Raw genomic sequence first — 140,047 nt, 5'->3', positions numbered from 1 at the left:
CATGACCATGACCTACAAACGACCGCAAACGTACATGCTAGAGAGCAACGGCCCCTAAAACGTTCGCTCAGCAGCACGCTTGCACACAAAGTGCAACGATAATATTTGAGCGAGCGGACAGGCACACACAGCGAAAAAGGTCAACGCACCCGAAAATTAACCAGCTGCGCGTTTGCGCACAAAAGGGCAACAATAATTTAGCACATGCACCGTTGGTTACTCACCCACACTAGACATATGCGTGTACACGATGCACCGTTGGTTACTCACTAATATTAGCACAGACGCGTGAGATGCACACCCGAAGGGCAAAGGGGGGATTTTTTTGGGTAACCATGACCTACACTCGACCGCAAACGTACGAGCTAAAGCCCAACGGCCACCAAAACTTCTGCTTAGCAACACGCTTGCACGTAAAAAAAAAAAAAAAAAAAAAAAAATGCAATAACAATGTGGGAGCGATTGCAAATGTACGCGCAGCGAAGAGTGAATCGCACCGAAAACTAATCAGCAGCGCGCTTGCGCACGAAAAGGGCACCGTTGGTTAGTCACCAATATTGGCACAGACGCGTGAGAGGCGTACCCGAAGGCCAAAGAGAGGGTTTTTTTTGCGCAGGCGTACGCCCGAAGTTCAAGATAAGCTCAGCTCTTATACTAATGCTTAGGCGCGTGCATTAGAATAGTGAGAATATGGATTAGAGCTTTGCGAAAGAGAATTCGAGCATCGCGATCAACACACCCACACGCACACGCCCCAAAAGGGTATATAAGGCAGAAGCAGCCACACACTCAGCTTCTTTGGAAAAAAAAAAGTGAAGAAAATTTAAAAAAAAAAAAAAAAACGCAACAATGGAGGCTCAACAAAATTCTATGCTGGACAGCAGCGTGTCGGCAGCAGGTCACCGCCGCGCCTCGGACCCAAATCCCTTTGGCCGGCCCAGCGAAGCTGGCGTCCCGTGCGATGAGGGAGCCGGTCCGGGTGCGCGCGCGGCTAGCGATCGCCGGCCGCGACGCCCAGTGGGACGCGGAGTACGCCTGGTGCGCGAAGTGCGCGTGGTGCGCGTGGTGCGCGTCGAGAGACGCCGAGTCCTGCGTCGCATCGCGCAGGAGATGCGGAACCGGCAGAGCGACGAGCTCGAGCTGCTGGCGTCGCCGCTACACCTCCCCAGCGACGAGGAAGGAGGGGCATCGCCGCCAAACGCCCCCAGCATGGGAGAAGATCCGGTGGAGGACGCAGTCCCGGAAGCCAACGAGGAGGCCCAGCCACGACGCCGACGCTATCCTAGCGAAATGGACGAGGTCAATCCGGAATGGCTCCGTTGGCAGTACCCGGAACTGCCCCCGACACCGGAGGCCGACACCACCGACGAAGAGGAGCGCATGCTCACATCGTCGGAGGACGACGAGGAGTGGCGGGCATCGACGTCTCCGGCGATCTCGGACGACGAGGAGGCGATGCCGTGGCCCCAAGAGACGCCGGAGCCGGAGGTGATCACGATCTCAGACGAGGAGGAGGACACTGGCGAGGAGCGGTGGTCATCACCGTCTCCGGTGGTCTCGGACGACGAGGAGACGATGCCGTGGCCACCGGTGACGCCGGAGCCGGAGGTGATCGTGATCTCGGACGAAGAGGAGGAGGAAGAGCAGCCCGATGGGGGAGAGGCGCAGGGGCAGGGTGAACGCCCGCAAATCCCGCCACCCACCGTGACCGCCACCTACGCGAGGGCCTTCGCGGACGGCCGCTGGAGGCACCAAGTGACGCTGGTGTGCGTCTGGGAGGAGGAGGCGGGGGTGCCACCCACCTGGCAGCTAAAGGAAGAACACCTCCCCGCAGGCCCTAACCCCCCGCAGCGACAACGGAGCCCAACACCGCCCGCCGCGAGATCGCCACCACCCCCACCGCCGGAGTGGAGACCGCCCTTCCTGCGCCAGACGTCGTGCCCCGAGGCGGGACCCCGACCCACCCGACCGACGCTCCAGCGACAAAGCTCGGCTCCGGAAGGAGAGGCTGGATGGCAGGAGCTGCCACCGCCGGCTTGGCCACCTGGCATCACGGCGATGGCCGATGCCCAGCCGGGACCAAGCCGGCGGGCGTCCAGGATCGTGTGGCTGGAGGGGCACCGCTATCGAGTGAAGACCTCGATGCGGGGCACGCGCGTCTTCCGCAAGGTCGAGCGGCATTAATAAAAGAAAAAAAAAAATATATAAAACAAAATAAAAAAAAAAAAAAAAATAATAATAAAAAAATATTTAGAATTATTAGTTGCACACACAATAAAACAAACATAACCCCTTCAAACAGTATATATTCTCTATTTACATTTTTAGGCCGTTGTCTCTCCTTAGGTTGGAGAGCGGAAGCTTTCCGCTGCCGAAGAAAGAGGGGAGTGTGAGGAGCCATAGAAGCATGCACTTGTGAGCATGCATATATGTGTATGTTTGTGATTATAAACATATATATATATGTATGTTCACGGATGGGCATACAAAATGCCCATAAGCATGTTATATGCGCCCTCACAACAACTGTCCATTCAGACCGAAAACCGGCCCTGATGCAGTTGCGGCGAATTCGCTCTCTTTCGCCCTCTCCCTTTCTAACGCGGGCGTTCAGCCGTTTGAACGTGTCTGACACACATGTCCATCAGGACATGTGCCGTTAGTGTGGGAAGAGTATTGCGAGAACAATACTGTTGTCCATACTCACACTGACGGCAGACAATGGCTGGCGCCAGCAAAAGGGCAGTGGAAAAGTACCAGAAAATCACGCCACCAAAAGATCACGCCACCAAAGATCACGCCACCGAGGTACAGTCCCGGCAAAAGGTGGCCAGCCACGGCCTATAAAAGGAGCGCCGCCGCATAAGGCGGGGCTGTTTGATTAAATACGCGAGAAAGTGAACACGCTGTGAAGTGAACAAGCTGTACAAATAAAGCAAGAGAGGCTGCGCGCATATACACGGAGCGAATATATGTGCGAGTGAAAGCCAGAACACCAGTGAAAGTGCAAGGACACGGAGTGTCAAACTCAACAAGGATCACAGGACATCGAGGTCCTGGAATTAGGTGCGAGCCGTATATCCTTGCCACGCTTGAATTGTGGCAACAGGCGATATCCGCAAGGAACCAAGTGAAGCAAGCGAGGCTTGGTCTGTGATTAGCCAGAGAGTGAGACACGCGGATCCTGACTCACAAAAGGACTCGGCGCAATCCTTGAGAAGCAAGGGAGCCGTTAATCCTGGTGAACGTCAGAAGTGCTGTACGAAATCTCTGGCGCCCAGACTGAGAACCTGGGCTTGCATAGCTGGTGGCGGAGGGCCTAGGGCAGATTCTGGCGCACAGGAGCTCGAGTCACACCTGATCAAGGATACCGAGGCGTGGTGAGACGCTACGGAGCTAGCAATAAGTAGCGATAAGATAAAGAATAATAAGAAGACCAACTGTGATTGGTAAAAGCAAGCAATAAAAGTGCAATAAATAAAGTGAGTTTAATATATTGATGCTGTGTTGTTAATTGTTGCAAACGCAATATAAATTTGTTGCTCGAACCCACAGCTCGACTGAGTTTTAGCCTAGCTAAAACACCACCTAGCAAATAGGTTCGTTACAATTGTCGATGTAATTGCAACAATATGCTGTGGTTACCACCGCACTACCGGTCAGAGTTGCCACAACAACCGCAAATTCATCAATATGTATTATATAATAATATTCAAATACAATCGATTATTCTATTTTTTGCTTATATAATCAAGTCAGAGTTTATTTTTGTATCTCAATATCTGCGAAATTAATAAATTGGCAATCAATAATGTATTTATTAATAATAAAAGAAAATTTTAGTAATGTAAATAATTCATATTCACCATGTACAAACAAACATTTTTAAGCGGTCCCAATGAAATTTAAAACGTCTCAGAATAAACGTATACATGTGCCTGTAAATTGTTGGGAAGATTGTTTTTGTATAAGAGCAAACAAAAATGCCTGTTGTCTTACATTTGCCAGAGAGTAAAAAGGAAATGTTAATCAAACGAAGCGGTAGCTACGACAAAGGCAATTTGACTTATATGAAGGTTGTGTAATTTATTTGGCATTTAAAATTTATTTGCATGCAGCACACTGGAGGCCTATGAAATTCTTTTAAGCGTCATCGGAGCTTACAAAAATGCTATAAAATTTTTGTTATTTTGGGCATGTCATTTTTGTGCGTCTGTTTTTGTTTGCGGAATTGTGGAATTCGTTTTTCCTTATTTCTTCAGTGCCTTCTCCAAAAAATCAGCACACGGAATGGACGTTAATAAACATTAAAAGAGAAAAATCCATTCATTTGTTAAAAGCTGTCGAGCTCGAACTCCATAATTCTTGTCTTTTCAAGAGGGCGACTTTTATCCTTTCATTCTTTTTTTCGAAGCTTCGAAGCCCTTCTGACCAAACACGCACATTAATGCTTTATAACACGACGACGTGCTTCGCTTATACATTAAAGCGTGTATACCGAATTTAAAATAGCCCCCAAACAATAGGGAAGCCTAGTGCACTGCCCCAAAAATGATGTTCAAATGTTGCGCAGCCCATAAAAAGGGATCAGAGGGAAGTCATTCGAAGCGCCGTTGGTTGTCAGGGAAGTCAATAGGCTTATGATTTATATTACCATTAGTGAAGTACGGTTCATTGGAGTGGTAGTGGAGTATTTCGACTTGGCATTGGCCACGGCCTTGGCCCCGGCCCTGCTTGGGTGCTCTTTATGGCCAAAAAATACTTTTTAGCCCTTTGCTTGCTGTCAACTTTAGGGGAATAATATGTTAAGTTGACAGCTAGTGTGTTAGAGTTCAATAATTTATATTTGCACTTAAGTTTATCATTAAATTTTGGTCACCTTTATCTTTTGCGGCTTTGTACAATTTACATTTATTATTTGTAAAAAAGACAAATTGCTATGTCAAGTTCCGTTTCCGTCCTCCAAGCAAGACCAAGAATTTTGGTGAGAAATGCACTGAGAACTGAGCTGTGGATGTCAAAACACAAAGGTGTTTTAATTAATTTTGTCCAAAGACTACAAAGGCGGCGAGACTGTGCCCAACAGCGGGATGCCAGTGCTTTTAAGCAATACAAATTTTAATTATCTTTCTGCAAATGAAGCAAACCACAGCCCAACACCTGCGGCTTCCTGTCACAGCCCACAATCGCAGCAGGTGACGAAATAGCGGAAATCAACAACAGGCGAAATGTGACACGGGACTAATGACAAGCGGTACTAGAGACATTATAAGCTAAATAAAACAAACAGAAAACAGTTCGCTTTAATAATTTAATAATCAAACAACGGCAAAATGTAAAACAATAGAGGCAGCCAGGCACGAGACATAAAATTTTATCTCTTTGTCATGTATTAGGCAACTTAATTATTTATGAAAAACATATATAACAAATATACGAGAAGAGTGCATATTTTCATTTAAAGAAATGCGTGCGCTTAGGCAAATTGAAATTTTGTTTATTGTTTACAACAGCCATGAATTAATTTAATTTCTTTTGTTTACCAATTTGCAAACTTTCACCAAGACTTCAGGCAATTTAACATATTATTTTTAGTTGCTTGCTTATGGAATATTAAAAAGCTCACCTTTCATTATTCGTATATTTTTGAATAAAATACCTCTGCTATTAAATATATATATTAAACACACAGCATTAAACTACTTTATATTTGTATAGGGTAAAAGAACAAAAACTGACAGCCATTTAAAAGGCTGGGCATGCACGTGCCATGTGGCTTATAATGAGTGGTTGTGATGAGAAACGTTGGCCATAATTCAACTAACACAAACTGTAAACTTTTGCGCAGCATTGTGTTGCCACTGTAAATAAGTGACTTTGTTTTTTTTTTGTGTGCGTGTTGGCCAAAATGGAAAGTGTATTAGGGAGGCACATTGTCTGACTTGTCTTTAGCTTCGGGCTAAGCAAACAAAAACACATACCCACAAATTATGCAGCTAAAATTCCACAGGCATCTGTTGCTAAGCTCAGGAGTAAAGAAATGTTGTGGGATTGATGGCATCCCTCTGTAGTTTTCAGTTATGAGACATGTGACTGCCATGCGAGCCACTTCAAATTGGTTTCTAAGTTGCGTCTTAAAGCTGGGCAAGCTGGGCATTTAATGTTTTACTTTTTGTGTACCTTTTTCTTAAAGCTGCAGATCTATGGATTATTTCTTATTAGTAAGCGAACGCGATTTAGCAATTTGAATGCGTAATTTGATTTGTGATTTGCATTTGTATGCGGTGAATGCGCCCAAAAATTGAAATTAATGTCTGACATTGTCAAATTACATTTCGCCGTATGTGTGTATGTTATGGGATGTGCGGCAGTATATTTTAAGCTTCTTAATGTTTATTTATAATTCAGTGCACAACATGAATTACGTTTGTATTTTGTTCTACGGTGCGTATGCGTTATGTTTCCGGAAAATGTCAAAGGATGAGAGCTCCTGAAGAAGCTACTCGAGGTGCGGCAAAATAGAAACTGTGCATTTGCTCTAAAATTCATTGTTTAAATTGTCATAAAGCAATACGACATCAAGCAGACCACATTTTCTATTATAAAGCGCAAATAATATAGATGTATACGAATTGGAGTACATGAAAATTAATATAAATAATCTATCCCCTTTCTACATAAAGATCTTTAACATTTGATGCTGCAGATGAATAACCCATACGCCACGTTATACTGGATGAGCCCCTTTAACTGAAATGCGAACGCTGTGAGCCTTAATTACAACTGTTGCGTGATTAAATTATAAGGCTGCTCGAGCTACCTTTTAAGCATCCCTTGACGTAGCCGTTGCAGATGCTGTTTTTAATTAATTTGCGCTTAGACGTCGAAATGGCAAGAAAAATTACCAGCCAGCCACGTAGTAGCAACAAAAAGAAAATAGTACATAGTACAAGTCTAACAAAATACTTTTTTCAGCCGGCCACGGGAAAATTAACAGCGTTTGTGGCTAGTCGCTGGTCGGTGTCGCCATTACGCAGATTTCTCCAAGGTACCTCTCAAAAAAAAAGAAGATAAAAGTAACGCACGACACTCGCACAAAGAACCAAATTGATGTGAACGTGTCCTCAGGCGAGACTCAGACGTGGGTGGGCGGATAGTCGCCTTGGTTGGTGATCCGTTTCCTGGTTGTTAAGTGGCGAAATGGTTTCATAGTTGACCAGTTTTTTATGAGAAAAAGCTCTTTTCATATTAATTTTGTCGCAGAGCTAGGAAAATTCAAATGACAAATTTGCTTATATATTTTTGGGCAGCTATCAACTTTAATGAGCAAATCTGTGAAATAGTTAGTCCTTAAGCGAGCACAACAAAAAACAACCTCAAAACTATAAATTCAATTTTAAGATTTTCAATTTTGATATTTCAACAATAGATTTCATAGGCTGTGCAAATTAAACTACGACATACATAACATTTGATTGGTCAGGGCCTAAAGCCATATAAATATTCTTGTCTTTTGTCACAAAGTGTGTCACGTGTACAGTAAATCAAATTTAATATTGAGATTGTCTTTACTGTCGTTAGTATCTCAATAGAGTCATCGACACGTAAAACAATAGAACTGCTGACCAAGCTTGACATTTTAACAAGCTGTTGGGTAATTGGGAACACTCTGACGTAAATCTCAGGCCCAACATCCCCAGACTGCCTCCAGGCAGGTGTTTCGAAAGTTCATTCATGATATTTCAAACAGAGACTCTATAGAACTAACAGTTGGCTTAGATACAGCTGGATAACCTTCGCGGTTTATGGCTTTGCTACAGACTCTGTTTTATGTCCCTTGGCAGCTTTCCGTTTTTTCTTTTTTATATTTTACGCGTAACGCCTAGCAATTTCTGCTTCGTTTTGATTAATGTACAAGCCCAAATAAAAGTCAGGAATTGTCCCAGGCGTTCTAATAAAATGCAAATTGAAATCGCCACGAATTATAATACCCGCACCCAAGCTGTGCCAAGGGTATATGAAATATATTAAGTAAAGCATATTTGTTACTGGCAAAATGAACAAGCATTTAAATTCAAGAAATAGCTACAATGAATTAAATTATGGAAATAGGCTCATTTAAAATCTAATTTCTTTCACACGCGCCAACAAATTTAAAATGTTCTGTGAGTGCGTCCAAATATTTTATAGTTGCTAGCATATGCAAACCATTTTACTCATTTGATTTAAGCATATGCAAGAAAAATATGGAAAACTCAATTCAAATTAGTTTCAAATTTTGTTTATATTCAGTTGCGCAGATTGTTCAACAACAGATGAAGAAAAAGATATCACACAGGCGATTTTATTGGGCGCCTACCAAAAACGAAATTTAAAGCCAAAAGAAATTAAATTATTATTTTCATTGAATTGATTTTGATAGAGACAATAACTGTTTATTTTTATCTTAACTTTAGAGCTTCCTTTTTTACCTAATTCAGTAGTGATTGTCTTTGTTCTAGTCATCGCCCCATTTTTTGGGCCATATTTGCAGTCCGCCCCTGCTGTCGCCCATTTAAATAAACACATTTGAGCGCCGCTGACTTTGGCGCTTCTGGCGCTTCCTTTACAAAACTGTCATTGCCCACGCGAAAGATGTATTGAACAATTTCATTGGAACAGTTTTTCCTTTTGCTGCCCGCTTTATGCTTTTTGGCATTTGTTAATTCCAGCCAAAAGAAAAAAAAATGAGAGCGTATTGTTTAGCATTCAACTGACGTTCTGTTTGTTTATAATCATAACACCCGCCGCCACAGCTCCACACTCTGCGCTTTCGTTGAGGCTAATGACAGCTTCTGTAAATGGCATTAGATAAATGCTTCACAGTGGTGAAATAATATCGTTGCCATATTTTATTTCCTCGGTTCCCCGACTACATTTATTTGCATATTAAAGCCCATAGGATAAATGCACGTATCTATTTTTCATGAGAGACATATATTTTTGAGTTGGAAACTGACACAGTTTAGATTCCATCCCCGAAAGGCCCCCTCTATCTTCGGTGTCATAGCGTCAGCGACCAGCAGCTGACTTGTTATGCATGTAATGCATGCGAATTTCCCCGGCTGTCAGCACAACAAATGTCCGCATCCACATTCACATCCACATCCGTGTCCAGATGGGGACGCCCACACGTGCACCACATACAGCACAGTGTAAAAATGCCAGACAGTTCAATAAATAAGAATTTTTTGGGATGTCAATGCAAAATCGAATGTGATGTTTGGTTTTTATTTACAATCATCTTCAATAAGCCAATATATCACATAAATTGTGTATATCGTATTTACTTATTTATTTATTTATTGCCAAACTGCAGCGTGCTATATTTTCATTTCATTTTGCTTCACACCCAGTTTTTATATTTCCTTTTTTCTATCGCTACTCTAAAAAATCCGAAACAATAAAATAAATAAATGTTATATTTAAATTGAAAAATGACATGCAGCTTGTTTGGTTTTCATCAGTGAACTGTTATTCTGTATTCTGGAATTAATGGCGAATATTGCAAATTCGCCGGAATACGATATAAAACAACAAATAAGCAACATAAAACATGAAATATGTTGTTGTTAGCAAGCAATTATTTAAGAGAATTTGAACAAACTGAAATTTATTTGAATAACATTAGCAATTTATGGTTCATTTGCATCACAGAAATGTTCGCATTAGTATTCATTTATATTTCGACATTAAATAAATATAAAGAATAGCTTTCATGCCAAAAAAAAAAGTAAATATTCTGAAAAATGTACAATTATTTTGCAACAACTCAATAAACATTCATTTATGTTATAACTACAGCCTTTCGCTGATCGCTTCCTCTATCTATTCGAAGACTGCCAGCTGTTCAGTTATCATTGCAAAATGCTCCATGCATCAAAACTTAACTCATTTGCATTTTGTGCCAGTAAAAACTGATTGCACTAATTATGAACCACCCCATAAGCCCGCCTTCCCTGCAGCAATCATGCATTGAAAGCCTGTCGGGCGAAAAACTAACACAACTGGCTTTTGGCCATAATGGCAGCTGCTCTGACCCCTATAAAGCAGACCCTGTGTAATGAGGGCGCAACATTATGAAATATTTTGTGGACACGGTGGGTGGTGGCGGTTGCGAAATTTGTTACTGAGCCGGAAATACTAACGAGAAAGGCCTGCAACATTTTTGGTGAAAATATATTTGGCAACGATTTCACTGCTGGCGCATTTTCAGTTGCATTTGTCAATGAGACTGCGATTTAACAGCACTTTATGGCTACGACCACAATTTGTGTGCGCTTCCGGGCTTCGTTTGCGATCCCTTCCGGCCTGCATTTGTGTGATTCCAAATTGCAACCATCACTTAAGCTGATTATTTGTAATTTCATATGCAATTACTAGGCGGCTTAGTTTTTTTTTTAAATGTTTTGTTGTTTGTTATTTGACTTAATTGCGCTTTAAGCTGACGGGATTTTATTCAATTTCAACATCTCCAACTCAAGTACCTCGAGTTAAATTGGCACAGACAATCCGTTGTCCTAAAGGATTAAGGGATTAACAGGCAAAAGCACAAGTTCTTTGTTACTTGATAGACGCATCTGTTGGCCAACATGGCAGCCAGACGACGCCCTAGAACCATGACCACCATCGTGACATGGAGCATAGAGCTTTGTTGCTGGCCTCCCTCTGACAGTTTCACGCTTCATTTACATAAAGATACGCTATAAATTTTCCATGCAGACGCCGCTGATGCTAGCTGCCAGGACAACTGCGACAACGCCAACACTGAGGTCCTCTACTGACAAATGTTTGCTGATTCGAATAGTGTGGTAAAGACGATTTTTGACTGGGTCAGTGAAGTGATTATAATGGCCAGACATGAGTTCCATCTGCTAGTTGGGCTTAACCGGCAATTAGGGCCTTAAATTACTGGTAGACGAAATCGAATTAGTAGTCCAAAAATAATGATTTTTTAATCTAAAATTAATGTAAGAAACAAACAATGAATATAGAGAATTCGATCTGAAAATTAGTTGACTTTCGATTACGTTATGGCAATCGGAATTTGTGGCTCCTATAACAATTTTTCAGGGTAGAATTTCCAGCTTTATATGCAGTGTCAATCTAGAGGTCGAACCATGACTAAAAAGTCCTTAAATTTTTTAAGTTGACCATGGGAAATATTTTGACTAGTCGCTTTTTAAGAAGATGTTTGCAAATATCGACTAATTTCGTTTCTAAATTTAAATAGAGGACTAATCTTGAGGTCGAATCATGACTAAACTGACCGGCTTGTTAAAATTTAATCAATTTGGCGAAATTTAAGGTCGTGAAAACTTTTGAAGTACTTAAGGTTATAATTTTAACATGAATTTTGACGACACATCCAACTTCAATTGTAATATTAACTTGATTAATACATGATTGAAAATCACTGAATTATGAAAATCTGAGCAGTCCTGATAAAGTTATAGAAAATACAAATTGACTCGAACCCACAAGCACTCTTTGTGTACAGAATTATTAGGGTTAATTAGTTTATTAGTGTTTTATTTCATAAATATAATGTGTGCACCTAATGGCATTATTTATTCTCTGTCTGGCGACATATGTGGCAGTCATATTAAACATGACTTTAACAACATTTAACATACATACATATGTAAATACGACTTGTTGACTGCATAAATTAGCTAAGGCCATTACCATAACCAACCAACACAAGTATTCATGCAGCAACAACTACAGCTGTGGCTGTGGCAACTAAAAGCATGTTGCGTGCGGCTAAAGCGCCATCTGTTGTCGCTTTTTCACTGACCTTAACCTCGTCCCCCTTCCAAAGGAGAAGCAAACGCAAAGAACAAACGACAAACGACAAAAGCAAAACGAGTAACAGAATTGAGCTAAGCATAAAGTGAAAGTAAGCCAAAAACATAAACATTGCGATTGGCAATGAGCAACAGCTAACAGCTGTTCGTTCCTATCAGCTGTTCTTAGGCAGCGCCTGCGCAGCAAACTGAAATTTAAGAGACCATCTGCTAAGAGCTAAGAGTAACAATTTGCAGACGCTGTTTGCATTTGCTTGGCTTAGTGGTGACTTTGCTTTTGCTTCTGCTTTTGCGCTTTTGGATTCTAGGTAACTGTGGAAGTTAACAACGTTGTTAGGCATTTGTAGCCGCCAGCAGCCGCTAAATGCTGCTGCGAATCGCGCACTGTGCTATTGCCACTCGGCCGGCATGTTTAGGCAGGCATAGCGGATTCTCGTCGTTTGCCAGTCGCCTCGTCGTCGTCGTGGTCGTGGTCGTCGTTAGTCGTCGAGTCCGATTTTGGACTGCGTTGCGAATTATATCATGCGAATATTTTGGCATTTTGTGTCAGTTGTATTAAGTATTTCGTGCGTGACGATTCGGCTCTCGATCGGTCTGCCCAAATACGGCAAGCAAATCGGTGAAAAGTTTCCTGACACGTTATTTGAAAATAGGAAATTTAAAAAAAAAAATTAAAACTGTTTAACTAAAATTTACATAAAATAAAATAGTAAAACTTAGTAAGAAATGTTAATTTAAGTTAGTGTGAAATAATTTAACATGTTTAAAAAAGCAGCATTTTTAATATTGTAATAAATAAGAACCAAATACCATTGGAGTTTGGGCTTAACATAAGATTCTGATTGCTGTAAGTGTCACTCCTGAATTATTATAGTCATTCATTTTCTGCTTAGTGCTGGGGCGACGCAGAAAGTAAAACAAAAAAAAAAAAAAAAAGATAAACTGATACATAAACATGTAGTAAACGACAGGCATGAATAAAAGACGAAATTTTTCTTATCGAAATATATGAGCAAATATATTAAAGTTTTTTACCACATTGTTTATCTTTGACTACATTTTTAAGGATGTTGGGTCATATATTTAATTTTTCTAAGTCAACATTTATTTTCTGCACATTTTCAAAATTTGTTATGATACTTAAAATCCTCAAAATCAATTGTAGCAAGCTACTTTCTCCGAAATTCACCTACCTTAAGAGAAACAATTCAATCCTCCATTTTGGATTCGACTTTAATCACTTGTATACATTTATGTTTGTTTTCAATTGTACAATACGGTTGATTAGTTTCGACATTCCCTATAAAATAAATGAAGTGTGATAAATGCTATCACATTTTTTGTACAATTGCTCGTACTTATGCGACCATTTATATTCATTGAAGTTGTATACTTGGGCATTAATAATAGTCAAATTTTTCTTCCCTGATGCTATTTAGATAAAATCGCAGCTCAAATAATTTTGGTGTAACTCCACACAATCCTTTGTTCCCAAGCAAAGTGATTGCTATTAGGAAACCGTAAAAAGAATAAGAAAGTAGATAGCAAAAACAAAAACAATAAACAATTTCTGAAATAAAACAATCCAAATAATCCCAAAATGGCACCAGGCAAATAAAAAAGCACGTTGCACGCACGTGACGACAAAATAGAAAATAAAATGCTTGGGCGAAAAAAAACTGAATTGAATTGAAAAAGATGAGTGGAGCATGTTCGACAACGTACTTATTCTTTTTCGAGTCGATTTGTGAAAGAAATGGAGAGTATTGGGTTCAACTGAAAGCAGATATATGTATATATAAATATATATATATATATGGATATATATTTATTTAAGATATGTCAAAATTGATATATAGTATTGACTTCATGGCGAAATTAATATAATATATCACAAAAATAGGTGTAAAGCATGGCATTATTTGCTAAAGTGCAAGAACATTTCATATTTGTGATGGATGTACATCCTATAAAAGTTTTTGAGTGATTTGTGCCATATTAATGACAGGATAGAGTCGCACACATTTGACAGCCATTGGATGGTTCATGTTGTTCAGATATTGTTCACATATGTGCTGGGCTAATTAAAATTCGTGTTGGTATTAGCAGAACCCGAGTCTGGACAATAATCACACTGAAGCTGGCCCACGCTAGGCGCCATCAATCAAACGCTGGGCCCTCCTATAGACATCAAGAACTTAATTAAAATCAATGTCCGATGGCAGAGTACGGATGCTGTTTTAATGACTAGACAGATTGTGATTCTCATTATTTCTCAATTAGTTTTTGCAACAAACTTTTATAGTTGGAACTTTAAGGCTTGGTCCTGCCACCTCGTATTTCATCTCTTCCCCATCCAACTTTTGTATTTAGCTATACTTGTTTCCTGTATAACAACGGCATCAAGTTTTAATCAAAAATCAGTTGAAAGTTTGTACTTTTTGATAAACAGCATTTCAACACCGCTGCCAAAGTTGAACCCAACTCCTTGCCAAACTTTGTCAGACAAGTAACAAAGGATGAATAATTTTTTGTTGGCAAAACTAATTTCAACCATAAATTGTAAATTATATGTCATGCGGAAGAAGAGTACTTAGTGATTTTTGCTGCTGAACATTTGCCGGAAGTTAAGAAAGCAAGCGATTTGCATAACACGGCGTATGCGTAATAAAGATAGCAATAAAAATCAAGACTTAGACAAATGACATATTAACATTATACAGCTTTATTTATGTCACTTCTTATTTCCTGATTATTAAAATTCGCCTGTGGGTTTGTTTTGGTAGGTTTTGCTTCGATATTTCACTTTTGTTTATCTGCACGTACACAAAATTTTCTTTATTCTTTTGATGTTTTTGGTTTCCGTATTGTGCCCCACTACTTCATGTGTTGTTTTGTATTTTGATTGTGTACGCGTAATTTGATCTAATATACGATAAGCCAGGATGGGGATTGGTGGGCGGTAGCACATACCTATCATGCTGGCTGCTGATTATTTCATATTATATTTGTGCGTTGACCTGGCAGCCTTGGCCCTGTTGCCGCAGGCCGAGTACGCCTTATTCTTTGCAATGCCATTGTTTATAGCGCACTTAGGCGCAGATTTGTGTGGAAATGATACGTCAGTAGCCAGCACGTAATACCAATTATAATCAAATTACTTTTTTGCATTGCAGCGATTTATTTATGAATTGGCTGCTTACTTCGATTTTGCCTATTTTCGTATATAAAAGCTTGGGATTCTTAACAAGAATACAATTATATATAATAAGTTTTTGTGTAATGTGTAACTGCTTCATTATTTTTATTAATTTAAATGTTGCATATCCATGTCTATCTCATTCCAAGTCCATTACAAACTCTGAACAAATTATTTAAAAAAATTCAAACAATTTGCCCGAAAGTTCAAGTTCAAGTTATAATTTTTTAGAAAGGCTCTCAAAAAATGGCTTTTATAATAAAATATGCATTGCTATCACCTTCCATTAAGTCGCAAGAAACAAACAATGCCAAAAACATTGCGATGTAGCCGACACTTTTTCCCTCCTTGTCAGTACTTCACAACTCTTGGGAATAGTGCCTGAGGCATTTGGCTAGACACAATAAAAAATTGGAAAAAAATGTAAAACTAAGCCATAAAAGTTACATCCTCTTGCCGAAGACTTGTTGGCCAACAATATATTATACAAAAATAAAGTTTCTAAAAATTGTCACAACATTGTTTGAGGCATTTTATGAACAATGACAACATCAACAAAAACAAAATGAGTAAGTAGAGCGTGCTCTGGACCACAAGTTTATGTTGACCACAAGATACCACAGCCAAATCAGAGAGTTTTCCAAAAGATATAAACAGCATTTGCGAAGCTTCAGGACACCCAATTTAAGTTATACATTTACATTTACAGAATACACCAAAAAGCAGTTTAAATTAAATTATCAAAAATAAATTATAGAATATAATATATTAGAGCATCTGGCAGTAGAGCAAAATAGTAAAAATACCTTAACATAATCTAGAGTGTTGTCTCTAATCAAATTAATATTATATAGCAAGCTGCAGTTCAAGTTTTCGGCAGAATTCCCACAAGTTTTACGTGACTCTGGCACTTGGGAAGTCAGTCGAGTTGCTCCAACTACTGTCAACTAATTGTTAAATGCTGTCAAAGAGGAATGCTGGCATCTGTGTCTCTTTCTCCCCATCTTACTTTGTCTCTCTCTCTCTCTCCCTCTCTGTCTCTCTCTGAACTGCTCAACATTCGTAAACAGCGAATGACTATTAAAATGCAGAGGCATGTGTTGAATGAATTTAACAACAGGCTGCGGCATTTCAAGCACCAGAATTGTAACGAGTTTGACAACATTACGGGTAAAATGGTTTTCGGATGCAGACCCCACGAAATGGTAAGGGTACATAGTAAATGTATCAAGGTTAGCGAAAGGGGTACATTTGTATTGAGTTAAGCTTTCTGACTAAAGAGTAAAGTGCGCAAATAATAGAACTTTTCAAACTGCAATTAAAAAAGACACCCCAGAGCATTGTAAAATAAATGCGTTTAAATTGGGTATATTTAATTTGATTGAAACTTTTCAGCATAAATTAAGTGAGGTAGTATTATTTCGGAATATTATTCATGGCTGTGAAATAGCTTGAAGAAATTCCAAAGAGTAATAAAATTAATTAGGTATCAAAAGGCTGTATTTAATTCAAAAGAGTTTTTAAAAGCTGCTCTTAAGGAAAGTTAATACATCAAACAGCAGCTGTTGGAATGTAGAAAAGTCATAAAGTTAAAGGTCAAATTGAACTTTTTTACTTAAGTTCATCATCTTGTACAAATAGGTGCGCAACGGCAACAGCTAGTTCAGTTACTTAATTGGGTATGACATAGTCGATCATCGTTGCCTCCTAGCCAATAATACGCCACATCTTTTTTGATGACCAACTGCAAGTGGTGCTGTAAAGGACTTCGTGACAGGTGGTACTGCCGCAGGACAGAGCAATGAAAACGCTGTAATTCGGCAATGAAATGAGACACAGCTGTAACAGTTTGTGCTCCGTACACTTAGGCGTGACACGACCTTTGGCTAATGGCTTTTAGATAACGACCGTTTCATAGCCACTCCCAGTTATAGTGACAGACCCTACGCATCATGACACACGTGCCACAATCGGGGGCTTGAACTCGACGACCCTTTCAGCATTGACACAGTGCAGGCAAGCCAAATTTCATTTTAAACGGCAAACGGACAAGAGCAACTACTTATTTTGTAGACAATGTGAGCACTCGAGCACGTACCTGTTCACATGTTGTAAATGAAAAAAAAATTGTTTTTATTTTTTTTAGTATGTGCAAAATATTGAAAATAAAGGATACACCTGAAATACGAACTAAGATTGACTGTAAGTGCAACATTTGCGTGTGCCACTTGCTGCGTGTCAAGTGCAGTCAGGCAAAATGATGGTTTTGGGGCGAGGTATGCAAGGGGGGTGACTCAGTGAAAGTGCAGCAGGCGAGCTTTTACAATTTTCCTTAGGGTGGCGCAAAACGCATCGCCAATTGTCAGACACTTTGGCACAATTGGGTCATAAACTAGTTCAAGGATCTAACATTGCAGTCAAGTTTTGTATAATTTGAACTTAATATGCTTTGATATCCTTTTTGATTGGATACTTGTGCGTCTGTGTGCCTGTGTGTGCAAAATAGTTTGGTTTACTTTCTCTAGCTGGGCATAATTATGAGGTCGTCGATATCGGGTTTGATATGCTTGTGTGCCTCAAGCGCTGGTCAGTGATTTGTAACAAGTTGTATTTGATGGGAGCGCCAATTAAAGAATTGATTTTCATGATTGATTGCCCCATAAACTATGAAAGTGCTTTACTAATCAGTAAATTGGTTTACTAAACTAGCTTTTATTACCCACCCAATTCCCTCTTTCTCTCGCTACGTATTTTCTGCCAGTTCTCTAAGTAATTATATTGGCTTACTGTAGCGCATAATTAAAGCCATCTATATTATATGACCAAGAGCTTCCCATATATTTTGCTGTTTGCCTCTGCTATTATTATTCTGCCTTATAATTATGAAAGTTTGTCACGTTTATCAACTAAAGTGAATGAAACTTGCCCAAGCTGGCTATATACATTCGTTATACACTAGAGTTGAGCACTTTTTCGGTTCTCTTACACGGCACGCACGAGAAAAAACTCAGCACGATGTTCTTATGTTACGCAAACAGATTGAAGATGTAATATAAATGAAACAAATATTTTAATATTTATTAGATGAATTTTAATAATAATTGTCTTCTTACGGCAAATATTTAATATAATCAGAGTTTATAATTGTGAAAAACTATCACAGGTTGTAAAAGATGCGCAGCTCTAATTAATTTGTTCCTTCCCTGTATTCCTTCCATCTTTTGTTTGAACATAAAATAATTAACTTTTGTTTTCACCAATTTTATTGTATTAGTACATGAATACAATAAGGCATATTAAAATTTCATTGCCTTCTTCTCGGCGCAGAGTAAGCATAAGGAAACGTATTTGCAGTACATAAAGCTTTTAATGTTACCAAACAAGGCAACTAATTCACAACCTTGTCAGCTCTCACATAATTCAATTAGTCAACTTCAGTATTAATTAAAGCGAACGAGCTGCCCGGCAGAAGCAGCATATATGGGGACTTAGGACACGCCCAATCGGGTGTCAGCTGCTTGTAATTTTCTTGGTGCGTTTCTGTAGTAAAATGCGTCAAATAATTAAAAGAATCACATCCCGCAAAAGTAGTGCTCATGAAGTGTCCTTGCTGCAAGGCAACTAGCTAAGTAGATTTCAAATTATTCCATTAGTGCTTATGACATTTGGCATGGGTCTAGGAACACGACATGATGTTATGATATGATATGTGCGTTGCTAATGTGCCGCTGTCTGGCTGTTGGACAACTTAATTAAATCTCGGACGGATACTGGGCGTCGCCGGAAGGGACTAAAGAAGGCATTAAATACATACATTTGCCAGGACTGCTTTGGCGACTTAAATACACAAATCCAGAAATTTGTCAAAGAGAAAAGCAATAAATCTTAACAATTGTTCAAAATCATTTTAACAAATGCGTAGGCGCTAATTTTTTGTGACACACTTATAATAAAATTGAAACGCAAATTGCACGCACGAATGTCTCGAGCCCAGTCCAGTGATTTACGCGTGCGAATACAACAACAAAGTAAATAAGAAACATCAATCAAAAGCAAAATGATTGTGAGAAAGACAGAGGGTAGGAAGGGAATGGCGAGGTGAGCTGGGAATGATTTCTCAGCTGATGAGCCCAGCACTCTGTCATAAAGCGACTCTATTCTTACTACTTTGTCAGAGTTTCCTGCTTCCTGACAGCTCTGATAGGAAGCTAGCAATTGATTGAGACCGACACAAAAAGCGGCAACGTCAAACAGATAAAAGATAAACAAACTACAAAAGTTGTCAGCTAAATTTTAAAGCAATGGTAAATATAAATGGGTATCTGCACTGGGACTGACAGGACATGTCCAAGGGATGTATAATAAATTAGCTATGGCCAACACGTAGGCGCATAAAATATTTGTTATTTCGTCCATCGACTGTTTCACTTTTTCCGAAGTGGTCAGCAGAAAGGGAAATGCGAAAATTAACATTCCACGCAAATACATAGATACAAAGGCGCTACACTCACACACACACACATTTATACAAAGGCTCAGAGATAAATTCCCACACTTGAAGTTTGTTGCGACTCAGTTGGAGGCGTAGGCAGCTCAGCTTTTTACATCTTACATGGCAGTTTTCCCGCAGGCGGCTGCCATTTAAAATTCGCCCACCGCCGAAAAAAATGTGGGGGTCTGCTTGGCTCTTCCATTATTCATATTTGACAGCCTATGGGCCCACGCCACGTATGCGTTTTATTTGCTTTCATCCTGAATTCTGTGCATATTTCACATGGCACAAGTTTTTTTTTTTTAATTTTCAACGCCAACGTCGCAACGAGCAGCTAATGTGCGTGAAAATGTACTGAAAGAGTTCAAAATGCAGATTCAACGCTCCAAGGGCATCGAGTTGATGGGTCGTATATTCAGTTTCCAGATAATTTCTTTCATTTTTGATTATGTTTCATATTTCTTATCAGCGTAGGTGTGTATTTAACCTGACTAGATAAAATCGCTTTAAATACATTTTTAAAATGTAAACTTATTTGTTTTTTACCACCAATGTTATTTCTCAAGTGGTCTTCAAGTGATTTTCCATCCGATTGGGCAGTCTTGACCAACGAAATGAACTCACTTTCAATTGCACAATCAATCAGGCTGACCCAAGGGTTCAACCGACTGCAACTCAATTTGTGGTAGCTTTGAGAAAATACCAAGCATACCAGCAGCAACCAGCTAGGATAACAAAACAATATCGCTGCAGCTCGCAGAACCTTTTAAAGGACCCAAATTTGGGGACTAAACATTTGTATTTAGGACCGGCACGCAGCCACAGCGGCCTAAAACAATTTCGTGATGCCAAACAAAAAATTTACATAAATTGGCATAAGAGAACGTCAAACGGTAGAGCAAATGGTAGACATGTGTTGATGCAAATAGACAGGGTTCTTAGAATATATATGCTAAACGTTTCAACACACAATTCTTTCTTTGCACATTTTTTCTAGTTCGCATAATTTAAACTGTTTCTGTCATGCAAAAAAATTGCTATTGATTTTTGCAGTGCAGTCACAAATTTCAGTACATTACATTTTTGATAAAAATTTAATGTTTTAATCATAAGTGAAGAAACTGTTGGGTAGTTGTTTGTCTCAGGTGTGTCATTAAATGTTGGTCTATAGAAGTCCTTTGAAATTCACATTTAATGAGACACTTTGCGGTTCGGGTTTGAGGTTTTGTGTCTAGCCAACAGAAAGATACCCTCTAAGTGAGGATTTGCTATAGTGGTTACAGAGTATAGGTATAGGCTGTAAATTTACATAGAACCCAATCGAATGTACTTTATTTAAATTTCTCTTCAGACAGCTTTGTCTGCAAATAATAGTTTATAGTTAAATTAAAACATAATGACTTCCTTTGTCAGCAAATCGGAATAGCACTCCCATTCGACTGACCTCTATTTTCGAGCTATGAAGGATGTAGAAAAAAAATAAAATCAACACGATATGCTTACTTGACCAGTCTTATTGGTCTTGGCCTCCAGCTTGGCAGATTTTGTTAACCGACTACAGCTATGATGCAGAAGGCACAAGGTTCGGTTCCATTCCATGACGCGTTGTCTATTTATGTACGAAAATGAAATTAACACAACATTGCAAGGCAGAGGAAGAAGATTCTTCTTCAACAACAAATACAACTTTTTACATGTATATGCCATAGGGACCAAGAAAATGTGCAGGAGTAGCAGTCACAGCAGGATGCTAAAGTAGGATATCAATGGCAAGCTGCGTGGAGTAGCTCGTAGACATTTTCGACTGCTACTTATAGAAGGACCTCATGTCCTTGCTTATTCACATACATATACAAATATATAGTATATGTGTATACGTATTTTTTACATTTACTTTTGTCTTTCTTCTTTTGGGCCGACGCTAGTTGTACGCTTGGCTCATTCATATCCATTGTGGCAAAATGCAATCAAATTACTTTGATGTTTCCATTAATGTCGTTTACTTTAACGCTGAGACCGACGAACACCAACAACCGCAATAACAACAACAGCAACAGCAACAACAATTGTAAGCGGTAACTGCTGATTATGATAATGAGATGTTTCTAGCTGCCTGTTGGCGAGGCCTTCACAACGCCTGTGCCTCATTTCCTTGTCCTTGTCCCACTGAAAATCACAAACAAAACAATGTCCTACGAGGTATTTATACTGGACTTGCGAATTGTCGCCTGCAAGGAATCAGGGAATGCAAAACCTTATTTATGTGTATGCCGCCCCCAGGGTCTCCGCAAGTAATTCATTTGAATTATTATCCATTGAATTGCGGAGCTCAGCTTCAAAATGCAGCCACACCCACTGACCAACGAACACTTCTCCACCGCTGACGCTGCGGGTCCTTTCCAAGCTTAGTAGAGTTTGCTTCATGCAATTTTCATTTCTGACTTGCATTTTTCTTGTTATGCTTTCATTTTTATACTGTCGCCAGAGGTATTATTTAAATTTAAAACGAGAAATCAAGCAGATAACTATCATGAAAACTAACAATCGTTGTAAAAGATTTAGAAGTCTAAGAGCTGCAGACAATTTAAAGCCATATTCTATCATTTAGAATTTATACATTTGATATCAATATATCACACACTGTTACTATAGCAGTTATCACTTGGGAAGGGTGTCATTGCCGTGTTGCTGCTATGACACTTTCCACCATTTAGCGGGTGACATTTCACTTAACTATTTTCATTGCCTATCCTGCCCAGGATTTAAGGAAATCGCATTTCCTACACAAATACCAAGGTGAAGGATATTCCAAGAAAAAGGCACAAGCAAATGCACAGCTTTGACTAACCTGAAACCAAGGACGCCCTTAAAATTGTGTGCATAGAGAGACCATTTTAATCAGAATTTTATTTCAAACGAAATTTTCTCATAGTAAAAAGTAACAAAATGTCGGCTTAATATATTCAAAGTGAATGTTTAAGAGAAATTCAACTTGTATTCGCAGGTCAAACTTATGGCGAGTTTTCGGACAACTTTGACAACAGTTTCATTTATTGGCTCTCGAATTTTATATGCACTACTTATGTATTTAAATTTTTGCCTCCACTATTTTATTTACCAGTTTGCAGCGCAATTACTATTGCGACTCTTTAGTTCTTGCTCAATGGTAATTTTCATGAATTTTGTATTTTTTATGCTCTCCCTTACATTTTTGACCTTGCAGTTAGCTTTTAGTAGTGCACTTAAGGAGCGCGCGCCCCAATACTTGTATTTAATGATAGACCACTCGCTTACTTGTCTGGGACCACGCCCCTTTTCGAGACCATTGAAAGAAAACTTAGTAGATATTGTGGGATTGGGGGGAAAAGTCAAGCTAGCCAGCTGCTTGACATACAGCCAATTGTAATGAGCAGTCAACTTTTCAATATGAGCAGCTGGCAGCTGTTTATTATGTCTGTATGTGGGTGTTGAAATCAAGTTCAGGTGCAATGTCAGGTAAACAAATTGATTTTTATAGAAACACAGCGCGCACACGGCGTATACGCGATGATCATATAATGCAATAAAAGAACGATTTACAAAATCAGATTGTGCTTATAGTTTCTGTCACTAAATAAGTGTCTAATGAATGATGTAATGCAGATATTTAAGTTAATTTAAGTGATTAATTTGAAATTGCTTATCAATTACAAAACATATTTGACTAAGCTTCTCTTTACTCAGTCACTTACTTCAATTTGCTGCAAATTATAAGTTCGTTTTTAATGTGTTGGAGCAAAGTTAGACATCCTTTACTCAACTCTGTTCATTCAATTAATTTTGGCTTTACTGACGTGCCCCTTTCACTTTTTGATGCCATTTATGCGCACATGTGTTTGTGAAAATTTTACTTGCAGTTGTTGCTGCTTTTGCTGCTGCTACAAATTGGTGCCATTCAGTTGGCTCACCGGCAACTAGTAACAGGATTTAGTGTCAGACCCGACACGTTTCAATTTAAATCAAAAATATATGTATGGCATAAGACAGTTTGCTTTTATTATGTTTTGTGTGACACTTTTTCCCAAATTTGCCGACCGAACTCGATTTGGTTCGAAAATTTGACAGACAAAATTCTGCCCTTATGTCCTTGTGCACATACACACACACACACACACACACAAACACACACACACACACACACACACACACGCACACACACACACACACACGCACACACGCACGCACACACGCACACGCACACACACCCACACACACAAATATACACATTGCCATCGATAAGCGCTACAAATAATATGTACTCATGTGTGATTGCATTGATAACTCAAGTTGTTGTCATTGCTGGTTATTATTGTGGCTACGGTATCATTTTAGTTGCAAACTTTGGGACAAACAACAATTAGCTTAATTACTTATTATGACCAAAGTCAGCAGTTGATAGCTTGTGTAAACCAACTGTGGCTGTAGCCGACGGGGCAGGAGAGGGAAATTTTGTGTCATCTGGGCGCGCGCTTGTGGATTTGCATAGTAATTTGTGGGAATTATATTTATGGGATTATAAGCCAATGTATGTTATTTCAGCTGTTGCTCAAAATACTAGTTTTAGTCTCTCTAAAATTTAATCCAGCACACCTAATATCAACTTCAACTCTTATCAATGTCAAATTTTTACTACTGCCGACAGACCATCAGATTCCAAGGACATGTGAGTACACGAAGTCATTCCCTTGATAAAGAAGAATGGGAAAGTTTCCAAGTTTTTACTGAATATGTATGTATATATACACATATATGTTTTTTTGTTTTGTGCTTCCTTAAGCAATTTTCAGATCTGATATGCAAATGTCAAATGAGCTCGCTTTTGTCTGCCCGCATTTGCTCACATGACGTATGCGTGACAAGCGCAAAAAAACATTGAAAGCAAATACAACATAACAAAGCAATCGCAAAGAGAGTGTAGAGTGAGGCAAACAGAGGGAGAGAGAAACAAAAAGAGTCAGAGAAAGAGAGAAGGTTAAGAATTCGTTTTAACATATTTGAGCTGCGTTTTATTCATGAAGTCGAATACTATCTCACCATACAAAGTATTCGCACCCACAAAAGTAACAAAATCAACAGCAACGACAGACAGGCTGACATTTGAATTATTGGCAGCAACATAATACAAGATTTTGCCCGGAAAATCACAACCAGACACCTGTGCGGATACGCAATTTGCTGAACATGGAATGGAACATAAAAAACGCAAACGGATTCCTTTCACTTACTTTCCAAACGAAATTTATTATGACTAGCAAATAAAAAATTGCGAAAAATTAAGCCGCTTGTAAGCCGCAAATTAAGCCAGCAATTTGTTACTTATACCCTAATTAAGAATATTCTTGTGAGGAAATTAGTTTGTCAACGTTTAATTAAAGGCATTGTAAGACCGCTCATTTATTATGATAACTAACTAAGAATATTTTTATGATGACAATGCAATTGAATAATTCATGTTTTATTCAAAGCACTTTAAGACCCTTTATTAATTGGATACATTTTTCATTATATAGCTACAGCATTTACCAGATTCTAATTAAGTTCAAACACTTTATAGAATGGTCAATGAAACAAGGGTATTTCGTATTCGACACACTGAGATTAACTGAGTTTGGTTGAATTTTTGAAATTACCAACTCAAATTGCTATAATTCTGTTTTTGTTCATCCAGGCAGAGAAAGCCACACAAAGGACTAGTAAATACAGTCTGAAGGTTGTAGGCGGATGAGTGGAGTGTGTTGAGTCAACTGTCATTATGATTGTGCTGAAGACAGCTAGCGGAAATTTGTTAGGATATTAGCTGACAGAATGGCACAGTCTGTCACAATATTTGCAGCATGTAACTCTATTTGTATTTGTGTTTGCATTTGTATTTGTTTGTCGCTGTCTGTGTACTTTGTATATGTATGTTTATGTTGGTCCGTATGATGTATAGAAAAATGACCAAAGGCTAATAAACGTGCTGCAAGAGCCATCAAAATTCACCACTTACCCAACCTTATCCCATCCCATGCAATTTGTATTGCGCTCATCATCCAGCCATTTTTTGTAAAGGCCAACAATATATAATCACGTTAAACAGTAGGCAGCTGTTAAAGTTAAGGCCAAAAGTGCAGATTCAAGCAATTAAATTTGAGATACACATTTTGCCAGAGACTATATGGGGTTAAATTATGGGACCTCTCACTTGCATATTTAATGCCAATTTAAGTGCTTCGTAACGCTCCCCAACGCATCTCTAATGTGCCGTTCGCTGCAGCTGCAATTCAGTGGGGCACCCATATTTATTATTATCCTTCTTATCGTTGATGTTGTTAACTCTCGGGAGGCTATATCACATTCGGGGGTCCCTTGCATCCGACGCAAAAGTTGATGCTTGCTGGTTGTTGTTGTTGCTAAGAAAGTTGCGTAACAAACGTAAATAAAAACATTGCGTTTAATGGAGGTAGCATCTTAATATAAGTTAATTGCAGATACTTAAATGGTTAAGTGAACTTTACGCAACGAGTAAACAAGCTGCCAGCAAGCAGCAACATTTGGACTTGTCAATAATAAATACTCAACTTGGCTTTAGGCAAAGGCTATTTAAATTTGCATCTCTATAAATATACTATAATAATTTGTGTACTTTACTTTAAATTTTAGTTAATTCAAAATGTATACTATTCATATTATTTATTCAGGCTAAAGTGAAACTCTAAATTTTAAATAGTATAAACAGCTGAAAGCTGAAGTGCTTTGGGAAATCTTTTAAATTTGATTTGCTGTCAAGATTTTAATGCAAAATAATCAATAGTAAATCTTTTTACGGAAATCAACATCACATAACAATATTTCAATCTATCTATGCGTGATGGGTTCGCAGATGTTTTTTCTTTGCTTTCTGCCCCAACCTTATTACATATGCAAACCTTTTTTTAGGCTCTTCAGAAAATATTCAATTTTTAGTGCTATACTTATTCCGTCTCGCTGTCCCACTCTGCTTTCAGCTTCTTCTTAACGTTTTCATATCTGGCAATCTTTTAACAAACTTGTACTTCGTTCGCATTTAGCTTGTTTAAATCATCTGCCTTCGAAACCAATCATCAACTCAATCGGAAAAACTTACGCAAACTTCTTGCTTTTATTTGAATTGAGCGAATTTGCGCTCATTCACAATATTCATTGCACACTTTTTCGCCATTCACAGTTCACTTCCATATCTTGTTTGTTGGCCATTTAAAAAACAATTCAAAATAATGCCAATGGTGGCGTGTTGGTAAACAAAAGTGCCAAAGCAAATTTAACTTTTTGTTTACATAAAAATAAGTAAAATGCAAACTGGAATGGGCACGAACCAAATTGTTGTAAACAAAATCAAATCAATAATTGTAATCAATAGCATAAAATGCATATATATTTAAGTGCCCAGAAACTTGAAATGCTCGTCGAGCTCTTGCTCTGACCCTGGGAAAGTGATGCGTGTGTCAATGCATAAATCAAGTCTAGATGTCAGGTAATGCATTAGCAAAAACAAATACAGATACCGGAGATAAGTTTGGGTAGCTTCGGCTTACACCACACTTCAATTTGACTTGTCGGTACCATTTTTCATTGTTCTCCATTGACACAATAGCCAACGGCGAATGCTTACAGACTTATATGCTTTTATATTGCTGACATGTCTGGAAGCGCACTCGTAAATGAAATCTCTGCGACTTGTGACTTCCATGCACAGAGAGTAAGCTGGACACACATGAGTCACATTCAGCTGCCCCCCATTGACTTCTGTCATTGTCATTCATCCAACGGCTAGACTCTTCAGTTTCTATAGCTGTGTTATTTTTGCTGCTCTTGTGCATTCAAGGGTATGTGTATCAAAATGTGTCTCAATGTCTTTTTACTGCATAAGCTCATACATTACCTGATCTGATATCGATGACCAATATGGCTATTAAACAAATCAGCAACTTAGATTTGATGATTTAATTCGTGCACAAATCATAGCATACATTTGAGCGCCGCCAGCTAGAGCAGTTGCTGCTCTCTTCATTAATCATTTAATTTGTCGTCCAATTACATACACACACACAAATGCACACTAGTTCTGTTTGTGTGTGCTTGTAATTAATACGCTCTCATAAATATACGTCGACGGCTTTAAGAGTTTTATGTTGTTAGTGTGATATATCTGCGCATGTTAGGAATTTAATTAGCGTTTGCCATAAAAGTGGCAATTAATTGCCTCATATTAGTCGAGTTAAATATGCTACTTAATAATTATCATATGTAAGATCAAAAGGTTAAACAGCTATTTAATTTTAATTTAGCTTTTAATGCCAGACTTTAATGGCCTAAGAGTGGCAAAAGTAGTCCAATGAAAATATATTTTATATATTTTTTTGTCATCTGTTATGTGCTGCTTAAATTCTTAATAAGAACTTTTATATAAACTCAACAAACTAATATTGTTTTTCTTATGTATCTTATAATAAACATATAAATTAAAATGGAAATGCAAAAAAAAGATTGAATGATTTGCCCAAATGCATATATTGACTAGCTGTGTCTTTTATAAAATTTGCATACTAAAACATGAAACAATTTGAAGCTAAAACTGCCAGTTAAGCAGAACTTAGTCGACGTTGCATATTATAAGAGTCTTTCAGTAGCAGTTGTGGTACTTGCACACCATGCAACGTGTTAATTGCAATACCTCATTCTCTCTGTGCTGGTGACACTCCCAACTACGCTGTCTGCTAAGTGGCGTTGCGCAGTTCCGCAAATGCAATTAAAATCGGTGGGTGCCGAGAATGTTGCAGCAGCAACGAGTGTAAAGCAAAGCGCACGACAAATAACAAATATTTCATGCTAAGGCTAAGGGAAAGACTGGTGATACAGATGCACGGAGAGATAGATACAATTTATCTGCGTGAGTTGCTGGAACAAATTTAATTTAACACAAGGATAAAAGCGATCTCCATCAGATATATCTGGATTGATGTGGGTCAGCTGCTGCTATTCCTTTATGATGAGCTGTAATAATTCAGTTGCGCTGCAGCGGTAATTAAGTTGCAACACGGCATGTTCAGACTGCGATTTTGTACCATTTTACGACTTAGTTGGCTTTGGGCAGGGATAAGGCGCATGATAAATTATACAAATGCTAGCCACATGCAACTTTCATTATTTACACACAATGCTTAGCGTTATCTCATTTGTCCTTACTCACGTTCCTTCATGTTTCTTTCGTTATATTCTATTTGCAGCACTCGGAAAAATATATCTATTCACAATATTAAATTATTAATGCGCCGGCGGGCAGCGGATTCGATGCATATGCCGCCGCTGCTGTCCTTGACAGTCGTGGCTGCACTGACTGACGACCGTCAACAACAACAACAACTGCAACAACAACAACAATAGAGTGTCAACAACAGTAGTGCAAGCAAAAACAATGCCTGGGGGCAGCAATGATACAACGCCGCTCTACTGCGGCACGGGCATGGATAATTTTCATACGAGGTAAGTAAGCAATGCCACGGTCATACCCCAAGGACAGCCTGACAACAGACTGGAGACAACAATGACTGTAAAGCTTTGGTTTTTGTGTGACATCAAAAATCCATTAATGTTTTTTATTTTTTTGTATATATATAATATATATATACAAATTTGTTGTTTTTTTTTTTTTGAGTACCTTTATATTTTTTATTTGCCACTTAAAATACAATTTTTCGCATTGTCAACTATTGAATTGATTTTAAGGTCATATTTGTCATTTTTATGACTGAACTGCAGCATCTATAAAAATTATACACACTTCAAATATAAATAAAAACGAACGCAGTTTTCTATTTATCGCATACTTCGCACACGTCGAACGAAAATTTAAATCGATGGTAAAAACAAATGGAAACAATCTAAGCAAATTTGAGAATTGATGCTGCACCAGCAACAAATATGATTTCTTTTGATTTTAGGAAATAAAGGACTAATGTAATTATATATCTTGGGTTAAGATAATTCTTAAGCAAGACAAACATATTTAAGAAACAAATGTTAATCTGATGTGTTTAGTGCATAGATATTATGATGTGATAAGTGCCTTAATAAAATTTAATAACCAAATAACCTTTTATTTGCCGTAAACAAAAAAGCATTAAAACCAAATAAGCTCATTTAAGAGCCATAAAAAAGCGCACATATATTTTTTTTGATTTACGCAGGATATTTGGAAATCTATCTAAGATTGGGTAACAATTTGGATTTAACAGTCTCGGTTGATGCTTACCATACATAGTAGACATTAATAAAAAAAAATACTCTGTACGTTTTCTCACCGTGCCTACATAGCAAACAATTGGCTGCAATGCCAATAAAGACTGTAAGCTTGCAGCCTTTGCCTACTTACAACAACAGAAAAGCATTTTATGGCCATTTTGATTAGTTTGCAGCAAAATTATTGCCGCATTTTAACGGCCAAGCTTGGTGCCTGAAACTTTTTCTTTAGGCAACTGTAGCATTAGAATGTAGCATTCAATTTGGTTTTGGCCCCCAAGAGACTTTTATTTTAGGATTCGAACTAGTAGGATGTTTCTGGTGTGTCTTTATCTTGTGGGTTTGTCGTTGTTCAACAAATTAGACTTAAAGTAGAGTGTGCAGCACTCAAGCTCAAGTTAAGTGTGTGTATCTCAGCCAGAGGCTTCTCCTAAACCACCCACACACAGCATACTGAATGCTCTAGCATGCTAAAATAAGCAAATATATTACACAGAAGTGTTTGCTTTTACTGGCGTGTTACTGAGTTTGTGTTTATACTTCAGCTTTTAGCTAGAAAAAAAGAAGTACAGAAAAGGCAAACTCAAATTTCCAGCAAAAAATATTTAGAAATTGTTATCTGAACATATTTGTTTTCTCATATTCCCATGCAAGCATTGTTATAATTGAGAATAATATATCTTTTTCCTTCCTCTTCTACAATAAAAAGCATCAGCTCAATTTGGGTTATTTTTTGGATTATTTTTTGATTTTCTTTACCTGAGAACTACTAACAGTAAACTACACCCAAGCAGTGATTTTGTTGAGCGTCTGTAAAAGTATGTCAATAACGGATAAATATGCACAAATGTGCTAGCTGGGAGCTCTCACAGAAATTGAGATTTGTTTAGCACACACATCTTCATTTATGCAAAGCCAATTGCTCGGATAGCACTTACACGTTTGAATAGTACACACGAGGCTAGTGAGTGACAGTTACACTATTTTAGAAGGCTCTAAGCACATGCATATGTAGAATTGCCACGACTCACTTGGAGACGACGGCAAGTATCAATGTAGACAACAACTCAGTGCGTATGTCGTATGTGAGTCTATGTTGCCATTCATCAACATGGATTACCAAATGCAATAAATTAAAGAAAGCAACGTATTTTCATTAAGCGGCATCAAGATCAAGCATTCGGCTAGGCAACCAAATAATAGCACATGCAATGCGTTAAAGACATTTGCGTGGGCATGCCCCGAACGAGTATGATGAATGGTTGGCTGTAAAATTCAGAGCCAAGAAAAAAGCCGTCTAACTTTGCTGGTATTGCTGGGAGGCAGGATACCACCTGCCTGGCCATATCCTGTGCAATTGTGTTCTTCTGTTGTTGTTTCCAAATGAGAAACGCAATGTAGCATAATAGCACTCAATTTCAGGCTGCGACAGTGGGCCCAAAACTAGTTAAAACCCATTAGAAAAAGTGCCGCTGCGACAAGCTGTCCATCAAAATTGAAGCCTTTTTCTATTTTTCTTTTCTTGTCGCTGCTCATGTAACATATAATTTATTATTATATTTTTTTCTTGTCATTTTCTATTGCTCTTTTCGGAGGCGTTCTGGGAAAAACGTCGCGACGCATTTGGAAAATAAAATGTATTTTCATTGTCAGGAGAAAAAAAAAGACGAGCTCCCAAAATGAACATGATTATTATTCATGTTAATTGCTTGTTTTGTATGTATGTCAAAGTTTACCTTCAACCTTGCCATGAATATAACGCATACGTCGTGTCGTCATGACAGTCGAAGCCAATTTAAAGGTTGACTCGCCAAAAAGGGTTGTACTGGATTCTTATTTTGTCCATCTGTCTGTCCATATGTCCCAGTTGCCGTTTGCCCGTCTGCGTCTTTTGTATGACTGTTGACACATTGGCGTTAGAATTTTTTTCTATTGTATGTGTCGCACTCGAGTGGTGCTTTGAACGACTTACTGTAAGTCTGAGGGTGTCTGGCTGGGGCGTGACAGCGTCAAGTTTCGCTGTTGTGGCAGTCACCAGCAATTTAGCACGTAGCACTTCTTTGACATACAAAGTAAATGGCCAAGTGTTAGATACACATCTAATTGCTGATGCAGACAGACAGTCCTTAATTTAACCACACATCCACCTACACATTCCAATGGATTGTCAAACCAGAACAGCATCTTGACGGCCCGCATTTAGTGAACATCACCCTTTACCACCAGCTTTAGCCAATTAAAGTGTGTGCTACACCATTTCTGCTTAATATACTTAAAGATTACTTGGACTGTACTCTGAAGTACATTCTTATATACAAATTAATTATTTATCAATACATAACATCCAGAGGAAAAGGCGCCTCTTGAATTAGCTATTAGCTTGTAAGTGTCTTGTTGCATGTACTTTATTTATAAATTAATAACCAGCATTAACCTAGAGCGAGCTTTCAGCTCAGTTCATTGTAAAAACTAGTACTTATTGATGCCTTGACATACTTATTAAACTGTCAATATAGATTTATAGCTTAATATTACCATTATTGAAATTATAAAAGTACTGCAATAAATACATTAATTGTTTCATTTGTCTCCTTACAGTTATAGGAATATGCATGGCTATGTTTCGCTGGTGGTTTGCATACTGGGCACCATCGCCAATACACTGAACATAATTGTTTTAACACGCCGCGAGATGCGTTCACCCACCAATGCCATCCTCACAGGTCTCGCGGTGGCAGATCTGGCCGTGATGTTGGAATATATACCATACACGGTGCACGATTATATACTGAAGGATAGCCTGCCCAGGGAGCAAAAGTTGAGCTATAGTTGGGCCTGCTTCATCAAGTTCCACTCGATTTTTGCCCAGGTGCTGCACACCATATCCATCTGGCTGACAATTACGCTGGCTGTGTGGCGTTATATTGCCGTGGGTTATCCGCAAAAGAATCGACTGTGGTGCGGCATGCGCACCACTATAATAACCATAACGACAGCGTATGTGGTTTGTGTACTTGTGGTTTCACCATCGCTTTATCTGATCACAGCAATTGCGGAATGGATGGATCAGCTGGATGCCCAAGGCAAGATGATAAATAGCATACCAATGAGTCAATATGTTATTGACTACAGGAACGAAATGCAGACTGTGATGGTGGCTGCTCTGAACGCCACACCCACTAGCCCCATGTCCAATGATACTCAATGGTTAAATATGACTGCATCTAGTCCTAGTCCCAGTCCTAGTCCTAGTCCTAGTCCAAGTCCTACTCCTAGTCCTATATCCGTACCTGTGGTGGTGCGCAATGTGACCGTCTATCGACTCTATCACAGCGATCTGGCGTTGCATAATACCTCCCTGCTGAATGCCACGTTTCTAATATACAGTGTGGTTATCAAACTGATACCTTGTATTGCATTGACAATACTCTCGGTGCGTCTCATCCTGGCGCTGTTAGAGGCAAAGCGCCGAAGAAAGAAGCTGACCACCAAACCGGGGAATAGCAATGGCGCCAAGTCTGTTGTCAATGGCAAACCGTCAGAGCGACCACGTAAGAATAGTAAAACACTGGAGAAGGAGAAGCAAACAGATCGCACCACTCGAATGTTATTGGCGGTGCTGTTGCTCTTTCTTATCACGGAATTTCCACAGGGAATTATGGGACTGCTGAACACTGTGCTGGGCAATGCATTTCTCATGCAATGCTATTTCAAACTGAGTAAGTATGATTTCGACACTCGCAGAGTACAAATTATACGAGTGTGGCTCCTTTAGCTGATTGTTTGATTTTCAACCGCTTAGGTGACCTTATGGATGTGCTGGCTTTAATCAACTCGAGCATTAATTTTATACTATACTGTTCTATGAGTAAACAATTTCGCAGCACATTTACGCTGCTGTTTCGACCCAAGTTTCTCGACAAGTGGATGCCGGTGGCACAAGACGAACTGACTGCCACACGGGTGGATGGATTACAGCGGTCAGTGGTGGCAGCGACGCCTGACAACTGCCATCAAACGATGACACACAAGCAGCCGCAAGTGGTGACACTTGCTGCTGCCAGCACCGTGACAAATAACACCACCCAAGTGACAAATCTGTAGCAACAGCAGAAGCAGCAATCGCGTTGCTTATCAAAACCGCCAATTGAGCTCATTCTCAGCCGGGAGGATGTTGGTAGCCTGAAGCGTAGCTCGATTGTGGCAGTTGTGGACGAGGGCAGCGGAACTGTGGATCATTGCTTGTTTGTGGCCGGAACATTGCCCATTAGCAGTTCCAATTCCAGTTCGACGTAGGTTGAAGTTGTGATGTAAGTTTCAGCTAATGAATATGTAAATGTTTTGTGGTCCAAAACGACAGTTTAAGGTTGATAAGAATTTTTTTGGTGGTGCGCACAATAAACTTCTGCATACATTAGAATGTTTTGCATAACATACATATAAATAAAATGAAAGCGCTCCTACGCACCATTGGTTTCGCTGCAGTGCAATGTATAAAAAAGGCGCCATGTCGCTCTCGCCAGATGCAAATCAAGCTGAATGACTACGCATATACGATTTAATTTGAATTCTATGAGAATGTGTATTTTGCGCAAAAAAAAAACAAAAACTACGAATTTTTTACAAAAGGAGCAACTATTCAACGTTGTCATTGTGTGTATATATTTTCAGTTTTTCAATAATAATAATAATAATAATAAATACAATTTAAAATACACAAATATGAATTTGTACAGATTATTTGTTTATATTGATTCCAAAATGCAGTGACTGTGAATTAATTGGATGATATGATTTGCACATAGTTTTACATAATAAAATGACTTAGTACAGCTTTTTGTACTTAAGAGATTAGCTTTTGCTATAATTAAAAATAATTAAAGCATTTTATTTGTTGAAATCGAGCGATTTTATTTAAAGCATCGACTGTTTATAATAATACTTATGTAAGTGATAAGCGAAGGCTGCATAAAACTGTTCTATATGCATAATAAACTATAATGATGGAAGTGTTTGCGAATGAGCCCCAGCAAATATTTTCAATCGTTTATAATAGAAACAATATAATCCATAATTTAAACTTATGACAAAAGTATTTAAATTCCAAAAAAAATAAACTGAGCATTCGATTTGAAATGCAGCCCATTTTAAATGTTTCATAATTAGAATTTAATAACTCTATTAAAATAAACAAATCTTAGACAAGTCACCAACGCAAAATTTAACCGATAAAACTAAATGTAATTCAATTGAAATATTGTCATTTAGCTCGATATATATACGAAGAAAGTCGTTGTTTGTTATAATAGCTGTAATTCGTTTAAAACACATATTCTAATGAATTTATTTGTATAAATTGTATAATAAGTCCTTTACAAACAAATATATAAATATACATTTGGTTTATGTACGGCTTATTATTATTAATATGTAATAAATAAATCGAATTACCAAGAAAAAAGTTAAATTTCCTTAAATATTACATATTTAAAATATGCTTTAGTGTTTTATTTACGACTAAACTTATATATATATATAATTTTCCAACCACTTAACAAGTTTTTCAATCATTTTAAGTAAGTAAGTAAGCAATTTATCGATAAAGCCAGGTCTCAGCGGGATTGCCTCAAAACGAAATTATTGAGAATTCCGAAACTTGAAAGCATACATGATAATAAAGTTAAATTATCATTTGGCCTAGGAAACAGCTCGCTAGGGAGTGTTTATTGCATACTTAAATGAAGTGATGTAAAGTTAAAATGAAAAACCAAAGCTTTTAGTCGTTTTCTTCAAAATATATAAAGAGTATTATCTTGATAAAGTGCGGAGAATTTTCGTCCAACCTTATGCTTTACAAGTAGCTTATGGCTTTAAGTAATTAATGAATTAGACTAATTTCGTAGCTTGGAAATTCACTTTTTGGCTGCTTATTTATTATCTCAATTTTATGTTGCTCATTTTTAAATTTTATTTCTACTAAATTCTAATTATAACTTTTGGAATCTTCCCATGCTCCCATGCAATGGCGTAATAAATGACATTGTTTTGACAGTTGAAATTTCTTCCACATTTTCAATAACAACCGCGACAGCCGGTAATTGTAATATCATAAAATTGAGTCAGGTAATCAAATGCTGCAGCGCACAAGCCAGATCCTCTTAGCTAGTCAAAGGGAACTGAAACTTTCTTACTCATAAATTTTAAAGCAGCTCAAAAGATTACAAGATAATTATTGAAATATGTTGCGAAGAATTTAACAAAAATAGCTATCCTTTTTTTGCCAAATTTGGTCCTAAAAATATTAATATTGAATGTGAAGTGGGCACAAAGCATTTTTTTTTAGAAAAATAACCCAAAAAACTATTGAATGTGAGCACAAAGCAGTTTTATTTTTATTAAAACATCATTTGACTAAATGCTTCTATCGAGCTTGTAATTATGATTGCTCGCTTATCTTTTTATTAGGCATAAGTACTGTCAGCCTTTGTGTGTTTAGTGAAAACTTTTCATATGAAATTGATTGAAAAACTTTCGCCAGGCAGTCAGCCAAACAAATTGCTACTGAGCTGGAACTCACTCATGCGCCGTCAAGTGCAGCTGCGAACAGCATTAATGCCTTAGCTCAGCACAAAAAGGACATCAACAATATGTGTAGAGGCAAACGCGCCCAACCCCCCACACCTACACCAAAGCCCGCTACTCACATCCGGCGGAGAGCTGGAATGCGTTACCTGCGTTGTACGTGCTGCAGAGCCTAAATTTCGGTGCCTGACTCTTAATGCCAACTGACGGCTGCCTCTTACACCCTTTGCATATTAGATTTAACTACAATTAGCAGACAACTGCAGATGGAGAGCAACTGGCTCCTCTCATATCTTTAAGATCCCTTTTGGGATGCCCATCACACACATCTCGAAATGAGCTTTATGGCCTGCTGGGTTTGCTTGGCATTACTTACATTCATCTAGTCATCATTTGCGTAATTCTTGTTTGCGCTTTAAAACCATTTGCAACAAGTTTTCACAGTCATACCATGCTGCATGCCGCAGTTATCAAAACATAATAAATTCTTGGCCCTGCCCGTTTCCTTTTTGCTTGTTTGCCACTGCGCGTTTAGTCAGGTCCTCTCGGAGTGCCTTTCCGCTGCTGCCAAGCTGTCGTTGCCGCATCTAATGAGCCTCATTAGCGTAATTACTAGATGTCTGTAATAACTGGAAAAACAACCTAGCCATTTGATTACATGATGCATATGTGGGCGTATATGTGTGTGCGTGGCTCCAAACTTAACAATGCAGCAGACTGCACAAAATATCATGGATGTGAACACAAGTGCAATTTGCAGCCAAAATACGAAACTGCTTATTGCCAGATTTAATTATGTAAATAAAATGATAATTAGATAGTTTGCTGTGCGTGTGGTTGATTAAATTTGCATGATTCAATTAAATTACTTTTGGAAATGCAGGCAGATAATATTTAATAAATATATTTACATATTGATTTTTGAAACTCGTATATTTGAGGTAAATATATATTTAATTTCTACTCGTTGCTCTATATTAGTTTGATTATTTGTGGAATCAGTTTGTTTTTTTCTGCAGTAATCCCGTCAATTTTCTATGAGCTGCAGAGTCGGCCACATTCAATAGCAGGCCTGAAAGTGAACAATATTTCAGAATTACTTTGAATTTGAAATGGAATATATATTTCAGTTAGTTTGAGTTCTGCAAATTAAAACCAATGGAGTGAAATGAACTGCTATTAAAGAACTATAACAAACACAGAGCAATTAAGCTAATAGCCTGATCAGATTGTCTAAGCTGGTGCTGCTTTTGCTGCTACTTATAAAATATATATATTTGTATCGATATAATATAATATATATATGGATATATTTTCATATATGTGTGGTTGTTTAATGTATATGTATTTAATGCAGTCTACTTAAGTGAAACCAAAAGCCTGAAGAAAACATGTCTACAAATAATTGCTTTCTTGACCAGAACACACATTTCATTTGAGACGCCTGGTTGCCTGCTTTTCCATGTAGCTGTCAATTGTCAGAACAGTTGGTTGGTTGCAGCTTTCAGGATTGGGTGAATCCAAGTGTCGCCTTACGTGCCTTAAGCCATGCGCATTAATTTCGTCGTTAAAAGCAAAAACCTCAGAGATATATACATTTTTTTTGTTTGCTTGATTGCACCTCAATTGTAAAGTACTTAAGTTAAATACGTTTTTGAGTGTGCTCGCTCAGTTAGTTCTGCATGGAACTATATTGTTAAGTCTTGCTTATTTCTTAGATATTACATTTAATACAAACATTTTAGGTCGAAATATTTGTAATTATTCAAATTTATATGGCGAGCCTTTGATTTTTAACTGTTTATTATTTTAAAATCTTACTCTATAAATGTAATTTTATATAGAGCATTCATAGTACATCTAGCTTACAAATAAAATTTCTTTTCATGCCTTAGCTCATTTTTTTTTTAAACACGGTCAATGCCTTAGGCCTCAACGCTTGGTTTAACTAAATAGGATTTCATTACCTGAAAAGTACCAAAAAAAAGGAAAATGTCGAAATTTATTGAAACATGGCAGCTTTATAAGTTGTTTGATGTTAATAATTAAGAAAACCAGGCCCAAAAGGGCGTGACAAACGCTTGCTTTGTGTTAAAAAAAAAAAAACTGGCTATAAGCATGTTAAGCTGAAATGCCACATTTTGGTTATTTCAGCTATTTTTTCGACAAGTCGGAAATGTAACAACGAAAATTAGTCAAAATGACAAGTATCAAGTCCCGAAATGATTTTGATAATTAGTCCCTACAAGCCCACAAAAATTGCGTTTCCAACCAAGAATTTCGTACAAATATGAAGGTCTGATGAGTTTAACAGAGCTATGCCCATTTAACTTATTTTAATCCTTACAAACACTATGTGTACATGAATCTCTTTCAATGTAGAATTAAAATAGATGGATCAAAGCATGATTAAAACGAGCTCGTTTCTTAAAATCGGCTGACTTTTGAAAGAGTTTCGACGTTGCATGTACCATTAATCTACTGATCGAACCATGACTAAGGAACCCTGGTTTTTTTTAAATATTATACATTCTGCCAGAGTTGTGGAATGTGCGAAATTTGGACACGTCCCAGGTTGTCTTCTAGTCGACTCGCTCGCCTAATTTACTCTGACATGCTTTTATAATTCATTTGGGAGACACAGCATGTCAGAGCTTATACATGGTGTGCGAAATTAAATATTTATTAATGCAATTCTCCACAAATTATTTTAGCTGTTTATTTAATTTTCGTCATCTGTCTCAGGCAAAAAAGCATTTATTAAAAGTGTTTAAATATGTATGTATAATAAGAAACATGTAACACAAAGTATCGGAGATTGTGAACCTTAACTCAGTTGATTTATTGATAATGGTTTGTCCCTGAAAAGAGGTTAAATGCGAAGAATAGCAGGTGGAAAAAGTAAAAATACATAAACAGTTAACAGCCTTACAGATTTTGTCTATACTGTGTGCAAATACCAGAATGAAAACTACACAAACAGGAAATTAAGGAAATTGCAAAAAAATCCATTAATATTTTCTATTTTAAATTGTGTTTGGCAAACGGGGCAACAACAAATTAGATCAACCACAGCAGATGTGGCAACACTAGCTGCATGTGTATCTATGCATTTGTTTTTGTACTGAATGAAATTGGAAATTGGATCCAGACGTGCAGACAAAACAATACTCATACGCTCTGTTCCACTGAAACGTGACCGACGGCGCTTAATCCTTGTCTCTATTTTTATTTTCATATGTATTTATCCCTTTTACTCCGCCTTTACGTTTAATTCTATCTTCTTGTAATGTTCTTTTATTTTCCAGGTTTTGTTGATATTGAATATCTCGATTATGTGTGTGCTTGTGTCTGTGTTGCCTAAAAGGTAAACTAGTGGTAAGAAGATAAATATTGACAAAGTACTTTGATCCTTATGACACAGGATCAAAGAAGTATTTGATGTTTATGTAGAGTGTAAGCAGCTTATGCTGTAGCGTAACAGCATATAAAACGTTAATATTTGATATTTGATTTAAATCTTTAAACAAGGAAATGCAGACTATAACTGCTGATAATGAAGACAAAAATAATTAACAGCAAGCGTAGTTGCTAGATTTAGTAACTTGTTATTCTTGTCAGCTCAATTTGCATAATGCTCGAATAGTAAATTCTTCAACAACACTGGCAAGGTAATGCCAAACAAGTTGGCGCCATTTTCAACACCTGTAAAGCAGCTAAAACAACTTTCGTGAGCAAAGCACACACGCACACACAAATCAGATTGTGCTTTAAATTTCTGCTGCTACTGTTCATTGTTATTCTCATTTTGGATATGCGAAAATTTTGTTGCTCCATCCTAACGCCCACCAACCACATACATATATTTGTTGGTTGACTAGACTTTAAGCCAAGTGAGGCTTGAATAAAAAAGTTGATTTCATAAATATTTTAGCAGCTATTCTGGCTCACAACTTTTCAACCCGAAACGCAAGCGAAAAATCAGTTAATTAATCTACTTCAGTCATTGAAAAAAACTCAACAAGAAAAAGTCAAGAAAAAACAGAACTTGAGCAATTTCTTAACAGTTAAGCCATTTTATTGACAAGCTGGCAAAGTTTGTGCGCCCATCGACAAAAAATAAGGGTGCAAATTTTTAAGATAATTGTGCTGTGTGCATCGGTGCGTATGTGTATCAACAACATGGCTTAATTAAGGCCCAACAATGTTGCTGCCATGACAGCAGCAACATTGAAAACGCGCGTCGTTTAAAGACTTTCTTTCGACTCAAGCTGCCATTAGAAATGTGCTGCCCCTTGTGGCATGTGCGGCATGCGGATATCACACACATGGAGCGTATGACGCAGCAAAAAAATCTCATTTATATTTTTGCGACATTTTCTGGATGCTTCACAAAAGTGCAGCTGCAGCAGTATTTTATTTGTATGCAACTAAAACAGAATCGAATTTATGGAACCGCCAACTGAACATATTTAAAATTTAAATTTAAATAATCTGGATTAAAGTAAAATGTTAACCAATTTATCATGTGTACATTGATTTTTTGTAAATAAATGAACTTTTATAAATTACAAGACTGTAATTAGAAAAATATTTCAGATTTTAATAATTATACTTTGACAAACTTTGTGTCATTGAAACCCCCTGTCAAAGCAAAGATAATCAGGGTGTTCAAGTGTATAAAAAGCTTTCACGCTAAGAAATAAATATTGTATCTTGTTTTCCTTTACCAAGATTTGCGGTAGTCTTAGGATTATGTCTGGCAAAAAAAAAAAAAAAAAATCAACATTTAGGCAAACTTCTGAAAAGGGGTCGGCACATAGGTGTGAGAATATGGCCACGTGCCCTTGACCCTACTCAACAGCTGCAGCAACTACAACCACAATGGATTTCAATGTTGAACTTTACGACAGTCGTGTTTTATAGCATAAGCTGGCGGCCGGTGTGCGATCCATTGATATTGTCAGACTTTAAGGCTTAACACTGTATATAAATACATGCTGCGCATATGGCATTAATCGAGCAATTACAATAACAACATTAACAACAACTGTAGCGGCTGTGATAATAATGAAAATGCGTCGAGCAGCACGCATCCAAATTTGATACAAAATTTGCATAACAACTTCCAGCATTTTGGGCCACGCTTATTTGTTGCTGTCGCCGTGTTGACATTCTGTCAGCTGTTGTTGTTGTTTTGCCAGTTAAGCCCCTTTATTGTCTATTTTGGTGTGCATGTGTGTGTGTGTAACAGTGTGTGCATGTGTGTGTGTGTGTAACAGTGTGTGTATGTGTGTGGAAAATGTAATTTGCACTTGAACTGCCAACGACGTGTCGTTCAACGCACGCGAGTAAAAGCGACAATTTTTTAAATGAAACCACAAAATAGATAAACACACATACACACAGCTACACTTCTACAAAAACCCCTCACCTTCCACAGTTAATTTGTTAGGTTTACTGGTAAGCCGCTAAATTCATTTGTACATAACCATTGCATGCGTCCTTTAGCTTAATGCTCAATTTCGCCTGAGGAAATGTAAGCCGCATTCGAAACCTTTCAGCAAGCAGCTCCTGCTGCAAAGTTCAACGTTTCGATTGTCCTTGGATTCAAATTTTCATACCTGTTCATCAGTCAGATATGTGATTGAGGATATGATTGATGCATTTGGGATTGGAACTGATACTATGCAGGATCTAATAACAGCTCCTCTTTGTTGTACCTAGCTCGTATATCCTGCTGATATTTTTTTTACTCATTCCGAGTTACGTGTTTGAAAGAATCGGAATGAGAAATTAAATTTAGCTCTAGGCCATTTATTTTAGTTAACTTGCTGTTTGTCTGCATAAATTTTCGAATTTCGTTGAATTTGTATTCATGCGCCGCCGGCTATAGAAAAAACTGTGAAACTCTGAAAATGGCCCTAAAATACTATTATAATCTGAACAGATTTCTGTTGAATTCCCCTAATCAAACAAAAGCACACAGAAAAGTAATATTAAACAAAAAAGCAAGCATCAGACAATAACTTTAGCGAAAAATCGTTTCCATAATTTAGTAGATTTTATAGTTTCAGGTTTTTTTCACACAATGATGTAATGAAAAAAACAGATGGCACACCCAGTGAAATCAATTTTACAAACTTTTGCTAGCCATCAACTTTACAGCTAACTCCATTTCGAAGTCTATTCATGCCAGATGTTTTGGTTGGCAGGTGTTGTAGGTATTCAGCTTTTGACGCGATTGGAAACTGGGAACTGAATCCTTTGTCAGCGTAGTAAATAGACAAGGACTATCCGAAACGTGAGTGAAAGCTGAGATAAGCAACAGCAAAAGGAAGTAAAGTGAACATTCTTGTGCATGCTGACTCAAATATCAGGAATGGTGAGCGGATGCATTGAACGCGAACTTTTGACAGGAAGTCGTCAAGAATATGGGGTACATGGACGAATAGTTAAGATGCATTTATTATGCCATGCCGTTAGCAATTTTAATATCCGTTGACTCTTATAGAGTTGGGGCAACACGGCTTATTATTAATTACGCATTATTATCATATTAAAATTAAACAGAAAGTTTGTGTAAACGCAATTTAATTGGCAATTACACAAACTTGTAGTGAAAGTTGTAAGCATGCATTTCGAGCATCCATAACGCATTACAATGGCCTCAGGACGCTCTTCCGCGCCTTGTGTCTAAAATTAATTTAAAATCCAGTTCAACAGTTGCTGAAACTTTTCAACTGGCAACATTTATTATGAACAATGCGAGGAGAATGCATACATTAAAGCCCTTGCCAAAAGCTATCGTCAACAAAAATGGAGAAAATTGAAAACAAACTATCTTCGTAAAAGTATAAATATAACGAAATTACATTAAATTTCAATTTAATAACCATTTTTCTAAACCCCTTTGAGACAGATTTCATCATAAACTTAGTGAGTATTTAAAATGAAACAAATTTAAATTGTAATATCCTCCAGTTTACATGCAAATCAAATAAAAGGATGTCGACTAGACAGAGGATTACTGCTAAACTTTGTTATGGAAATGAAGTAATCATTAATTCGATGCTCGGCTGTAGCCAAATTTCCATAACTACACTTTGAAAGCAAACGACAAGACTATGCAAATCATTTTATTCGAGCTTTGCTCAATAAACTTATGCAACATAAATAAGCCGAAAAGAGATATTTACCAAAATATTTGTAGTAAATTGCAATTAAAATGGCACAATGCCAAATAAATTGCTTTACCAATTAAGCAAAAAGTGAGTAAGTAAAGTAAGCAAATATGAGTGAAAAATGCAGCAAAATATGAAATTCTATTTGATTTCTAACTCAGAATAGCAAGAGTCTCTCAATATATACACTTTGAATATTCTTATGTTAAGTACTTATAACAATCGAAATACATATACGTATTCATTTGTGTAATTATTTATAGTTATAGAAACAACAATATATTTTTCAGAGGTCAAAATCAGATCAGTTTACCATACTTCAACTGCCATAATAAATTATAAGGTTGCTTAAGCTGATAGTTCGTTTGTAAGCCAGGCGCATAGCTGCCTTAATCACTGTAACTGTTAAGGGCTGCCAAGTTAAATGCCACGCCCCTATCAGCCGCCTCTGGGGTGCTCTTAAAAATGCAATAATCAAGGGACTTACACCCGAGCGCCAATTAATTTTGAAAATATGCTAATTGGCAGGGAAACCAACCATTTTAACTCTTACTCCAGTTCTGTGATGTTCTTTCTCGTCGTGAGAGAAGCGAATCCAAAACGGCTTATCATTATTTACACAGCAAAACAATCGAAATGAAACCAGTGGAAACCTATTAAAATATAAATAAAAAGCTTTTATTTGCCATTGGCTCTGTATCGTTTGGTCTGGTGTGGTCAGTGGCAATAAATTTAATGACTTGCCTTTTGGCTGAGATTGCGTAATTTATTGCAGACCGAATTACGATGATGCTTGCCTTTTTAATTAGATTATACAACACGCCAGTTCGATCAGATTGAAGCTCACTTGTTCCTGTCTCAAGGATTAAGCCAAAGCATTAAATTTTATGTGCTTAAAGAGCCACAATCAGTTCCAAACTCAGCAAGGCCACAGACTAATAGACAAGTCAATGCCATTGACACTTCAGTCAAGACGTAAATTTGCCTATTGATGGATTAGGCAACCAAAGCTTCAATCTGAATCAATTAAATCGATTGAGCAACATGTTGAAGTGTCAATATTCACTATTGTTGCCCTTAACCAATTGACATTTCATTAATAATGAGCTTAGAATATTAGCAAAACAAATGAAGATAATATACATAATTTGTATTAAAGATACAATTAATACCAACTAACAAATCTATTCAAGAATTTGATAAGTTCATATTGTTTTGTCAAATTTAATTGAATGCAAACACAAAACATATTATCGATGAAGTACTCGAATTTACTATTATTTTATATTTTTATTTATTATTTGTAGTTGAGCCAGCCGCTCTATTACAATAGTGTGCATATTTGTCCATATTTTCGACGTCATTGACATCCAAACAAATTTATGTTTGTCATCGATCAAATTGTATACAAATTGAGAATGGGAACTTTGCAATTAATTAACACAAGCAATTTGAACAGTAAAAATAGCAAACCCAACAAGAACAAAAAGGGGCGACTAGTCTAGAAAAATTGCCTGCTTTAATGGCAGTCCCTGGAACATAAGAATGGCAACAAATAAAAAAAAAACTGTCGCCCAATATTTATATAACACAGCGAAGACGAAATAAAAAAAAAAGTGACAAATACAAACGCAAATATAAAACTCTAGACCCCAAACTGAGCGCTTCAAGAGGCTTAATGTTTTGCCCAGTATAGTAAAAAGGTCTCTCCTTGAAATACTTAATTAAAAAAATTTAACACTTTAATGAATCTTTATTTATTTATTAAAAAATTGTCTATTTAAAATACATTCATAAAAAAATCGTTAATAATTCCGAATTATCGAATTACTGTATATATTTGTATAATTTATTATTGCATTATTTTTATCAATTTGCATAATTTTCTTTTAATGGGTAAACTCAAAATTGTTTTGTCAATAAATTTATTTTGCTTGCTTACATTGCATGTTACCCAATAATTAATATTAATCTGCTGTGCAAATTGCATAATTACAAGTATAATTAATGGTGCTACAAAAAAATCAATATTAAAGGTGCTGGAAATATATGCATAATTGTTGAGCTCACCTCTCAAGACAGAGACAGATTTCTTGCGGCTTATGTTAAGACCATAAGCACATTAACCATTTATTTAGATTGATTTGTGTGTGCGAGTCAACACCTGTACGTGACTTGCAGATACGGACATTAAAAGTTTATCGAAAAAAATAGGTCTTTTAAAGCGCACTCTTCAGTATAACTAAGTTTTCTACAAATACACTTACTGTCTCATGAACAGCGTTTCTGTCTCTTCCTCTTTCTTTCTCTCTATATATATGTATACATATATATATTTAATGTTAAAGTAGCAGGGCGTTAACTTGGATTGTCCACAAACGCTGCTCAACTTGCTACAGGTTGAATAACCAAGCATTCCATGCACTTGAGCATAAAGACAGTGATGGAAGAGGAGAGGAACGAAATCGATACCCCTCCTTGCTCTCTCCTTGAGCAACTTAAGCAGGTTGGCAGGATCAACAAACTGTCGACAACACTTCTGACTGCGGGGTAAAGTATTATCTTTCAATTAATGATTCTCATGTCATCGTTGTATAGAAATTGTTATGCCCTGTGCACTGCGGCAGGACCTCATCTTTGCTCAAAGTGTGTATGTGCGTGTTTTTATCTGTTACATCATTTTTAATTTATATTTTTATTATCAAGTATGTAAATAGGAAATGCTGATTTGCATAATCCACAATGTATAACGCATAAAATGTAATAACTACAAGTATATGGACTACAGTCATTTACATTTATAGTCTATTCGTGTTTATCCTTTTATAATAATAGCTTTTCTTGAGTGAAAAATAAGAATGCATTTTATAGTCAATATAATGACTAGAAAATTGAAGTCAGCTTTTTACTCAATATCATTATTAAACCTGTGTCAAAGTTTGATATTAAGTTTCACTTTTCACCGTAGCATCTACATCTGCAATAAATCATGAAACTTGAGACATATTCAATTATACTTTTCTCAACAACTTCACTCAATTCAACTTTTGAATATTGACATTCACTTCTTATCCCAAATTCTATAAACATAAATCTGCAAGAACTTGTGTGACATTCAAAAAATTTGAAAGGACAATCACTTAAATATTCTCTTGTCATACACATTTCTATAACAACAATGGATCATTCACAGCTGAAAAAGTTGTATAATATTGGCTTTGAGAAAGTTATCACTTGTGCAAAAAAAAAATTCATTATATTTGTTTTATAATTAGATATATTTTCTTGCGTGAGCTTATCTCTTCGAAGACTTGTTAGATTGGAATTTCGATGCGATTGAACATGTTTTTAATTAGCGAAATGTGAAATTTGCTGCTGTTACCGACTGCCGCAATGGATACATTGAAATCCACGCTTTTTTGGGGTGCTCTATCCATTTGTCTGGCTCCTTTTGCCCTAAGCTCTGCCATGTGAAACGCCGCCTGGTTGCAGGCGCTTAAGTTACCGTTGCTAAGCACTTTCAAATGATTAAACACGCCCACATGACGCCCTTCGCCTGAATGCACAATCACTCCCCCCTACCCACTCCCTAAACACCTTGCCTACGCCCCTGATATCAATAAGCCGTGTATAAGTAAGTGAATAAATATATATATTTGTAAGCCAAGTTTCACTTTGAAAACTTTGTAAGCGCGAAATGGAGACGCGTAAATTATTGTTTCTGATTGGTTTAATGAGCCAATTGGCTCATGTGACTGCCTTCTGTGCTTGGCAGCGTTAACAATAAATTTAAATAAGCCAAACATTTGCAGCTGCCGCTGTATATTGGGCCACTACAATTTCCCACAAGTCCCGAGGACTTCAAAGGCCTGCGGCAGCAGCTGTGCCTCTGCATTTAATTATGGGCTTTGAAATAAATACAAGTCTCAAAAGAAGCGCCCACACATACGCACACACACAATATCACTTATGCATATATATATATATATATATATATATATATATATATATACATACATATACTGCGTATGCATGTAAAGGGATACTTGTGGGACGGACCTTTGCCAAAGAGCACATCTAGATGGCAAATGTCGAAGTGGTGTTGCTGTCGTGTTGTTTGTGGGCAGCTGTTGACATTTGACTGGGACTCGGTATTGGCCTAATGGGCACAACATCCACCGAGCGCGGAGTCAGGAGAGCTGCTTGGCCGTTTCCATTTTGCTAATTAGACAACAACAGCAGCGGCAGCAACAGCAACAACAAAATACCAGAATCTAAACTATGCCATACACATAACTAAAATTGTACCAAATTCCCGAAAATGTTGCATAGAAACCCCAAAACAAAAAACTCTAAGCTCAAATTGACCACAAATTGAGTTGTACAGTTGCCGCACATAAAACCTAAATGAAAACTTAACCCAAAAACTAAATGCTCAAAACAAAGTTTCTCTTTTGGTTAGTTTGTAATTTCTAATTTGAATTTTATTATGCATATAGAGAGGAAGAGCGCAAAGTAAACCCAACTTTTAAGTATACTTATCTAGCTTAGATGTATATAAATGCTTAATTGCTTAAAATGACAATATTATTATCCGGATAAACTGCTAGCCTTCAAAATTATATGCATATCACACATTCGCCATGTTACTTGTGGTGACCATTGCGGTTACTGTCGCAATACCACTTCAACAAATTATCACAATTTTACTTGCACCAGTAAAGAAACAAAAATCAGAAGGTAAAGTAAAGAAAGTATCAGATAATATATAAAAGAAACGTACTGCCTCATTTCATTATCTATATATATCTACTCCATGCTTACACATGTCTTGCGTTCTATATATATAGATATATATGTATCTGTATTTAACATATGCATATATTTATGCAGTTGTTTCTTTATCCAATAATTATGTTAAATAAAAATACTAAGCAATTTATATTCATTCCATGCTTCTCACGAAACATTCGCAAAATCCGCAGACATTGAATTAATATTTCATCACCTCTACAACACACATCGGCATATCCCCCACATACAACCCCCTCTGTCACACCTTTACGTAGGCTCAGCTTTATTTAGTTTACAAAAAATCACCGAAAATCTGGTTACGCCCTTGCCACCACATATATTTCCATATTGCTGGCCTTTGAATATTGCAGTGTGTGTATGTGTGCGTGGGTATGTCTGTGTTGTATATTATTTTGGCACTGCTTAGACATCCTGTCTGTCTGTGAGCCAACAATGTGCATATAACGATATCCCTCTTCTTCTATCCCGTCCACTGTGGCTTTATTAAAAAGTTTACAATGCGCTGCCATAAGCAAATTGTTGTTGGACAGCATACAAAAAATTCTACATTTTGGATTGCTAGTTGGAAATGGTAAGAGTCCATAGCCATACACCATGTTGGTCTAGTGAGCATGTGCTAAGCTTAAGTTTCTTTCTTTTCATTTTCCCATTTATTTATTTTTTTTTTACTTTTGTGTCTGTTTTTTGTTTTGCTGTACAATGTTTTAGCCTCACAATGCTCTGCCTCCCAAAATGCCACTCAGAGCTTTGTGAATAGCTAACAATTTAGAGCATTAAGTGCGCACATATCATATGACCGCTGAGTGGCAATTTCAGCTTTCCTCTATTCAGGGGTTGTCCACATTATACAGCCCCACAAATCTAGCCTTCTAATGGAACCCCAGGACAGCGTGTTTCGTAGATGTCTAATTACGCGCAAATTACGCAGCTAACTGTGCGGCACTGTTAATTAATTTAATTTTAATTATATCGCTTAGTGGATTCAGCCAGGGTGCTGGCGGTGAATGCTTTACGATATTTATAAACTTACTTGCCTGCAATTTATCAAAATCATAGAGGCAAACTTTTCCACTGCTTTTAGCACAAGTGGCAAATGTTTCCACGTTATGGTTGTTGTTGCTGCCGTTTATAAAGTTCTCAACTTAATAAGCTACATGTCAATTTGTCAACGAATGTCATTTGCAACAAAAAGCGCAAAGTTTGTACACAATTTCCATGCAATTCTGCAGTGTCGTCATGTTGCAATTGTCAGCTAAAACCCCTCACAGAAGTTGTTAATAGAAAACGACGAGCGTGTGAAATTGTGTTGACTAATTGTAGTTTATAAACTATGGCAAGGGTGTCATTTGGATACATACATTTCAGCGATGTCGCCTTTCAATTCCACTTAAAAATGTGTTGTCATCATCTCAGGGCATTTTATATAGAAGCAACCGCTGACTAAATTCCACAGCATACCAAAGTGGCCAAAAATCCCTCCACCCACTTGAGCACGCGCACAGAATTCCTCAACTCTCAACTTTTGACTAATACAAATTATGTGATTTTACTTATTTCATTATTTGCTTGTTATATGCTGCTTACAAAAGGATAGAGAGTATATTAGGCAGGGAGTTGGTCTTGCAGTGTAACACCAACGATTATGTTGCAATTAAATCCAATTTTTAGATGTTGATCGAATTTGCTTGTCTCCTTGCTACCAGTCGTTTGACTTGCTTAAGTTATGATTTTATTATTATTTGGTTTGTCTACAAATACTAATAGATACCAATTTCAATCAAATGCTTTAAAATGCAAATATTATATTGAGAAAGAGTATCTCACAGTTGTGATCTGCCAGCTTGTCCTCTTGCACGCTTGGGTGCGTAAGTAAGCTTTAAGTTGAGCATTGAGTTGCCACACATTTTAATAGTCACTGGCACATAAACCACTTAAGATTGGCCAGGATACACGGCACCGCTGGGAGCCCCTCGCAGTCACAGTCGCAGTGTCATGTTAAACCACCAAACAATTTAAGTTAGCAACATTGAAAACTTTTCTATTTGTCATGAGCACTAAGCAACAACCAAAGTGACAACATCTGACTGCCAAAGTTGACAAAAACTTTTAAGTGATAAGACGAATAAAAAATACCCTTGATCAGTACTATAATATATTATAAGACAAAATTCTATAATGAAAAAAAAAAAAGTTTTCCAAAACTAAAAGAACAATAGGAAAAAAATAAAATTCTTCAACTTTTTGGCAAATTTATAATACCCAAAGTTAGTGTCTAACAAAGCTAAAAAGAAACTCAGGACATTGTGTTCATCCGCAGGCTAAATAAATACTCTCGAAAACAAAAAACGAAACCTAAAAAGAATATCTGAACGATTATAATGGGTTCTCCACTCAAGTGGGGTTGGATAAACAGTTTTTTTAGCTGTCCAGGCAACGTAGACTACATCTTTAACTTGTGCCGGCGGCTGCCCCCTGTGCCGTCCTCATTCAGATAAATACTCAAACAAAAGCGACTCCTACGCATGAACGGCCATTGCGCATATGCCACATTGCATTGCTCTTCGTGTGGTTAAATTGCTTTGGCGTTGTCACACTGTGCGTATGATTGACATAAACACAAGATGTTCTCTGTCTGCCCGTGTCACTGTGAAGCTATTTTCAGGGATTGTACTGCTCTTAAGGTGACGGGACATTGATTAATTGTCAGCTACAGCTGTTTACATTTTGATGTCTAAATGATTATATAAACAAACAAAACATTTGCGACACTGTTTGTAACCTGTTTATGAGTCTAGATCTGACACTGACACACCTCACCTTCAATTTTCTTCGATGAGCTCTCAGCAAATGAAATCCATTAGACAAGTAATCGGTTTTTATATATAAATGGGAATGAATTGGATTTATTTTGTTTTGCTTTTGAAAAGTAATACGCTAGTCAAAACAAAAAAATCAATCAGCTATCGTTTAGCTGAGCCTTCTGATTAACGATTTCCCATTCGATAAATTTCAACTTAAATCCTTCACTGTATCTACAAGTGAAAAATGGGAAAACCTAATTCAGTCCACATACCAAATTAAATAAGAATAACTTAAATACTTCTGCAGTTGTGCAGACTGCATAAATATCGCTTTACCAATTCATATTAAATATATTTTGTTGCGGTTAAGCTTAAATATTGTTGATTGGGCTTTTCACAACATAAATATACATATACTTACTCTTCTTACCCTCACGCACTAAGTGTAGAATAAAAGCTACGCCTTGAACTCTTGCCAAGGCAATGGTGCCATAAATTATGGGATATAACAGCTGCACTCGTATAATTCGCAAATGCGTGACACTGTCTTGAAATATGCAGGCGACTTGCTCATTGCATACACAATGCCGTTTAATTACGCATACGCCATGTGACACAAGTTGCAGAGATTCTTCGTACATATTATATATATATTAAATATTGTAGAAAATTTATCAAATGTTTGCTGAAAGTGGATTTTGGAGATTTTAAGTATTACGGCTTATACGTACCACATTTTGGCTGCAGACCTGGGCCAAGAAGCCAGCCAGGCGGAATAATTGTTGTTGTATTTGCATTCAAACGAAAAATGCCACAAAAGCCACATAACATAACTAAGGGTCAAGTTTGGTTTGAGGAGGTCAATCTAACAACGCTGTACCACATGCTCTCAATGGCTACGTAAATAAAATTCAATCAATTCTCCTTGGGCTGTTTCGCATTGTGTTGTTGCTTTTGCTGAGATTTATTTGGAATATTAAACAAATATCCATTTAAATAATTCAACTGTCAGCAATTCGAACTGTTGAACTGCTTATTTTATGTCCTTTTGCGCTTGTCCTCACTTAAAATGATTGTATGCTTAAGTTATGCAGTTTAAATTCCTGACTAGCTTAATTTAATTTATCCGTCATAAACAGCACATTATAATGGCAAGTGCGAAAATAAAAATTAAATAAATCAAAAACACGAACAAAAATTCGCTTGTTATATATCAACTATCTTTATAAAAATATCTATGAATTTAAGAAGTATACGACTAGGAGATATTCAGTAGGCAAGTCTGAAGTTCCAGGAATTATTGGAACTCAGTAATACATGCATCGATTTCTTAAAAAAGTATCCTGTATGCCAAATTTAGTTGCTCCTTTAATAACCATCTTATGTTTACTTACCAATTTTAATTTCCTTACATCGTACAATTTTTTACAGAGTCTAAGAGTTTTGTTAACAACTCAGTTTTACCCAATATTTTTGTGAACAGGGCAAAAAGTTTATTCTCAAGCTTACACTTAAAGCGATGCCAAAGTTTTGCTTTACTGTAGAGTCACAAGTCACCAGCCCAGCCAGAGGCTCCTTTTATTCTTTTGGGTTTCCTGTTCAAAATTAACAAATTCATACAATCTTTGTGGTAATAGCTTCCTTGCTACTGCCACAGGGTTCTGTTGAGTTCACACTCTTATCACTTGCCACACATCACCAACGACAGACGCGGCGTGTGTGTCATTTGGGAATGCTTCAGGCGGCGGCACAGTTAACTGTCGCTCATTTGCATGACTTATTTCCCCGTTGTTGTTATGATTTTTTGTTGTTGCTGTTGTTTGGGCTGCTACTGATGCTGTGGCAGCTCTTATCAAGCGTAGCCAACACTTCATTAATTGTCTAAAATTGGGCATAAGCCGAGCAAAATATTGCATACAGTCAGTTATTTATAAATATAAAATACTCTCACGTCGCACACTGAGGTCTCCTGTCGCCATTAATATTCAGCAAGTCTAGTCAAAAATATTGGTTGACATGGCAAAAAGTTTTTAGTTTAATCTTTAATCTTTTTGCAGCTGCTATTGTTTCGGTTTCTGATTTTTTTTTCTTGTTTTTATGCTCATTAAAGTGGCCTTTGATTTGCGTTGACGTATTTTATTATTTCTTTAACGCAAAATAAAATAATTTGTGTAGAAGAATCCCAAACAGTTAACCACAAGTCAAACAAACAGAAAAACAACACGATAAGGGAAACAAAAATCGACAACAAGCGGCAAATGGGCAACCTCTGAATGCTCTTTCTTTGCATTTACATGGCTTAGTTTTTTTTTAATTTTTTAGCAAGCGTTTGTCTTCCCAATTCGGACCAATAAGCATTTTGTTTGTATAAATATAAATTACAATTTTTAAATGTCACTCAGTCTTAAAAGTAGTATATATAATATAGTATCAAAAAGGATGCGTAACAAAGGGCAACGTAGTTGATGTTTAGGCCACAAACGTATTTATTTTCTTTGGGTTAGGGCTGGCACCGTTGCGGCTTATGTCCTTTGCTGACTTTTGGTATTCTATGTCAACAACGCACAGCACAAATAGTTGTCGCTTTCACTCAATTTGTATTATATTTGGTTTGGTTCTTGTTCATACCTTTCCAGCCCACACCTTATTTTGTTGCTTTAATATTTGCTCTTTGTAGCCATGGTCACATTCACCTTTTGCGTACTTGTCTAATTCATTGACTGTCTTGGGTTAAAGTTTGAAGTTCGAGCTGTTACCGTTTTTATAGCCCTTCATTGTCGTCGCTGATTGAGTGTGAAGTTGTAAAACTTAAGGAGTGCTAAGTGCTGCGGCGTTGTTGCCGCTCTGCCAGCCTTTCCGATTATGGTCAATAAAATACGCATGTTGACCGAAGGGGGGAATGGGCCCAAAAAACAAAGGATATAAAATTAAATAACCCCAGCATGGGCAATGGTCAGCTTAAAAATATGGGACACAAAGGTGGTTGGGTGTACGGGTTGGGTGTGTGTATGTGCTGTGTGAAGGGTTTATGTATAAGAGCAGTGTGCTTTCAGCTAGACTGGCATGGAGAGATTATTTCAAGTTAAACCGCTTGGCAAGTGATAACTGCTGCACGCATTAAGCCAAAATTAAATTAGTGAATATTAAAGTTATGTTTTTATATTCATACTTATTACTTATATAAACGTTAATCTGGTAGAATAATGAATGTTAAAAAAGTAACTTGAACTCTGTAATTTTTTATTATAACTTAATTCAAAAAATTCATAAAATATTAAGAGATAAAATCGTTAGGACGTCTAAGAACTACAATAGAAATATTATTTTAAATTTATTTATAATCCATGAACCGCTAAACGCTATTACTTAAACTTGGCCAATCTGCTGCCATATTATAGAGCAAGCAACGCCAGCCAAAGGAAATCATTGCATAATTCATTCAATATATTTTTACGGTGTATTTTGGCTATCAATACCCTGCTCCTGTGGCGCATACAACGCACAACCAGCTTCTATAACAGGCAATCTATCTATGTTGTTTTAAGCGTAATTGCAATAGGCAATTGTATAATGTGCCCAGCTGGAGGCCTTTCGCAATGCAAAGGGCTGGCGATATTTTGGGCCAGAAATGCAGATAACAAGCCATATGGCATACGCCAGCGGATAGTAGACTGTTTATTTTGCGTGTTCTCTGATTTGTTAAATTGACCTTTTGGGCTCGAGCTAGTACTTGGTATACTTAGGTATATGTGATTTATATATATATACACTTACACTGGTATAAATGCGCGAGTACTTGTTGTACATAGCATGGCTGGAGCGCATAACATGCTGGACTAAGATACCCCGTATCCAGCTAATGTATACATAAATCCATTCATAGTAATTTCCATTTTTAGTTAAAAAATAACAAAAATTAATCTTAATATGTGTGCTCCATACAATATAAGACTCCCTTTTCAGTTACAAGTCTTTTTGTAGTTACAAGTCCAGAGTTTTTAATGAAAATGCCACATTTGTTTAGTTAGACTTTCATTTCAACTCTTTAAATTTATGATACCCATTTCACAAATTTTTGGCGGGTACCATGAAATTTATGGTTACGTCTTCATTTTGTTAGTTTCATTTCAACTCTTCAAGAGAATTAAATTTACAAACGCGGTACTTTTATAAAGTGAATCAAATATTAGATATCCTTGTAGACCGAAGTTAATCTGCTGACATATAAAATGTGTGATTACGCCTATTCAGAGCGCACAACTTTAATATTAAATTGAACTTCAAGTAATGCTGATCACGACTATATATGCTCTATTGGTAACCTTCTTTGCGTTGCACAAGTCACGATAAAATTTTAATACCCTTTACAAGAGTATAAAAATAACAAAGAACGCGCAACTTTTAACATTTTGATTGTCTACAATGAAACAACTCTTTTCCATTGAAATTTAAAGTTACATTTATTTATTTATAATTGTATTTGATTTAATATTAAATGTATACATACATATATAATTTTTACAAGTTCGTAAATCTACTCAAAAGGTTTCACCACATTTACCAAGTTATTATTTGAAATATTCTTTAGTTTTTTTTAAATCATTTTTTTTTAAATATTCTTCGAACATACATATATATCGCGTATCAGATCCTAATACAAGGTAATTCTCTCTACATATATATTAATTATGAATCGCCATTATTATATATCATATCATTATAGTTTATTTTTAAGCCATACTTGGACTTTTTACAAAGCAACCGAAAAGTTTCACGTGCATATATCGTATATGTATAGTAAATCAGTAAAGTGTTGCAATCAGATGGTGATTATTGGCTAAATATCTGCCTGGCTTAAATTATCGTAAAGTTTAGGGACTTAAAAGCGAATCGATTTAACAAACAATTTTGGCTAACGTATAAAAACAAGTTGAATTTAACTTGAAAATAAGAAGCGAACTCTGCGGCTACTTCGTCCAGGATGCAGGATGCTGAATGCCGTTGTTTTGTGTGGCACATGCAAGGGGCGTGGGCACATTATTGCCTACATGTACCGCTCCGGCGGGAGCATGTTTTTAAAAAATAGATATATCAGCAGAGACTCCATTAGCAACATGCACATAAAGTAAACGTAACCCTAGAGCAGCTCTTCGTTGGCATCCACAAGGAGGGGGCGTGCCAATTGCTGGCGTCGCCGTCGGGCATGTAACGCCGCCTGCTCCGCCAAATCCATGGGGGGATTGGCGTCATCCTCTCCCTGTGCCTGTGCCAGGCGCGCCTCTTCCGCCTCCAAGCGGGCCTTTTCCTGGGCGGCCTGCTGCTTCTTGCGATGCTCATAGTTGACCAGTCGCTGACCCACTAGATACTTGTCCACCTTAATCGACAGATACAGCTTCTTCAGCTGCTTTATCTGGAAGAGCACAAAGCAAATGCTGCTAACAAGAATGGCGCTCAACGGATACACCAATCGGTAGACGATAATACGATCGTTCGGATCGGCAACGAACATGGGTATTATGGATTCACTAAGCACATATGGTATGGCCAATGCTAGACCAAGGGTGGTCACCACCGGCACCGCCAGATCGTTCATCACAAACTTCAAATCGAAATCCCTCAGTCCATCCGTATAGGCGCGTTCCAGGGCACGTTTCAGATGCCAATCCGGTCCCATCAATGTAACTGCTATGGCGATTTTGGTATACAGCACACCGAGTGCCCAATCCTGCCACAGAAAGTGTATGGGCGTGTGGAGCATCGGGACACGCAACGGTATAACCACAACCAGCTCCAGCACCAATCCAAATAGCAGCGGGACCAGCACAAAGATACCCAGCAGCGTCAAAACTGGCAGCGCATATTGAAGGGCAACGCGTGCCCAATGCTTCAGCTTGTTGACAATGGCAGTACGTCCCTGGGGCAACAGTGTTACCACCACAGCAATCCCACGCGACACAATCCAGCACAGATAGCCACCAATCTCAGCCGTGTAGAGCTCATGGGGACGCAGCATACGTTCGCTCTTACGTGCTGCCTCCGGATCGGCCAGAGGCACATCGCCTGCCACAATCGGCGCAGCTTTATCGCCCGGCTGTCCCGTCCAAGCCATCATTAGGCGACGTCCAATATAGACGGGCACTGTAAGCATCAGCATGGCGGCGCACATTATGGAGAAGCACATCAGCGTAAGCAGTGCACTCAGGCGCAGCACAAAGAATGTGGGACGTTCGTAGGGCTGGAATCCGACGGGTACATCACGCTGCATGATCGCCTGATGAGCGGCAGCCAAGTTACGAGGCGCTGCTGGCTCCGGTACAGCTGGCGGTGGTGCTGGCGGTGCAGCAGCAACAGCAGCTCCAGCCGCTCCATCGGGCTGAGCAACAGGATCGGCAGCTGGCTCAGCAGCATCAGCTGGCGGCTCCGGAGCGGGCAACAAATAACTGCGTATGCCCAGCAGCCAGGCGACAGCCCGGCACCAGATGCGCAATAAACTCTTTAGCCATGTGCGCGTTTGAGTTTGCTCAAAGAAGCCGGGCAGCACAATCTGCAAGTGGAATCATTAGCAGGAGGAAACCATAGAATTCAGATAATGCTCACCTGTAGTAAGAGCAGCTGCAGACTCAAATCATTCACCTCGGAGTCGCCGCTTAAGGCATAGGGCAAGAAATTGGGCCAAACCACCTGGAGGATGCGAATGGGCAGCCACAGCATGAGCAGCACAGCAAAGCCAAAGATCATCGCGGAGGCGACCAGGCGGCGCACATGGCGTACAATGGGCACATGAATCATTTCCTGTATGGGGCTAAAATCGGGATCATTGACGTTGCGGAAGATCCAAAGGACACCGGGACGCAGGACCTCGCGCAGCAGCGATATGAAGGCAGCAAAATAATAGACATACACCATGCCAAACATCCAGTGGACAAAGATTGAAGTGCCCGGTGCAGCCTTAAAGCTCGCCTTGCGATCCTTCAAGCTGGCATCAAGCAGCGGCAGCGAACAGATGTCCAGCCACCAGCCGCAGATCAACGGCAGCACACCAATCTCCACGACGGACAGCAGCGATACCTTCACCACAATGTAACAGAGGCCAATGAACCAGCAGATGCGACGCATCCGAAAGACGCGTGCAAAGAAGTGAAGCACGACCAGCGTCAGTCCGATGCAACAGTAGCCAAATAGCGTCGTGATCATGCCGTGGAAATGGAGCAATGGCTTCTCCGGCTGTAGCAGATCCATGGAGCTCAGTATGAAGTTGCCCACGCAATACGGACAGAAGGCGAACGTAAAGATGAACATGGTGTTCAGCGAGATGATCCAGAAGACGTGCTCCAAGAAGACCAACGAACCATCCAAGCCAAGTAAACGCTCCCAGGTTAGCTCCTCGGCGGCACGATCCCATTCCATGGGATTCCAGTTCTGTTCATCGTTATCCACATCGGCAGCAGCCCCAGCACCAGCTGCGATCCTGGCAGCAGGTGCTGCAGCGGCCGCAGCCGCCGGCTGTGCAGCATCACCTTCGTTATCCGCCGGATTGGCCACGGCGGGCGCTTCATTATCCATGGGCACATCTTGCGGTGCATCGCCATTGTTGTTGTCATCCTGCGCCGCTTCGGGCACAACGGCAGCGGGTGCTGCTGCAGGCACAGGCGCTGGTACTGCTGCTGCTGCGGCGGCTGCTGCAGCTGCTGGCGCCTCATCTCGTTCAAGCCAATCGGGTCCGCCACCGTGTAGGATTTGCTCACGTAACCACACCAAGCCAATGAAAGCCAACAGCGTGCATGTTACGACAAAACACCCGCGGAATGAATCCACCGTCAGATTATCCATGGAGAAGATGTCAAAGGGCAGCGAGAGAATCATATCAAACGAATTGGCACGGAACAGATAGCGATAGGTGCGATATGCCGACAGTGGCACCACACCAAACCAGGCCATGCCCACCAGTGAGTAGTGCAGCCAGCAGCGGGCGCCCTCAAATACGGCGGACATGAGGCCCACGAGGACATCGCGCAGCGGCAGCACGCGCGGCATATCAGGCGCATAGATGGGCTGGAAACTGAAGCGATGGCCGCACAGCTCACAATATTCCTTGTGCGAGTAACGCATCCATTGCATCAGGCAATCCTGGTGAATGTACTTGATGCTGCCCGTGCAGATACATGGATAGAACAGCGGTCGATCGGGCAACGCCTCACAGCGGCAAACGCGACAAATGTCGCCCTGCGACAGATCATCCATCGTGCTACTTCTGTCGTCCGTCGTCTGTCGTCTAGTCTATCTCGTCTATCGTCTGCTGTCTCCTCTACTGTTCCACTGCCATTTGCGCAGTTGGCGAGGCGCTTTATTTAATGCGCTCCGTATCGATGAACCTTTAAATTCGCACAATGCTCACTCGTGGACAAAGTCTTGATCAGACCCCGATTGTACAACAAACACTTGAAATTTGATTTTTAATATGCAATCGAATCAATTGAACTTTTGATATATGGCAATTTTTTTAATGCTCGATGCAAGTACGTGTTACAGTGTGTGTGCGTGTGTGTTCGCGCGCATGTCTGTATGTGTGTTGGTATTTTTTTGGAAAACTTTCGACCTTTATTCTGTATTCTTTATCAAAAGTAAAATGGTCACTCTTGGTATTTATATATACTCTATTTAATATGCTTAAATTTGTGCAAGCAATGTGTAACACATCCACCAGCACAATTCTGCTATATCTAGCTTTAATTTGATAACTAATAATTTCAATGATAACTTGATAGGTAAAGCCAAGAAGATTTGAGATATTGAAAGAGATTCTTAAGCAGCAGTTATAGTGGATTGGCAGTGGTATGGAAGGGTATTTTGAACTCAGGTGTATTGAACTTATCTTATATTTGTATGTTCATATTCTGGTCACACTGGTATACACATAAAAATAAGAAGAGAAAACAGCTGTTTTGTGAGTGTTGGTAACGCCACTTTTAGCTGTGCCGTCAGCTATAAAAAATATATTATAATCTCGCTCGTAACTTTTGATCGCATCTAATCTAAGCAAAAATGCAAAGGCAAGTGATAAATCTGCTGGGAAATGTGACGCGACAGGTGCGCAGCCACCGTGCATTCTCCGTGACACAGCAGAAGTGGGAAATCTTCAAAGTGCAAAGCCCCGAGGATTTCGAAAAGAAAGTGAAGAACAGCCAGGAGCCAGTTATTGTAGATTTCTTTGCAACGTAAGTCGAATTTGACTAGCAAATTCCACTACTAAAACTCTTTCTCTCTTTCAGATGGTGTAATCCCTGCAAGCTATTGACGCCGCGCATCGAGGGCATTGTGGGCGAGCAGGCGGGCTCAATTAAACTGGCCAAAGTAGACATCGATGAGCACAGTGAACTGGCGCTGGACTACGATGTGGCTGCCGTTCCCGTGCTAGTGATCATGCAGAACGGCAAGGAAGTGCAGCGCATGGTGGGCCTCCAGGATGAGGACAAGATACGCGCTTGGGTTGCCACAGCAGTCAAGAATGCAAAGCAGTAGGGGATGATGAAATCCAGCCGCAAGCAATCCAAAATGTACACAAAAAGCTTTAAGTTTGTTGTGCTTTTTTCATAATAAATGTTATTACTCGTTGCAAAAACAGCTTAAACTATTATGTAAACTAAGTGCCTAAATGGAGAACCAGCCTGGTGTGCCGGGTCTCTTCTTATTGCGATCCAGAAATCGGCGAAATCCCTCCTTTGACTCATCCATTGACTTCTCATCCTTCTCCTGTTTCTCTCCCTTGCTCGCAAAGAGATCTGGGAACGTAAACGCTTCCGTTTTGGGCTGCAAGGGAAAAGATGAATATGTAGCTTAAAATATTTTAGCTTCGCCTTCATACTCACCATGGTTACATAAGCCAATTTGACATCATCTTTTTTGGTCACATAGCCGTAGGTCAGATCACGATTGGTCTCGCCCAATGCGATTCGTGTACGCACATCGACCACAGGCACTTTGTAGATCTTTTCTAGGTAGTTTTTAACATCGTGTTTCGTCATTTCCGTCGATACAGCAAAGGTGACAACATTTGCCGGCTGATCCTCGGTGGGTCGCACCAGTTTCATCCAAAAGTTTGGCAAGAAGACGCGTAGCTGCGGATTACCACGTTGATAAATTGGATACCACCGCGTTGACATTTCACAAAAGTTATCTTTTAGACAAACTATCAAAAAAAATTACAATTGAGCAACATAAGAAATAAATCAGCTGTTTAGCCTGGAAAGTGTACTAAACTAAAACAGGAAAAAAGCACTAAAATATCCCACACACGTGTTGTGCACAGCTGATTTGGCAACACTTGAAATTTTATTGGTGTTTTGAATTGTTGACATGGTCAAGCTGAAAAAGCAGAAGCAGAAGCCGCTCAGCCGCAAGGAACAGCGCAAACTGAAACAAGAGACCAAAAAGAACAACAATAGAATCTTCCATGCGTCCAAAACAAATGGAGCGCAGCGCGTAGCTGAGGCAGCTGCGGCTGCGTTGGCAGTGACAAGCAAAACCAAAAGGAAGAGGAAACCAAAAAAGAAGCATGCGAAACCGGAGGAGATTCCTCGCGAAGAGCTGCTGGCGGGCGAGGTGGATGAGGATGACGATGAATCCATTGGCTCAGATTTTAGTGATGCGGAAGTGGATGCCCGTTTGCCGCCAGCACGCAAAGTAGAAACATTTGAGCCGCTTGGCCAGAAACCGCCCAAGAAACACGCTGGCATCCAGCGAGTCGACGAAATGGCAGCACGCAAGCGAGAGCTGCGCCAGCACAAGGAGCTGCTAACTAAGTCGCGCAAGCAGCGCGTTAAGCAAATGAAACTGGAAAACGTGGAGGAGGACAAGGAGATTGCCAAGTTGGAGAAGAAGCTAAAGCTGAACAAATCCAAGGATAAGAACCGTTTAGTGCGCAAAATGTTCAACGATGGTCTGGACTATCTGCTCGATTTCGTACTGGATGATGACGAGGAGAAACAAAAGTGGGAGGAGAAACAGCAACGGAAAAAGGAGCTCAAGGAGCGCCAGGAAAAGGAAGAGGCAGGCATGTGGAGCGAGGAGGAAGATGAACCAATGGACATACCAGAGGCAGATGGCGAAATGGAAGAAGGCGACGATGAAGATCTGACGGATCAAAGTGACATGGAGCAGAACGAGGATGAGGATGATAAGGGATCTGATAGTGAAAACGAGGAGGAGGCACAACAAACGAAATGTATGCAAAATTGTTTCAATTTTTTACGTCCTTTAATGATGACTTTCCAATCTATTTACAGTCAAAGAGGACATTTACGGACGACGTCGCGATGCCGATGGCAATATTGTGCAGGATGAGCGAGAGATGGAGGCGAAGGGCACCGGTCAGAAGTACATACCACCACATCAGCGTGCTCTGCTGGCCGCCAGCGAGGGTGCCAGTGTCCAGCAGTCGGAGCAAATGGCTCGGCTGCAGAAGCAATGCAAGGGTTTGCTCAATCGTCTTTCCGAGGCGAATCTGCACAAGATTTCCAGTGGCGTTGAGTCGCTCTACATGAACAATTCGCGCTACAACATGAACGACACGCTGACGAAACTGCTGCAGGAGGCGCTTCTGGGTCGGGCACGCGCCAACGAGCGTATGGTGCAAGAGCACATGGTGCTGCTGTCCTATCTGCATGCGCACATTGGCAGTGAGATTGGTGCGCATTTTCTGCAAACTTTCGTCGAACAATTTGATGGCTATGTCAAGGAGATTGACTCCCTGGACTTGGAGGATAAGCGTCTCAATAATCTGGTACTGATCCTCTGCTATATGTATATGTTTAAGATCTACGAGCAGCGTCTGCTATTGGAGCTTATTGCCCGACTTGCCGGGAGTCTGTGCGAGAAGTCTGTGGAATGTCTGTTGCTGATCTTCCAAACAGTCGGCTTTCGTCTGCGTAAAGACGATCCGCTGGCCTTTAAAAACATGATGCAGAATGTCCAGTTACAGATTGCTTCATCGCCGCTGGAGCTTAAGGAGAATCCCCGCCTGCGTTTCATGGTGGACATTCTGAACGCTGTAAAAAACAACAACATGAGCAAGTTGCCCCAGTATGATCCCGAGCTGGCAGAGAATCTGCGCAAGCGTCTCAAGGGAATGCTGAAAAATGAGCGCTATGTTGTCACACTGAATATTACGCTGGAGGATCTGTTGCGTGCAGATAAGCTGGGCAAATGGTGGATTGTTGGTTCCGCATGGGCGGGCAATCTGGCCGAGATGGGTTCCGCTCAGGCGGAGCAGGAGAAGCAACGCCCTCAACCAGGAGGTGAACGCTACTCAGAAAAGCTGCTCGAACTGGCCAAGAAGCAGCATATGAACACCGCAGAGAGGCGCAATATCTTCTGCATCATCATGAGCGCCGCCGACTATGTGGATGCTTTTGAAAAGATTCTGCATCTGTCACTGAAGGATCAGCGCACGGTTGCCTATGTGATCATACATTGTGCCCTTAACGAGCGTCGTGCGAATCCTTACTATGCGCATCTAGCATTGAAATTCTGTCAGTACAATCGCAAATTCCAGCTCGCATTTCAATTCGCCAGCTGGGATCGGATCAATGACATTGAAACGCTGTCCAAGGCACGGATACGCAATCTGGCCAGCTTTCTCCAGCAGCTCATCCTATCCGCCGGTCTACAGTTGTCCGTCCTAAAAGTTGTTGACTTTATGCAGCTCCACAAGCTCAGTTTCTATTTCATGCGCGAGATTATGCTGCGTCTGCTGCTCAGCAGCGAGGAGAATCAAATCTATTCGGCGTTCGAGCGCATTGCGAAGAACTCGAAGCTGCAGCAGTTCAAGCAGAGCATCCGTTTGTTTATGCAGCACTTTATGCTGGCCAAGCTGGAGGAGCACGCTGAGGAGCAACAGCAGCTGCTGAGGCAGCGCATCGAGCATCTGGATAAACTATTGGCCTATGTAGATTTGTAAATAAAACTCGTTTACTTTGTTCATTAAATCCTAAACATTAACAAAAACGCATTTCTCGCTACATATATAATTTGTATATCGAAACTAATAAAACCTAACGCTTAATCGAAGCTCTGCAACAGGTTGCGTGCACGCTGATATCGCGTTGAATCCAGAATGGCCTGGCGCTCCGCCTCGTCGGTGAGCAGCTCGCACTGTTTGTCCATCTGCTCGATGGCGTCCTGGGCCAGTTTTGTGACGGTTGTCTTTGAGGCACCTTTCGACGCCGCCAGGTACTCCAAAGCAATGGCCCAGATATCTGCGTTCAGCTTTTGCTCATTGAAGGCGTTCTGTTGTATAGATATCTGTCGTAGTTTCACAAACTTCCAATCCTGTCGACAGTCCCGCCACTTAACAAGATATTCCTCATTACGCTTGGCTTCTTTGTCAGAGCTCTGATACTTTTTCTCCTCGAGCCGTTGCAAATGTTTTTGTTTCTTCTTCTGGCGTACCGTAACAATGGCATTTGAGTTCTCCGGCTTGGCTGCCTCCGCCAGTTGATCAGCTGTGGGCATGTCTTCCGGGTCATCTTCAGCATCTTTGTTGTCATCTGTTGACTTACTGCGTTTCTCTTTGATAACATCGGGCTGCTCCACCTGTTGCTTTCGCTTGGATGCCTTGACTGCAATCAGGAGGAACTCATTGAATAACTGGCTATATATTTATTTAATTATTTAGTTTACCTTTTCGTGGGGCATCTTGCTCCATTTGCGATTCACTTGCCACCTGCTGCTCCTCCACAATTACACTTTTGTCGGCCACTTCGTCGTCGCTGCCAGCTGCCTGTGTTTCGTGCTTACGTTTTTTGGCCTTACGTTTTTGTTTCTTTATTTCCAGCTCGGTTCGTGCCATATTTATTCTCGATTTGCGATGACTTCCAACTACATTTGAATTAAATCACTCGTTTCATGTGCTTTTTTGCTTGTTTATAAAACTGAAAGTTTCGCGCAGCCAACTTCACGTGAGTCATGAAAATGCGTTGCACTCGGGCGCATAACGGCGCGCAGCCAACTTCAAGTGAGCGCTTTAAAGTGCGCAAATCATTTTATTTTGTTTGGCAACAAAATTTAATCTTATCGCCGCTTCGCCCGTACATTGTGCGCCAGCGATAGCAAATGCGAATGCCAGAAACACGGCGAACTCAACACATATCACAATGCTGCTGCTGGAGCTGAAAATACTAACATTGAACATTTGGTGAGTGTGTTTTTTAATTGTTTTCCCCCCATTTGGTCACGCGGCCGAATCTAAATCGCCTTGGCATTGTTTTTGTTTGTCGTCGCGAAAATCCAATTATAATTCCAGGGGTATTCCATTAGTTTCCAGTCACCGAGCGCCACGCATCGAGGCCATATGTAAGGAGCTCAGCGGCGGCCAATATGATGTTGTGTCCCTACAGGAGGTCTGGTCCCAGCACGACAGCGAGCAACTGCAGCAGGGGACATCCAGTGTTCTTCCCTATTCCCACTACTTTCACAGCGGCGTGATAGGTGCCGGACTGCTGGTGCTCTCAAAGTATCCCATATTGGGTACGCTGTTCCATGCGTGGTCCGTCAACGGCTATTTCCATCGCATCCAGCATGCGGACTGGTTCGGCGGCAAGGGAGTGGGTCTGTCTCGCATCCTGGTCGGCGATCAAATCGTTCATCTGTACAATGCGCATCTGCATGCGGAATACGACAACGACAATGATGATTACAAGACGCATCGGGTTATTCAGGCATTCGATACGGCCCAGTTTATCGAGGCGACACGTGGCAATTGTGTGCTCCAGATCTTGGCTGGTGATCTCAATACGCAGCCGCAGGACATTTCATACAAGGTGCTCCTCTACACCTCGAAGATGCAGGACAGCTGTGCATCGGACGCATTCCGAACGAATGAGTGTGCCCGGAACTCGTACACATCGAAACGTGCGCTGGCCAAGAATCCACTGGGCATCAGGATCGATCATATATTCGTGAGGAGTGCCGATCATATTCAGGCTGAGATTGCCGAATATACGCTACCGTTTCCGGATCGCGTGCCTGGACAAAAGTTCAGCTATTCGGATCACGAAGCTGTTCTGGCTAAAGTAAGGCTGACACGACTGACTGACAATACTCCTGTCGACATCGAGCAAGTGGAGTGCCACATCACACAGGAGGAGGAGCAAGGTTGTGGCGATCCGGGAGCCAATGGTGCCAATGGTGATGTCGCTCCAGCCGCCAATGGCGAAAGCATGAGCTGCTCGTCATCCTTGCCCGCTGCACGCACCGCAGCCCTGACTGAGGCACTCACTCTATGCGATTCCTCCCTCTTGCAATTGAATACGGATCGCTTGTTGTACTACAGTGCGGCAACTGTTCTCCTTGTGCTTCTCGTGCTGCTCTGCGAATTTTCTGCACCTGTTGGATTGGGAACTATTTATCTGTTGCTCAAGTTTATTGTGTTTGGCGTTATTCTGTTCTGTGTGTTCATGGCCTCCATTTGGAACTACATGGAGCGCAACGGGGTGCTGCAGGGCAAGAAGGCGATGGAGGTGATGCTGCTGCATGCCCAGAAATATGAATATTTCTATTGACGACCGACTGCAGTTTAACATTTAAGTAGCTCAAGAAGCATTTAAATTGTGGCCAAAGTGCTATATTCTAATATTTATATACATACATATATATGTCGACTAAGATAGGTGTTCAAAGTGTGTAATGTTCAATATTAAATGGTCTCTATCCCCGTCTTTTAAAAATCTATTAAAAGTTATTGTTTTCTGCATTTGAAGTTGATATACAAGAAAAACTAAAAGCGATAGTCATCGTTATCGATAATCGTTCGATATATTGCGAGTGGCCACAGCAACAGCATCAGCTTCCCGTTCCAGGAAAAAAAACTTTGTTTTGCAAGTAATAAATGAAAAATTGTGCAAAAATAAACGCAATACGTGCCAAGAGTAGATTTTGCTAAATACTTATCAAGCCAGGCAACATTTTCGCTACCAATTGATAGCCAAAAGGGATACACACGCGTCTGGCCCGAGGCTGACTCTGAGTCACAACGAACCAAACCAAAACAAAACAAAGGAAAGCAAAGCGAAGCGAAACAAAGGCAACGAGAACAATGAACAAGCTGCCAGGTGCTAACTTGGAGTTTGTGCGCGAAGATGATTTCGTCGAGTACTACATATTTCCCAAGCTAAGCGATGGGGGCGATGAGGAGCAAGTGCGTCAGCAGCTAGAGCTAGTCCGTGTCGAATGCCTGGCCATTGTGGAGAAGAAGATAAGCGATCGTTGTTATATTTGGCACAAGGATGAATTTCAGCTGCTGACACGCACGGGCAGCGCCGAAGAATGTTTGCTAAACGAGGAAGACAACAACAAGCAGGAGGAAGAGGAGACGGAGACGTATGGTAAATGCATAATATTTATGCATCTATATTTAGCCTCTAACACATTTTGTGGTGCTCATTTTAGGTGCCCTGCCACCCCATTTACATGGCGTGACACACTACGGCGACAACATCGGGGACGAGTGGTTCATTGTCTATTTGTTGGGCGAACTGACCCGCTCCCGGCCAGATTGCATTGTGCGCGTCAGCGATGCTGATGGCGAATTTCTACTCATCGAGGCTGCAGATGTGTTGCCCGACTGGGCCAGTCCAGAGACCTGTGAGCAGCGCGTCTACATCGTCAATGGGGGTCTGCAGCTGGTGCAGAATTCAGCGACCACCAGCGAAAGCGAGAGCAAGCGCATGCCTATTTCCAGCGCTGTGCAACGCATCCGCCTCAATCCCACGCTTTTTCGCTGCTCTCGCGATATACAAAATTGCATTGATTCGCGTTTGCAGGAGTTTCTGGCGGCAAAGCCGCATGCATCCATTCATCGTCAGATTGTGCAGTTGCCACAGAATGCGGCCCAGTTGCTCAAGCAGCGACCCGGTCTGGTGGCATCGGCTGTGCGCGCCTTCTGCGATCGCGACTCATTGGACACAAAGGCATTGCGTACGATGCGCTATTTTCCGCCGGAGTCGCCGCGCAAGCGCACAAATGTCGCCTTCACTCGTTGTCTGTATGCAATGCTAATGCACAACCAGTATACGCCGGAACGGCGTCTTGGCTGGCAGCTGACGGACGCTGTGGCCCAACCGGAGGCCCACAAGGAACAGCTGCTGGGCGTTAAGCTTGCCAGCGGTCTAGAGATACTGGCCAGTCAGGCGAAGCGTGCGGGCGACGAGGCGGATGAAAAGTCAACAGCCTGGCGTGCCTATTTGCGTAGTCTGCAATCGAAGGGCTACTTCCGGGACAACGTTGAGGGCAGTGCCGAGTATGTGCGCCTGCTGGCAACTGCCAAGGAGTACTTCAAGTCTAATCAGACACGTTTTCGCACTGCGCCGCTGGTGGGAGCCGAGATCGTCGATCTACTGCTCCACACGGGCGAAAGCAGCGCCGCGGAACAGTTGCGCGATGAGGAGAACAATCTGCTGCCTAGCGATGCAGATGATTGGCTGAACATCAGTGCCGAGGACCTGGATGCCATGCTGCAGCAACGTTATGGACCCCAAAAGCTATACAATCCCAATGGCGATATGAATGCCGCTGAATTCACGAAGCATCTCTCGCAATTCTTGGACCAACAGTCCAATTTTGAGGGCATTGAAATGCCGGGCGAAGCCGGCAACGATGAGCTGGACTCGGACGATGATGAGCCGCCACCGCCGCCGAAGTCGAAGTCAGCATCGAGTGCTTCGAGCAGCCATGCAGCCAAGGTGAAGAAGAGCGCCTCGATGCGGAAGGCTTGTCAGCGCAACTCCCTCATCCAGTCGGATGAACAGGACAGCACTCATGTACGCAACTTTCTGGACTTTGTAATACCCGAGGACAACTGGGACTCCAATTCCGATATGAGTGACTACGCGGATGAGGACGATTTGCAACGCAATTTCGATGCGTTGTCCAGCGCCAGTGCCAGTGGCGGCGATGATAATTATCGCTTGGATCGCAACATCAAGGCGTACATGGAGCAAATGGATCGCGAGCTAGCACAGACCACGGTTGGCAAATCCTTCCACGGCAAGAGTGGGACTAGCAACAACACCTCGCCTCACCACGCGGCCGAGGATGACTTCGATGACATCGAGGACTTTGAGCCGATCAACATTAATGTGAACACGCTGCGCAATATGATGGACAGCTACAAGTCACAGATGGGCGGCGCCGGACCCGTCTCCAATCTATTCAATGCCATGGGCGTCGGCATGTCCACAGCGCCAGCCGCCGATGATAAGCCCAAGGATCTCTCCGAGTCGGCTGTCTAGGAGCAAAACACATCAGCTACAAATTAAGAATACAGTCAACATTTTATGCATTCAACTCGAAATATACACCTAAAAATATATTCATGTGTGTGTGTGTTGCTTATAATGATAACCAAGTGGAACAGTTGCAGCTAAACACTAATCTTTGGACGCTGGCACAAAGTTGCCATAGTCACGCCGGACCTTCATAGGGGAACCGCTTTGTGGCGCTGCTGGCTCATTGTGATTGCGATTCCTATATTCCATGTGACGCTCCGAATTGAAATCGCCTCCGCTGCCACCTCGATCCCTGCGCTGATAAGGTTCATTGCGATTACGACGATTATCTGAAAAAAAAGAAGTTGATATCAACTGAATTCCATTCAATTCCCCATTAGTCACCTCTGAAGCCTCGATCTTTGTAATGGTTGTAGCCACCGCGTCTTTGCCAGCCGCGATCGCCGCCTCCTCGCCGCTGGCCGCCATTATAGCGATTATTATACTGGCCAGAGAAACCGGCTCCTGCCCGGTCTCCTCCTCCTCCTCCTCCTCCGCCGCCGCCGCCTCCTCCTCCCCTTCCTCCCATCCAGTTCTCAACTAGTGGCGGCTCAGGATCTGCCTTAGCACAATGTGCCATAAATTCGACATCGTCCGTTGTGTAGCGCAATGCGAACTCCGCCTCACACTCGTCCAAGAAACTTGTGTCTTTGTCCGAAAGTCGATTGATTTTGCGGTTCGGATCAACCATTTTTGTATCTTTTTTTGTGAACAATTCTTGTTGTCTTCTTGGTTTAGATGCTAGTATGCAGATCCCGGAAGTGGGTACAATTTATTAAATAAATTCTAAACAAGTTATACGTTGTATTTGTGTACATATAATTTTTGGGACAAAGGCTACTCGGCTTGTTTTGTTTTTTATTATCTTGATAATTTCCAAACCTCTAAGGGTAAATATGTACTAATTAAGTATGGTCACACTGCAGCAGGTGATTACCGGCTGTTGCCACATTTGGTACACTTGTGCCAGTAACTGGTACTTTATTTCAGCGACTTTTAATTGAAATTAGTTTTTAATTTCTGTGTTCAGTTTAGTTTCTCACATTAAATAACAGTTCTTATTTACGGCTGCCACTTAAAACCACTTAAATTATAATATTGATATTCTGCTTACTTTATTCGCTTGTGGGAATACCGCCAACAGCTGAATACCGTAAATAATGTTTGTAAATATCGATAAATGCATACGATATCAGCTTTGTAGCAGTAAAATGCGGGAGTGCTTTAAGTGAAATGCACTTAATTTAATCGCTCGCAATCAATACTCCCCGTACGTGTCAGTCAAGCCAACGGCTGCTCGCAAGGAGAACCAAAGAAACGCTGGACATGCCACTGCATCGCAGCCGTAGCACGAGTAGCGCCACAAGCATTTCAAGCGAACGACGGGTCAGCAAGAGAACAGGCCACAGATGGCCATGGAGTCGCCAAGTTCGCTCTCGGTGCGATGGCTGCGACGTTATCGTGCCTTCTTCGTAATACTTCTCTTCATCATTGCCATTCAGTTGTTTCTCGCCTACAAATCTGTGGACATTGATTTGGCGGGCGCACTGCAACGCAACCAGCGAGATCTTCACGAGGGAGCGGTTCCATCGGCAGCGGAGCCAGTAAAGGCGCCCCCGGAGAGCAGCAAGAGTTTTCGCCTCACGGCAGAGGAACTGGGCTTCGAGCCCGATTGTGTTATCAGTGCCAAGGAAGCAATCTCGGCACTGCAGCGTGCCAAGACGAAAGACTGCCGTCAACATATCGCCCGAATCGCCTGTGCCATTCAAGCGGGGCGCTTCTATGCCACACACCTGCACAGCAGCTGCCCGGCGGGCAATCATACGGCCAACGTATCTCTGGGTTGCTATCGCGACGAAAAGGATGCCCGCCTACTCGCCGGCTACTTTACCAGCTTTAAGACATCCAATTCCCCCAGCGGCTGCGTCGAACTCTGTCTGCAATCGGGTTATCCGTATGCGGGCGTTCAATATGCCCGCGAATGCTTCTGCGGTTTCGATGCGCCGCCCAGCTCGGCCAAGCTGCCCGACTCCAGCTGCAACATGAAATGTGTGGGCAACGCTAAGGAGATCTGCGGCGGCTTCTATGCCATGAATGTCTACGAAACGGGCATCGCCAGTGAGTGCAAATCCAAATTGAGCTGATCTCATCTAATAGCTCATTCATTTTTCAGAGTTCACTGCCCAACTGGCAGCCAGCAGTCCGGCGCCGGGGGATGAGCAGCGTGTCCGCATTGCATTTCTACTGACGTTGAATGGACGCGCATTGCGCCAGGTTCATCGACTGCTCCGAGCACTCTATGCCCCCCAGCATGTCTACTACATACACGTGGATGCGGTGAGTACGGGTGTGGGAGAGGAAGGGGTGGAATCGACCGGATTTCACAATTAAAGCGATCAACGAGCCTCGCGACTTGTGCTAATTAAGCGGAATTTGACGCCTCGCTGCTGCTGTGCAAGCAAATATTCCGTGGAAGAATGCAAAGTAAACAGAAACGAAACAAATGTTTTTAAATAATCATTAACTAGTTGTTACACAATTGCATAAGGTATGATAGATATAGATATATATGTAATCGAAGATAAGCACCTGATCCAGTCAAAATCAGATAGTGTCTGCTATAAATTATCAATCCTTATCTGAACATCTTAAAAGCTAACAGATCTTTACTCTATTAAATAAGACATGACATATATATATATAAATATATATATATATATATAGAGATATAGATTATTGTTAAGATAAAAGTTCTTTTGTTAACACAGAGCTCAAATTGCAAATCTTAACTAATCTTTTTACTCACCTGTTTACAGCGTCAGGATTATCTGTATCGTCAATTGCTGGAGCTGGAGCCAAAGTTTCCCAATATACGTTTGGCACGGAAACGCTTCTCGACAATTTGGGGCGGTGCCTCGTTGCTGACCATGCTGATGCAGTGCATGCAGGATCTGCTGCAGTCGCACTGGCCCTGGGACTTTGTCATCAATTTGAGCGAGAGTGATTTTCCCGTCAAGACGCTGGATAAGCTGGTGGAGTTCATGAGCGCGAATCGAGGACGCAACTTTGTCAAGGGCCATGGCCGGGAGACGCAGCGTTTCATCCAGAAGCAGGGACTGGACAAGACGTTCGTCGAGTGCGACACGCACATGTGGCGCATCGGGGATCGCAAACTGCCCACTGGGATACAGGTGGACGGCGGCAGCGATTGGGTGGCGCTTTCCCGTCCGTTTGTCAGCTATGTGACGCATCCGGCGAAGGAGGATAAACTGTTGCAGGCGCTGTTGCAGCTGTTTCGACACACGCTTTTGCCGGCGGAGTCCTTCTTCCATACGGTGCTGCGGAATACGCAGCACTGCCACAGCTATGTGGACAACAATCTGCACGTGACGAACTGGAAACGCAAGCAGGGCTGCAAGTGCCAATACAAGCATGTGGTGGACTGGTGTGGCTGCAGCCCCAACGACTTTAAGCCGGAGGATTGGGCACGTCTGCTGGCGACGGAGCAGAAATCGTTGTTCTTTGCCCGCAAATTCGAGCCGATTATCAATCAGGCGGTGTTGCTGCAGCTGGAGGAATGGCTCTACGGGCCGTACACCAGCGAATATGCCAATCTGCATGGCTACTGGCAATCGCTGTACCATCATGAGGACAAGCACGGCGCTGGCGATGATCTGGCCCGCACCGTGGGCGACAGTCTCATGCGGCATGCGGCGCAACAGTTTAAGCTGCAACCCGTCGAGCTGTTGGAGCTGACCCACTATCTGCATCGGGATCAGTACAAGGGTTTCCTGCTGCGCTACAATGTGTTGCGTCGCAACGACTCCAAGGAGCTGCAGATGGAGACGCGCGTGCGTCCCGTACAGCATGGCAAGGTGGCGAGAAATGCTCGCTTCAGCAAGCGTTTGCGCAACTTTGAGGTCTCCACGGACTTTGATCAGAAGGAACAGGTGGCGCGCAATTTCGCCAAGCTGCTGGGGCCGCAAAGTGAACTGCTGCTCAGCTATACATATCAGGGAGTTGCTGCCTCGCCGGATGTCTCGCACTCGTACAACTTGACGCTGCTGTGGCTGGATCCGCTGGGTCGACTGCAGGACTTCAATGAGCTGCACGTGGAAGAGGCCCAAATCGATGTGATCAATCACTCGAAAACGCTGCTCAAGCGACCGCTAACACCGGGCATCTGGACGGCCAAGTTAATTGGACGCACTTCCATCTATGCACAGCTCAAGTTTCTGATCGCTCCGCTGGCCTATGAGAACGGGGCGCCACTGGAAACTGTGGCAGCGGCACGCGCCCAAAACGGTGGCCTGGGCCTCTCACTGCCCGAGGACTTTGAGCTGCCCGTGGAATGGCAGCAGCATCTGCACACGGATAGCGATGTCTTTGCTTTGCGTCAAGAGGCGTTGGCCAATGCGGATCTACTTGGCCAGGAGCTGCACAGTCGCATCGATGGGTTGGTTGGGAAATTCTTTCAGCTGCGCGAAACGTGCATTGTGAGTGGGATTAATGTGCTGCAGGATCTGCCACTGTGTCGAGACACCGCCTGGAGCTCACTGGCCATGGACCCCAAGAGCGATATGGATGCGCTGCTCAAGCGCTAAGCGGACGCACAGAGGAGAGGAGCGAAGTGGAGGCCAAAGTCATTAGGAGTATAGCCATTTGTAACCGCTACCATTGATCAATTTTTGTTGTTAATTATGTTGTGTAAATAGTTTGTGAATGTCTTTCTCTCTATTTCTGTGTGTGTTTGTGTTTTTTTAACCATCTGTATTTGAATCGTATAAATTAATACTTTTATCTCTCAGAGTTCCAATTAAAATTTTTAACTAACGATTTCAGCAATATTCTGCTCAACGCACACAAAACTGGAAGCAAGCCCTTGCAATACATAATAATAATAATAGTTTTCAGTATTACAATACATGAGAAAATTGCATTATATCCGAAATATTATATGCCCTATGCATTTGTAGAGATGAAAGCGAAACTGGAATTCAGATCAGACACTTTGTACTATACAAGTTTCAAGTAGATAGGAGAATTACCTTTCTTTAATATAGGATAGTCCCAAAAACAATTGAGTTCACTCAACGAGCTATGCAATGGCATCGAAGCTGCGGCTTTGCCTCTTTAATCTTAAGTGTTTCTTGAATATATTCTGTGTAATCTGCGTGTATTTCGAACTAAACTCCGATTTCAAATTCAACATATTTAACGCACCTTAAAATGTTTTTTCTTCTTATAGAATGTTGTGATATATGTAACATGTATGTAAAATGAAAATGAGATTCGAACTCGAACAGTTCACAATTGATGAATGAATGATGAATGTTTTACAAAAAGAAATAAAAAGTATTACAAACAAATTGTTAGGTTTTAAGTAACTATGCGATGCAATTGTAACACTGGACACATATATATATATATATATATATATATCATTGTAGTATATAAATTTTGAACTATGCAACTACAAAGATTCATTAATCGTTTTCATTTTGGCCGGAATTGGAATTTCAATTGTTGAGCTCGCTTACAGGTATTTCTTGTTCTTGTTCCTTTTTTTTTCTTTCTTTTTGTTTGTATATTTTTGTATGTTAGACTTAAATATTTAAAGCCAAGGCCATTTGTACTGCCGTTTGGTGTGCAAGCACATTTCTAGATCAACAGATCCTCATCCGGATCCTCATCATCAAAATCATCATCGGCATCGGGCGTATAAATGATGTTGCCCTCAGTCGCTTCGTTGATGCTGCAAACCGATTGATTGATTATAAGGAATAGATTTTTAGGAAGCTGCTTCAACTCACCGTTCATATGGCAATGTGAGCGCATTGCGCGCCACAACTTCATCCTCATCCAGTTCGATCTTAAAGGTGCCACCGGGATCAGAAGCTGGAACGCCATCGTCCTGGATTTTCAAGGCGGCAGCTGAAGCACTAGCATCAGTGGCATCTGTGAGCGGCGTCACTTGGAACTCAGTCTTGCTGACTTGGCACGTGAAGCGTTTGTTGCTGACGCCGCCACCTGGCTTACGCGTTATCAGCGACAATGTTGTATCCGTCTCCAGGCGCAGCACCAACTCCGCCAGATACTCACAGCCGGCTAGAATGTAGTCGGCATCGGGATGTTGTAAGTACTGTGGTGAAGCCCACAAGAATACGCGACGCACATGCTCGGAGCGGCGGAGACGATTGAGGAAATCAAAGATGTAGGCAGGTGTCTGATAGCACAGAAGATCGGCCAGCGTTGGCAGTATGATGTTGCAGCCACTCTTTGTGATTGGCTCCGTTGAATTGGTTTTGCTGATATTGTTATTGTTGTTGCTGCTGTTGCTGCATTCGTTCAACAAGGTCTCAAAGCTGGCCACGTGCTTGAGTTGCGTGCCAATTGGCAACGACTTCACTTCGTCGCTCTCGCCTTGCTCGTGCAGCAGGCTGTCAATGAACCTCAGTGCGATTCGTTCGCGATTCAGTTGATCTGCGATTGTGAAATAACACGTTCTTTGAATGCTTTTGCCAATAGTTGCCTAAAGTTACTTACCAATTATTAGTACGACCTTTTGATTGGTCACAATTAGATTGGAGAGCATGTTGCATTTAGTTGAAATAAATTAAAATAAAATTCAAGTGTAGTTTTTATTGTTGCTTGCTGTTGGTGATGTTAGAGCTTTTGAGATATCGACTTATCGATTGTCGTACAAGCGATATCAACTTGTATTTCGCGATACAGGTGCGAGTAAGTATCGTTCATCTCTATAGCCAGCTGATATTCGACACTGTCGCCTTTTCCAAATGAGTAAACAATAATATGAATGGGAAAATGTAGGGCCATGTGGCTCGATTACTAATCGGCTTAAGGTGAAGTGCAACCTTGAATAACCCGTTAAATTTGCCATGTTTCCCTTATGATTACAGCTTCCGATAAGCGGTCACTGACTCTGGCAAGCAGTCTGCTTTATTTGCTTGGTCATATTTGCTTTTGATTGCTCTCGTTGCTGATGCCGCTGACAGCGGCGCTGACGTTGCGATGCTTTCGCTTTTATTGTGGTTTTTTCGATCAGTTCAGTTGTGGTAAAATTTGCGTCTCCTCGCTTGCTTTTTGTTTTTGCTTGTCTCTTGTTATTAAAATATTCTAGTGTTTACTAAGTTTCTCAACTGATTGACATACATAAACCGTAAGTATTCTTCGTAGTATCAGACCATGCTTAAGAAACGCCAAAATAAACAAAGGAATGAGTCCAACAAGTGGTTAGCCAAGTGTGTGTGTGTGTCTGGGGTCGTTTGTTAGTATTAGATACGAAAAGCTTTGGCAACAGAACTTTTTATGAGTTGACTCCAGCGGTGCTTTTGAGGGGAAAGTGCGGGGGCGTCGCTGCCTTTGCAGATATTTTCGCTGCTTCCATATGGACGAGGAGCTTAAATTGATATACCAAAGCACAGCAGCCGCAATCCTGCAAACACCGTTATCTGCTCAACAAGTTACGGCAAGGCAGCTGCTACAAAATTAAGTAAAATTGCAACTGCTTTGCAATTTTAATATTTCAGCTTAATAAAAGTTATAAAGTCACTTAAAATTCAGAACAAATAACAGCAGCAACAAAAAAGGAGAAAAACTGTAGCGATGCTCTTCTCACTGGGTAAGTCGTAGTTGTGAGTGGGTGTGAAATGGAGGGGGGTGAACTATTACCAGCAGTGTGCAATTATTATGCAGAATAGAACATGTTATTAACATGCTGACGCGTTAATTGAAATGCAGCTCAGAACAAAATCCCAATCAATAGAGGCGAAAGGAATGCGCAAATTCCCTGCCTGGCATACTAACAATAACACTGACAACAAGGTTGCCAATTTGCTAACCAATTGCTTGCCAATTTCTATTAGCCAATAGCTAACACAAACCACTTTTAAATGTGCACACAAAAAATTAAGCAATTAGGATAATAATTAACAGACCTTATGGCCGCCGCATATACGAAAAAACATTTAAAGCTTTATCGCATGCGAGCAATTTGTTTTTGCTAAAGCTCTAGGCGACGCAGCGGCTGTTACTCTGCTGCTTTGCAGCTGCTCTGCTACTCTGCTCCTACTGCTACTGCTGCTACTGCTGCTCTCTGCTCTGCTACTGCTCGGCTAGTTTGAAGCATATATTTCAAATTCAGTTGCGCATTGCACTTTGAGGTGCTCGGTTGTATGTAGATCTACGTCGCGTTGAGTTGTGTTTGTTGTGTCTCTGAGAGTTTAAATCAAATTCGGCATTGCATGCAAATTAAAACTGGACTATTAGCCGGCAAATCGTGTATTGATTTTCAACTCAATAAAGTGAACACCACAATGTCTAACGATATGGATGTTGAGCAGGCGACAGCACCAATGACAACGACCACAATCGAAGTCAAAGCGGTGCCTGTTGCTGTTATTGAGGTAAAACCAACAGCAGCAACAGCACCAGCAACAGCACCAGCACCAGCACCAGCAAAAACAACAAATGGCGATAATATTTGCAAGGCGGCTGAGCAGCCCAAACCGCAACCAGTGGCGGCAATAGCAACTCTGGCAACAATAGCAGAACAAGTGCAGCCAACAAATGCTGCCGTCGAAGCGACCACTAATAAAGGTACAAAGACAACAACAACAGCAACAACAATATCAGATATGGCTTTGGCTTTGGCTTTAAAGTTTGCAGCTCAACATTTTAGTTTCGCATTAGTAAAAGTTTTTTTTTTAACAGGACGGACAAGTATAGAAAGGCAGAAAGAAAGGCAAAACAAATAGATAGTGATAGAGAAAGAGAGTGACCGTTACTATTGCTGATCCTCCTTTTTGCGGCTGCTTTCCTCACTCCCCTCTTGCGCTAACTCTCGATCACCCTCTCCCTCTTTCTCTCCCGCGCTCGCTCTCTCTCCCTCTCTCTCTCTCTCTTTCTGCTGGGTGTCTGCAGAGTCATCAACTTCATTCGCACCAAATCGAAATTTCACTTTAGTTTTTCAGCATTTTGTTGTTGTTGTTATGTGTGTGTGTTTTGTTCGAGTTGCTTTATTTATTTTTCTTTAGCCTTAACGCTTTTCCAAAGTCATCGTAGTCGCATCTTCAGAAAATTTTTACTTTTTACGTGGATTATTTATTTTTATTGCTTGTCGTTTTTCTTCTTTTTTACTTTTCTTTAGCCCATTACCTCTAAATTTTGCGCACGATCTGTTGCAACGCTTTGCTGGCCACCAAAACACCAAATAACAACAACAACAACAATGAAAACAAAACTGCAGCACGCCTGCTTAATTAACAATCTATTAATTATAATATATACTTTAATCATCATTAGTATTTGGTTTTTAATTTCACTGCCCAAAAATTTGGAGCCCCGAAATTTATTGTTTTGCTTGTTTGTTTGCTTGTTTGTTGCGGTTAAATGCGGCACGTGCCACAACAAAGATCACACTGCCACATTTCTTGGCGTATTCGCAACTTCATTTGCAATTTGCTTCACTTGTTAAACAAATTCACCTATTGGCATTTGATTATAACTTTAATTAAAGCGCCTGATAAATGATTGTTATCTGCAACTGCTTTTTATTCATTCTGCCATGTTTTTCGTACTCATTTCTAAACAAACAATTAAAATGTTTAACATTTTGTTAGCCTTTTTTTTATGACTTTTTTTTATCTTTGAAATAACTCTTCAGATTGCATACTTATTCGACGCTGTTCTGAGACTTATCTTTCCACATGGAAACCACCCGTCTTCGACACCTTCTATAAGCATTAGTTCGAATGAATGTGTTTGCACTCTGTTTTGTACACGATTGTAAACACTTCAATTTATCAGAGAAACGCTGAAAATTTTAATTCATTTGCAATTTACTTTTCTTTTTTGTTGTTGTTGTCTTCGTTCTTCTTCGCTCTTTTGCCCGCACCAACATCAAACAATAGATACATGAATGAGCAATGCTATTTAAAGCGATTTGCTATCATTTTGCTACCACCGAAGGAAGATTGTCGAGTGGTGGCTGCTAGAAAATGTTTACATGCAGTGCTGCTGATAAGAAGCTAGCAATTTAGATTCTGGGACTGCTCTCCTCATCTCATAATATTCGACAAACAATTACAATTTTTACATAAGTCGTCTACCCGACACTGCTTATATTTAATAATCGCAAGACGTATTATTCCACATGTATATATTATATTTAGTTTCACACTATGTGCAGGCTGCTTTTTTGTTATTGTTTTTTTGATTTTGTTTAGAGATCTCAGATGGCCGGCGTCGCTGTGCTTATCGTAAGATCGCTGAAATTACATACAACTTGTTGCCGTTGCATGGGTGGGTTCTCGTGTGTCTTGAGTCGACTCAAGTAAGCCTTAAAGTCAAATGAATGGCTCTGGCTCTGGCTATGGCTATGATATCATGTGTCAGCTATGGCAAAAACGTAGCGGGTCAATTGGTACGCACTGATGATTAAGATTCTAATTAATGGATCGTGAAAAGCATAACATGTAAGAATGCGCAGCTAATTACAAGTTTATTACGAAGTCTCCTCTCAGGCCTGTAACTGTGTCAAATCTGATGCGGCATGCAATTCTGAGCATGAATCATCGTTGGTTAGAGATATGCTAATTAAATGTTGCGTATGTGGGTGCATAAAATGCTTTTTTAATTTTAATTAATTAAAGCTTGTGGCCATTAATTATAAGCAGATTCTAAAGATGTTGATGGATCTAAGATAAATCTCTGCTTAGACATTTAACTTGTGTAACTGAATCGAAATGGATCAAATTTTCATGTGAAATGTTTGTTTTAATAGAGTATTTCTGGCAATTCCCTTAACAGCCTATTCAATTTCAAACTGATGCATTTGTAAACATCATTAGGGTATTAAAAAAGCAATTGGGGGAAAGGGTTATTTGAGCAATGTTTGTGTTATTAATTAATTTGTTTACATAATTTTGTCTATTTTTGGCACACAGGCAACAACGACAAGTCCAATATGGATCCGGCGCTGATTAACTTTAAGGTGCTCTATGTGCTCACTCAGCTGTGCGGTCTCACAATGATTGTGCTGGTGGGCACCTGGATTGGGCAGCACTTTGGCGGCCTCGGCGGCACCGACAATCCCAAGCAGGAATTCAATTGGCATCCGCTCTGCATGACCATTGGCTTCATTTATCTGTATGGCAATTGTAAGTAGTCGAAGTAAAACTATTCTTGTCGTTGGCCGGAAAAGGTGTAACTAATTGTGTGGCACTCCATGCTATCTGCCATCTACTTTTAGCCATACTCGTTTATCGTGGTTTTCGCACCACACGCAAGAAGACCCTGAAGCTCACCCACGCCGGCATCCATTTGGCCGCCTTCGTGCTGACGGTGATTGCCCTGAAGACAGTCTTCGATTCGCATAATTTGAACGATCCGCCCATTCCCAATATGTATTCGCTGCACTCGTGGCTGGGCCTGTCGGCGGTTCTCATCTTCTGTCTGCAGTATGTTGCTGGATTTATGGCCTTTCTGGTCCCAGGCATGCGGGAGACTTACAAGATTGCACTGATGCCACTGCACGTGTACTTTGGACTCTTTGGATTCGTTCTGGCCATTGCCAGTGCCGTAATGGGACTCACCGAGAAGGCCATCTTTTCACTGTAAGTGATTTGGTACACTTGGCTTATAACTTGTCTAATACTCTTCTATTCGTAGGGGTGCCACTTATTCCACGCTGCCCGCTGCCGGTGTTCTGACCAACATTATTGGTGTGCTCTATGTGATCTTTGGCGCTCTCGTTGTTTACCTGGCCACAGAGCCATCGTATAAGCGCAAGCCGCTGCCCGAGGACACGGCCCTGCTCACTGGTGCGGCAAATGAGTAAATTATTGCGAACCGTACCCCAATACCAGCTGCAATTGCATTACTTAAGCTCAAAACTGTGCACAAAATCGTAACATACCCAAAACAAAGAGTATAATTTTAACCGTTTGGTGCTTCGTATTCGTTTTCGTTCATGTTAGAGTTGAAATGCATGTTTACAATATATTTATTTTATAAATGATACACACACTTATAGCATAAATATTCTATGCTATATGTGGCAACAAAATAAGCTCTCAAATTTTATGTGTTTATACGTAATGTGACTCCAGAACTTCTGTATTATACAAATATATGTATATCTATAAATATATATGTTGTATATGTAATATATCGTAAATAAAATTCAAAATAAATAACTTCTTGTTATCAGATTACCTTCTGTTCAAAAGTGTAATCTACACCAATTAGAAATTGTGTTTAACAACTTTGTCTGACTTTGAATAGGCGTCTACGAACTCAATAATATCCAAATCTTCCTTATCAATATGTTGCAAGTTGAGCCGCTCATCCAGATCTACCAAATACGATGAAACCTCACCTACGCTGGCGACATTCATCATGCCTCGATAGCTGCACTTGATATCAAAGCCATGCAATGTCTGAGCCGTCTCCTTGGTGACCTGTATGAAGCCCGCAATTCCTGAGGAGCACATGCCGGAGGCGCTATTAACGGTATGACCCCAGATGTCGTAGTGAGGTGGCGATAAGCCTACAACGCCGGCAACGATGGGTCCATGTGCAATGCCAATCTTCATTTGGCCTCGCATCGATCCACCAAATTTCAGATGCATATTCTGCAACGCTATATCGTGCATCATGCGCAGCAGGTCCACAGCAAAATGCAGCAAGGTCAGGACACAATTGTCATCGTTCTGCAGCGTCGGATGCGAGAGTCGAGGCTCATTTTGCTGTTTACACGATGGCAATTCCATTGAATGATCGACTTTTAGGCCACAAGCAGCCATATATGTCCAGTTCTTGACCTTGATCTTCTCCACTTGAAAATCGCCCCTGTAGTCCAACAATAGATCATCAATGTAACAAATGTACTCATTGAGCACTCGCAATCCGCACTTATCCCGCTCAAAGTTCACGATGGAGGCGGACATGACAGCGACCTTGTTGTAACTCTCGTGGAAGAGCTCTTCGACCTGCGGATGCTCCAAGAACAAACGCGCCACATGGTTGGGTAATATGTTGACCATGAGCACTCTTTGAGAGCGCCTGATAATCTCCGTTTGCCTCTGAGTCTCCACGTAGCGCATGTTGTAGCTGCAACAATTTGGTTATATTTATCGTTAGGATGCGCTTAAGCTCAACTTACTAGTAACCCACTTTCTTGAGATAGGTATTGTGCTGCTCCATGATCAGGAGCATCAGGCAAAAGGCTATAATAAACCAGATGATTTGAAATTCCGACTTAATATGTGATGATTGCACGATGACGATATGTGAGATGCAGACAAGTATGATCAGGGCCATCTTTAAGACAAATGGCAGATCAGTAAAGAACATAAGGGTAAAGACCATAATCACATTATCGGTGGCTTCCTGTGTGAGATCAGTCAGTTAAATCAGTCGGGTAATAATTTGTATATAGCATTATCTACCGCAGGCATTAAGAGTTTTACTCCGTCAATATTATTCATTTGGATACCATGTATTAAGCATGCAACCTGCAGGAGAACTCAACAAATTATTTACCCAATGATAAACTATATAAAGTTATAGTTACCGTATTAAATGATGCCAAGATATAGACTAAGAATAGGCCGAAGAAGTAAATTCCGATTCGCATGGCGAGGTTCTCTTCACATAACTCCGATATTTTGAAGAGCCAGCGATCTAAGATAAATTGTGGCTTATATTCAAGCGGGTTTGTGCTTAGTTGAAAGACAATTTTCTTATAGAACACCAGCAGACACAATAGCAATAGCACAACCAGTACTACCCACATAATCAACACATATGAGTATCTATAAGAGGAAATATCAATTTTATATATACATATGTAGGTATTTCGATATGGACTTACGTTGGCGACAGCATATGCTCGATAATGAACAGTAAGCCAACGAAAACCATCAGTGGCAGGCTATATTTCATAAGTAAATCTGGCTTATTGATGTATTTCCATTCGATGTCAGCTTGACGAAAGTGCCGCCAGAACGAGGTGATATATGATTGGAACACCCGATCTTCGTTGCCATCACGGGAACCATCAGAGAAATCGAAAATTCGCGCCATTCTTTAGATGCTGGGATTGTGGACTATATAGGAACTTAAACTTAATGAATTTTACTTACTGTATTGCGCCGATAGGCATGCATTTCACTTTTTTGTACATGAGGTGATATATTTTCAGCTGATACTCATGCGAAGCATCCAACTCTTTCTCAAAAACGCTGTGAGCTGTTCGTGATCCTGGCGTCATATTGAATATACGTTTCGCTCCCTTGATTGTGGATTTGGATAACTTTGGGGAGATTAAATATGTGTTGATATAATATGTCTTCTTCAAGTAGATATCTGAACTGTCCAGTCGACTGCTCGGCTCATAATCGTATTCGTTGTGCAGCAACTTGAGCGTTGTCTGCGAGATGTGCACTCGACCCGGCATGCCCGTGAATTCCAGACGATTGGCAATGTCCACGTCGCGTGACCATATGTCATACTCCCATTTCGAGCGACCGATGATGCCTGCAAAGACCTCACCCGAGTGCACACCAATGCGCATTTTTATGTCCAGCAGATCATGCACTTCGCACAAATGCCTTGCTTTGAGGATCATGTCCAGAGCCAGTTCGACACAGGAATTGGCATGAGTGTAACAATGCTGTGGTATACCAGAGACACAGCTAAAGGAATCCCCCAGAAATTTGATGCGTAACACCTTATGGTCCTCCGCAGCCAAATCAAATTCGACAAAGAGCTCGTGAAATATCTGCACAAGATCTTTGACATCCATTTGCGAGGTTAGCTGTGCATAGTTGACCATCTCAGCAGCCAGTATAGAAACATCCGAATATAACTTAATAGGCAAAATACTTGATTTGGGATTAGATATTGAACTAAAGTAAACTATATACAAACATTGGGTTCAGATACCGCTTGCAGAGAAGTTGATCCGCGATGCGTTTTTGTATTTCGTGGTCCAGTGAATGTGCAATATCCGCTGGTACTATTGTCGCCACAATATTCTTCTCCTTCTCCTTGGTTTCCTAGAGGATACAATCATAAATCAGAGCTGATCACCTGAAATTGAGTACTGAGCACCACCTTTAGGACAAAGCTCTGATGCAGCAGCTGGCGACGAGTTAATATCAGTTGTCTCAGATGGTATTCCATGCAAATCCGAAATGCCATCATAACCACATTCAATGAGATCAGATAGAAAGCATTGCAGACGTGTTTTGACAGTTCAAACGGTCGTAAATTAATTGCATTTGTTAGCATGGGGCACAATAAATAGATTAGGGACACTCCGATGCCAAGCAGATAGGGCTTCCCGTAGAAGGCAATCGGCAGTAAGAAATACACCGATACAATAATGATGTGATCGTAGCGACCCTTAACATAATTCCTTCCCAGCATATCTGATCAATCGAAATGGAAATCAATCAGAACATTCATAATTATCATGTAATGTGTTTGAGAAGTACCCATGAGCAACACCAGCAGGGCAGCTGCACAGCTAGCGATTATGTTGAATAGGCGAAAGTGTTGGAAACTTGACTTCCTCTTAAAACAAATCAGAAGTATCAGCGGCAACAGGATCATCAGCGTTAACAGTGTCCCATATTCCCATTTTATGTGCTGCAAAAGCAGTTGGCTGTTATCCAGCTCAGTTGCTGGTAGCTGACACACATTACTCGGCTCACCTGGGTTAAAATAACTATTGATATTAGGTTTATTGCCAATAGTAGCTCCATAATGAATAGAAAGAGTGCCACATTGGTTACAATCAAACGCTCAATGTAGAGATCATAGGAATGCTCCATTTTCTGGACTTGGCATTCTTTCTGTAAAACAGCTTAACACTAATAAATATCTGCTATGTTCTTTTTTGTTGTGGTTGTTGGGATTTGGGTTTGGTGAAACTCACTCGCATTGTTGTCCATTCGCAGTCTTTTGTATAACTCCGATCAGTTCCAGTTGGACTTGCATGAATTGATCCAATCCAATGAGCATCTCTTTTAGGTGCCATCATGTGTTCCATTGTTTTTTTCTACTTTCAAACAATTTTCAATTGACTTTCAATGCTGTGCCAGTAAGTCAGACATTTACTTTACACAATATGAGAGAGAATACTTGACTGCCATTTCTCTATACAAGCCGCCGACTAATCTCTAATTCTAATTTTATCGCATTTAAATTCACATCTTACTATATCAATAGTTTGTTAGCTTGGCGTTTTTTCTTTAATATTTACAAGATATGAACATATAAACTTCGTAATAGACTTAAATGATCGATTATTTCTACTAGGTTATGGAGTCAGGCTGGTGTGGCAGGAATCCTTCGTATTCGTCATCGGTGCCAAGTATATAGGTAGGTATATTGCCACGCCCCTTGACAAATGTCTTGCCCCGATAGTTGCATTGTATATTAAATTTGCGCAATTTCAGTGCCGTATTCTCTGTCACCTGTATTTTGCCCGGCATACCCGTTGAGTCCATGCGCGATGCCATATTTACTGGATTACCCCAGATATCATAGTGTGGCTTCGATATGCCAACCACACCGGCCATAGCCCTGCCATGTGAGATGCCAATTCGGAGCATGCCATAATCGGTGCTGCCCTCGTATTCCGATTGCATATTCTCGGCATTAAATCGTCGCATCGCACGCATCAGATCCAAGGCAAAATTTGCCATTATTTTGACAACCTCATCGTTGCTCTTGTCACTGGTGTTCTCCGAGCAGCTCATTCGCGGCGTCCCGCTAACCATATTGCCCTCATACTGGCCACGCTCCAGATCCAGAGCGATGGTGCTGCCATTGCCGTATGGCACACGCTGCATCTGCTCAGAGCCGGAGTTGCGATACTGACTCCGTCGTCCATTTGGCATTAGCGAAACGTTGCGAAACTTCACTTGCGGCGCATTCACCTGCTCGGATCGGGTGACATCGAGACCACAGGCAGCCATATATGTCCAGTTGGCCACCTTGATCTTCTCCACGCGCATGCTGGTCGAATATTTATTGAGCTGCAATGTGACACAAATTAATGTGTTCTAATCTGTACTATTTGTTCGCAACACTTACCACATCATCAAAATCACAGATGATCTCATTGAGAACACGCAATCCTATTTTATCGGTATCAAAGTTTTTGATCGAGGCAAACATAACGGCCACATTATCATACTCCTCGTAGTAGAGCTCATTCTGCAGCTGCGTGGATAAATAAAAGTCCGCTAAGAAATCCAATAGGGAAATTTAGATCTCATCCCAGACTTAGACAATCTACCGACTTACCAACGTGTGAGGGCAAAATATTGACGAGTAGCACTTTAATGGTGTCATTGGTGATGAGGGCATCATCCTGTTTCTGCATCAGTTGCCGCTTCCAGCTGCCAAAAGCTGTTGATTTTAGTGGGGAAAATCCGGTTTTGAAAGCTGAACGACTTACTTGTAATCCACCTTGGCTATAAACTCCGTCTGGCGCTCCATCAAATGAAATATGCCCAACGTGATAAAGATGAGCAATATGTGTGAATATTCCGCATTGAAATTCACATTCGTCGATGGACTCGTGGCAAAGATATAGTCAAATTCAAATACTACCAGCACTGCATAAGTCACAGTGATGGACACTGCCACTGTGGTCTTGATGATGAAGGGAACACGCGTGAACAGAAAGGATGTGCCAATCACCAGAGTCATGCAGTTGGTCAGGATCTGATGAGCCAATATAAATTATTGATAATCATTGAACATAGTTTGAATTTGTCTTCACTTACCCAGGGATGAAAGCATAGCACGCGATCCTCATAGGTCTCCATCGGCATTAATTCATCATCGTCCGAACTGTCTCCGCAGTCTAACTATAAAGACGTTTTGAGTTAATAGTTAAACACGGATTTAGACAACCCTGATTGGAATTGATTAGAACCCAATTGTTAGTCAGACTTACCACCTGCATAGCCGCCACAACACAATACGAGATAACAACCAAAAAATAGACAACTAGGCGTATGATAATATTGCGTTGCATAAAGTCAGACGATCTATAGAGAAATCGGCTAATTTTGAACTTAGGCAGCGACTGTTCCGCATCGGCGACATACATAATCCACAGCTTTTTATACCAGGAGACGAGCAGCAGAGTGCTTAGCAAGAAGATCGTAATGCCATCGATAACCCAGTAGTGATACCGCGGACTACAAGCAAAAAGTGGACCATTTTCATATGTTCAGTGGAAATCTTACGTCTTATTTTGTACGTACTCCTTGCCAAGCAGCTGAATTGTCAGCATGCACATGTAGACAAACCAGGCAAGGGCTATGCTATACTTGAACATCACATCCGGTTCCCGTAAATATTGCAGCTCCCAGTTGCGGATGCGAAACAGCAAACAAAAGGAGCTGATGTTGCGTCGAAAGGTTTCCTCCTCGAGTTCATCCTGGGTTAGGTTTGTGGAGCGACGACACACTTTAGTGATCCTAATTGGATAAAAGTAGAGCAGTTATTGGAGTAGGATATGAGGCGGAATTCTTCGCTTTAATTAACTTTATACGACCGATTGGCATTTTATCCAGCTCCCGGCACATTTCCAGCTTGGCCTGGTTGCGCACTTGATTGTATTGCTGCAGCGTGGAGTTGTACATGAAGTTGGACTTGCTGGCCTCGCTCAGCTTCTTGGCCTGCCGCTCGCGTTGCACTCGACGCGGATCATGCATGGGGGCCTATAACTTTCGACACTGTGTAATTGTGCAATTGGCTTTGGTGGTAGAAGTGCTACTCACGCGCAACGACTTGATGAGAAAGGAGCGTATGTCGTGCTTCTGCAGCACTGGATCCTCGCGTGCCTTCTCCGTGCCATCCTCAAAGAAATACTCGCCATCGAGCAGACGCAATGTTTGCTGACTGACATGGACACGCCCCGTAGCGCCAGTTGCCTCCAGTCGATTGGCAATGTCCACATCCTTGGACCAAATATCAAACTGCCATTTGGCAGCACCTATCACGCCGGATAGCACATCTCCGGAGTGCACTCCGATACGCATGTCAATATTCAAATGTCGCTTCTCCCTGCAAGCACGGAAGATTAGTAATTAGAGAGAGAGAGAGAGAGAGAGAGAGAGAGATCGATGCGGATTTGGTTGTCTTACCTAACGTCGCGTATGTCCTTGATCATGCGCAGTCCCAGATCGACACAGCACTTGGCATGATCCTCATTGGGACTGGCCAGTCCAGCCACGCAATAGTAGCAGTCACCCAAGAACTTGATGCGCATCACATTGTACTCCTCGCTGGCGATGTCGAAGCGCACGAAGAGATCATGCAGTGCCTCCACCAGCTTTTTCACGTCCAGCGTTGTGGTCAGATATGTATAATTCACCACATCCGCATACAGTACGGTCACGTCCTTGTGCGGCTCAATAAAGAGTGTGCTGTTATTTGAGGAGAAATCACATTTAAATATTACTCAGGTCGGATAGAATTGGATACTAACCCACGATCAGGTTGGCGCCAACGCTTCAATGCCTGACTGTTGTTGCTGACGCACTGATCGAAGTCGGCTCGTTGCTTATGCTGTTGCTTGGAACGCTCGATGCGATTCCGGACATCCTCCTGCAATCGATCGGCAATCTGAGCGGGCAGTATGCTCAGCAGTAGAGTGCGCTCCTGATCTCGTGCATAGCGCAGCAATAGGTTCTCCTCCACGTACTGGCGCCGATCTAGGAATGTGGTGCGCAGCGCAATATCTCGCATCAGGCGGAAAAAGATGCCCAAACAATTGACGGAGCTCAAATAAATGGCTTCACTGTAATCAAAGAAACGCACTTTTAAATTTAAAAAAAAAAACTAAATAGGGTCTACTATTGGGAACAGAAATATATTGATAGTACCAAGAAAGAAATCAAGTTAAAATAATAGTATCCAAAAGAATAGTATAGATAAATGTTCGTACAACATTTTTATATTCAGAAGGGGTTCTAATTTGCAAATAATTTAACTAAGTAATATTTTTAAGAATTTATGATTTTTATAGATAATTTGATGGGGAGTTTTAAAGTGGCTAGCTCAAAAATACGTAATTTTAATCGATTTGATCGATTTATATATTCTTTATATTCTTACTTTAATATGCTATGCATTCGGTTTTCCTCCTTGGAAGTGATCACAAAACTGTAGTTGATAATATAGCAGATGGTAACCGCTGTGCCCAGTATAAAAGGTTGCAGGATATAGGGAATGGGCATAAACATATAGATGGCATACAAGGTATAGGCGTCATAGATGGGATTTAAGATATCATTGTTGGTAGTAGCGTGATAGATATTCAGGCCAATATCTGGTTAACATAAAAAGGCAAACATGTAAATGCAAAATAGAGTTGAGATAGTCAGAATAACACACCCATTAACACCATGATGGATACGGCCATCCAGGAGGAGGCATAGATGAGATAGCCATGTTTGCTAATCAGCTCACTGTGAAAGTTCACCGAGAGTATTAGCCAAATGAGTAAGCCGGTGATTACATAGCTGCCCATGTCTATGTAGCTATATGTAAGATCCGATGAGGTCAGCAGCAGCAAGGCATGCGTGAAGGTCACCAGTAGCTCAATGAAGATGAAGATCGATAGGTATCCAATGCGCAATCGGCGCATATATAGATCATATGACTCCTCCAGCTCCAGATTACGGCATTTTCGCTAATTGGGATCGTATAGTTTTATGATCTACGTTATGATAGGTTGTTATGATTGTAACTTACCACTAGATAAGACCATTCCCAGTTCTTTTCATTGAGAGTCGTTTGAAAGTGCTCCACATGGGAGCCGAAGAGATGTGCGCGATTGTGTCCCATGCCCGAATCATATTTTGAATTCATTGTGTTCGTTATCGTTTCAAGTCTTCAACATTTTTGATGGCTAGAATTCACTTTTGAAACTTTTTATCCGCAATCAGATCAGACTAGTCCAAGTCCAACTATCTTAAAGAACACTACTAAACAAAAGGAAAACACAAACACTTTAAATCATTGAATCAGGGGGGCTTATCAGGGCAGCAGGGCGGCAGGGCGATCTATTGAGCGGACTGAGCGCAAAGAGCGTAATTATTTGGGATATGTACGAGTATTGGATGGTACTATACTATAATATTTGGTTGATTCAGCTCATTGCTTTTAAACAAAAAAGTATATCGCACTGTGAGCACTGCGTGACAATGCGGCAGCTAATTTAGCAATTTGTCTAATGTGTTGTTGATAGCGTTAATGGTTTGTAAATCACACACTCGTCTATCAATGCACACACACACACATACGCACACACACACATACATATATATATAGAGAAATTGAAAATTTCTTAACCATTATCTGAGGTTGCATTTGCAAACTGGACAACAAAAAAGGCAGCTGCTGTTCTTAACTTTTGTAATTTATTGTTACTGGAATGGTTAATGGACAGAGCACTTGAAGTAATTCGCACTTCACTTTCGTTGCTGGCAATAAACACGATAATAATTAATAAAAAATTAACACCACTTAAGCTCGTCGCGCTGCGCTCTACAAGCCAATACAAAACGGACAGGTATCACAAATTACTCTTTGGCAAAGCTGATAAGCGACGTCGATTGCCAGTGACGACGGTTGCGGCTACGGCACACGCTTTACGGCTATATCACTGTATCACACTGCTTATATTACACTGCGCCTTTCCGTCCAACACGCTTGAAATATTGCGACCAACTGAGACAAGAGTGTCGACGCATTTCAATCACACCTAACTCTTGTTGGAACCGCTTGCTTATCGGTGTGAAGTGTTGGTTGAAAAGGTTGGACGCCTGCTCGCCCTATTATTGTTGCTGATTGATTACAATTGTTGGTTGTGTGTTTGATGGAATGTGTGAGTGCATTTTTATGAATTTAATTTGCTTGCATTTTGGAGCATGCCAATTATTTTAAAATCTAAGTTTCAAAATACGCGCGCATCTTTCGCAAAAATCTGCACACATTCGATCAGGTAGCGCTATACTGTGCATTGAGTTGGCAGCTCGCATTGGTCGTCTGATAACATTTGACTTATCGATAATTTCGAGACTTAACATTAGTGCTCATGCTGTTATGATTGGTTAACTGCTGTTAAATTTTAAATTCGAGTCAGTGTTTAGTTCAAATTAGTCTATCTGCTAAGCAACTATTCTTCATTAATGATTATTATGTATTAATATTAAGCTTTTATGATACTGCAACACGAATATTTGAGTAAGTGTTCATTCAGAAAAATATGTTGTATACGCTGCTGTTTAACAGTCAAAGCCAATGTTAAAATTTTTGCCGCTGTTATCAACACACGAGAAGAAGAAGACACAATTATTTTTGTTTTTCGGCCCCGTGTGTTTTTTCTGTCCCTTTTTTTCGTCTTTCATCTAAAAAATAAAGTACGGCATATAAATAGAACTTGATCACGTTTCAGAGTCGCTGCAATGTCAGCCTTTACGGAATCGGCGCTACTCAAGAAATTATCAGAACTCAATCCCAGTCAGCAGAGCATTCAAACATTATCCTTATGGCTCATCCATCATCGAAAACATCACACGGTCATTGTTCAGACCTGGCAACGTGAACTCCAAAATGGTACGTAATCAGCAAACAACAAGGATGCGGACACACTGCAACATTATCTATTTATTCATAGTGCCGGAGCCCAAAAAGTTAACCTTCATGTACCTGGCCAACGATGTCATTCAGAACAGCAAGAAGAAGGGACCCGAATACGGCAAGGAGTTCGGCAATGTGCTGCCCAAAGTCTTTGCGCACATTGGCGAAACGTGCAGTTCGGAAAAGCTGCTCGGCAGTCTTGGGCGCATTTTGAATATATGGCAGGAGCGAGGTGTCTACGATCCAAAGACCATTGTTGATTATCGCGCACGCATGAACAGTGAGGCAAAAGATGCCCCAGCTAATGCGAACGGCAATGGCAGCAGCAGCAGCACCAAAACCAGCAACAGCAACAGCAAAGGTGCCACTGTATCAGCTGTGCCCCACAAAAGTAGTAGTAACAGCAACAGCGGCAGCAAATCGGAAAAGTCTGAGAAGCGCGAGAAGCGCAAACATGAAGAGCGGCAGTCGAAATCGAAGAGGCCGCGTGCATCTTCCCATCATCAAAGTGTCAGCGTTGTTGAGCCGCCTGCACCTGAGGCGGAAAATGGTCACACACCGCCTTATTTGACGCTGGGTGAACCACCGGAGCCCGAAGAGCTAATCAAAGCGTTGACCAGTATTGAGAACTCGGCGTCAAGTGATGCGCTGGTGCGCGAAAGGATCGCCAAGCTGCCGCCGGAAATATCGGAAATTGGCTGCATTACCAAACTAGAGGATAAGGACAAGGCCAAAGTCTTGGCCAAACAGGTTAGCGTCTATAACTGGTTTACAATTAATACAATCAATTTACTAAATCGAACTGATTTTTAGGTCAATGAGGCGGTCGATTTGCTGAACGATTACAATGCGCGTCTCTCTGCTGAGATGGAGGAGCGGACCAAGCTGGCCGCCATGCTGCGTGACTTTCAGGCGGAACAGAAGGAGTTGCTCGCTCAGGCCGAGCTGCGATTGGATGTACGTTGTGTGGCAAATGTTTATATACTTAGAAATTTACTTTTGCTTTGCATTAAATGTTCAAATTGGTCTCTCCCCCAAAATCGAATTGCATTTTCCCAATCGCTGTGCGGCAAAGTGTCGCATCGTGCATCGTGGCTAATCTTCGCTCTTCTCTGCTCTGTGTATATTTGCAGGAACACAAGAAGAAGCTGGCCAAGATGATGGGCCTGCAGAAAGAGATACACGATCATTTATCCAATCTACCAGATCTGACACAGCTGCCAGATGTGACCGGTGGCTTGGCGCCCCTACCCTCAGCCGGTGATCTCTTTAATACGCTACATTGATTCGATTCAATTCGATACATCTATGATTCTACTCCCGTTACCGAGCAGCTGCACGAGGATTACACTTGATGAATTGATTCTTACATAATATACATACACATATATTATATTCGTGGCGTCGATGGACGTGAATTTTTGTCGCATTATTTTATAATCAATCAGTTGATTGTAATTAATACACTTATTGACGGTTAAATAGAGTATATATTTATTTAGTTGCATGCATATTGGGTATTAGTAAGGACAGTTCGAACATTTAGTGCATTACATAGTTGGCAGCTCCCTGCCACTTCTCGACAAAGCCAATAATATCGGTGACACCACTGCTAGGTGCCATCTTAACGGCCACCGCGAACTTGCTCCACACATCGCGATTCACTTGGTTGTTGGACGAATGAAAGGTGACTGGCTGGCGGCCACGCACTGGATACCCACTAAGCAGGCAGGCTCTGTCCTGTGTACCCAAACTTGACTCGTAGAGGCCACGATCATCGGTGGGCAACAGTTGATCCACCTGCTGATCCATGCTCACGGCCAGCACCCATTCGCGCACCTCCTCGTGCAGACTGGGCTCGTTCTTCAGGTGGATGTCCTCCGGCAGTGGCACGGAGCTCGGGAAATCGGTGGCTGTCAAATCGGAATGATCCACCAGATTGCCGGAGCCCTCCTCAATGGCCTCGCACACGTCCAAGTAGTGATTGAGCATGACAAAAGCCTCAGCTTCACGTCCCGCCTGCCTCAGCTCCATGCCCGCCTCGTAGAAGCCCTTGTCCACCGGCAGCACATCCGTGTGCCGCAGCAGGGCCAGAGATAAACGCACCGCCACCGGCTGCAGCGACGGCACCTGGCGGCAAGCGGCACGCGTCGCGTAATAGTGGGCAATCAGCAGATACAGTTCCGCACTGGCCGCAAACTTGGACTCAACGTGCTCGGAGCTGCGCAGTCCATGCAGGAGTCCATGGAGAAAGTTACGCAGACGCTGCCACAAGCCGCCGGTTTCCGACTGCTCCTCGCGCAGCGCCAGACAATCCTGGGCTATTCGCGTGTAGATGTTGAAGTGCTCCTCAATGGGTGGTGACCCATAGCTGAGATAGAGACCCAAGGCGCTGATACAGTCACCTTCCCGTATGAGTTGAGCCGCATAGGCAGCCACATATTTCTGCAGCACAGATGTATTCAGCTGCTTGGCCTTTTCCAGGCAGCGCTGCCATTGACCCTGCTCCGCCAGCATGTCCAAGGCACTAATGATATCAATATCCGCCAGCTGCTCCACATTGCCCTCGTGCTTGAGTCGCGATTTCTGCTGCTGCTCCACATAGGCGAGTAGTTCCGCATCGATCTCCTTGGCCAGGCGACGTGCTTTGGACCATTGCTCGGCACGGATGAAGACGTCCACCGCCTGCTTGGGCAGATCTGCGGCCAGATATAGCTGAGCAGCCGGTCCGATTTGTTTGATGGCCAGCAGACGTGGTCCCAATTCCTGCGCCAGTTCCTGAGCATCCTTGCCCTCCAGAAACTGATTGATTATCTCGGCGGCTCGGAGCAGAGCACGCTCCAGCGTTGCCGCATCCTCTGCGTTGCTGGCATCGATCTGCATCAGGCACTCGGCCGCCTTGCGGAACTGTTCCCGCTTAGCGAACTCCGCTGCACGCTGGAGATAGGCTCGCGAATCTCCAGTGGCATCCTCGCCCTGCAGTTGGCCACGCTGCTGTTGGGCCTGGAGCCGGCGCAGATCATTCAATCCGGCCGGATAGTGCTCCTCGGCAATGCGCAGGGCATCGTCGTAGAGCGACTCCTGTTTGTAGTGCTCGATGATGAGGTCGGGTCGCTGGGCGCGCAACAGAAGCATCTCGTAATCCTGATAGTTGCGCGTCTCCAGCGCCGCTGATGCCTGGCCAATGAGCACCTCGTTGACCGCATCCGGCAGATGCTGCTCGGCCACATTGAGCGCTGCTGGCCAATCCCCGGCATGCTGATACATCAGTATCGCCTCCTTGGGCTTGTGTGCCTTGAGGAACTCCGCCTCGGCCTCCTCGAACTTGCCCTCATCCTCCAGCGACATGGCTATCTTCAGATGCACCTCATCCGTTGGCTTGCCCGCAAAGCGGCATAGCTCCATGGCGAACTCAAACTGGCCGGAGTCACAGGCAAAGCCCACGGCTGTGTCCAGCAGTTCCAGCTTGCTCAGCAGACGCACTGCGCTCTCTACCGGCATGGACTTGGCCCACATGTAGGCCACCTGTTGGCTGGCGCCATCGGTGCCCTTCTGCTTGGCCACCCGATAGCTGTCCTCCCAGCGGGACGTGGAGCAGTACATGTGCACCGCCGACTTCCAGTCGCCGGATGCAATGAAATGAAGCTCGGCATTCTTGAACTTTCCACGCGATTCCAGCTGGCGGGCCAGATGCAGATGTGTGCTGTCCAACAGATCCTTGTGATAGCGTTCAACTAGCCGGATCATCGAGTCGTACAGCTCGCGACGCTTATACATAGCTATGGCCAGATCCGGTTCATTGACAGCTATTAGTACCTTCTCAGCATCTCGGTACTTGGCCTGATCCTCCAGGCTGCTGGCGAGCTGGATAAACAGTTCGCGCAATTGCTCCGTCTTCAGATACTTCTCGCCGAGCACATAGGCGCGCTCCCATTTGCCATGTCGATTGAGCAGCTCAATGGCATCCTTGTAAAGATTAGCGCGCACCAGCAGATCCTCAGCGCCATCCAAATCGCCAGCAAAAGCCAAATGCTTGGACAGATCTAATGCATAGCGTTGTATCAGTTCCGGTTCGTCCAGCACCTTGGCAATCTGCACAGCTTTGCGCCACTGCTTGGCGCCCACAGCTGCCTCCAGTGCCTTTTGTGTGGCGCCCGCTTCGATGTAGTGATTAATGGATGCATCCAGCTGCTTGCGACTCACCAGCCAATCACCCCACTGCTCCTCCAGTGATGTAACCTCCTGTGGCGACACAACACGAGCCAGTTCCAGAGCTCTCGCATAGGCTCCACCCTTCCTATAGAGGGCCAACGCTGCCTCCGGTCGGGACAGACGATGGGCTATATCACCAGCCAGCTCGAAGAGCTCGGAGTGCACCAATCCTTCGGTTACCTGCAGCATTAGCTGCTCATCCTGCAGCAGTGGTGGGGTCTTCAGGGCAAGGCGTGCGGCTCGCGCTGGCTTGTTGGCCTTGAGGAACAGTGCCATTGCCTGCTGCAGTTCACCCTCATCCTCTAGCACCTGGCCGGCCTTCTCCTGCTGCTCCGTCTCCAGCAGAAAGTCCATATGCTGCTGTCGCAGCTCCGGCAAGCGGACATAGCCTCGTCTCTCCGCCAGAGCGACGGCCTCATCCCACATGCGCAACTGCTGGTACATCTTCAGGGCCGCCTCAATGTCCCCCTGCTCCAGATAGATGCGCTCCGCCGATCGCAAATCGGAGCCGAGTAGTGCCAGCTTGGCACGCACCTCGGGACAGAGTATGCCCGGATTGCCAGTGGTCCGCTCAAACTCATCCGCCTCTTGGATCATCTCGGCCAGGTAGTAGGTCTTGGACACGTTCCCCAAAGCTGCGTAGCATCTTTGCGCCACACGCAGATTACCCTCCTCCAGCGATATGATGGCCAGATTGTGCCACATCGCCTTCGCAGCCGGCTTATCGCCCAGCGATTCCAGAAAGTGGACAGCGCGTCCAAAGTCATTGTCATTGACAGCGGTGCCAAACTCCACGAGGCCCTCGTCCAGCTGATAACTGTGCTCACTGGGTCCATCCTGGGTGCGCACCACAGTGCGTCCCTGTTAAAAGAAAGAGAATGGATTGGGATTCTATCAATCTACACCTTTTTCAGTATATTATGAAATTCGACTAAACTCGTTTTAATCTTCGAATGTAGTATTATTCTAGAGATCAACCCACTGCCAAGCAGCTCTGGTTTTTCAAAATCGGTTCAGATTGACAAAGCTATAGCAATGGGAAACTTTGGACTTATTGCAGTTAACACACGAGTTGTACTCACATTCTCACGCAGCACTTCGATGGCCTCGCCGCGAATGCTCTGCATGGTGACATGCTCGGGCAGGTCGATGTTGTACCAAATAGCAAGATTGCTGTTGCTCTGGGCAACGACGACGTCGCTCTGCGGCACCCATTGCACGAATGAGATGTTGCTGAGCAGCGTCTGCTTCTTGCCGGTGTAGTTGTCGACGAGAATGAGGCGCAGCTTCTTGTCGCGAAAGAGGAGCTTGTGGGCCGTTTCGCTCAGTTCGAGCCAATCGATCTTTGTCTCGTGATTGATCTGACCGCTGACCAGCTGACTGACCAGATCCACCACACAGATTGTCTTGGCATCGAGCAGAAAGGCGAGCTTTTTGTTATCGCGACCATTTCCACGCTCATTTAGGCGCACGGAGATGACGTGAGGATTGACGAACTCAGTGCGCACGGAGCCGAGGATGCGATTGTCGCCATACTCGACGAGGCTCAGTTCGCCCACATTGAAGACCAGGCACACATTGGGATTCTCAAAGTAGAAGCGTTCGTGGCGTCCAGACGCCGTCCAGGGCACCTCGCTGACCAGATTCCGTGTCAGATCGCACAGGATGAGTGACTCCTCGGTGCGACCCATCAGAAAGTTATCCTTGCCCATAATACGCACATCATCAATCTCCAATCCCAGCTGCGACTCGATGGTCATCTGCTGTGTGGGCTCCGCCAGCAAACGCACCAGCAGTTGACTGGGCGCCACAAAGATCAGCTCGAACTTATCCTGCCAGATGGTCCGCTTTAGCACAGACTCATACATCAACACAGCGCCACTAACCGAGCCCAAGGCGAGACGTGCCCCATCCCGTCTCCAGATCAGTGCACTCAGCGTATACAAACAGCTAATCTCCTTGCTGGCACTCTCGCTCCAAGCGCTCTGACGCGGACTCCAAGCAAATATCCGTATGCGATCGTAGCTGCCAAAGGCCACAGCCTGTCCATTGGGACTGCAGGCAGCCACGGTGAACTCCCGCTCCCCCTCAGTGCGGGAGAAATCAAAGCAGCGCTGCTGACGCCCCTTCAAAAGAGAGAGAGAGAAGAATGGAGAAGTAGAAATAAGTGAAATAATTGAGTTTTAAAGAAGTGTCGACCAGGCCATCTGCCAGCTTTCACATGAAAATTTGTTGTGCTTTTACTCCTATTCCATAAGACTCCCTTAATTGTCCCGTACTCACCACACTGTCGTAAAAAACAATACGCTGATCGCAGCCAGCGGCACAGAAGCCGCCTTGGGGCCAAGCCAGGGCAAACGGTGGCACTGGATGCTGTACCACACGACCCAGTGGTTCGGTGGCCTCCTCCGTGAGGTAATAGCGTATGATGGTGCCATTATTATGACCGCTGAGAAATCCACTGCCTTTGGTATTGGCCGCCAATGAGATGCAAATACTGTCGCCACCGTAGAGACTCTGGGATTTGTTACTCTTGCAGTGCAGGGCACGCACTTTGCCATCTTCGAGTCCTGGATAACAACAAGTGACTGCAATTGGCTGTAATCAAAACGTGTCTTTCCTTACCTGCTATAATAGCACCGGTGGTCAACCAAATGAGAGAGGTGACTGCGCCTGCCTGGGGAAACTTGTTGCAGATGACCTTCTTGTCGTTCCAAGATTCGCCCAGCTTATAAACGTACACAATGCAATCGCTCTGGCCAACGGCGAGCTTTGTGGAATCCGGACTGAATGCCAGACCCCGTATTACATAGGAGTTCTTGCCATTGGCGGCATTTGCTGGCTTGGTGCTAAACTTGTCCCGCCGCTCGCCGGCATCATCATAGAGCAGAATATGACGATCAGCGGTGGCAATGGCCAATTTCTGCTGATTGGGCGACCAGGCGAGACCCGCAATGCGTTGGATTTGCTCCTGGAAGAGGGAAAGCGTGAGGAGATTAAATGCAAAATAACCCCTTAAGTCTCACCTGCCCCTCTAAAAGTGTTCGCAAATACTTCAATTGCATGGCGTTTGTAAGATTTGACTTTAACTCTGGAGCTGGAAAAATGTGGACTTTGTACAATTTTTAACTTGAACTTTTGTTTTGACCAACCGTTGTCAAGGCAACATTCAAATACCCCAAGTCCTTCGTTCCCCCCTTTTGCCAGCATTACATGTTGTCTATTTTCTTGGTGTTTCCGCTTTGTGCTTGCCATTCTAAATAAATGGCTTTTGTTTCGAGGCGCAGCAGGTGCCGGGTATGCCACAGGATGTGGCAGCGTCGATTGGCGTTTTGAATGTGCCTTGCACAGAGGGCTGGTGCGGCATGAAAGGGGTGGTTTTCTGTTGTTGTTGTTGCGATTGTTGTTGTCGAACATGATAATGTCAAACGTCGACGCTGGCAGAAGCAGACAAAGCTGTTGCTTGCTCTGCAGCCAGCAGGTCGTTATTGTCTCAGCCTGTTGGCCTAGTCCTGGCAGCAGCAGCAGCAACAGCTCGAGAGGCGCATGTCTGAGAGAGAGAGAGAGCAAGTGCGGAGAGTGATTGAGCAGCCAAATTCATACAGGTGTGCTTGGCCAAATGAGCGAGGGTGCGATTGGGAGAGCGAAAACGTGTACAAATAGGTATAAAAACAACTCTGGCGGCAGAAATTGGCGGGTTTGTGTATGGGCTAGAAAAGCATGAAGCAGCCCAATGATATAAGTAGTTATTCATTTGTTTACACAAACCCAATCGCATTGGCGAGTGTTCAGTTAAATATTTTGAATTATTTTCAATTTTTTTATATTTTCCCTAAGTTTTATGCTGTGGTTAATATTTTGTATAACACTCGAGTCTAGGGACAAATATTTGGGGTCTGAGCCTTTGCTAGACACCGCGTATAAGAGTCAGAGTTAAGTATAAGTGTAGACTGGCAAATATTTGGCGTTTAAGTCTATGCTGAGTATAAGGGTCAGAGCTTAGTATAAGTGTAGACTGTGATGTGGTTAATATTTCGTATAACACTCGAGTCTAACAGCAAATATTTGGGGTTTGAGCCTATGCTAGACACCACGTATAAGAGTCAGAGTTCAGTATAAGTGTAGACTTCACTATTATGAGACTTATACTGCATTATTAGGCAAAAGTACAATACCCGTATAACACATGTAGTTAACTGCTTTGCCGTGCTGAAGCAGTTAGCTGCACTGCTTTGTCAACAGCAACCCCGCTTGTATAAAAATCAACTTTTTCGGAGTTCTTGAACTTTACCATAATTTCCATATTTCCCCAGACTGTCGCTCAGCAAAGCTTTGCGCGCGCTCTCGTCTGCTCGGCTCTCTTCGTTTTGGATGGACTCTCGTTCAGCTTCGTTGATGAGCTTCGGCTGCAGGCCAGAGGACCATCGACGCCGTAATGGAGGGCGAACCGTCGAGCTGGCCAAAAGTTGGTCTAGTCAGGTCTGGCCTGGTCTTGGCCAGCTAATGTATGGCAACGCATTGTGGCAGGTCAAAGCGTGCGCCTCTGAATGTCTACGCGTGCTACTCGGGCTACTCAGGCTGCTGCCTGCTGCCTGGCTGGCATTTGGCCTGATGCTGTATGCTGGGCCAGTATTTGTGCTGTGTGTGCTATGCGTTATGCGCTCGCTCACTGGCTCGCTGGCATCCCTTTAATGAGTTTCATTAATTAAAGCTACTTTGTAGGCGGCGGTTGCTTATGCTTGTTTTTGTTTATGTATTTTGTTGCTACATCTGCTTGTCTGCCTGTCTGTGTGCGCGCTTGTGTGCGCTTGTGTGCAAAAGCGTGCATGAGTAAACATGCAACATGAATTTCGCCCTTGACTTTTAATGGGTTTATGACAAAAACGTTGCCCAGCAAAAGTGCCACACGACTCAGACCCGCTGCTAATGTGCTGGGCGCACTTTATTGTCGCTGATTCCATGTATCCATGTCTCCATTTGTGTGTGTGTGTGTGTGTGTTGTTGTGGATAACAGAGTTGTTAAAGCGGATGTCTGCCGGAAGCTCTTGTGGGTGCCATTTATGTTCATGTTCCATGCGACTCATACCATTTATATCTATACGCTTGCGTATCTCTAAATATGTATACATATATATATGTTTTGGCATGAAACCTTAAAACCGTTGCCAGACTTTTGTCTTTCTAAAAATTCTCGTCCGCATTTTGGCTGTCATTGTTTCAACGGGTTTCCGTTTTTCTTGGTCTGCCTGCAGCATTGCATTTGCCAGTTCCTGAGGACGTTGTATGACTTTGGCTGTATTGTTTTACTTTCGGCGACAGTCAACTTAATTTGTCGACTTATTATTTATGTACTTTGTACTTTACTCAGTTGCTCAAGACGCTCTCCACTGGAAATGAATCACTTTAACTATTTAAAAGGATATGCATAGTCTTTTGCAGCTACTTCTCGTCTAATAGACTTTCGCGCAATTTCCACTCAAAACTAATGGCGACCGCAATTCGGTAATTCTGCGTTAAGTAACAATCTGCTTAAAACTCACAACAAGCCGCCAGTTAAAATCTATGCTCTCTGCTGCAAGCCGAAAGTTTCTCCTTAAAGTTTTACACACACACACTCGAAACTGCAACAAAAACTGTGCACAAAAACCAAAAAAAAAAAAAACAAAAAAGAAATAGTAAAAATAACAACAGCAAAATGGAAGAAAATTGTTGTAAAAAGTGAGGCAGGAAGTCCGCGAGAAATGCCAGCCATTGCAAATGCTATGCATAATGAATAACATTTTCAAATTAGTTTCCGGTCAGCAGAGATTTTAACGCGGCCTGTCAAGCGCAATGGGTAATGGGTACAGGGTAATGGGTAATGGCTTAAAGCGTGTGCGGGTGAGAAGGGGGAGATGGGGTGGTTGAAGCTCTGTAGTAGGTGTAGCTGTAACAGTTCAGCAATTCAATGCAAGTGGCAAACGGCAAATGGCAAAGGGCACAATAAAAGGCCAGCAGCAGCATAAAAGAGCTACAAATAAAATATAGCACAAAAGTAATTTAAAATTAAATGATTCAAGCGAAACCGATCTGACAGACACAGCACAGCAGCAATCAAACTTATTGCCAGCAGCAGTATCTAAATGTATGTCTCTAAAAATAGATTTATTTTTATAATGAGATTCAGTCAGCCAACTGTAAGGTATTCTGAATAATAGAATCAAAATATGACTTGCCAACATTTCACTAGAATTCACCGTACAACAATAACAAACTGCAACAAAAAAAAAGGCTTTATAATCACCTTGGAGAGCAGATTTATAACTCGCTCCTGCCCACATCCACTCATCCAACTGATTCAACTCCCAATTGGGGTGGCTAACAGCATTAACCGTTGCAGCATCCTTGACTGCAACGTGTTCGCTCAAGTCTTGTCCAGTGTTTGCGTCGAAAAGTGATGCAATCGTTGCTCGGTTGGCTCGAGGCCATCATTTATGGCTAACAGGCGCACACTTTTAGCCAAATGAAATGTGGCACAATGAACTTTCTGACGCATTGTGCCTTCTGGCTTAAATGTATAAGTTCCTAACAAGTAACCAGATTAGGGGGAGCAGCAACTTCTTAAAAAAAAAAATCCCTTTTACTGAGGCTAGACACGAACTGAGCTAATTATCTTAATGCTTTAGGGGCTACTTAACTTTTATATTTCCACGTTGGAGAACAGAAACAATCTTATGACTTTGAGTTGAAGGTAGCAAGTATACGATTATATTTTAAAACAGCAATTAACTGGAGTGGAAAAATTGTGTTTTAAAATTCTAAGTAACTTTTACTTCAAGTGAACACAGTATTTAATCTATTCGTAAACGTTTCTTTTCGTTTCTCATTAAATATATGTAAAATATCAATTCATAACAATACGTTATTTAACGTATTCATGGCACAATAAACTTTTTTGCATTCAAATAAATTATAATTCCAAATATTTTGCCACTGGCAAGGCTTACCAAAATGGGCAATAACATATGTGCTGCAAGACATAAAACTAAACCCAAAGCCGATAACTGTTAACTTGACCACAAAGCTAACCTTGTGGCAATGGTCAGTGACACATTCTTTTTGGGACTCACACTTGCTCACACACACACACACACACACACACACACACACACACACACACACACACACACAAACGCCCACAAATGTGCATAGATCGTTGTGCGCTTTATTGTTGGGGTTTTAGTGGCATTTATACTTTAGTGCTTCAAGCAAAGTGTGTGTGCTATTAGCCAACAACAGAGGCTTGGGCAAAATAAAAGCAAACATTTCTACATTTTGGATAGCTGAGTGGGTGTAGTATAAATACAGATGTGTGTACATTCATTCCCATATATTCTTATGTCGCGATGTCAGCATAAACACTTTCAAATTTCATATTTGCCGCCTCACCCAACACAGGAAAAACACACACACAAATACACACACAGACGCACACACGCACACACACACACACACATACACACACACACACACACACACATACGCACACAGGCAAAACACACTCACAAAACACACATCGACATTCGTTTGCCGCTAACCGATTTTTTTATGCAAATTAGCCAAGAAGTTTGTTTTTTTTTTGTTTCTTGTTACGACATCGGTTCTTTTTCATCTGTCTTTTGCATAAATTTTAAATTTCATCTTTGTATTTATTTGAAGTTCTGCGTTTTGACTGCCATGTGGCATACATTTATGGGTATTGCCAGTGACATGTCCTCTGTCTTGGTGTACGCCTGTCATTCCTCATTGCCCTCGTCTTATTTATGCACTAACATTAAGAATTATTAACTTTGATAACTTGACTTATTGCACTACTGCGTCTGAGTGCCGTACACACTACAGTTACCAAAGCTCTCTCCCTCCCACCTCCCACCTACAATCCCATTTTCCAACCATTTCCATTCCATTTCGTTTACTTATAGTCACTGATTATGTTCTAACTGTAGAGTCTATTAACTGTGCCAACTGACTTCAAATATGTATTAAATATTTTTAAATCCTTTTGCGCATTAAGTGAAAGTAAAATGTTATATAAAATAATTCATAAATGCTTAATTTTTGACTTAAATCGAGTTTAATATGTGTTAACTTGTAACTTATATCTCATTAATTGCATTTCATATCTTATTTTTAAAGAGTGTACGAACTTCGTTGCATTGGGAAATTCGTGTTTTTTGATAAGTTTTTTTGTTGCCCTTTTTTCCATTTTGATTCCGTGCATGTGCGGAAATTTTATGTGACACTTGAGAGATTTATGTGCAGGACTAGGGCGGGTGCGGGGGCAGTTTCGGTGGCGGTTACTTCACTCAAGTGTGCACTGTGCGTAGCAGAAGGCCTGAGGGGGCGTGGCCTTGTTGAATTTAAAACTGGCTGGCATTGTTTTGGCCAAATGCCAGGCACGTGCGACCCGGTCACTTATTGCCTGGAAAATATTAATCATACGCACCATGGATTGACAGAAAACATCAGTTGAGCCCGCATCGGTGTCCTGAGGTGGGAAATGTTAATTAATTTCTGTCCCTCAACGCGATTTTTCAATATTTGACATTTAATTTAAGCGCCAGCTTAGCCAAATAGCAAAGCGAAAAAGTTGCCCCACAAACAAGGCAAAAGCTGAAATGCGCAATGAAATGAAATTAATTTCGTGAATTGTTTGACATCCATGGGAAGAAAGCGTGCGACACCTTGGCGACAAGTTAATGAATGTCAAACAAGTTGTCAGCGGCAGGCAAAGGAGCAAAATATAAATTATAAGGCCAGCGCTGAACGCGAATGGGTTTTTGGACGGCGGGCGATGGGTGATGGGCGTGGCCCGTGGCCAATTTGCAGCGTGCAACAGCAGCAGCAGCAGCAGCGCAGAAAAACAATTATAAATTAGTTTTTGTGTTTATTTGTCGGTGCTGTCGACAGTGCGTTTATTAATTAATCTCTCTTGGCTCAGAGCGGCAATCAATCTAAATCGCCTGTCAGCACGACCCAAAATACCAGCCAGCCAGACAGATAGACAGTGCCAGTAATAAATTAAATTCTATTGTGTGCAGTTAAGCGTCAACTGACAACTCCAAAAGCGGCAATAATAACAGCGACCAAAAATATGGAAATCCGCTGGAGCAAAAGTTCAAAGCGTCAATTTGATAAAAACCAAATTGGCAAATTTCTCTGCGCTGTCTATAGTTAATTAAAAATAAATTACAATTATTAAAATGTTACGTAGATAATTATAAACGCCTACGCGCTTGCATGACAAGCACATAACGCATACGCAGCGTGGTCCAACATTCTGTGGCCAAACAACAATTTTTGCAAAGCGATTTTTGTCAGCTCTTTTGATGGATGGCTAACCCAAATGCGTCTGTGTCGGTATGTGTCTGCGTATGTGTGTGCTCTCATCTTTTTTGACAGGCGGTTGCATTTTTGGGGAAAGCATCATACATTTTTGATGTGGGTGGGCAGTACAAGGCCAACCAACCAAATTAAAGTGGATGTACACAGTGCCGTGTGCCCACAATGCGACAATCGGCAACTGCAAAACAATTGTGAAGTGTTGCACTTGTGCCAATAAAATTGCCACGCAAATGGACTGGCTGCAACTGTGCTGCATACATATATTGTTAAGCAATTTGTTGATTTACAGTAAAATGCAACCTACGAGATAGATAGAAAATAAATAAATGAATTTGGAAAACTAAGCTTCAATAAGCATTAGTTAAGCCAAGATACGATAAAACTGCCACTCTGCATAAATGTTTTGTTTAGCGATTGGTTGATTTCAAGTAAAATACAACCAACGAGATAGTTAAAAATTAAATAAATAAATTTGGTAAGCTACGCTTCAATAAGCATTAGTTAAACCAAGATTAAATAATATAATGCCACTCTGCATAAATAATTTGCTTAGCAATTCGTTGAAATAAATAAATGAATTTGGTAAGCCAAGCTTCAATAAGCATTATTTAAACCAGGATTAAATAATATAATTTAGACTTATAGTTGACAAGTCTGATTGCTAATAACAATCTGTATATGTTGGAAAGAGACAAAAATATTTGCAGCACTAAGAACTGCCTAAATGTAGCCTTTGAATCAGAAAGTTAGCCAAAGTTATTAAGCAAATCCGTGCACAGGGGGAGCACCTTAATGCTTGATTGAAATATTTGATTACTGATTAGGACTGTTAGCAATATTGTCTGTGGCTTATCTGGCAGCCAATGCCAATGTTGTGTGATGTTGGCTTGAAAGGCTATTAGCCTCATAGAAGCCTGCACCTTTACCTTTTTGTATCCACACAGCTCGTCCAGCTGCTCCTGTGTTTGGCTGAGCACATCAACAGAAACATGATCTCATTAATCATACGCATGCATAATGGCTCGTGTCGTACCAGCGACAGCGACAGCAACAACATACAACTACAGCAGGAGCAACAACAACAACAAGAAGGCAGGTCTGCCTCATGCCCAACTTGCCCAGTGGCCACACAGGCAAACAAGCAGCAGCTGCACAGCCCAAACTCGCCCTAATGCTGAGCTATATGTTATAATATGTTTTGCTACGGCAGCAGGTAGTACAGGTACTAACGTGGCCAAAAGTGTATGGGTCTGAGAGTGGACCGGGGCCAAGGCAGTACAGGTCGGGTCAGGCAAACTACAATAACAAACAGAGCAACCTTGCCTGATAATCATGTGTCATTGTCGCATCTGCCGCTACATGACTGCCACCGTCCAATTCTTTTCTTTTTGGGTTTTACTACAAGCAACGCGTGTCGAAATGATTTTATCACCCTTCTCAAGCAGCTATGCCGCACGTTGACGCATGTTTCCTTGTAGCCATTTCGCCTTCTTGGCGGATAATTAAAGGGATGTCAGCTGTGGCTGCTCCATCATCACCAAATAGCTCAGACCCAATTAGTCCTGCAATTTAATTATCCGCCTACAGCCCATGAGCAGGCAGGCTGGCAAGTCCTTTTCAAAGGGCGCACAACTATGACTACCATTTGCAGCTTGTAGCTTATTTGATGTATGAAATATGTGTTTTTAATTGCTGACCCCGGCCAAATCGATGGATGCTTCAGCAATGCTGGTCGTTTGATTCATGGTAAGCTACCCGACCTACATCCTGACCTGGCGATTTATCTTCGAATGTCCTTCGTTGCAATCGAGCCACCAGCTTCAAGCTCAACAGCAAGTTAAAAATGTTTGGGGCATAAAATTCAGATATCCTATAAAATATAGCTAATATGAAATCGTTAATCGTCTTCCCAAACATGCCACAAATCGATCCCACCCGATAAGGGTTGTCTTCTACCCGCCCTAACGGAAGCCAATGTATCTCTGTGTTTTTGACAATCCGTTTCAAACCAATATACCCCCTTAAAAAATGTACACCTCAACCGCAGATGACAAATATATATCTCGCCTGCTTTTCGAGAATGACAACACACAAATTGCAGCACAGTTTGCTTGTCGTTGTCCTTGAATAAACCCGGTCAAAATAGACATGAAAAAAATAAAATAAAAAAATAAAGCAAAATAAAGCAAACTGTTCAGATGCTCCTGCTCTGTGTAATTTTAAGAGCATTTGCTGAACATTTTTGGTACATTTTTGGGAACATTTCGTGTGTGCACTGTGTTTACTTAGGGAGTCGCACACAAAATCAACATTCATCAATGCAGAGGCAGACCAGCAATCCTAACAGTTGCAAAACTGTCGAAAGAGCGTTGGTTTGTTTGTTTATCCACCAGTTTATCGAGTTGTATTTTTGCTGCTGTCAAGCTGCCAAATGGCAATAGAAATTTAAATGCCAAGTTTTGTGATTTTTTTTTATATTTTCTATAACATTTGCAGCTCACATTTGGTCGCTCTGTGTGAAGATTTTTGCCAACAAATTGTGTCAAATCAAATGCTTGAAACGACGCTAGATTGACACTGCGAATTAATGCTGACTGATGGCTGTAGATTTGGGTAACTCTGGAGACGGTTTAAACTTTTGTGTTTAAAGTGTTGAATTTGCAAACAGAAATTGGCAGATATGTGTTTTAGGTAGAAACAATGAAAATTAAGTAAATGAAAACCATTTAAAATGAACAGCACTAATGCACATAAATACAAGACAAGCTTAAATTAATTCAATTAAATACAAGATCAATACTTAATAATTTAAGACTTTGCTTTGCAAGGATGTTCTTTTGTATATTAAGCAATAAATCACAACTTTTGCACAACTTAAGTGCTTACTTCGAGCTATTGTAACAGTATGAAAACTGCATTAAGTCACAACACGGCATAACTCATACGCTCCGTGCGCCCAACTTAAATGGAAAACTATGAGTATTTCAAGCCAAGTTGACTGCAAATGCAACTATTAAAATGAATAACTGTTTGCTTGCACACTCCACAGATAAGCCAGCCAGCTAGCCAGCTGACCAGCCAGCCAGCCAGTATTGTGGTTTTATATTTAGTGCTGATGCTGCTGCTTCTGCGTAAGTAGGTGTTTAGTACCTATTATCATTGTTAGTGTTTGTGTTTGTGTGTGTGAGAGTTTCTTTTGTGTATTGTTTGCACATTTTGAACTCTTTAGCGTCAATAATTTATGTACTGTGCAAACAGATTATGATTTATGTTTATGTGTATAGCAGCTGGTCCTGAAAAGGCAGCAATAGCGTCTTGCGCAGCCTTTCGAATTTCCCAGAGAGAGAGAGAGAGGGAGAGGGTGAAGTAGATGGAGCTTGCATTCTGTTCTGTTTCAGGATTGGAGCTCTTAGCAGCGCTCAAAATACCATATTTCACGTAACTCACTCAATGTGTGCGAGTGTGTCTTTAATGTGCAAATATTGCGCCAAAAATGGTTAAAGTGACGCTAAGTAACAAGTTGAAAAATTGCCAAAAGGCGCACATAAATTTCGCACATGAAATTGCCAAAGTAATAAACAGTCGACAATCCCCGGCTTGAAGGTCAGGTAAATGGCGCACAGTCAATGGACCGCCCACATATTGAAAACACATTCGAGCCACTGAACACACAATGCTCGCACACACCTACCTATCTATATACAAATAATGTGTGAGAGAATGTGTGTGCATGTGTGTGTGTGGAAAAGCATTTCAAAAGTAATTCAAGCAAGAAAAAACTTGGGTAATTGAAAGTTTGCTCATAAAAATTTGTCGCTCTGCCATTTCGCCAGCCTGTCTGTAACTTTTCATTATGCAATCCAAGCAGCCGCAAGCACCAAAAAAAGAAAACCCACCCACCCACTCCAAACCAGGCAACACAAAATGGTTATCTGGAGCACTATCGAGACGCCTGGAAACTAGTTGAAGTGCTTGAATTGTTTACGTTGATAAGTTTCTCGGTTTATATATGTATTTCTTTTTCTCTTTTTTCCTCGGCGCTGGTTTTTATGGGGGGCTCGTAATGAAAACGCAAACTCGATTGCAGTTTAACTGCAGTTTAAATTGCGCCGAGCTGTAAATTGGCTGCTGTGCCCCATCACTTTTTGGCCACTTGAAACTGTTCAAATTTCGAGCAAATGATAAATTGCGCGTGCTCAGCTGAAAGTTGCACAACAAGAACAAGAACAAGAACCAGAACAAGACCCAGTCTTGGTCTCGGCTTTCAGCAAATGATATGAAGACATAACAGCAAATTGGGGTTTGCAACATTCCGAGTAGATGGGTGGTCTAAAAGTCACATGAGCTCAGTTCGCCATTCGCAAATCTGTGGCACAAACAAAAGCTGGCAGTGGCATGCACAAGATCTTAACACCGACACCAATAATCCAGCCACACGCACACGCAGACCCAACTCAACATTTGCTTGCTGTGTTGGAGTATATGTTGTTGGAGTCGCATTCATTTAGGCTTTAAACTGGCTATGGCAATGTAATAAATTAGATTTACGAAACTTGCGCGACTCCGCCAAATATTTAGCAGCAATCAACGTGCCACCCAACCACGCCCACGCCCACTAACGACACGACACAGCTTTACTAAGAATACAAGTAAAATAAGTAGGAAATTGTTTGTTAAGTCCAAGTATGCTCGACTAGATGCTGCGCTGTAAAAAAAAACCAGAGATATTGTTCAAAAGGGTAAAGATCAAAATCTGATCAGTATTGACAAAAGGAATTTGTTTTAAGAAACACAATTTGAAAGTAGAAAAGAAGACATTTTAAGAGTAAGTCGTAAGCTTTAATATTACAAAATATAAATGTAATTCAACTATACCATCAACTATACCATCTAGAGTACATAAGTGATATTCCACAAATCGGTTTGTTTTTGACAAAAGCCAAAGTTCACAAGAGCTACACAATGAAATTGGAGACTTAACAAGACAAAATTTCAGGTATTTTCTTTGCTTTTTGGCATTTTGTATCGTCCTCTTTTGTAAGAATCTTTTTCCTTTTTTGGGTACAGGGTATAGGGAGCAAAGAAAAGGCAAAGGCAAAAGAAACTTTGCCCTTTTGCGCTGTTTGCTGTCATTGTCGCAGTCTCAAGTTGCCCGACAAGACGAAAGGTGTCAACAATGACAAACACTTTTACCTAACCAAGTTTTGTTGGCTTGTTCTCTACTGATTGTGTGGGACCGATAGACGGCTTTAGCTTTCCCCTCCATACACCTCGAAACAAGAAAAGCTTCTGTCGGCATTTGACACTCAGCAAAAGCAGCGAAAGGGTAGAGGCACATTGAGAGTACAATGCAAATTATTATAGTTAACAATGCTTTTGAGTCTGTTGACCATGTTAAAGAACGACCAAATGCGACTCATAAATTCTGTAGCAATCTATACACACACATACACACAATACATTCAGTGTGTGTGTGTGGCACTCGTAACAGGTAAATCAATCACTGGCATTATGCGCCGAAGGGCGTGGATTTTTATGCGACCTCAAAGTCGCGAAGAGTTTCCTGCGGGCTCTGCTTTAGATCTTCTGCTAAGGATGACTTTTTTTGTTGCTTGTTTTTGTTTGGCCAAAGCTTTTTATGGCCACAAACACACACAGAAAGACGCATTGCGAGTGTGTCGCTGGGAGTCACAGATTTTTATGCCGCTCCCAGGCATGTTATTACTTCTAAGTGGTAGCCGCACGTTGCTCATACGCCATGTTGCAGCAGGCAATCAGACATGAAACAGCGGGTGTGAGACATTGGGCCCTTTTCCATTTTATGGATTCACTTTAGTGTATCCTGGGGCTGAGTAAGTCTCTTCATTGGCGTGGGTTTGCACAAGATTTCTCTGGCCATGTTCCAATAAAAAATGGCCACATTAATGCCAAAATATTTCGAACTCTTTGCAGACATTTGCATTTGTAAAATTATTATTATTACACTTTTGGGATTCTCTTGGAGCCGCCCTCGTTGATTTTACGTAATTTGCTTGGCGTTGTCATTTCGAATGGAATGACAGTGCTTAGGCATATTTATTAGCCTCTTGGACAAAACGAGTCTGTTGCAGCTGCTTGTTAGCAATATGATCATCGCAATTGATAGTTTTTTTTTTCTCTCTCTTGTTTTACTTTGGGCTTAAAAGGCTCAGCTTGCTGGCATATATCTCACGTGGGAATGACATAAATTACATCGGATTTACAATGGTTTTCATTCTTCTTGTATGTGCGTGTTGTGTTTTGAATTTAAAGAATGCCAACCCAATTAGGAGCAAACTTCGTTTTAAAAATTGAAGAGAATTCCAGGTAAATGCAAATTTAATGTAGATTGGATTAATTAATTAGGGCACAATTGAGGTGCCAACAGCAGTCAAGACTCTCATTACTCTAATAAAGTACTTGCCTTTATTATTAAGAGGAGCTCCAGAAGCTTGCTGTATATAAATGCACTTGCAAAGCGTGTTACAAGCCCTAGGGTAATTTAGTTAAATTAAAGAACCTGTAAAGTTGTTTGCAGAGTCTACAATTGCTTTATTATTGTGACAAATTGTCGAGAACAAGAAAAAAATAATTTAAATAACAAAAAATAAGAGAGAATAAAGGCAGAACAACAACAACAAAAAATAGTGGGAATAAAAGCAAAACATGGCAACGAGTGAAGGCTTTCTAAAAATCCTTTCTCCTCTGTTTGCTCTCTGGTGTCCTTGCCCCTCCCCCATCCAACTCCCTCGCCCACTATACATCCTCTAGTTACTGTTGGCAGTCATGGCTCGTGGATTTGAATAATTGTGCAGCAGCGTGAAACGGTACATGCAGCAGAGTATATTGCATTAGTGATGTTGTTGTTGTTGTTATTGTTGTTGTTCTCTAGTGCGCCACCTTCCCGCTATGCACAACAAAAATACACCCATACACCCACATACACAAACATTGAAAAATTTTGTATAGTATTTGCTCTTTTGTTGGCCCAAATTAAAAATGATTTAGATGCCAGCAAATTGAGTTCATTTTCGGATTTTGTTTTATTTCTGCTGGCGTGTTATTTAATTGTTTGATATTTCCGCGCACATACTCGCACACAGAGACATACAGAGAGAAAGAGACAGAGAGAGAGAGAGAGAGAGAGAGAGAGAGAGAGAGAAATACAGATTGAGATAGATAAATACAAACACAAAGAGACATTTTTATTTTAATCAAGCCCCGTCATTGTTGTTATTGTTGCCAAATTTGTCTTTCCCCTGCCAAAGAATATGCAATTTTCTGCTTTTCTGCATTTTTATTCAAAATCTAAATTGTAGATTCCGAATAGAAAATGAGAAGCGTAGAAAGGAAGATGGTTTTAAATTTTTGTTTTGTTGGTGATAACGAAGCGTTTATCTGAATGCTAATTGCTATCATCAACTGCTAAAGCCAAAATGTGTGCTTCAATGTTTGTGAGAAAAAACTTTTGGTGAAATGGATGCACAATTTTCTTTGGGGCATTTTCAGTGGGCTCAAATGACCTCATAAACGGGTGAAATTCAACCCGCTCAAAGTGGAATCTGTGGAATGTGTACCGTGCCCGCTGACACACACTCGCACACTTAAGCGCCGGATGTGCCATTTTGGAATGCCGCAAGAAAATGGATAAGAGAAAGCAACAAAAAAAAGGGTCATGTTGACCACATGCTAGTCAAGAGCGTTCCTAATAACACATACCCATTTCCTTTTAGTTCCGGTTCAGCTCTTCTTCCTAAAAGGCGAAAATGTTTTGGGGAACGTCAAATGAGCAAAGTCTCTGTTAATTTTATCAGCTTTCGTGCTTCGTACTTGGGCTTCACTGGGCAATTCTATTTAAAGGAAAGTTTGCCTCATAAAACTCTCATAGTGCCAACTTCTTTTTTTTATGATTTGTCGCCATATGTCTGCTCGTGTGTTTGTCCAGCCTCCACTGACAATTGCCAAGCAATTGAATCGGTTCGCAACGGTTCCGCTCGGCTATTTCATAATGAAATACATAACTTTATTAATGCTTAAGCGCACACGAGCAAAGTTTCATTCCTAAATTTGCTTAGACTGGCGAAACAATAAATTTTCCATTGTCTGTGGCTCGGCGAACATATAATATGGGATGCCTCCAAATGCTTTTTGTTTGAGTGCGCGAATGTTGCCGCATAAATAAAAATATAATTGAGTTGCCTGTCAGAGCTGGCAGGGCGAAATGGCCGAAAAAGATGTGGGTGGAGGGAATCTGTGTTGTGGGTGGACAGTATTGATTTTGGGTCAGTTTTGCCCAGTTGCGCAACTAAATTAGATGGCATTAATTGGCCAATCGGTCTCTGCAGACAATTTTCCCTGGCACTTTTACTGCTTCCACTGAATGGTTGGATAAGGGTATTTAATTGATTAAACATTTTATAGCATTCTGCTGAATGCATTTTTATCCATTCTACAAATTTAATTGCATCGGTAAAACTTTTTGACAAGCAACAAATTACCACTGGAACTTTTTATCCAGGCTCGCTCTTTCCGTGCTGCTGCTGATGCGCCACATATTTAAATTGAATTATTTATTAAAATGTGCGGTGTATAACAGACACCAAATTTATAAAGTTTTAATTACATTTATTGATTTGATATTATACAGTCTTTATTTGGTAACAGATCGCATTTATGTGCGTTTGTTTGCCCGACAGCTGTGGAATATGGGCGGGCTTTAAATATTATGGAAAATTGCTTGAATTGTATATTAATTAGGGTGTGGTATTTGAGAGTAATGGCCATTACCATAGCTTTATGTTCTTCCATATTCCAATTTAGAATCCAGAAGCTGTAGCATTATAATTATACAATTCTGATGTGGTCTTTTCGATTTCAATAACATCGGTTTTGGTTACAGGTGCCTGAAAACTCTTGATTTCAATCGACTTACGCATCTGCTTTCAGTTGGATTCCCTGATTAACTTTATTCGGCAATCGCTGCTATTTTCACTTGTTAACTCTCTGATTGATGCTGCCTTACCTCTTTTAAATTCAACATATTTATAACCTGTTTGAAAATGCTTTATGTTGGAATTCGCACTGGTTTTTGTAGGAGCACTTGATTAACCAGCCCATCAATCACTTTGCAATACAAAATTGCCACTGCATACAAATCGCAATTAATTTACCCATTCGTTGTCAGTCTGCATGCCTTTGGCATTGTCTGTCCATCCGTCTGGCCATTTGTCTGTTTGTGTGTGCCTCTCTCTGAATGAATGTCTGTGTATTTGGGACGTCTGGGAGTGTGGAGAGAGCTTGGCGTGGGTTTACTGGCCATCGCCGCCTGTTCAGTGTTTGCAAATCGAGGTGTAGATTCGTGGGGACGCTGGGCATGCAACTGCGTTGACAACTGGATACACGATAGCGCTGCCATCGCAGATCATCAGAGCTGTGTTTGTCAGCATGTTTGCTAGCATGTCAAATTCTCATTTCATTGAAATTGACAAATATTGACTAAGAACTTGTGTGCAATCAGTGCTGGCAACATTGGCAAGTCTGCAAAAATGGGGGCGTGTGGTTTTGCAGCTTGTTGGCAGAACTGCAGCCAAGAAATCGAAGTTGAGGAGTCAGAAAATTTCAATGAGCCAAGGCGAAGCTCACAATTGACATATTCAACGAAAGTGAACATGGAACGGCTTTAAGCTGACTTTAAGAATCATATGGCACAGGACTATTATCAAGGCTGCAAGGCTATCCTGGCAGTCAGGGCAACAGACAAGGCCACAAATTGCTACGCAACTTTCCAGCAAATAAACTAAATTGTAAACGGCCACTCAACCCAAAAGTGGCAGAAATGGATAAGGCTCCAGCGCAATATGGTTAGAGGAGCCGGCAAGTTTTGGCTTTGTAGCAAGTTTCTCGACTTTTGTGCAACACACAAGACACCTGGGGAGCGAGTCAAAAAACAATTTTCGCTCATTATCATTTCAACATGTTGAATGCCCAAGTGTGTCAGATTGCTGCAGAAGAGCTAGTTAAAGCATCACAGGATGCGTGTGCGAAAGAGAGAATGCGAGCGAGATTGAGGGAGACAGCAGCAAATTACAATAGCAACACTGATGAAGAAGTTTACCATCAAATTGTTGTTGGCAATACTGCTGCTCTTTTGTGTTTGTTGTAGTTGCTCATAAATGCGCCATGAATAAATTAACTTCGAGAAAAGCAAAAGGCCCCAGCAGCGTTTGGATTTTATGCGAATGATAATAATAATTGAAGCAAGAGCAGCAGCAGCAGTTGAAACACACCTCCACATTGTCAAATAATAACAATCTACACTGCAAGAAATTCACTAGCAATGCCGGTTAATCTTTCATAATTAATGTTTGACAGAGACTTTTGCCCTCAACATTGATTATCTGGTTGGCTACATTTTACATAATTTGACTACTTCTAATTAGCAATAAGTGCGGCCATGAATTCATAATATTAATAACAATTTCTTAATTGTGCACTCCATTAAATTGATTTATTTAATTGCTTGAAACATATTAAAGTTCAATTACCTATGTATTGATTTATGTGTGAACCATACAGAAAACTTGTTTCTTCATATAAATAAATATAAACAGTTGCCGTATTGGAGCTTAGCAACCATTTGATATTCTTGTTACTAGACAACATTTGTAGAAAATAACCCTAACAGAAACAGAAGTCAACTAAGCGGTGCAGAAACATGTCGCAACATCATTCGAGGGGCACTTCGACAATCAATGCTAAATTGCGGCATTCTCGAGTGGGACAAGCGTTCTTTACTCTAAAGCGTCCTCAGGTCTTTCAGGTGCGCAAATCCCTCGTGGAATATGTGGACGATGAGCTGTTTGGGATGAATACATCGGTGTTCTATCAGCGCATTTTCATACTGTCCAAGAATGTGGAGCTCAAACGTGAGAGCCTCGTCAATCCGACGGTGACGGAACAGCGGCCCAGTGTAACGACTGCCTCAATTGTGGATGGAGAAACAGCTACTTTACGCACCGCCGAAGTCATTTTTAACGATGGTGACGAGCAGCACTACTCACAGCAGTCAACGGAGGACGGATTACCGGGCAACGAGGGTGTAGATGAGGCAGACTTGCCAACTAAAATTGCGGATCCAATCGATCCAGATTTGGAAACATTAACTCGCACTTTTCGCTTTGACGAGGAAGCAGCATCCACAGAGTCGGAGGAGGAGGAGTACCGAAAAACAGAACAAGTGGCACCTGCACCGCCCAAGGATATATTCGCACAGTTCACCGATAAGCTGCTAGCGCTGCACAAAGATTGCCGCGAGTTGTCCTATACACCAGATCCGATGTGCGGCATAGTTGTCTATATGAACGAATACACGATGATGATGCTGGAGAGCGGTGAAGATTTGATGGGCATCTTTTGCAATAAGCTGCTGGCAATTGTGGATGAGTTCTGGCAAAGTAATCGTGTCTTTTTGATAGAAGATCATATCAAAGAAGTGAGTGGTGTGTAGCGTTAATCTTGATTCCCTTGAATAGCAATTGCTTCTCCCGACAGCTGTACACAAAGGAGTTGGTGTTTAGACGCATTCCAGCTGTCTTTCTCAACGAGAAGTTTCCTCCGTCAACGCCCACGGATGAATATCTGATGGGGAAGGAGCACTTAATCATCAAGGACAAAATGTGTAATATATGTGCTCTAATACGAGATAGCCTGGAACCGTCTCACCCGGCAGAGAGGGCAACAGCTCATCTCAGTTCGATGCTCCAAACAGAACTGACAAGCACAAACGAGTTTGAGCAGGGTGACAGCGATGATGAGGACGGGCATAGTCTGCGTCTCAATCAGTCTACTAGTAAAGCCGCCCTATTGACAAGAGGCGTCTCGGAGATACTGCCACCGGAAATCTTCCGCAGACTGCTGCCGGAAGTCCAACGTATTGAACTGGTACTTTCCGCTGACCGATTCTATTATACGCTCGAAGATTTCGCCAATTTGTATGGTAAGGTACCGTTTAGACCCGATGACGATGGCAACTTCTGGCCCATACAGAACAACTATGTGCCGCCAAATATCTTCAAGCGTACTCCGTTCGATATTAATCTCACCTTTGCGGATTATGCCGCCGAAATGAAGAAACGCATGCAGGAGGAGCAGGAGAAGGCCAAGGCCGATCAAGAGGCTTCTGACGCATATGCAGCAGCTCAATTGCAGCCAACAGCTGATCGAACTGAACGGACGTCGACGCATCCGCGCAGCGAAGATGCCGATAACGAATAATACTCTCTACTCGATGCTCAACTCTGTTATAACATTTTCCGATTAATTTCGCTCAGTGTAGAGCACCATTGAAAATTATCAACAGCAGTCGTTTTCGCTGTTATCTACCCAAAACTCGCGCACGGCAACAATGTTTTCGCCTTTGTGCACATGACTGCATTCAATGTGAATGCGTGTAGGTGGTTGGCTGGGTGGTTGTGGTGGTGCGGCATATTGGCTTGAGCTGTGGCAAGTTTCGTGATTCTGTTGTTGTTTTTGATGTTGCTGTTGCTGCTGCTGCTGCCGATGCCGTTGCCGCTGTTGCTGCTTATGCTTTCGTGTTTTGGCTTGCCACTTGAATGGCTCGGCTTTGTTAACGTAAACATATATTTGTGCACATCCTTAAGAGCACCCACACATTCTAATGCATTAATATACTCGTGTGGGGGCCCGGGGCAGGTATAGGGGCGTGGGCTTTTAACACAAACCGCAACAGACGCCAACTGTCACTTGTAATGCCGTTAGTTTGCAGCTGTCAAAAACCGTTGCTGTCATTGTAAGTCACTTGACAGTCCAATATTCCAAACCCACAAACACACACGCACACACACACACACACGCAAAGGTCCATACACACATCCACACACATAATTATAGCAAACACACGTGCTGTGCTCAAGATATTCTCGGAATTCGCAAATCGCTTGAAAATTCTTAATGCGTTTAGGCAACAAATTTGCTTTAAAATTGTATATGAGCTTAGCTTAAATAACAACTAAATGTAATAAAAATAGAAAAGGTAAAACGGAAAGCTTGTTTAGAAATTCAGCTGAAAAGTTAATTAAACTTTTAGGTGAGCTGCAAGTTGTTTAACACGCACATGGGCTGCCAGTCAGTCAGTCAGTTGGCTGCTGCTGCTGCTGCTGCTGCTGCTGCTGCTGCAGGACATGCACTGACAAGGACACAATTCAATCAAGCACCACAGCAGCAGTAACAGCAACAACAACAACGAGTGTCAGCGCATAAACAAGGACATTGCACTCCAGGGTGCTGCTGACAGAGAGAGAGACAGAGAGGACAGCAGAGGAGTGGCGATGGGAGTGGAGCAAAGCCAAACATTTGCCATTGCAGTTTTCATAAACTGCCAGGCAGCAAAAGCAGCAACAACGACTACAGCAAACCAGCAGCAGCAGCAGCAGCAGTAGCAGCAGAGACAATGGCGATAAGCCGCTGCAGTCCAGGACAAAAAAAGACGAAAGCGCATGTTGCCACCATGTGGCCCACAACTTGAGGCGCAAACTCATAAATTATATGAGCAGAGTCTGAAAAAAGCATCTCAAATGACTTTTGGCTCTTCGTATATGTCAGTGTACACATGTGTGTGTCTGTGTGTTCTTGTATGTGTTGGCCAAAAGTAAAACTGTTTGCTGCAGTCACTTTAGGGTCGCTTGGGCATGGACAATCTAAAATACCACAGCACCACAGTGGCACCCGTGCCACTTGTCCATGTTGTCTGGCATGCCAAAAAGGCAAGCATAATTCGAGCTAAACTCAATTTGTTTGTAATGTAACGGCAGCAGCAACCAGATAATACACATATATGTATATAGAAAGCACAAAACAATTTTGCGCAATTTTCCACTGCGCTAAACGAATTTGAGGAATATTTTCTGCCACCAAAAAGAAATAATAATAAAAAAAAAAAAAAAACAAACAATAACAACAGACATAACAGAGAAAGCAAAAATAACATGTTGTGCATCTTGCTGTTACCCCAAAACAACGGCTTAGGAAAACTGGAGGCCAAGTTCGTGGTATAGTTCATACAAGACTGAGATTTGTGTTAGGGGAATTGCTAGAAAGATATAGATGAAAACACAAACAGAGAGAGAGAGAGAGAGAGAGAGAAAGTGCTGTTGCGACAGTGACCAAGGCACAAACACGAAAAAGTCTTTGCTAAATTAAAGTTTTCAAGCCAGACAAAAGTTGAGAATTTGAAAACTGCTTATTCATTTAAAGAATTAAAACGTATACATATAAATATTATTTCTAACTTTCTTTTAAATGAAAGCCTTATTTCTCAAAATATACATATAAATTAGCTCAAAGAAAATCATAAATATTAAAAAATTCAAACCAATCTAAAACTTTGTTTGCAAACATCAACAAATTCAATTAGGGCAATAGCCAACAAATCATTTTAAAATTCATAAGACGCTAACTTACAATTTTGCCTGCCACCTCAGGGTCCACTTAAAATTTCGACACAAATTTATGATAACAAAGTTAATGACTATCTATATGCATATATATATATATATATATATATATAATTACAGTCAGGTCATTCACATTAAATACACGCATGGGCTTTAAATCAAATTAAATGCTTCACAGCCCAAAACAATCAGCTAAAGGCCAACAAAGTTTAGCTATTAAATTTATCTAAGCTGAACGATAAATATGACAAATTAAACTTAGTATTTAAGACACACACACACACAAGCAAACCACGAACACAAGTCAAGTGGAATTAAGCGCAAAAAAACAGTGCAAATGGGTGGAAAACGAGAGAAGGCAAACTGAAAAGAGACACAACAGCAACAACAAAAATAAAGCCAACCACAACAACGGCAGTGGCTAACACATATTACCAAGATTTTTGTGCCTATCTGACTGACAGTTCCGTCTGTCTGTCTGTCTGTCAGACCACACGTCCGTCTTCCGTTCGTCTTCCATCCGTTTGGCCTTGACGCCAAGTCCGGAACTTGTGCGTCTTTCAAGTGCAGCAGCCACAGAATTTTTGTGTCTGCCGATGCGCATTTAATTTCAAACATTCAGTTTGTGTCATGTGTGTGTGTGTGTGTGTGTTGTTTGTGTTGCGTGAGTGTGGCTCCAAATTAGACTATATGCACATATTCTTTCACTTTATTGTTGTTTATCTTGATGCTGTCTGCCTGCTTTTTTTTACACTTTAACTCATATTTATTATCGCGCTGGTTTTTGGTTTCCTGCGCCATTAAAAGCCCACAGCAGCCGGAAAATGTTAGATGTGTATGTATGTATGTGTGCGTGTGTCCTTTTTTTTACTCATTCCATTTTGCGCTTGTTTATTATGTGATTATGCTTGAGTTTAACGCCAGCTGCGCGGGGTGTTTTTTGTTGTTTTCCTGTGGTTTTCTCTTCTTTTTTTTTTGAGTTCTTTCCCGGATATTTTTGTTTGTTGGCCGGCGGCTGGATTTTGGGCCTTTTCCCTGTCATATTTATATTTTGAAAGCGCAAAACGCCGCTGTCTCGCTCATGCTTTGATTATGGTTGCCCCATGATTGCTGTTCCTGTTATTGTTGCTGTCAGTCTCTGTCTGACTTGTAAATTACGTGGGTCATGGGGCCGTCGCCCTCGCTGCAGCCCGACAACCTCTTAAATTATATTGTTACCAATTTTGGCTGCTGTTGTGGTTGTGGTTACTGTTGTTCTTATACAGTACACTGACAAGTTGCCGGCTGTGACACTTTTGAAATACTCCCACGACTTTTGCTGAACTGTGTACTGCAGTTAAAAACATGATAAATTGCTGTTAGTTGGCGGAGAGAAAGTTAAGACATTAAAGCAGCTCTGTTGAATTTAATAGTTAAGTTCGAGCTATAACTAAGACACAAGATTTTTATTTTGTTTCTTTGAATTTGACTTGAACTTCCTTTGATTGGCGCTCACATAACTGCAGAATAATTTGAAGAGTTAAAGTGAAAGAATTTAAAACTGTTTTTTGAAAGCATTATAAATTTGATAATTATATTCGTAGAATAGGCAACTGTGGCTATTATCTTGAATTGCTTTCAATGAAGTTTTGCTTTCATCTTGTTAGCTGAGGCATTCCACAAATAATATTGCCGGAAAGCTGTCAAATACACTTCAAGTGCTTCAACTAATGTTGGATTTAATTATATATATTTTCCAAAGAGCTTGACAAACAAATAAACAAACCAACTTATACACGCGCACACACAGGCTGACATGTCTGTAATGTGTTGTGTTGTGCAGCATTTGCCAAAGTAAACAACGAAAGCGGCTGCTGTTAAAAAGCATTTCCAAGTCAAGCACAGCTGGAGGCACGGCTTTGCCGACGTATGCGGTGGGGTGGGCGGGGAGGTGTTAAATATTTCTCATTGTTTGGAGCCAAGTTTGACGCAGTTTTTTCGTTGCTTGACGAGTTGCTTACAAAACATTGCGAGTAATTAACTGCCTTGTCACATAAGTCGCATTAACACAATGTCACAAATGTCCTTGCTGCAGCAGCCAACATTCCCCAACACCCCCAGCACTCTGAGTCCCCACTATCTCATGACTTGCACTGCATGTCAACGACATTACGTATACGCATGGTATGCTTCTGTGCCACATGCGTTACATTTACATTTCGCATACATTGAGTTCCCCGCTGACTTATTAATACGGGTTTGTGGGCTACATGTGTCTCTGCCACGCATTCTTCGAGAAGTTGGCCAACAAAGTTTTTCTTAAGTCGTGAAAATCCCTTTGCTATCAAAATATTATCCAAAGGATTTGTCTGCCTAAGCGTTCAACATGAATTACAACTCACTGAAAAAACCTTTAAGTTACAAAAAATAGCGTGGAAGAATGCATTGATCAATTGGACGCGTAATTAAATCAACCTGCGAGCGTCGCTGAATTGAGTTAATATACAAATCCAATGGCAGTGAATGCCGCCAATTATTATCAATATTTTCTGTGGTCTCCACGCACATTTTTTGTTTTCATGCGCAAATTGTGCAGAAATATGTAAAAAATGAATCTTTTTGATTTAATTTTGTGGCTAGCGGGCATGCTGAAAAGTGATATGAAAAAACAGAGGGAAAACAATATTAATTTAAAATTATTACAGATATCTGGCATATTTCGTGTGATTGCTGTTAAGTGTATTAAATGTAAATAAATTTGTCACGAAAAAATTACCAAAATTGTACAAAAAATGCATTTCACTATTTAAATGAAACTGAATATAAATGGCAAATGTGAATTGTATTTTCAAAGATTTGCACAATATACATACAAAATGTGCATGTAATATAGCTGATTCATTTGAAAATTTAGTTTCAATTGTTGTTTATAAAATACAAATTTTTGAATTATCAATTGTTGTCCTACATTCATTGACAAACGTTGTTTTAAATTTTATTGTAATCTTGTTGTTTATTTGCACAATTTACAGCTTGCTAACGGCAAAGTTTAATTGCCGTACAATATAAAATGCAAATAGAAAAGCTACGTGAAATATTGTCATTTTATTGACATAACAGATAAATTTTTATTTTATTCGCCTAATGCAAACAACGTTCGAGCAAATATATTTATTAAATTGTAGTCAAATTGAAATCAACAATAATAATACGAAAGCAACAGACATCAAATTGTATTCAACAAATTCTCGCCTGAGTCAACGTACAACTTGGCTCGGCAACGCACGCACACAATTATCACCTCAAAATATTGATTATTAAGCGCATTTGGAATGCCATTTAAACACGCCCCGCCATCCCCCTTACTTCCTCGTGTGTAAATACAAATGTCTTGTTGTAGTTTTGTGTGAGATGTTTAGTAATTTTTGTTTTTTCTGCTTTGCATAAAAAGTGACAGTCCTTACAGATGTTAAAGTGTGTGTGTGTGTGTGTGTGTATCTGTGTGTGTGTCTGTGTATGTGTGTGTGTGTGTGTGTGTCTGTCTGTACTTGTCAGTATTTAGCATGCAGGTCGCCATTTGCGGCTGCTAATGAAGTAATTTCGAGGCATATCACGCATAATCCAAAGCACGTGAGCTACTTACAATGTAATTCGTTGTCTATTTGTTTGATATTGAAAAACGTATAGTTCGCTGGGCTTGATGTTCGAAAGCAGAGACGAGGCAGTGGGCGTGGCCAAAGGGATTGCCTATTGGGGATTGGGGCCGCTTAAGCCATGTCACACAACTGCTGTTGCTGCTACATACTTTTAGGCAAACAAGCCCGCCTGCTGGCTGGATTTGAAGTGCAATTCATTGTCGTTATTACGTGCCATGGCATTGAAATTATTTGCTAACCCCACACAGCACACACACAGCAATCACACACACAACGACACTCTTATTCATATATCGAGCTATTGATAACTCATAAATCCGGTCATTGATGAGCCACAAAATGGCATGACCATGGGGCATGTTATTAATTGCTTACAGCATATTTCAATATGCGTTGCTACAAGCTGAAACCACAAAACAGCTTAATAACTTAATGCCCGAAAAAGTTGCACACAGCAGACACACACAGACACTCTTAGAGCTGTGCCAGCTCTCTCGGTCATCGGGAATTGGTGATTCTTGGTATTGGCTTTTGCTGTAAGCCAAGTCGCACAATAAGTAACGATTACAATCTCAATTACTTCCTTGGCACTGCGATACGGTGTTTGGTGGCCAGTGGGTAGTGGGTACTGTGTGTGCCATGCCCACTCATAAACAGCACGCAGCGCACAGCAAGAAATTAACTTAAATGCCAGAGCAGAGAACCATTAACATTAACGTTGCCAACGAACGCCCACCAAATAATCTCCAGGGCAGAGTTTGCTCTAATTATACGCAACATAAAATTTACTCAGCACGAATAAAAGTTGTTCTGTTTTCGCAATTCACACACACATACATACTTGTATATTGACTTGGAGATGGAATTAACGAGCTGCAGATAATACCACCTGGAGTTACAGTATATACAAATATAAAGGACTGCAAAATTGGTGATTCGAATGCGGATGCGAGAACAATCAAAACAAAAGCAATACGAATTGTGCCGGCGGCAGTCTCCTGTGGCGTGCAGTTAAGTCCAAACTTTCCACGTTAACAAATAATTTGAAATTTGATTTATAATGCGAGAAAAATTTTATACATGTACTTTAAAACAATAAACAACTCATCTTTCAATGACGTACAAATATTGATTGAATGGTTATGGTTTCGTTTTTTCTTTTCTATCAAATTTTAGTTGGAGATTGCATCATACCTTTTTGTGGATATACATTTGACAAGAATTTCGAACTAGAATCGCGTTTCTTAGCTTTGATTGATGCATTATTCTGAACCCAAATCGGTTCAATATTGACAAAATTACAAAGTCACACACAGCCTACACCTAAAAAAAATCTTCATTTAAGATTTCAGTTCCGACAACTAACTAAAGTGGGAGGTGATTTCACTTAAGTCGTAACTTGGCAAAAACCTAGTTATGCGCAAGAAATTGGCTTATGTGTAATTTAGTCATATAACGTATACGCCTGAAGTGGCGGCATCAGTTGACATTGTCATATTTGGGACTTTTATTACAGCTGCGTGTGGTGAAGCTGTTGCATTATCCGAAGCACATCAAGTGCACTGAAAATTGCCATAAAATACGATGCAGGCTATGTGGTTGTTGAGGGTTATTTTCGGGTAGCTGCTGTGCCACGTGGCGTATACACATTTTATGGACCGCAGCAAGAATCAGAGGTGTTGCCACTGCAAAGCTTGTATGATAATAACGGGAGCTAATGCAGCACTTTTCAAACAGTTAACAGCTTTATGCACAGCTCATAAACTGACCCCGCATTAAGGATGTACGAGTGTACGTGAGTGTGTGTGTGTGTGTTGGTGGCAGAGTGAGTGTGCAAATAAATTTTTAGTCAACTGCAGCTAAAAAATCTGTTCATAAGTCTGAAGTAGGCGTTGCTGGAGCTGCATTTTCCTCGCACATTTTGTTATCCAACTACATGACACTGCTCTTAAGTCAACTTGTCAACAATTTTATATACACTGGCAGTGGAGCGGGCATAATAAAACTGTCGTGCAGCTTGACAGCACAGGAATGCAGACAGACTTGTCTGTCCGCTTAAGTGACATATTCGTGACTGGCAAGCTGGTGACAGTCGTACAAATTCTTTTTCTTTATTCCGAATTAATTGAATCACTCAGCCTGACTGCTGAAAAAATACATCAATTGACATTGAAAAGATAGCTTTATCAGAAAAACGCTTAACTGTTATCAGTAGACTGTATAACTTTGCTCATAGTAGAAGTGTACATAAAATTCGTTTATTGAAATATGTGAACGAACGAAAAACAGGAAAGGACTGAAAAGAATATAAGCTGTGTGTGTGTGTGTCTGTGGATGAAGTCCTTGCCGAGTATACAAAGTGGAAAATGCAATCTGCCATTTTGATTTAAGTTTTGCTTTGTTTTGAATTTTTATTTGACATTTAATGCCGTTGCTGGCATATTTTGTGCTTGCTTTCCCAATTTATTGCTAGCCATTTGTATGGACGTTGAGTTGTGGGCGATTCGTCAAATTGGACTCGGAGGATGAGGCGACGAGTAGGCGTCAATGTTAACGCTTACAGGCATAAGGGCAACGATGCAACCATAATATTTTCGAGGCCCTTAAATTAAGATTTAAAAAATAATTCACAAGTGTGTGTTCGTAAAATGACAAATCCTTGGTAAGGCGCATTAAAAAGTATTTTTAATTAAAATAAAAGCAAAGTTGAAAGCTTAAGCATTGAAACATGTCATGAGGCAATGCGAGACAGAGAAAGAATGAAAGGGGAGAGAGAGAGAGAGAGAGAGAGGGAGATAATGAGCGAGCGAGACGAATGAGTGAACGATGCCAAGTGCAAACCATTGGAGAACTTAAGCTGACCGCAAAAAATAATTAAAATTACATAAAAATGGACTCGTCGCAGCTGCAATTTGCAATTGCAGCCAGCAGCAGCGGTGCGAAATTCACGGCCGACTGCAGCAAGAACTCGATGCTCGTTGCATTACTTTTGCCATCTTCATTGGGCGTCAAACGTGGCGCATAACGGAGTAAGCATATGTGTTTGCCTGTGTGTATTTGCTAGCTTGTGTGTGTGTGTGAGTGTGTGTGTATATGTGGGTGATTTTAGCAAATAGTGTGCAATTCGTTGTTCAAAATTTACGTTATTTGAATTGTGCAAATCGGATTTGTACGTGACCAGGCCGAGCCAATGGCAACCGCCGGAATGGGGGAAAGGCGCGGACTGCGGGCAACGCTTGCACTAATGTTTACCCATGTGGTTGGCTCCAGTGTGTGTGTGAGATGGTGTGTGTTTGTGTGTGCTAACATTTGTGCCCAGACCTTACATCTTTCTGTTTGCCTTTGGCTCCACGCAGTCGGAAACAAACACAAACACACACACACACAGTAACACACTCATACATTTCCTTTATTTGCTGGAATATTTTTTTATTTTTTGGTTTGATTTCAAATTTAGCGTACCATTTTGTTTTTTATTTTTGTGCATACTTTTCAGCGCTCAACTTACATTTGCGTTGTCTCTCTATTTGTGTGAATGCGAGTGTGGGTTTGGCAAACGATTTTTGGACCCGCCTGTCTGACTGATACTTTGACCCATTTGGCAGCGACTAAGTCAACGCGTATGCGACTCACACGGCATTTGAATTTGCATTCTGGCTCCGAAAGTTCAACACGCTTCCAGCCATGAGGGCAAATAAGTATGTAAACGAAAAGCAAAATTGCACCAAGTATTGACACAGTGAGTCGTTGCAGTTTACCAACAGTTGCATTTATTACTATTCCATTTAAATAACTAATTGCTTGATAATCGCCAGAATCACAGAGACCGCGCTATAATTGTAACGGTCAATTATGGGCCGAATTAATTGTTGAACGGGTGAGTTAATGTTCAGGTGAGACGATTGACAATTAATAGTTCGCGATTATTAAATCAATAATTAAGTATAAAATATTAAAGCAAAGTACAATTCTTATATTGTACCCCCACTTTTTGAACAAACTGTGCAACGAAGTTTTGCATTCTGGTCGCAAAATGCAAAAAAGTGCCTCATGCAGTTTATTGAGAGCTCGTTATAAGCATTTTTTATATGAGTCGTATTGGCTATAAATTTATTTATTTACGGCCTTTCGCCACTGGCGCCAAATCGACTATCCAAATACTTGCACTTGTCATAAATCAATAATGGAATTATGGTAAAGATTTTACGAGCAGATCAATATAAATTTAATAGAATTTCGGATTGTTTACCAAATCACTTAAAGTTAATTGTTTTTAATATTTAATTGTAACAGAAATAACTATGAGCAATGAGAGAATTTTGTAAAATTCTGATGTTGGTTTATTGACATTTGACTCTGGGGCATTATATAGATATTTAATTGCGAGTAAATATTTTAAACACATGTACTTATGTGGAATACCACAAAATGTGGGCAGCTGTGCGACGTGTTTTTTGTGGCCACATTTGTCGACTTGGAAATCCGATTACAAATAATTTATTGTATATTGCGTATTTATTTTTGGTATATTTATTATAATTATTGCTTTTTATAGACGATTCTCTTCAGTTCGAGTTAAATGCGAGGGCAAATAGCTCATTGAGCTGCCCTTGTAAGGCACTTAATGTCGCAAGTCGCAATATGCAACCATTTGTTAACGAGTTAATTTTAATGAGCGATTGTGTAATCTGATGAATAAATCGGTATCATAAATTAAGTAGGTATTCTGCACGTTGATTATCAGGAAGTTGAAGTCAGTCTGCGCCAGCCCTCGAACAAATTTCTAATTTGTATAAGTTATAATTGTAATGAGCAAATTGTTTGCATTGAAATGCATTGCTTGTAAGTAAGCTGCATTCAATAGCAGTTTGTAACTATTGTTACTTTTTTTAAGGCAACTCGGGCTAACGGAGAAATGTCAAACGCTAATGGCTATCGTTTCGCATATCATTCCTATTTTATTTTTGTAATTTGAAAGCAATTGCTATTTGGAATTCACTGTTTGCCGTTCTGTTTATGGCAATTGCGCTGCTAATTATGCAAAACCCAATGACTGTTAAATGGTTGAACTGCAATTGCTGGAATTTCACTGGAATTGTTACGATTTACCATTGAGTCTCCTGCCGCGTTTCTCGCCGCATGCATGGCTCCAATTAAAGACTCAATAAAATTCAATTGCAAACGCGTTCGCTTGTTTCACATTGCAATCGACCTATTGGCTAATTGAGCCAACCATAAAACGACTGCAACTGGCGTTTGGCAACTAGGCAGGCTTTGTAAGCAGCCATTGTGGCCGACGTCCCATCAAACTGTCAGTGTGGCCAAATGTAGCAAAATTCCCATCAATATCTCAATAAATATCGACGTCATAGCGAACTGTCATGTTGCATGCGGACAAACAATTACAACAACACAAAGTCGTCAAATCAACTGTAAATTATGAGAACATTTCCATCTGGGCGTTCATTATTGAACAATTACCAATTATGGACATTGCAATTGGATTCCTATTTTGCAGTATTCACTTTAATAATTCAGCTAAAGTAGATAACTTTAATACAAATACAAGATTTCATATTCCCCTTTGTATCAAGCCACTTGTAATGTAGATAACAGGCTAATAGTGATTTAGTAATAAGACTGTAAAAGAACATCTGTAAATAACATTGATATCGATATCGATCGATATCAAATGTGTGATCACCGACTTGAAGAAGAAGAAGACACACCTCGTATTTACTTGCAACGCTCATGCTTGAATTTATCTTCATGAAAGTTTTTGGCTCAATTTAACGGTCATATCTTTCGTTTCATAATCCACCTTTTCGGCTGAAGTCCCGTTGTCCATGCTCTTTTCGAAAATAAATAGCAAACTTTTAAACTGAACACTAGTTGAGAATTACGTTAGCAGTTTTTGTGCGCTAAGGGAAGAGACAAATGAAAATTACGGGAAAGCTATGGTAAAAACCACAATGCTCATTTTCGGTATCATTGCACAACAAAATGCCCGGCAATTAATACAAATGATGCTGATGAGAATGATAATGCAACGGAAGAAGAAGCAGAAGCAACAGCAGTACAAGATGAAGCTGAAAGCTGAAAACTAGAGCCGCGCAGCAAACTGACTGCCAAGAAGGGGGCTGGGAAGAGAGGCAGCTCAGCGGAAAGCCAAGCCAAAGCTAAAAGGAAACGGCAACAATATTACGAGAGTGTGTGTGTGTGTTTTTGTTGGTGTTGGTCTGCACAGCATCTGCAATCTCAACTTCGCATGCATGAAAAATGCAGCTCATCTACTTAATGCGCGCGACGTGCCGTGTAGCGTTTTAAGGGAACGGGAAGAGCGTTGCAATTGCAACTATTGCCGGAATGAGGCAAGAGGAGAGTAAATAACAAGCAAAATGAATGCTTTCTCTATCCTCTTCTTCCTCCCCCACTAGCCTAGTCTCAATATCAGTTTGTTTGTTTGCTTGTCGGATGTGCGGATGTGCTGCTGAGCATGGTCTTTTGGCTGCCTTGGCAAATTGCCTTTGCGGGTGTGCCAGTCAAGCTCTCTTTTTATCTCTGTGTATATGTGTGTGTGTGGGGGTGTGTGTATTAACGCTTTATAAATTGTTAATTATAATAAGTCCAAGCATAGAGAGTCCAACAAACAAGTCTGCTTAAGTCCAACAAATGTCGACATGATTTACATAAGAGCTTAGCATTTTATGCTGATGCACAATCCTTGAGCTGGGTGTGTCCAGTTATGAATAAGGCCATGCCAGATTTGCCGATACGTATATATATAATACGTATATAGTAGATATCTATAGATATTGCTATTGCCAGGTTGCCGCTCATTATGGAGAGGATGTCGTTGGTGCTGCTTCCGTTCTGCTTTTTATCGCTGTCGCTGCTGGCGCTAATCCGACTGACATTTTCATTTTACACATGAGCAACGGCACACAACGAAAAACTGTCATTGATAAAAATGAAGCACGCTCACGTACAAATGCACAGACACACACACAAGTAAGCAAACACACACACACACAAGTAAGCAAACACATAAACACACACACACACACGGCCAGAGGATTGTTGCCGCACAACGTGTCAAACATGGCGTATGTGTAATATGGCTCCACTGCCACCACTTGCACAACAATGCATAATTAGAATTACAACAATAATAATCATGATTATAATGACAGCTTGCACGCATTATATACATATGTGTGGGAGTGTGTCCCTGTATGTGTACGTGTGTGTGCATAATTTATATGCAGCTCAAGCAAATATGCAGCTTACAACTAAAAATTTCTGTTCATTTATAATGCAAGGCAAAATTTTGCTGAATTTGCACAATGTCTTCAAGTGTTTCATCCACGCACACCCTCCTCTACCATCGCACACACACACACACCCACACACAGAGACATTGACACGCAAACATGCAGGCACATTCTGCCACGTGCTTAAGAAGATGATGATGATAGATTTGCTAACAATTGCGACGCTCAGCGCTGAGCGCTTCCAGCTTCATGTGCGCTGCCATCTTGCCTTATCTGTACCAAAATGGAACAATAGAAACTGAGAAAATAGCAAGCACTTGTTATGACAAGATGATGCTCTTCAGATAAAGGTTGCCACATTCATTGATGCCGCTTAAGAGAGCAATTGCCGTTTTGATCACCTCATACAAATATGTGGTAATAATTCTAATTAGGTTCTACTTAATAGCCGAATTATTGGGAAAACTGAAATTAATTAATGGGCTTATTGTGGTGTCTATAAAGGAAATTCTTCTTGGAAATTGATTATTTTTTAACAAGAAAGTAAGTAAATAAGTTGTATAATCAATGACTGCCTGTTAATTAATGAATTGTTCAAATTTCTACCTTTATTGTACACAACTTTCCACAAACATTTTAAGAAAATCAACAAAACCCACTATGCTTCTCAGCCAGAGTAGAGCAAATTGCTGACATTGTTGTTGTGGTGTGTATGTGTTTTGTGTCTTTAGCTACTTTGTGATATATTTGTGGCAATTTAATGGTTGCAGCAACACCCATGAGATCAGCTGACACTCGTGTCGCAAGCGAAGACAATTTTTCAAACAGCAGCCGCCGGCGAAACAACTGTGACAATTGTGAGGCTGTAAATGTGGCAGATCATTTTTGTGTGGCTTAGAGAAAAGTAGAATAGAACATGCGAAGAACATCAGTCAAAATGCTTAAGCAGAGATTTAACTTTTATAAATTTTATTAATGGCCAAAGATGCGCTTCGAAATAATAAGCAGTACTGCTGAATACTTATAATTAATTATAAATATTTTCGCAAGAAGACATTGGTGAAAATTGTTGTTGGCACATTGTGTCTGGCTACTCCAGCTAGAAGCTGGCAGTGCCGTATGGCGAATGAAGCTGTTGACGTCTAATTGGGATTGAGCTTCAGTTCAGCGCTGGCCGCATTGAGGCGCGACTTGGTTGGCAAATTGCGCTCCTTCTTCTCCACAAAGATCTGATAGTGGCCCTCGCCATAGCCAAAGCCGTGCATGGTCTTCCGCATGGCATCCGGTATGAGCTTGAAGCCGCCGCGGCGCCCCACTGGCGGCGAGTCGAGGCATTCAACCGACTGGTCCGATTCGCATTTGCAGTCGGGCTTCTTGCACGCCTTGTTCTCAATGATGCAGAACAATTGGAGACACTTGCGCATGATATAAATCATTAGCAAAATTATCAAATTGCTCGCCAGTAGATGCTTGCGCGGCGCCAGAAATAACATTCTGACCGGGAATACACTGGGCACTGACTATCACAATACGATATGCGGTAGCTGCTCTTTTTTTTGGTTTGTTCGACTCTCACTGATTAAGAACCAAACGACGACTGAGTGAAGGATGCAGCTAACGCTTGACTATTTATAGGTCTGTCAGAGACTGTCTGTTACCTACCACTTAGGTAGCTTAGGGTTAGGTCAGTCATGGATAGGTCAGACTGTACTTGCTGCTAGGTACTGACGATACTAGTCCTTCAGATTAGGTAATAACCATGTCAGTCAGCCAGCCAACTGGCGTCAGGCCTGAAGTTTTTATGAGTTTGTGGAAAATATCAACGCAAATATTGCTTTATCACACAGGCAGCAATAGCAGCAGCACTTCCAGCTAACTCTCAGCTACAGTTGGCAAACACACAATGTCACACACACACACATATGCTACATATGACGGAAAAGTGAATTTCCCGTTTCGTCTTAGTCCTAAAAAAAAATTGCATAAATTCACAAATTGAATATAAATAAATTTCCTGCAGCTACAGCGAACAAAAAGGGAAGAAGAACGAAATCAATATCTACGAGCACTCAATGCTCTGCATATGGCACGTGCCACGCCTCCCCATCGCCCAATCTTCAGTCAATTCAATTTGCGCTGGAGTCGCACAAAAAGTTCCATAAAAAAGTGAAGAAAAAAAATGTGTGTAGTATGTTGAAAAACGTCGTGTGCAGCCTTATATCAGCTGGGACGGACTTCTAATCAATGGTGCGACCGCTCATTAGGACGCCAAAAAGTTTACGTTCCATTTTCCACCTGTCTGAAAAAATATACCACATCCCTTCCCTTCTCTCTCTCTATCTAACTTTAACTGGGGCGATGTCAGCGGCAAAAAGTGACAAACTTTAAGGAAGACCTTCGCGTAGCCTTAGTGATTATTTTCTTCTTCTTTTTTTTTATATTTTTATATATTCATTGTGCAATTTGCCAACTTGTTCGACCACTGCAGCCCCAACAATTTGCCTTCATTTGTTGACTTAATCATTTGATTGCGTTTTTCTGCATGGCACTGATTGAATTTCTGCGCCAGTTCGTGTTCAGCCTGGGGAAATCAAGCTAATTAGTTTAATTGATAGTTTTGGTCGGGCTTACGGGATTTATTTTCCTCTATGTTTGGTCTGTCATTTTATTTTTTCGATTTTGGCTCAGACACAAATTACGCCAAGAGAAAGTTTTCCGTCAGGATGTGTGGCCAGTTTTTAGCGGCTTACAAATGTGTGTTTCTGTGTGTGTGTTTGTGTCTGTGTCTATGTGGGCTAAGACCAGTTAGAAAGATTATGCGATTTAAACAAAATTAAAGACTTCTTTTTTAATCTTATGATTTGGGATTCTCATTCTCTTAGTTTCCAATTGATCTTCAAACAAACCAGAGGGTTTATTTTGTTATTTGTTGCATTAAAACTTTTCGGCTTTTATCATTTCAGATAATAAATGATGAATAACAATCTTCCAAAAGACGAAGCTAAAATAAGTCTTATTGGTTGCATTAAAATTGTTCCGCTTTTATCATTTCAGATAATAAATGATGTATAACAATTTTTAGTGCCTGATTTATAGCAGTATTTCAAGTACTTTTCAATCTTAAATTTTAACAGTTCGCCAAGCAAGGCACATTTTTATTATGATTTTACGATTTTTGGTTGATTTTCGCTTAACTGCTTCAAGTGTGGACCCATTTCGACTTACCACAGCTAACAGAGACAATTGAATATTTGCGAGCATATAGGAATATATATATACATATACTTATATATGGAGCCCAATATTTATGTGCCGCATGTGCTGGCATTTAAGATGAGTTTTTGATGAAAGCAAATATATTGGTCTGAATGGAGGGCATATAAATCGTGGCATGCCACACGGCGCACGTCCTCCGTAAATTCTGAGGATAGTCTGAGGAGCGTCGGCGTCAGAAAAGCCCTCACGACGTGCACTTTTGGCAGCTTTCATAAATATTTATGATACAGCGGCACAACATTCCACAGCTGTCTCTTGTTATAAGAGATATTTATATATAGATATATATACATATATGTATGTGTATCTGAGACACAACAACAGAAAGCCAAAAGGTGCGTTACCTTAACCCGCCAGTGGCCCTGGATTTTCATGACAATGCCAGACGAGCGGGCGGGCTACTCAGACCCATAAATTATGCATTAAAAAGTTCAACGTTCAACTTGAATTTGATTGTGTCTGATTCTAGCACGGTAATTGTGGCAGCAGCACGCGCCGTAGTAAATCTGCAACGTCTCCCCCACACCCCCGTCCAATTGTTTACCGGAACTTCATGTTGCTACCTGTCGCCAAAGTTGGGCTTGGCTCTCTGCAGCCACGCAGCTATTTGAAGGACATTATCCTGCAGTCACACCGTCACAACAAGCTTCAAGCGGATAAAAGAAGAAGAGGGTAAAATAAAATTTATTTTAATGCGATTTGCATTTATTTCGCTTGGCGAATTCTTGGCGTCCTCTTGCCCCCTTTTGGCTGCCTGGCAACCAAATTGTGTCTTTAATTCTATTGAAATTGTCATTTCAGTGAGTTGGCCAAAAGTGTAGCCTGTACCACTAAGTATAATAGCCAAAAATTGTCCGCTTACTTAGCAAACAACCGATTGGCGAGCTGATGCAGATGCTGAACAAGACCATTAGGCAAAAGGTAACTGGAGCACATTGTGGGTGCCGCCTTTTGCAACAGCAATAGCAGCTGCATCCATCAGACCAAACAATTTCCGTCAAATTTCCATGCGCTGACAAAAGCTTTTCACTTGAGTGCCACACAAAAGCCAACAGCAGTAAAACGGCTAACGGCAGCAGCCAGGCTCAGCAGGCTGTTTGAGATACGTAAGTAATGGACAAATTAACTGAATGCCAAGCCGCAGATAAGATACACTCTAACAAGTTTTGCGAGTGAAGATTCAAGTTATGTAGTATCTATAACATTAACACACTTCAGATATCACTGTGCATGTTTCTAAATTATCAAACATTTGCTGGGATTTGTCCAAACTTTCTTCTGCTGAAAAAACGTACTCATTGATTGAAATATATGCTTGAAAATGTAGTCAAATTTAATACGCGATTCCATACATCTAATCCACTTGTATCGAGTACACTTTTGAGTTCGCTGCTCATTGTGTCATTTTTACTTCATTGCTTTGAGCATTACCGGCCCGATTCCAAAGTTAGGTCACTCCAATTCTCTGTCAAGCATACTTATGCTAAAGGCCCGTTACGTTGCTGCCATTGGCGTTGTGCCTGTCAGGCTCTTAACAGGCATATTCAAAGCCATTACTTTGCATTTTACACCTGACAACAAGGTGGTAAGGAGGTTGGGGCACGAACAAAGCGCTCAGCAGCCACACAGAGCACGTTGTGGCACTTGGCATAGATCCAGAAATAAACATACTTAGGTATATACTATAGGTAATATCAGCACAAATGAAACTGAATCGAAACGTTGGCCAGCCAACCAGCTACAGCTACAGCAACAACAACGAAAACAACAAGATGACTGAGACAATTGTTATCGCAGCTGCTGTCACGAGACCATTGGATTGGAGCCACCGCCGTAGTCTGTGGCATTCACTGTATCCTATCCGCGAACGGTCATTAGCCAACGTGGCTGCGGCCAACTGACCAACTGACTTCTGGCTCAATTCTGCTTCCCTGGTGCGGGCCATCGTCATTCAAATGTCATTAGTGCGAGGCTTGGGTCAAGAATGCAGCCAGTTGCAAGCAGGTGAGCAGCACAGAGCAGGCGCAAGGCATCATGCGGCATACAGCATATAGCATGCGGCATACAGCATATAGCGGCATGCGGCATGCGGTATGCGACGCTCACTCGTAATTTTATTTCGAAAATGAGCACAATTTGCCGGATTGGCGCTCCGTAGGATGTGCACTTGTGCCAACTCCTTGACAGATGCATTTGATTAAATCCTGCTGCCGCAGTCGGTTAAGCGATGCTTAAGCTCCTTTCCGGCCTTCATCGACCCCTATCCATTTATCCTTGTTGCAGCCACTGGTGCGAATCCGTGGCCTTTCCTTTTTAATTGCATTGAAATTAAAACGGTTTGCATGTTTCACGGGACAGATTTATGATTGCGATACGTTATTTATCACACACACACATACATCCCTTTCGCCATTTTCCATTTTCAATTTCAAAAAGATTTATGTTTTAAACGGTTTTTTTTGGCAAACCGAAAACTAACCGCTGGCACCAATATTCAGCTGTTCGTTTTGATTATATTCGTGGGATTTAGGAATCGAACACTAAACTAACAAACAATTGGATTGTTGTCGACATCGGCATTGTATGTTAATGGAATTTTGAATATGTTTTGCTGAGTGCCGTTGAAATCGAACCAAAGAGCTCAATAAATATTTATTGTTATTTTAATATTTTTTTAGCGTATTACCGTTTGGTTGGTATTGCACAAAAACTACAATTGCAAAACCAATTGAACGCAATTATTTTTATGAAAATTCTTGCTCTCAATCAAACTATAAAATTGTATAGCTTATAAATGCGATTTTTTACTTTGGGGTATATTCAGCACTCAAAAATTATATGAAAAGTTAATTGGATCCACATCATTTTATTATCTGGTATATAAATTAGGATGTTCATTCAAATCTGACAAAGTAAATACAACTTATGTGTTTTTTAATTGATTGTTTTTGCTAGATGTCCCGATGATCGGGATTTTTTATTTGCGTAGCAATATATTGTTTAATATGTTAATATTTATGTTAAGCTTAAGTTTGCTAAAGACTACAAACCTGCAAATAAGCAAGAATTTTGATAACCTACTTCGCATATAAAAGCACAGTTTTATATGTTTGCTTTAGGATTGCTCAAACTAAGAAGTAGATTGACAACTTTTTCCAATACTGCGTACATTTATTTTAGCTCTTAAGTGCCACTTAACGATACTTTTATGAAAAAGTTTGACGCTTGTAATGGCAGCTTTTAACAAGCTCATAATTGGCGTTGTTCGATCTCTCTCTCTCTCTCTCTCTCTCTCTCTATTGCTTGAGCTTTTCGATCGTTGCTCAAGAGCTTTAATAAAGTTTAGTTGATTAACAGCATTGTTGTTGCTTAATTTGTGCTCTGACTGTTTTTAAGTTTTGTTTGTGTGATAAGTGACAAACGCTGAGCGGAACCAGCTTGTTGATAACTCACTCACTCATTCTCTGACTCGCTCTCTCGCTGTCCCTCTTTCTTTTGCTTTGTCAGGTATTTTTCTTCGCACATGCATCAATTAGCTGCTAATGCGTCTGATTAAAGGTCAGACTTCGTTCATCGCTCTCCGCTCACATTTTCTCGAGAACTTATTCAGCGCGACAAACCAAATTCGCTTTAGTTTAGTTTGCGCGCTGTTTGTGTCCATTGCTCCGCTGCTCGCATATTATTTTTAGTAGGGAAAACGTTTGAAATATTATAATATATAGTATAAATCAACATATGTACATATAAATATATATATATATAATAAATGTTCGCAATTGCTGCCTAGATTATATCATATTAAGCAGACAAAATGACAGGAACGTCAACGGCAAGCAATGAAATGGAACAAACTGATGAACAAGAACAGGTAATTAACTACCCCGAGTGCAGCTCATAAACATTGATTAATTGTTGAGGAACACGAAATACACAAAATGTTTATTTCGCTTATCGGGATAAATATAAATTAAGTTGCGTGTCTAGACTCCGGAGTTACCTTTGAACCGATTCAATTGCAACTGAACTTTGCATCTTATCGCTATGGGTAAATGTGTAACGACTGTTGCTGATAAGATTTCCAGCCGCGTGAATCAAAGTCAATTGGAAATTATATGTATATACAGCTACCCAAATCACATTCATGAAAAGACCATTCCAAGACAATTCAGCGTCAGATAAGTGGAGTTTTGTGGGCAAGTTGCTGTTATTAAGCTCATTAGAAGTTCATCAAAATGTTTGGGGCGCAAAACTTTGCAGACTTTGCGTCACACTTGAAAGCATTTTGCGCTAATTTTCAAGTTGATAGAACGAACTCTTCGGCAAAAGCAAAAGTGTCGTCAAAAGTTTTTTTTTCTTTTTTGCAACGCGCAACTACGAAAATCCATTTGTCGACACTTAAAGTTTGCATGCGATGCAGTCAATTGCAGAATAGGCAGCTCCATCGTTTGCTTACGCCCAACTGTAACCAACTACGCCATCTGCTAACCAGAAAAAGTAAAGAAAAAAAATCGAATACAGATGATAAATTGCTCACTGGTGTCATACTGAAAGCTGCCCATCAATCTACACATGCGCCGCTTAGTTGTCAATTGAACTTTTCACGTGTAAACCAAACCATTGATCAAATCAACTGCAACTTGGATTGCAGACGACTGAAATATACCCTTACTTAGCTACGAAATGATAATAATAAAATGATTATTAAGCATGAGAATTTCGTTTGGCTTTACATTGCGATTAGACTAAACGTAAATAACTCATAAATAATCATATCTCTTTTGGTATTTCTTTTATTTTGCTTATATTCCATTTAACTTGAGACTTACCAAATTCTTTACTATACTTATCTCTTTTGGCACATTGTGTATTTTATTGCTTGGCAGTTAATAGTTATCATCGATTTCTGGCTAGCTAGTCCCAAAATGACTTTAGATACATTTGTATTGTTATTTTAACACGCTCGAAAAGGCAGATTTTTGGAATGAGATGACAGCCTTTGTTTGCGTTTGTGTTTGCGAACCCTTTCAGATTGCTCGAACACCTTCGGGTTATTCCATATATACACAAAGTTTGGCCTGTCAATTAGCTGTGTGAGTGGCAACTAACCCGTTTCCTACCTCTCTCTTTCTCTCTCTCTCTCTCTCCCTTTCTCTGACGTTGCTTGCAGCCGATGGATGTGCGAATCAATATGCCCTGGGGCTATGTGGTAGGCCGCTGGTATGGCAATCGTCAGGTACGTCCCATATTGGCCCTGCACGGCTGGCTGGACAATTTGGGCACTTGGAATGAGCTATTGCCACTGCTACCGAAGCACCTGGGCGTGCTTTGCATTGATCTGCCTGGGCACGGTTTCTCGTCCAAGCTGCCGGAGGGGATTGCCTATCATTTTGTGGACTACCTGTGCGTGATACTGCGCATTATGGAGGAGTATGGCTGGCAGAAGGTGTCACTGATGGCGCACTCAATGAGCGCCATGTTGTGCTTCATCTTCGCCTCGCTCTACCCGAATCGCCTGGATATGCTGATCAGCATTGATAT

At 41.1% G+C, this 140,047-nt stretch overlaps 20 protein-coding genes across 29 annotated transcripts in view; 11 read left to right on the top strand and 9 right to left on the bottom strand.

Annotated features, from left to right (window-relative positions):
- Positions 1–849: 849 nt before the first annotated feature.
- LOC122322580 (serine/arginine repetitive matrix protein 1-like) lies at positions 850–2,184 on the top strand. The gene has a single exon (XM_043215362.1). The coding sequence runs from the start codon at positions 850–852 to the stop codon at positions 2,182–2,184; it is 1,335 nt and encodes a 444-aa protein (XP_043071297.1).
- Positions 2,185–28,844: 26,660 nt separating this feature from the next.
- LOC6556460 (G-protein coupled receptor dmsr-1) lies at positions 28,845–34,488 on the top strand. The gene is made up of 3 exons (XM_032737220.2): positions 28,845–29,080; positions 32,435–33,555; positions 33,639–34,488. The coding sequence occupies exons 1-3, from the start codon at positions 29,013–29,015 to the stop codon at positions 33,938–33,940; spliced, it is 1,491 nt and encodes a 496-aa protein (XP_032593111.1). The 5' UTR covers positions 28,845–29,012; the 3' UTR covers positions 33,941–34,488.
- A 21,164-nt stretch (positions 34,489–55,652) lies between these two features.
- On the bottom strand, positions 55,653–59,914 carry LOC6556468 (E3 ubiquitin-protein ligase MARCHF6). Its single transcript, XM_001984430.2, has 2 exons — positions 57,816–59,914; positions 55,653–57,762 (listed from the first exon to the last, which is right to left on the bottom strand). Exons 1-2 carry the CDS (start codon positions 59,457–59,459, stop codon positions 56,356–56,358), a joined length of 3,051 nt encoding a protein of 1,016 aa, XP_001984466.1. The 5' UTR covers positions 59,460–59,914; the 3' UTR covers positions 55,653–56,355.
- Positions 59,915–60,158: 244 nt separating this feature from the next.
- On the top strand, positions 60,159–60,846 carry LOC6556492 (thioredoxin C-1). The gene is made up of 2 exons (XM_001984431.3): positions 60,159–60,433; positions 60,488–60,846. The coding sequence occupies exons 1-2, from the start codon at positions 60,261–60,263 to the stop codon at positions 60,735–60,737; spliced, it is 423 nt and encodes a 140-aa protein (XP_001984467.1). The 5' UTR covers positions 60,159–60,260; the 3' UTR covers positions 60,738–60,846.
- LOC6556475 (39S ribosomal protein L23, mitochondrial) lies at positions 60,786–61,449 on the bottom strand. The gene is made up of 2 exons (XM_001984432.3): positions 61,085–61,449; positions 60,786–61,025 (listed from the first exon to the last, which is right to left on the bottom strand). The coding sequence occupies exons 1-2, from the start codon at positions 61,376–61,378 to the stop codon at positions 60,867–60,869; spliced, it is 453 nt and encodes a 150-aa protein (XP_001984468.1). The 5' UTR covers positions 61,379–61,449; the 3' UTR covers positions 60,786–60,866.
- A 93-nt stretch (positions 61,450–61,542) lies between these two features.
- LOC6556498 (nucleolar MIF4G domain-containing protein 1 homolog) lies at positions 61,543–64,208 on the top strand. The gene is made up of 2 exons (XM_001984433.2): positions 61,543–62,439; positions 62,501–64,208. The coding sequence occupies exons 1-2, from the start codon at positions 61,572–61,574 to the stop codon at positions 64,171–64,173; spliced, it is 2,541 nt and encodes an 846-aa protein (XP_001984469.1). The 5' UTR covers positions 61,543–61,571; the 3' UTR covers positions 64,174–64,208.
- LOC6556484 (uncharacterized protein C7orf50 homolog) lies at positions 64,163–65,170 on the bottom strand. Its single transcript, XM_001984434.3, has 2 exons — positions 64,896–65,170; positions 64,163–64,834 (listed from the first exon to the last, which is right to left on the bottom strand). The coding sequence occupies exons 1-2, from the start codon at positions 65,062–65,064 to the stop codon at positions 64,275–64,277; spliced, it is 729 nt and encodes a 242-aa protein (XP_001984470.1). The 5' UTR covers positions 65,065–65,170; the 3' UTR covers positions 64,163–64,274.
- A 55-nt stretch (positions 65,171–65,225) lies between these two features.
- Positions 65,226–66,942, top strand: LOC116806512 (putative neutral sphingomyelinase). The gene is made up of 2 exons (XM_032743265.2): positions 65,226–65,409; positions 65,518–66,942. The coding sequence occupies exons 1-2, from the start codon at positions 65,369–65,371 to the stop codon at positions 66,773–66,775; spliced, it is 1,299 nt and encodes a 432-aa protein (XP_032599156.1). The 5' UTR covers positions 65,226–65,368; the 3' UTR covers positions 66,776–66,942.
- Positions 66,943–67,028: 86 nt separating this feature from the next.
- LOC6556487 (protein ecdysoneless) lies at positions 67,029–69,582 on the top strand. Its single transcript, XM_001984435.2, has 2 exons — positions 67,029–67,597; positions 67,662–69,582. Exons 1-2 carry the CDS (start codon positions 67,309–67,311, stop codon positions 69,500–69,502), a joined length of 2,130 nt encoding a protein of 709 aa, XP_001984471.1. The 5' UTR covers positions 67,029–67,308; the 3' UTR covers positions 69,503–69,582.
- On the bottom strand, positions 69,526–70,344 carry LOC6558649 (ATP-dependent RNA helicase laf-1). Its single transcript, XM_032743281.2, has 3 exons — positions 70,061–70,344; positions 69,884–70,030; positions 69,526–69,828 (listed from the first exon to the last, which is right to left on the bottom strand). Exons 1-3 carry the CDS (start codon positions 70,227–70,229, stop codon positions 69,641–69,643), a joined length of 504 nt encoding a protein of 167 aa, XP_032599172.1. The 5' UTR covers positions 70,230–70,344; the 3' UTR covers positions 69,526–69,640.
- Positions 70,345–70,766: 422 nt separating this feature from the next.
- On the top strand, positions 70,767–74,347 carry LOC6556495 (xylosyltransferase oxt). Its single transcript, XM_001984437.3, has 3 exons — positions 70,767–71,656; positions 71,712–71,875; positions 72,355–74,347. The coding sequence occupies exons 1-3, from the start codon at positions 70,948–70,950 to the stop codon at positions 74,140–74,142; spliced, it is 2,661 nt and encodes an 886-aa protein (XP_001984473.2). The 5' UTR covers positions 70,767–70,947; the 3' UTR covers positions 74,143–74,347.
- Positions 74,348–75,108: 761 nt separating this feature from the next.
- LOC6556503 lies at positions 75,109–76,168 on the bottom strand. Its single transcript, XM_001984438.3, has 3 exons — positions 76,085–76,168; positions 75,352–76,021; positions 75,109–75,293 (listed from the first exon to the last, which is right to left on the bottom strand). Exons 1-3 carry the CDS (start codon positions 76,131–76,133, stop codon positions 75,200–75,202), a joined length of 813 nt encoding a protein of 270 aa, XP_001984474.1. The 5' UTR covers positions 76,134–76,168; the 3' UTR covers positions 75,109–75,199.
- Positions 76,169–76,660: 492 nt separating this feature from the next.
- LOC6556510 (plasma membrane ascorbate-dependent reductase CYBRD1) lies at positions 76,661–81,550 on the top strand. 3 transcript variants are annotated; one of them, XM_032743309.2, is made up of 4 exons: positions 76,661–76,718; positions 80,506–80,718; positions 80,811–81,174; positions 81,230–81,550. In XM_032743309.2, the coding sequence occupies exons 2-4, from the start codon at positions 80,526–80,528 to the stop codon at positions 81,396–81,398; spliced, it is 726 nt and encodes a 241-aa protein (XP_032599200.1). In that variant the 5' UTR covers positions 76,661–76,718; positions 80,506–80,525; the 3' UTR covers positions 81,399–81,550. The 3 variants fall into 3 exon arrangements, with proteins under 3 accessions (XP_032599200.1, XP_032599197.1, XP_001984475.2); XM_032743306.2 differs by lacking the exon at positions 76,661–76,718 and adding an exon at positions 77,011–77,180; XM_001984439.3 differs by lacking the exon at positions 76,661–76,718 and adding an exon at positions 77,701–78,157.
- Positions 81,551–81,632: 82 nt separating this feature from the next.
- On the bottom strand, positions 81,633–85,679 carry LOC6558659 (adenylate cyclase type 7). Of its 3 annotated transcripts, none has more exons than XM_032743290.1 (12): positions 85,506–85,679; positions 85,282–85,422; positions 85,063–85,216; positions 84,680–84,996; positions 84,494–84,621; positions 83,707–84,447; positions 83,436–83,648; positions 83,136–83,376; positions 83,011–83,076; positions 82,725–82,951; positions 81,776–82,672; positions 81,633–81,699 (listed from the first exon to the last, which is right to left on the bottom strand). In XM_032743290.1, the coding sequence occupies exons 1-11, from the start codon at positions 85,617–85,619 to the stop codon at positions 81,805–81,807; spliced, it is 3,210 nt and encodes a 1,069-aa protein (XP_032599181.1). In that variant the 5' UTR covers positions 85,620–85,679; the 3' UTR covers positions 81,633–81,699; positions 81,776–81,804. The 3 variants fall into 3 exon arrangements, with proteins under 3 accessions (XP_032599181.1, XP_043071247.1, XP_043071248.1); XM_043215312.1 differs by having other exon boundaries at positions 84,509–84,621; XM_043215313.1 differs by having other exon boundaries at positions 85,282–85,433; positions 85,506–85,512.
- A 112-nt stretch (positions 85,680–85,791) lies between these two features.
- LOC6558637 (adenylyl cyclase X E) lies at positions 85,792–91,310 on the bottom strand. Of its 6 annotated transcripts, none has more exons than XM_032742779.2 (15): positions 90,950–91,307; positions 90,350–90,582; positions 89,990–90,287; positions 89,711–89,924; positions 89,082–89,393; positions 88,738–89,019; positions 88,372–88,657; positions 88,136–88,311; positions 87,853–88,068; positions 87,540–87,786; positions 87,367–87,450; positions 87,036–87,304; positions 86,882–86,976; positions 86,669–86,820; positions 85,792–86,610 (listed from the first exon to the last, which is right to left on the bottom strand). In XM_032742779.2, exons 2-15 carry the CDS (start codon positions 90,464–90,466, stop codon positions 85,885–85,887), a joined length of 3,474 nt encoding a protein of 1,157 aa, XP_032598670.2. In that variant the 5' UTR covers positions 90,467–90,582; positions 90,950–91,307; the 3' UTR covers positions 85,792–85,884. The 6 variants fall into 6 exon arrangements, with proteins under 6 accessions (XP_032598670.2, XP_032598671.2, XP_032598672.2 ...); XM_032742780.2 differs by having other exon boundaries at positions 90,350–90,579; XM_032742781.2 differs by having other exon boundaries at positions 91,184–91,307.
- Positions 91,311–91,914: 604 nt separating this feature from the next.
- Positions 91,915–93,721, top strand: LOC6558632 (regulation of nuclear pre-mRNA domain-containing protein 1A). The gene is made up of 4 exons (XM_001984442.2): positions 91,915–92,215; positions 92,277–92,989; positions 93,053–93,196; positions 93,373–93,721. The coding sequence occupies exons 1-4, from the start codon at positions 92,065–92,067 to the stop codon at positions 93,523–93,525; spliced, it is 1,161 nt and encodes a 386-aa protein (XP_001984478.1). The 5' UTR covers positions 91,915–92,064; the 3' UTR covers positions 93,526–93,721.
- On the bottom strand, positions 93,717–99,516 carry LOC6558647 (intraflagellar transport protein 172 homolog). Its single transcript, XM_032742353.2, is given in 5 exon segments — positions 93,717–97,312; positions 97,534–98,577; positions 98,735–99,023; positions 99,025–99,422; positions 99,478–99,516. Coding segments are annotated over 5 exon segments (5,301 nt in total). The 3' UTR covers positions 93,717–93,781.
- A 17,012-nt stretch (positions 99,517–116,528) lies between these two features.
- LOC6557160 lies at positions 116,529–118,895 on the top strand. The gene is made up of 2 exons (XM_001984444.3): positions 116,529–117,344; positions 117,404–118,895. The coding sequence occupies exons 1-2, from the start codon at positions 116,568–116,570 to the stop codon at positions 118,124–118,126; spliced, it is 1,500 nt and encodes a 499-aa protein (XP_001984480.1). The 5' UTR covers positions 116,529–116,567; the 3' UTR covers positions 118,127–118,895.
- A 13,480-nt stretch (positions 118,896–132,375) lies between these two features.
- LOC6558644 lies at positions 132,376–132,726 on the bottom strand. The gene has a single exon (XM_001984445.1). It carries the CDS (start codon positions 132,724–132,726, stop codon positions 132,376–132,378), a length of 351 nt encoding a protein of 116 aa, XP_001984481.1.
- A 5,415-nt stretch (positions 132,727–138,141) lies between these two features.
- Positions 138,142–140,047, top strand: part of LOC6557215 (probable serine hydrolase) — a 2,795-nt gene continuing 889 nt past the window's right edge. Inside the window, exons 1-2 of the mRNA XM_001984446.3 lie at positions 138,142–138,377; positions 139,677–140,047. The exon at positions 139,677–140,047 is cut by the window's right edge and continues 889 nt beyond it. Coding sequence (XP_001984482.1) covers positions 138,321–138,377; positions 139,677–140,047 — 428 coding nt within the window. The 5' untranslated portion in view covers positions 138,142–138,320. The remainder of the gene's footprint in view (positions 138,378–139,676) is intronic.

Source organism: Drosophila grimshawi, unplaced genomic scaffold (assembly GCF_018153295.1).
Source record: "Drosophila grimshawi isolate 15287-2541.00 unplaced genomic scaffold, ASM1815329v1 contig_44, whole genome shotgun sequence".
In the NCBI taxonomy this organism is placed as follows: Eukaryota; Metazoa; Arthropoda; class Insecta; order Diptera; family Drosophilidae; genus Drosophila; species Drosophila grimshawi.
This window is presented reverse-complemented; position numbering and strand designations above follow the sequence as displayed.

Coding starts and splice junctions, on each gene's coding strand:
- LOC6558644 (XM_001984445.1), bottom strand. CDS start 132,726: ATGTTATTTCTGGCGCCGCGCAAGCATCTACTGGCGAGCAATTTGATA.
- LOC116806512 (XM_032743265.2), top strand. CDS start 65,369: ATGCTGCTGCTGGAGCTGAAAATACTAACATTGAACATTTG. Junction 65,410..65,517: donor ATACTAACATTGAACATTTG/GTGAGTGTGTTT, acceptor TTATAATTCCAG/GGGTATTCCATTAGTTTCCA.
- LOC6556468 (XM_001984430.2), bottom strand. CDS start 59,459: ATGGATGATCTGTCGCAGGGCGACATTTGTCGCGTTTGCCGCTGTGAG. Junction 57,763..57,815: donor TGCAGCTGCTCTTACTACAG/GTGAGCATTATC, acceptor TTCCACTTGCAG/ATTGTGCTGCCCGGCTTCTT.
- LOC6556487 (XM_001984435.2), top strand. CDS start 67,309: ATGAACAAGCTGCCAGGTGCTAACTTGGAGTTTGTGCGCGAAGATGAT. Junction 67,598..67,661: donor AGAGGAGACGGAGACGTATG/GTAAATGCATAA, acceptor TGCTCATTTTAG/GTGCCCTGCCACCCCATTTA.
- LOC6556460 (XM_032737220.2), top strand. CDS start 29,013: ATGCCTGGGGGCAGCAATGATACAACGCCGCTCTACTGCGGCACGGGC. Junction 29,081..32,434: donor ATGGATAATTTTCATACGAG/GTAAGTAAGCAA, acceptor GTCTCCTTACAG/TTATAGGAATATGCATGGCT. Junction 33,556..33,638: donor GCAATGCTATTTCAAACTGA/GTAAGTATGATT, acceptor TCAACCGCTTAG/GTGACCTTATGGATGTGCTG.
- LOC6558659 (XM_032743290.1), bottom strand. CDS start 85,619: ATGGAACACATGATGGCACCTAAAAGAGATGCTCATTGGATTGGATCA. Junction 85,217..85,281: donor CAATAGTTATTTTAACCCAG/GTGAGCCGAGTA, acceptor CTGCTTTTGCAG/CACATAAAATGGGAATATGG. Junction 83,077..83,135: donor TCTTGGCATCATTTAATACG/GTAACTATAACT, acceptor GTTCTCCTGCAG/GTTGCATGCTTAATACATGG.
- LOC6558649 (XM_032743281.2), bottom strand. CDS start 70,229: ATGGTTGATCCGAACCGCAAAATCAATCGACTTTCGGACAAAGACACA. Junction 70,031..70,060: donor AGTTGAGAACTGGATGGGAG/GAAGGGGAGGAG, acceptor GCGGCGGCGGAG/GAGGAGGAGGAGGAGGAGAC. Junction 69,829..69,883: donor CAAAGATCGAGGCTTCAGAG/GTGACTAATGGG, acceptor CTTTTTTTTCAG/ATAATCGTCGTAATCGCAAT.
- LOC6556484 (XM_001984434.3), bottom strand. CDS start 65,064: ATGGCACGAACCGAGCTGGAAATAAAGAAACAAAAACGTAAGGCCAAA. Junction 64,835..64,895: donor GCAAGATGCCCCACGAAAAG/GTAAACTAAATA, acceptor TCCTGATTGCAG/TCAAGGCATCCAAGCGAAAG.
- LOC122322580 (XM_043215362.1), top strand. CDS start 850: ATGGAGGCTCAACAAAATTCTATGCTGGACAGCAGCGTGTCGGCAGCA.
- LOC6556495 (XM_001984437.3), top strand. CDS start 70,948: ATGGCCATGGAGTCGCCAAGTTCGCTCTCGGTGCGATGGCTGCGACGT. Junction 71,657..71,711: donor CTACGAAACGGGCATCGCCA/GTGAGTGCAAAT, acceptor TTCATTTTTCAG/AGTTCACTGCCCAACTGGCA. Junction 71,876..72,354: donor ACTACATACACGTGGATGCG/GTGAGTACGGGT, acceptor ACCTGTTTACAG/CGTCAGGATTATCTGTATCG.
- LOC6556503 (XM_001984438.3), bottom strand. CDS start 76,133: ATGCTCTCCAATCTAATTGTGACCAATCAAAAGGTCGTACTAATAATT. Junction 76,022..76,084: donor AAAGGTCGTACTAATAATTG/GTAAGTAACTTT, acceptor TCACAATCGCAG/ATCAACTGAATCGCGAACGA. Junction 75,294..75,351: donor CTCACATTGCCATATGAACG/GTGAGTTGAAGC, acceptor ATCGGTTTGCAG/CATCAACGAAGCGACTGAGG.
- LOC6556475 (XM_001984432.3), bottom strand. CDS start 61,378: ATGTCAACGCGGTGGTATCCAATTTATCAACGTGGTAATCCGCAGCTA. Junction 61,026..61,084: donor AATTGGCTTATGTAACCATG/GTGAGTATGAAG, acceptor TTTCCCTTGCAG/CCCAAAACGGAAGCGTTTAC.
- LOC6556492 (XM_001984431.3), top strand. CDS start 60,261: ATGCAAAGGCAAGTGATAAATCTGCTGGGAAATGTGACGCGACAGGTG. Junction 60,434..60,487: donor ATTGTAGATTTCTTTGCAAC/GTAAGTCGAATT, acceptor TCTCTCTTTCAG/ATGGTGTAATCCCTGCAAGC.
- LOC6556510 (XM_001984439.3), top strand. CDS start 77,803: ATGCAAATTAAAACTGGACTATTAGCCGGCAAATCGTGTATTGATTTT. Junction 78,158..80,505: donor CGAAGCGACCACTAATAAAG/GTACAAAGACAA, acceptor TTTGGCACACAG/GCAACAACGACAAGTCCAAT. Junction 81,175..81,229: donor GAGAAGGCCATCTTTTCACT/GTAAGTGATTTG, acceptor TTCTATTCGTAG/GGGTGCCACTTATTCCACGC.
- LOC6557160 (XM_001984444.3), top strand. CDS start 116,568: ATGTCGCAACATCATTCGAGGGGCACTTCGACAATCAATGCTAAATTG. Junction 117,345..117,403: donor TAGAAGATCATATCAAAGAA/GTGAGTGGTGTG, acceptor TTCTCCCGACAG/CTGTACACAAAGGAGTTGGT.
- LOC6556498 (XM_001984433.2), top strand. CDS start 61,572: ATGGTCAAGCTGAAAAAGCAGAAGCAGAAGCCGCTCAGCCGCAAGGAA. Junction 62,440..62,500: donor GGAGGCACAACAAACGAAAT/GTATGCAAAATT, acceptor ATCTATTTACAG/TCAAAGAGGACATTTACGGA.
- LOC6558632 (XM_001984442.2), top strand. CDS start 92,065: ATGTCAGCCTTTACGGAATCGGCGCTACTCAAGAAATTATCAGAACTC. Junction 92,990..93,052: donor CCAAAGTCTTGGCCAAACAG/GTTAGCGTCTAT, acceptor ACTGATTTTTAG/GTCAATGAGGCGGTCGATTT. Junction 93,197..93,372: donor AGGCCGAGCTGCGATTGGAT/GTACGTTGTGTG, acceptor GTATATTTGCAG/GAACACAAGAAGAAGCTGGC.
- LOC6558637 (XM_032742779.2), bottom strand. CDS start 90,466: ATGAATTCAAAATATGATTCGGGCATGGGACACAATCGCGCACATCTC. Junction 89,394..89,710: donor CGAATGCATAGCATATTAAA/GTAAGAATATAA, acceptor CTTTGATTACAG/TGAAGCCATTTATTTGAGCT. Junction 86,821..86,881: donor TATTTTGCCCTCACACGTTG/GTAAGTCGGTAG, acceptor TGGATTTCTTAG/CGGACTTTTATTTATCCACG.